Source organism: Microchirus variegatus (assembly GCF_963457635.1).
Source record: "Microchirus variegatus genome assembly, chromosome: 15".
Lineage (NCBI taxonomy): Eukaryota > Metazoa > Chordata > Actinopteri > Pleuronectiformes > Soleidae > Microchirus > Microchirus variegatus.
Window position 1 is genome coordinate 16,774,842 of NC_139816.1, and position 144,179 is coordinate 16,919,020.

At 41.3% G+C, this 144,179-nt stretch overlaps 1 protein-coding gene and 1 long non-coding RNA gene across 2 annotated transcripts; both read left to right on the forward strand.

Moving 5' to 3' along the window:
- The first annotated feature begins 8,386 nt into the window (after positions 1-8,386).
- mmp16a (matrix metallopeptidase 16a (membrane-inserted)) lies at positions 8,387-78,553 on the forward strand. Its single transcript, XM_083901752.1, has 10 exons — positions 8,387-8,635; positions 30,659-30,807; positions 32,552-32,674; positions 36,913-37,217; positions 55,764-55,925; positions 58,800-59,017; positions 68,108-68,246; positions 71,584-71,734; positions 72,693-72,808; positions 78,149-78,553. Exons 1-10 carry the CDS (start codon positions 8,522-8,524, stop codon positions 78,481-78,483), a joined length of 1,812 nt encoding a protein of 603 aa, XP_083757878.1. The 5' UTR covers positions 8,387-8,521; the 3' UTR covers positions 78,484-78,553.
- An 18,104-nt stretch (positions 78,554-96,657) lies between these two features.
- LOC310937384 lies at positions 96,658-107,513 on the forward strand. Its single transcript, XR_014593017.1, has 3 exons — positions 96,658-96,786; positions 107,033-107,171; positions 107,421-107,513. It is a non-coding gene; the product is annotated as an uncharacterized lncRNA (long non-coding RNA).
- Positions 107,514-144,179: the final 36,666 nt, after the last annotated feature.

Here is a 144,179-nt window from a genome sequence, read left to right on the forward strand (position 1 = left end):
CGTTTTTATCTTCATATTTAATTTAAATCATTGTATTATTACAGATATGGGGAAGAAGTGGAGCGTGATGTCGGCTTAGAATGACATGCCCCCCCCCGAAGAGACAGTTCTTACACTTCATGTCATTTTCTACTCCAATAACTTTGATGATAACATCTGTCCAAGTGTAAAGCAGCTCATCAAGTAGACTTTGAGATCTGTGCTGTCAGTGTAAGCGAACACTCTTGTGAGAAGAGACTTTTTTTCTTTCGCTCATAAACTGAAATGATAAAAAGATTGCCTCGTGCGCTGCCAGACATCGCATGAACCTGGCCAGCAGTTCTGACACTTTGAGAAAATCACACACAAAGTCCCCTACCCGGCTGGTGTGGAGACTGGTTTGCAGTCAGGAGGGTGGAGGAAATTCACTTTTCATTTCAGGCTGCCAACTGATCTGAGCCCACAGCTGGGTTACTACTGTCACTATTAATATGGATAAAGCTCATCCAGCATAACATCATTAATTCATATATTAAGTGTGTCTGGTTGTAGCTAACCCACTTCTGCAGGTCTGCTTTAGAATGTTCCTGTGTGAGTTGGTTCTTTGCCCAGAGCCATGAACCACTTTAATGTCCGCAGAAGATCTGTGTGTGTGAGATGCTTCTGGGAGCTGTAATTGGTCATAATGGCTCAAAGTACTTTGATCACTTGGTGCTGCCCGAAACATGAACCATTCTGCTTTTATTCAGCTGCGAGTGGAGGTGATGCTCGAGGTGATTGAGTCATGAGAGATTTTCCCACCTTAACATCTGCTCCATTAAGGTACATTATTGTACAAACAGGATCTGTATGTGTCCTCCGAGTCTGAGGTCACAGACAACACACAGCTGACGAAGATGGAGCAGATATCATTAGATCCTGGCTGGTAAATTATACATCAGCTCGCAAACACTGCACCCTCCCCTCATTGCTTCTTCACCTCAGCATTTACTGAAGAATGACACTAACTGTGAATAATGCATTAGAGGAAGTAATCCTCTATACACACATGCCCTCCTCGATATTCCTGGGTCTTTCCTGGAGTTACAAAGAGTAATGATCATGTTTCAAAACAAGAAAAGTAATTAAAGGCCATCATTTTTTTTTTTTTTTTACTAAATAATAATAATAATAATAAAACGCCAGGAGGTGGATACGGATATAGCCCCTATGTGTAGTAAATATGAAACTTTTTATCTCAGCTCAACTAAGTAAGCTGGAAACATCTATGGCTTTTGTCCAAAAGCAACAAACAGGCAGCTCTAAAACCCAGTAATTAATCTTATTTTCTGCCTTAATCAGTGTCAGCTTTACAGTAGCTGCAGGCCAACCACAGTTGTTCCTGTCCCCAGTGGAACTTTCCACACCAGGTGAGTCCAAATAATGATAATACACCAGTGTTAATGTATGTGTCAAGACATTCAATATTGTATTGTATTGTTATAATTACAAGCTGGTGAATTGTCCAGGGTTTACCTTGTTTCTTCTTCTTCAATGTCAGCTAGGATTGGTTCCATCAAGTGGTGGTGGTGATGATGGATGGATGGATGAATGTTACATGTGTCAGGGGTTTGATCCACAGTTGTGCCAGTCTGCGTGTCCCTGGGCAAGGCACTTCATCATAAATTGCTCCTGGCAGCTGTGTTGACAGCATGTAGTAAATGCAGATGAGATGATGTGCAATTGGAAAAGTGCTGCACATAGACGCACATGGGAGTGGAATGTATGGTGAAACTGTTATGTAGAGCGCTTTGAGTTCTAATCAACATTAGAAAAGGGCAGACCATGGGTGATGGGATCCACATGTGTCAAACTGCCTGGACTCAGAATTGTTTTTTCTCTTAACTGTCAGGATAAAGGGAGGTTTCCTCCAGTCATTTATGTTCTGGCCGTGTACATGAAATAAATCATAACACAGTCTTCACCAGGACACCACCAACTCTCTACCCTGAGGCCAGTTGGCCTCTGCGAGACCCTGAAAGACTAAACCCAGACACTACGGAGGAAACTGACATTACATTACATGACATACCATCTTTTTCAGTTAGCACCTGAAGTTTGATCACAGGTGAAAGTTGGAGTGAAGATCCACTGTTGCTTAAGTCCCTGGGATACTTGAACTCCTTCACTTGAAGCATCCATTCATTTTCAAGCTTCCAGCAAATAACCCTGGCCTCGGACTTCAGTCAGCGGCTTCACCCTGAACACATCTGTGAAAACCGCGCACAAGATACACAGAAAACAAGGTATTATTCCTAAGCTAAGACTGCTGGATGTGATGTAATATTTACTGTATATACTGTATCCTGCAGTGGCATCATTTCTTTCATTTACTGCTCAGCCAGAACGTGAATATTTTCTCCAAATTCCAAACAGTTCCTTGCAGCTTAGAGTACTATATGTCTCCCATTTCAGAGAAGAAACACAGACACTGTGTCTCCATCCACAAACTGAACCTTTTTTTATATATATTTGTCATTAAGTGCAGGAGATGGGATGTGACCAAGCGTCTCCCACTCTGAAGTTATTAACAGCATCGGTCTGCTTTATTTTCACAAGTAAAAAGTTGAAGAAGAAAGTGTTGGGCAAACTGAGCTGAAGACAAGGGGGGAGGTGGGTGAGACAGAGGGAGAGATTGCCAACAGCGCTAATCAACCTACTTCCGATTTTGCGGCAAGGATCAGTTTCAGGTTTTTGGCCGGTGGGTGGCTGCATGGTACCAATGTTTACCACATACAGGAAGGGTGGAAAGATTTTAGTGAAACCACAAGCAATCGCAAGGGAAAATCTCCCAAAAGCCGTGTGTATGTGTATGTGTATGTGTGTGTGTGTGTGTGTGTGTATTTGCTTCCTTTGCTGTGAATGTCTGACTTTGAAGCTTAGAATTTCTAGTCTTATCAGATCTATGGGGAGGTACCGCACATCTGCTCTCACTGTGCACTGACCGTGCAGAAAGTAACGTCACTTTAAAACTGTGTTTGTAAATCTGCCACAATATTAACAACTGCTAAGCGTGAGTGGACAGCAATTTCGGTAAGAGAACTGCAGACAGGCGTATTGTACATGGACACACTACATATTGAGTATATAAACTGATTTTATTAGAACCAGTGTCATATATAACTTCAAAGTTTGGGATTTCAAATTTTCTTCTTTTTCGTTGCATTTATTGCCATTTTGTAGCTGAATATCCCCCCCCCTTTCCCTTCTGAATGTGTTGGAAGGAAAGGAAGTAGAGTTGACACCGTTCCTGCTTTAAAGGTGCCATATGTAAGAATGTGGCCAAAAACGGTTACTACATTCAAATTCAAAATACAGAGGTCTTTTAGGTTTAGTTTTATGACGTAACTGGCAACCCGTGGTTTCTCGGCAGCTGAGACTCTACTGACTGCAGTGATTGGTAGACGGCGGTAGGTGGCGCCACATGCCAAAACATGATTTCAAAACATAAACATGATTTGCAGTCTGCAAAAAAAAATGTTTTTAATGCAAATATTTTTGCTGTACTGTTGTTGTTGGTGAGTTCAGTTTGTTATATGAACATTATTCCTGAGTCTCTGTGACATAGGAGGATTTTATGGCCAGTTAGATTTATTACATAATGCACCTTTAAATATGAAATAAAAAAAACAATTCATACAATCAGGTTACAATAAACCTCACCGTTAATAATGAAGCTGATAGTTTTATACTAACTATGTTACTCGCCACCCCTACTTGTGTCCTTATTTGAAGTATTGACACAGTTTACTCATACATTTGCAAAACAGTACGATATGGAAAAAATGCCTAAGTGCAGGAGGCCGTGTGTCCAAATGTTTACACAGCAACATGAAATATATGTTCGGTCGTAGGCCAAGAATTTAAGTTATTCGTATTTAAACCATAGCACCCTCCCCACACTTACACACATGTTTGTGCAGCATTCCCACTTCCCCTTCCCCTAACCTTAACCATCACAACTAAATGCCTAACCCTAATCTAAACCCAATTCTAGCCATAAAACCAAGTCCTAACCCTCAAACCCTTTAAAAAAAACTTTTTAAGGGGTGACAGAATGTGAGGACCAATGTCCTCACTCCCTATGGTTTATTACACACCCACACACTGGTTTCCATGACTTCAGAGGACATTGCATTGACTTACATGCATTTCATGGGGGATAGGTAACCAGAATTACTCCTCGCCTAATCCTAACCCTAACCCTGACCCTAACCTTAATCTTCTCTGAGCTCAGCTAAGTTTAAAACACGTCTTCAGCTTAAAATGTATTAATTTACATTATGGGGACTTGATTTCTGTCCCCATAAGGAAGACAAGTCCCCATAATCTTGACAGATTTAGGTCCCCACAACCTAAGGAACACCAAGTACACACACACATTTTCATCTGTTTGTACATATTTCTGTTCTCAATAGGCTTAAACGAGCTGCAGGTAGTTATGGTTGCTGTTTCTCTCTCTAAGTCCAGAAAATATGAACCGCAGTGGATCTGGTTGTTGTTGTTTCCTGCACCAGTAAGCTCATTATGTAAATGTCTGCATTCTTGTTGTACGCAGCATGTGGTGCTGTGATGATATATTTTAATGCCCAGTTCTGCTGTTTGGATGAAAGTCTGTGTGCCCACCTCAAAGAAGTCCCAGCCCACATGGTGGTCCATGGCAATGACTGTGGTATCTTAGCCGGGTTAATAGAGATCACCTCTCTACTCCGTGGTTCAAATTTCCTCGAAGGAGGTGCAGTAACATGACTGATGAAGCCACAGACCCAGATGTGCTGGTTTTTCTGCATCACTTGGATCTGAGAGCTACGCCAAGCTATTACTAAAAATCAAAATGCCAAAATGAAAGGGTGTTTATTTACTCTGTTTAGGGGAAATGACTTCACATGTGGGAACTTTTTGCAACAAACTGGCAGCAGGAAAAGGGATATAATACAAGCTGAGAGAGATCAAGTTTACACTTTTCTCTTCTTTTATTGAACTGTATAACTAAATGTCCACTGGCAAAAATGCAAACTCCATTAACGAGACAAAATAGAGCAGATTTACAACTTGAAGTTTGGATGCTCCCACATTAATACTACTAAATAAAAATGTCTTTGGAGATAGATAAAGAATAAGGAGTCTACATGAAATTAACTAAAACTAAAGCTGAAAACAATCAAACTGTTTATGGTTCCAAAATGGGGGGAAAAAAGTAAAGGGGTCCAACTTGGAAAACGGTTCTTGTTGGACTGGAGATGATTTTCCTATATTTTCCTTTTAGTTGGCTTTGACAGGTCACACGATAACACAGCAATCAATCTGAGACTGAGAGCAGTGCTTCTGACTGTGCTTTCAACCTGACACCAGAACTTCATATAGACTGAGGACAAGAATACGAGGACCTCATCCGACCTCAAGAGGATTAATGCAACAAGGATTAATGTAAAACTGCTACAGTACGACATAAATGTTTTTCTCCCAAAGAAGTGAAGGAAAAGCCTGATCATCCGATACGTTTTAAATGACACAAACATCTCATATTTTATTAATTCCTCTGCTCGAAGAGAAAGACAGATGGATGCAAGGCTTTGGATTCATGCTGCCAGCGGGTCCAGGAGGTCTGACTGGGAGCAGATGCAGCAGTTATGAGACAGTCATGTTTGGAAAAGGACACTTTAAAGGATCCTGGCAAAGCTTGGCACTGGTGGGAGGACCAATTTGGAAGGGGCCACAACCTTTGAGAGAGAGAGAGAGAGAGAGAGAGAGGCTATTGAGAATTACTGAGTGAGAGAGGAAATCTTCAAGAGGACAAGAGGAAGAGGGAACTGGAAATAGGGGAGAGGAAGCCAGGATGACAAAAAAAACAAAAAAAACGATTCATGCGGCCAACAAACCTCTAAATGAGCTGCAGGCAGAACAAAGAACGGAAGTCAGACTTTTAAACATTTAGCACAGTGCAGTGAAATAAATTATTCCACAGAATAAAGATGGTAAAGATAATAAAAAACCTTCTGAGTCATTGCTTCTGCCATTATGTAGCTGCGTTCCTGCTGTGTACTTATATATCTCAACAAATCATCGTCGCAGCATCATTGTCTTTTCTGGAGATACAATGAATCCTTGTAATAATGATTACACAGACAATAATCAATAATAATAATAATAATAATAATAATTGCTTCTTGAATTTCAACACTAAACAAGCACCTTTGCATCCCACAAACTAACACAGGAAACATGACACCCTTGAAACTAACATTCAGGGAATTACTTGATGCAATAATGATGACGTGGCTTACTGAGTCATGTGATCGGTGAGTGGTCCTCGGAGGACGTGCTGTGTGAAGTTTATGTACTGTATGTGTGTGTGTGTGTGTGTGTGTGTGTGTGTGTGTGTGTGTGTGTGTGTCCACTCACACAGGAAGACGGCTGAAACAACAGCCCTTAAGTGAGCTCCTCAGAAATGAGGTTCTGCCTCATTAGGAACACATGTTGGTCTCCATGAGGACTACTGGTCCTGACAAGGTCAGAGTTTATGCCAGAAGAGGTCCTAAAGAGGTACCAAGTACATACACAAACACACACACACTTGGTGCTTACTTAAGTGGAAAACTAACTATTGATTAGACTCCTCTCTGTTATGTAAAGAGATTATAGATAGGTTATCTGGCTGCTATGAATTGTATCCTCTCTAAGTTTGCTGTATCTTGGTTTTCCTGTAAAATCAGGGCATGCATCGATCACTTTGCACAGTGACAGCATCAACCATCATCATCATCATATACTTGAGTCTGAGACACAGCAGACACTCAGACACACTATGGAATGGGAGCTTTGAGTCTATCAGTGCCCTCTAGTGGACCTGAAGGATTGATAGAATAAGTACAGTAAAAAACAACAGACACAGGGTACAATGTGCATTTTGCAGCAGGAGATCAACATGACAACTCACAACAAATACTGTATATGTCTACAACAATCACCAATGCAAAGAACCAGGGTAGAAAACAGAAACTCAGCTGCCACATACCTGACTGTGTGATTATGAAGCAGAGCTTTGATGTAGGTCATATAAGTTCTCATTTTCTCACTACTCTCTTTTTGTATTTAGCTTATATAATCCTCAACTGTAAATGTATAGGCTCTTTATTTGGGTTTTTATCTGTTTTAATAACCCGAGTCCTGACAGGAGAACAGAAAGACAACTCACACACAAACTCCTGATGAGACCTGATTTCAGAGGACAGTCTGATTTGGACACCCTGGTTTTAGTGGACAGAGTGGTTTTAATTTGGAACATGCAGTTTTCTGAGGACAGGCTGGGTTGGACACCTTTGTTTTACTGGAGGAAGTAGCTTTTAAAATGGGACACGTGTGTGGGGTTTCTTTTGAGGACAGACAGGGTTTTGTGAGGACATTATTGGTTTTACAGGAGGGTCGATTAGTTTTAAGCAAGTACAGACTGGTCATAGAATAAAAAGAGACTAGTTGTGCATGGGGACAGAATGGTCATACATGGGGACAAATTATAGTCTTAGATGGGGACAGACTGTTCGTAAAGGAGGACAAACCAGTTTTCGATGACAAAGTACTAGATTCAGAGTGGGACAGGTGTAAATGGGACAGACTGGCCCTGCATGAGGACAGACGCCAAAGGTCAACCTTGTCTTAGATAGGGACAAACTGGACTTCCTTAAGGACAGACAAACTATAGTCGTAGATGGGGTCAGACTGGTCTTATTTGAGGACAGACTGGTTAGATGGGACTAGACTTCCATGGGGACAGACTAGTGGTGAGGAGTTGTCTTATAAGTGGACAGATTGGTTGCACACAGGAACAAACTCATCTCTGATGAGGACAAACTGCATCTTATATTGGGACAGACAGTACTGGTCAAACTTGAGGACAGACTAGTCTTTGATGGAAAAAGATTAGTTTAAGATGGCGACAGTTGCTGAGTGTCTGTACATGAAGACAAACTAGTCTTATATTGGGATAGACTGGAGGACAGAGTAGTCTGATGTGTAGAGACAAGTTTTAGTTGGAGACAGACAGACTTGTCCATGAAGACAGACCAGGTTTTATTGGAGAACTTAGAGGAGGAGTGGGATGGGACGCTCGGTGCGCACATGCGCACTCGGTGGGAAACACGATAGAAAACGGGCAGCTATGCCGCGCGGTGCTGAAAACGGGCTGGACTCGTCCGCTTGGAACAACGGCCGGTGTACCGGAGGACTGACCCGGGGACTGCGGGACCGGGAGGCTGCTGACAGGCGTTGACGGCTCTTTCTGTTTTTTCCTCCCCCCCCCCCCCCGGGGACACCCTCCTCCCGCAAACCGCGGCGGAAGCAGCCGACCCCCCGCTTCCAGCTCCCTCTCTCGTCCGCCTGAGAGACGCAGACACTCGGGCGATGTTTGCTGCTCGACGACTAGGATTTTATTGTTGTCCGTGAGAGAGAAGCGAGTGTAAATAAAGGCAGAGGCAGCGAGAGAGAAGGAGACAGCGGCGGCTCCACCATGGTTGTACTGGCGCTCCGTCCTCATGGCTGCTGTGTGAGGACGCTGTGTTTGCAGCTGCTGCTGTGGATTTTATGTTCGGTGAACGGAGAGGAGCAGCCGTTCAGTGTGGAGGTAAGAGCCGGGGACAGCGGCCTGGTTTTAGTCTCCATCATTTCACATACACACCACCAGCAGCCGCGTTATCTCCTCCGCACATCATCATCATCATACTCTCAGTAATGTCTCACCTTCATTGGGCCTGTTTTTTTGTGTGTGTTCTCTAACTTCTTTCACCTTTCTGGTGTCGTATCATTCAAAATGTCCCAGTAGTTTGGTTTAACCTGAGTGGGAAAACTTCACGAGTGTGTGTTGGTCCACTTCACAGCACCACACAGATCCAGCTGTGCCACAACAGCAGCACATGGTCTTTGTGTGGACACTCAGATCATTGTTTTCATCTCTGTGTTTACTTTTCAACACAGAAAAGGGGGTCAGATATGTAACTATACAGACTATTATTTGATCAGTGGTAAACACAAAAACCCTCTGTATTTGTACATCTGCAATTGTACTGAACAGTGAGCACATTATAAACACAAGTAGCAAATCACAAAGGCTGCAATTTCAGATGTACCCAAATGTAGCACATCTGACTCCATCCTATCCATCCAAGTTTTCCTCCCTGTGGAGAATGTACTGTCGTGAATAATTTGATTGTATCTCTTCTTGTTATGGTCTGTCACATTTTAATACAGTCACTATTAAACTGAAGCTTGATTAAAAACAACAACAACTTATATCACAAATCAGAAGGCAATTGCAATTCCAGTCAATATTCTGACTGTTACCATGTTAGCGAGACAGATTTCTTATTGGCTTATTTCAATATTAATTACAGTGAACTGTAGAAAAAGAGAAGCCACTTTCAAAAGCAAAGGTATTGTGCCAGTTCAACTAGTCTTTGTGTTTGGTCCATCACTCCCGACACAAGTGGCTCCAGCTTGACGAAACACTAGACTATTGTACAGTCTGCCCTCCTTTTTGTTTGTAGTCACTGTTTGACCGAAAAGAAATGTAAAGCTTCTCGAGTGCATCAATGCACCCACTGAGTCGCACAAAGACGGCACACAGGAGCGTCCTGGCTCGTCCTGCTGACAGTCACCCACGTCCTGCATCCACGTATCCACATGATTTGCAGGCTTTGGCGAGCTGCACTGTTTCCTCTGGAAGGGAGAAAGAGAGAGAACAAGAAAGAGAGGGAGAGAGAGAGAGAGAGAGCGAGCAGCAGTAGATTTGGTCCAGATGCTGTCAGCTCACATGACACAAAGAGGAAGAGACATCTGCTCTTAGTCTCCAGGTACATCTCAATTCATATTAGAATGTGCCCGGTGACTCTGGCTGTTTTTCGCTGTGATACAGCCTTTTGTCTCTGCTGTTGCACAGTGTCAGTGAAATGATGGTGTTTTTGTGTTATTGTATTTAAGGGCTGATTGCAAGTTCAGTTTCACACTCTCCTCACTGTGTTGTCAGATTATTATCCTCCAGCATTCATGGGCTGTAATGTAGTAACAGTAATCCGATGATGGCCCAAAACGACGTGTTGATGTGGACTGCGACATTTCAGTAAAACCCAAATTAAGACACTGCCGTTAAAGCAGCATTTTTCTGATTGCCTTAACTTGAATAAATAATGAGACATGGAGTATTCCAATCTGATATAGTGGATGTAATGTGGACGTGTCATAGTCAGACTATGTTACAAGTAAATGGGAGTTTGAATGGAGAACATCATCATCCCAGTAGGGGTTTATTCAGAATAAGGTAAATTATGCCACTGAAACTTAAGTTGTCTTTAATAAAAGACTTGTCTTAAGGCCAAAGAAAAGAAAGAAAATCACAGCAGGAAGTACATTTCTGCATGAGAGGAGATGAGATGGATGTGGCTGCGTTCTGCTCCGAGACATGTATAGACTCCGCTGTGCTCACACTTGTCAGAGCGTTATCCCACGCTAAACTAACCTTGGTCATAGACGTTTGTTATGAAATGGTCCTCAATGTTCCGAGTGGATATGAGGTTAAAGCTTAAAGCTGACCAGTGGCACCAGCAGGTGCTGGGGGAGAGAGAGTGACAGTCAAACTGTGAGGGTGTTTTTTATATCAGAGGAGGGTGAAGCAGAATGCAGTCACAGCCTGAAACATGTCCGACAGTGCAGTGCAGTCCTCAAACAGTTTCCATACTTGAGTCGTCTCTCTCTCACACCGCTTAGCGCAGGAGAGTTGTGCCGCACTTTATGTCACTTTTTATGTCTGCCACTTTGTAAATGGTAAAGTGTAATTTCCCCAGAGCTACTGATGTGTATTGTCTCATTTTCACTGGTCAAACAAAACCCCCCCCCCTCCCCGCTGTCACTCGCTAACATCTGGCTTTTGTGGGAATGGACACACTCAGCGTTCCCTCCTGTGTTAAATGATGATTTTGGCAGTGCAGACGCTGACTCTGTAACTTTTGCGGTCCGACTTTATGATGTGCAAGATTCAAGCAGCGATCGGAATGATTTAAAATCGTTCACTTGTCGCTGAGTTTGATCGAGCGACTGGAGCGAAGTCTCTGTGGTAGTTCATTTCATGGTGTTTCCGGCTTCTGATGTGATGGTTTCTGGTAGGTTTGTGATGTAGAACAGGACTCTGCAGGAGGGAAAATAAAAATGAAGACTTCTCGTAATGGGGAAAGGAGTCATTTGTCTCATTTAGTATAGTGTGTGTTCGCGTCGTACAGATTACGCCGCAGTCCTGGGTCTGACTTCAGTGATTCATTTCGTATCAATTTAAATGAGAAAGTAATGATTTTAATGTGACATTTAATGCTCTTAATTACACATCCACATAGTGTAGGTGGTTTTAATGTTTTTACGTGACGCAGAGTAATTAAGAGATAAGGCATGTGTAATGTATTTTTCCTGTGTGTGTTTGTGAATGCAATTACATGCACAGTTTAGGACGTGTGTCTGTAATTAGTATCCTCTCATTTTCTCGAAAGTGGTGCTTCTCAAATCTGCTGCTCAGAGTCTTTCAGTCTTAGTTATTTATGTAACTGTTGACAGGTTTAAAGGCTGTTGTGCAGTGCAGTCAGTGATGCTCCATGTACAGTACGTGTGGTCTGAACTGTGGATGGAGATACCAGGTGTGAGTCATGTGACATGTGGACCGGATGGACTTGCAGTGAAACATGGCTGTTTGTTTCTTGAGTTTTTGTTCATTTTATTCTGCTGCAGTTCAGGTTCTTGTTCACTCATGGGTGATTTTTCACACCACAGCAACTTTCTTTCTCCAAAAGAGCCAACAACAGCAGCAGCAGCAGCAGCAGTAGTGAGGGCAGCGAAGCCTCCTGAGCACAGCACTTCAGGTGTCACAGTCCCATGTCTGAGGGATGCTCCAGTGCTCGGCAGAGTCAAAGTGCACAGATGATCTGCTGTAAAACAAAGACAAAAGCACAAAGTCTCCCTGTGATCAGACATCTCTCTCTGTCTCACTGTCCCTTGGCCAGCCTACGCCACCCCCCCCACCTCCACCACCACCACACACACCTTGATTTTGCAGAGCTTTGTGACTTTGTCCAATCATCTAAAGGTCATTCTGTTCACCCCAATATGAGACTGGAAAAGCTGCAAAAAGCTCAAATTAACAAGTATTTGACATCTGTGCTCAACAGTGGACATGAATGATTAATCAGTCATTAGAATAGTGACTCATTATTTCTCGCTCTCTTTCTGCAAACAAAGATTACTTCTCTAAACAAACAGTTAGGACCAGATGTAAAAAAGACACCTTTGAAATAGTGCTGCAAAAAATATGATATGATATAATTTTGATCTGATATAGACTACGATAAGTAGTCAAAATTTTCAAAATTTGTGGTCAAATTACCCGGCACTATTGTGCATACTGTATGCTGTTCTGAGCAGAGGGGCCCAGCTGACCACTCAGTGCTGTTGTTGTCACTATGTGGAGAATGTCAGCGCTTCATTCCTGTCGCAGGTCAGGTTTCCAGCTGCCGGCCGCCTTGTTAAGCCTCTGAGGCTTCTGGGTAGCAAAAAAAACACCTGGAGTTAATATCAGTGTGTGAACAGTGTCTTTGCCGCCATCCTTCACCACTTTTTACACATAGACACATCCATCCATTGTCTATGGGTGCAAATATACAATGAACTAAATTATGCTCAATATTCATTCTATCTCTTCATAAAAAAGCAGTAAATTGTATAAATATGGTGTAAATTGGGCAGCATACAAACACAAACCTGGAATGATCGTGGAATGATGCACATTCAGTTGTGTTGCCACAGCTGTAACGCTCAACCCAGCACTCAGCATGCCAATGGCACGCTCCCTCATGATTTGTGACATATCTGTGGCATATTGACAAGTGACAAAAGTCCACATTTTGGTGTGCCCTTTTATTGACCAGACCATAAGGAGTGTCTGTGTACTGGTCACGCATATTGACCACCACTCTGCCATGCTCCATGACTCTCGTAGTCAATTGTAGTCAAGTGGAGTGGCCAAGTGACACTGGACTACTGGGTTTGAGCAAAACAAATCATTCCAACAAATGCATCAAGAATCTGAGCAAATGTCATGACATTCTATTTTTGTTCACCATCTCAAGTTCGTACGTTTATATTTTTGTTGAGTAAAAATTGATGCAAAGGCAGACTATATTCAATTATTACGAACTAACTATTGAAAGTATCAAATTATTATACTATGTAATGAATACTACTACACTACTGTCTAGTGTAGTGAGTATATTGCCTGACACTCCCATCCCTCCCACTAACACACGCACACACAGTGTTTACATTCAAGAGTGATGCTAATGCTTTGCTGGTTAGATAATAAGAACCTGAGACTGCACACATTTAAACATTTCGTTAAAATAATCTGTAAGATCTCCTTTTCTACTTTCTTTTCCAAAAAAAAACCTTTAAGCTGCTGCTGTAGTTTTCTCTAAATGAAGTCTGACCAGGCATTATGTCACAGTCTCTGGTGGCACATGCCCTCGTCTTTTATCCAGATAGATGATAGAATGTGTTGCTAGTTTTGATGTGAAAGAAGAACTGAGACATCTGTCTTGATGAAAGAAAAATGGATATGGAGCTAGCTTGTGCTTTCAGGTCTGTACACAGTAATCACAGCTCATTAAAATGCTTGATGTGTGTTACTGTCCCTTCTATTTCCTTGCTGTGGTGGTTGTTGCCACTGATGTTACCTGCTTAATAATTCATGAAGACCTTTTCCAGCAAATGCTCAGTGTTGTCATCATTATAAAGTGTTGCGTCAATCACTCTGGGCTTAATATTGGCTGATGGGAAATTATATTCCTTGATTTTGGTAACAACCAAACCCTCTGCGTCAATGAAGGAGGTGTTTGGTTGTAGCGGCTGTCACTTTGCAGGATTGTTTTCTACCTTTACTCTAGCTGTCACTTTTTCCAAAAATCAAGTTCCTACGAAATATTACGTGACACACTATTCCTTCAAAGATATTCAGATGTCCTCCACACCACCACCACACAAACAAACACATTGATATAGGCTTACTCTTACTCATGCAGTGTAGAACCTTACTTTCTACCATACACAGCTTTTCAGATGCTTTGTATGTTGTGATCTTTGGTGCAGGTGGATGGTTTGCTTGTGTCCTTGGGATTTGTGTCTTCTTGGTCCACCGGGTCATTCAGAGTTGATCTAAGGCCAAGCTTCACCAATGGCACCCTTTGTTGGACCGTGCTGTTATTACTTCAGACAGTCTGTGGCACTTCATGGCTGTTTATTTTGAGCTCAGGTGGAATTTTAACTGCCCCTGAATGTGAATGGATATCTTAACTTTGGGTAAAAAAAAGTCCCAGTCGTGTATATATAAAGATATATACATATATACATATCTATATACTTTGTACAGTGCAAACACACCTCCTGTGACTGACTGCATGAAGGTGTATTTGTGAGTGTGGTGTTCCATCGTCTTTTCTCACTCAGCAACCGTGTTTTACAAACACACACACACACACACACACACACTCTCGCACACTCTTGCGCATACATTTGCACGCACAGCTATGCTGACGTCATTTGGCTTTGGTAAGCGAGCAGATTTCCGAGCCGCTGGGGTGTCTGTGTCAGTCTGTTCACCTCAATCCTAGAGAAATACAACAACACCTGCACTGACCTAAATGATTCACGATCACACACGCACACACCTACACACACAAACACATGCACACAGATCTGTGTCTTTGTTAAATCTTTGATGTTGCTGATAACGGCAGCGTCGGGTCATGCGCGTCACAAATCAAATTGTGAGGATTGTGTCGGTGAAGTGCGAACGGATTTACGCAACACATCTCTGTAGCAGTTTCTAATTGCAATCTTTGAACCTTCTGTTTGTAGCAAAATAAATATGTAATCATTTCCCACCCTGGAATGTATATGAGTGGTCGACAACCGTATGGACGCTTCATCTGACAGAGATGCTTTGGAGCATTCAGTTATAGAACGTTCACTGTCAGAGACCCAGTTGTGATCAGTATGTGCAACATTTTTGAGTCCTTTTGACCTATTGGGATCAGTGAGTTGGTGAGCATTGCATGCATAAAGAATTAGTGTGTGTGTGTGCATGTGTAGGAGTGCATCGAAGTTGAATAAGAAGCGATGCACTGTTTGGCCTCTGCAATAAACAAGTTGCGTCTGAGTCATGAGTTGTTGCTGACAGCGTTGGGTCTCATTTGAAGTGATGTTGTGTCTTCAATTCAAATTTTGCAGCATGAATCCAAGTCCAGCAGTTTAAAGTTTGTGTGCTTGTGTGTGGGTTTGTGGCTACTGTTGTGGGCAGGAGGGCTGCGGTTGCCTTGACGACCCTGGCACTGTTGCCAGTGGTTCATCGTGTAACTGTTGAATAATTCAGGGCGGTCTGAGGCTGCAGGTCTTCCCAAGAGGCTAGGATCACATTCCCACAAGTCACAAGGACCCCCTGCCCCTTCTATACTGCATGGCGCACACTCACTGAGTCATTGAGTCAAACTAATAGCTCTGCTACCTCGAATACTTAGAAATTCAGCAAGCTGTTTTAATAATTCAGAGAAATTGGAGAAATTTGAGTGAGCACGTTCAACGAGAGGCAACTGTTTGTTTGTTTTTTGGTCTACTCTACCTGTGATTGCTGAATATTTGTCTTGTCAGTCTTGATGAAACACCACAGCTGGACATGATTTTCCCTAAGTTTGTTATCATTTGATGATCTGTACTTTGTGGTGTGGAGGTGGGAGCCAAATCATATCACAATCTCCCAAACACACAATCATGAACCACATTCTGAAAATTGATCTTTTTTTCCCTTTGTTGTCGAAATCGAACAGACCGTTTACACTATTTAAAGACATTGTTGGTTCACAACGCTGACGCAAGTAGCGTAAATATCTCCATAACCTGCATTAAATCATCATAACCATTATGAATCTCACTTTATTCATACAAAATATATTTGACATTTTATTCAAAATATGGAAGGATTTTTTGATGGAAGCAAGAAAATCAAAACAGCAGTATAATATAAATTCATTTAAACCTGCAGGTATATAATACTCTTAAATAAATGATGAATGAATAAAATCACCTCTCATGATGTTGTAATCTGTCTCAATATATTACACTACCTCAGGACCAGTGGATTTCATTCACTGGTCATCCCAGTGAATTACGCTCTTTTCAGTCCTGAAAGTGATTCTGATGAGTTGCTTAACATTCAGATACCGACCCATAACATAGACCTCTTTTCTCAAACCTCGAAATGATGATGTTCTCAAATGTCTCGTTTAGTCCACAAACTAAAGTTGTGCAGTTTTAATGATTTTCCAGAAAGTATTCACATTCAAGAAGCTGTAAATCAAAAACTTTTTAATTACTAAAAAGACACTGAAACCGATTGACAAAATTGTTGGTGATTACTTTGGTAAGCGATTATTAATGGTTAATAATAATAATGATTATTAAATGATTGATTCATTGTTGCCCTAGTTACTATGCTTCATACTTTGCTGTGTGGGAGAGACTATGTGTAAAGCAGCATCACACTCAACGCTCTGAACTCCAAACTGTTTTTGTGGATTTTTAGCTCCTGTCACATTTCTACTCATTGTGGCTCATTTTTCACTGCAGCACAATCATGGCTGGAAGCACAAAGAACTCACACACACACATGCCTTTGTGTGCACAGTGTGATTGTCATAAATCATTTAAAAGATAAAAAAAAAACAAATGTTGAATTTGTTTTTCCTAAAACTAACCACAAAAAGTCTAAATAATATATAACGCTTTATAAGTTCTCCGAGTGTGAGTGATAAGTAAAGCGGCATCTCAACACACAAACATCACATCATGATAATAAGGATGAGATTTACTCGCATAGCCTCGGATTTTCAACGGCCTTTTGTCACATGGCTGTCAGTGTCACATGAGAATAAGGAGCAGAAGGAAAGTTTTTGAACAAAACTTTCTTTGTTCCACAGAAAAGTGTCCTCTTTTCGATGCACTTTGCAGAATGCCGAAGAACTCTCACTGCATCCACTTTCCAAAGTTTTTCATGAGAGCCAGTTTCCATAAGGGTCTTCTTGTCTTAAAGTTTGTGGAAGCAGGAAAAGTCTGGCGACATTTTTCAACCATGAATAATCAATCTGATGTGGGTCAGAGCTGCAACATCTATGTGACGTCTGTCTTTTTAAAGTCACTCTAATGTCAAAGGTCCACCTTTGTGTCCCCTGCTGTCCATCAGCAGTTAGCGCACATGTGATCTGTAACCTGAGGGAACTGAGCTCCCGTCAGCTGATCAGCCACTGTGTGCTGTCACCATGTTGCCATACCGACCAGGTTCCCTGAGGCAGAGCCTCATCCATAATATAATGTGACTCCACCATCTCACAGGTTTGGCCTTTTGATGGCACACATTGACTAATTAGCCCGCCTTCTGCTCATCAGGGTGCGGGCCAAGCAGGCTGGTAAAAGTAGACCAAGGACAGTGCTGTTGAGTGAGGCAACGGCGAGGAGAGACAAGGCACTCCATGTTTCAGCTGTCTCTGTCTCTCTCCAAAGAAGAAGAAGCAGGCCATAGAAGGAACTCAGAAACCCTGATGTAAACTAGTTTTACATTATTAACCACCTGGTTGGTACTTTCATTGTTATTAGACAAAACAAACACACACAGAGGGCAGCGATGCCACAGAAGGTAAATGACACCAGGTTCGAGGGGAACAAAGTCACATCTATGTTCATTACTGAGAGTGCAATAAAACCATTGTGAGTAAAAAGCTAATGAGAGTAATTTATGAAAGCTCCTGCTCTACAAACACACATCTGAAGAAAATCAATGCTTCCAGCTTTGCCCACAGTCTCCCTCCGCTACAGGGTGTTTTACCCATAATGAGCTTGTTAGACTAAAAGCAAATTGTTATGACTGCGCTCGAAGTAAATCTGCCTGGCTGCATTCTAACTGCTTGGCCTAATTAGCATCCTATGTTATAATTCTTCACTCAACGCTTTCATATCAGGGATATCATCGATTTTCAGTAAGGAGTTCAATTTAGCATTTGTTTACAGGGAGATTCTTTCGACTTTTAGTCACTTAGCTCACCAAAATGTCACAGTTTCTGCTCTTGGAATGAATACTTTGTTTAGTAAAAGATATGAATAACTTACAGCCATGACGTACGGTGCAGTAATGAGGAGATCAGTGGCGTAGATGATCAAACCTCTGTGTGTTGATTTACTGCACATGATTTCTGAATCTGGTTCAGCTCTTTCTCTCCATTGCTGCATTTCCATCATGGTATGGTTCGGTTTGATACATGATGGTATGTTTTGGAATGGTAAAGCCATTAGAGCTGAAACGATGAATCGATGAATCGATTATTTATCGATTACTAAATTAATCGCCAACTATTTTGATAATCGATAATCGGTTTGAAGCTTTTTTCATGATTAAAACAAGATTTCTGATTGTTTTAGCTTCTTAAATGTGAATATTTTCTTGGTTTCTTTGCTCCGCATAACACAGAAATCATTAAAACTGAATCATTTTGGTTTGTGAACAAAACAAGACTTTTGAGAACATCATAATTTCCAGCTTTGACAAACACTGATCAACGTTTTTTAACATTTTATGAACCAAACGATTCATCGATTAATCAAGAAAATAATCGACAGATTAATCGATTACAAAAATAATCGTTAGTTGCAGCTCTAAAAGCCATTAGTCTTGCATTTCGACTACTTTCAACAGTACCTTTTTAATTGGTAGGCGGCCAATGGTGCAATGTCAACGACGGACAACAACGGAACTCATCCTGCTTTTTTTCCTGCTTGGTTTGTTGTTGGTTTATTTCAACAAGATGTCAAGCTTTGTAAAGAAGTGACATTTTTCACCCAATCAGCTGACTTAACCGTGCCTTTTTATTCTGGTACCCAAAGGGAAGGTTGCCAAAGAATGGAACAGTAGGGGCCAGTTATTTTGGTACTATTCGTAATGGAAACAAATATATACTGTAGCAAACTGAACCGTTCCACTCGATGGAAACATGGCTTATGTTAAGACTCAACGGTTCTGCATGTTGCTGGATGAGAGCCTCAGCAAAAACATGCGGTTGAGTTAATGTACTCGTGTGTTTAAGAGTGGCTCCAAGGACCGAGACTCAAAACCACAAGCTGTTTTTATTTGTTCACTGTGTGACAAGGTGCGAAAGAAATGTGCTCTGTGAAGCCGAGAGTGGAGCAGCAAAGTGAGGCCTCAGCATCCACAAGCATGAGCCAGAGAGAGATCTGGACCAGAGTGCAGTGAAATCAAGTGTGAAGCAGCCCAAAATAGGCACATTTTTTACTTGACTTATCTTTCCTTGATTTCTGTATAATTTTAACCTCATTGTAGCTCTATTCATTCAGGAAGTGCTTGGCATTTTTCTGGCTGCATGCTCATTACTTTACACACAAGGAACTGGTTTAAATAAGTCCCGGTGTGGCAGGATACAAACAGAGAAACGCACTAAATGACATCCTGTGTTGTTCGACAAGAAACAATTTGATTTCATTTTCTCCCGAGTATGTCACTTTACTCCCAATGCCATCTCTCTAAACTGTCTTTAGCTGCATGTTGTTACTTTTAACTACAAGCAAAGTCTAGTCTTTTTGCTAAGCTAAGGTAAGTGGTTGATTTATAACAGGCCAAAATTAGCCTTGTATCAGATTTCTCATCTATCTTCCAGTTTTCTTTGGATTACTTTTTTGGTTCAGGACTGTGTGTTGGCAAAGAGCTAAAACACATCAGTGGATAATTTTCTGCTTTGATCCAGGGAACTGAACTACAGATGTGAATACAATGCCAGCCATTTCCAGTGCAGCACAATACTGTCTGAGGAATGGTTGCCACTAAGAATGTTCATTTTGCATTTGATTTTTTTCAAACTGATGTTTGTTGATCCTTCATTTCCTGTCAGCGATTTAAAATAAATAAATAAAAATGATCAAGGGTACATTTTTATATTTTATGCAACACTATGCACTGGTTTATTTATTCTATCTATTTAACTGACCATTTTGCATCTTTGTTTTCATACTGACAGTGAAGAGTCTGCACGGGATCTGTCTTTTCTTACAAACTCCCTTGATATCTTGTTGTGGAGTGAGGACTGTCTTATTGAATAAAGAGGCTGTCGAGCTGGAGCCCCTTGCTCCCTACATGGGGAGGATGTTCGGAACCATAGATCACAGAGAGGGAGAGAGGAGAGAGAGTAAGTAGATCAGTGAGAAAGAGAGAGGGAGGATTAAAAAAAGAAAACGAGCACGCTCGGTCTCACTCTCAGTCTCAATTTAGAAAAGTTCCATGATTTTCTCTTTGGACTACAAAGAAGACAGAACAGAAAAGCTGATGCACACCTGAGCTGCCAGCTGCAGTGCAGGTTGTGCTTATGTCAGCTGTGTCGTTTTAGTTTAATTTTTGTGTACGATGACGCTGAGCCTCTGCTCTCATCACTCTGCAACTCAATCATATTTTTTTTACCTCTTAAGAAGTCAATGACATAGTCCAGAAACATTAAATATCTCTGCAGCAGCACTTTTAATGTACTGTATATGCCCTGTCTTTGTGTTTTCACTCTGTATCTGTTGTATTTGCTTGCATGCAGATGGATGTTTTCAGTTTTCTCTGTCATGATTGTGCAAAGAAGATAACAGACTGCGTGCATTTGTATTTTAACTCAACATTTGGAGCTTTTTTTTTGTATTGTAATCTTAAATGGGTTTTTACTTTTTATTATTAGGTTAGGATTCCCTCAGTCTATGTGGTTCCGGAGGTTTTTACCTGGACCTGAATTGTCCGCAGATGTCTCCTCCTCTCAGATATTCTGATTAAACACAGACTAAAGCAGCTTGATTTTGCTCAAACACAGAATTCAAGACCCATACATCCCTCATCAGTGGTTGTAGGCGTATGTATATTGTTTTATGTCCAGTTTAGCACACTAGAGTTGTTTTTGTTGGCTTCCTTGTGCAGATGATACAGAGTTATGCTTCTGAACGTGTATTTGAAAGTGAGGCATTGAAGGCTCCTAACGAAGTTCGCGTAGATGCTAGCATGGAAAGACAAGGAATGGCACTTGAGGACGTCGTTTTCCAGACATTTCACTGTGCCTCAGTAGCAGATATATGGCATGTTTCCTTCTCTAAGTGTGAGAGTTCTTTAAAGTAAACTTCCTCATTTATCTTAAATACATAATACAGATCATCTACAGCCCCTAAGTCACCAGGAGCACAATCAGATAAAGTTGTGTCCTCAGCAGAGCAGTAGAAATACATGACACTGCAATAATAACAAAAAAGAAGTAGCCCTAAAATCGATCCTTGCGGAACCCCACAAGTGTTTGCATTGTATAAATGGTCATTGATTTTCAAGAAACACTCTGCCATAAACATATGAGTCAAACCAGTGAATTGTCTTACGGTACATAATCTCGCACAATCAAGAATTCCCAGTATGACATGTTCATTTGAATATCTGCATGAACAAGGTTCAGGATCAATAGCAACATTCTGTTAAATCTGTTCACTGTTGAGGAGAGAAAGTACGCGGGATGGCAGTTTTATCAGTACAATGTAGCAGAAGTATATATCATAATTATTATTATTGTAAAATATTAACCCATTTTTTTGTCCCCACATGAAGGGATGACAAAATAGCAACAGCATCAGATCCAACACTGTGGTTAAGTAGGTAGTTTTTTTTGCAAAATTGCTCAAATCAATATCCTTTGTCTGCTTCAACCACCTCTGGGGAAAATGTCAGTCACACATGGAGTTAATTTCCTATCTTTATTCAAGAGTATGGTCTTTTGTTCAGATTTGTAGTCTGGTAAAAATCTGCCTTACAAGATTTATTAAAAACAATTTTATCCCGTCTTATCTGTTGATTCAGACTCCAGTCCAGGTGGTGCTAATGTGCCTGTAAACTGGTCTGCCAAACGCCAATAGAATCCACAAACCCATATAAGAAGAAGGTGTTTCCTGTTTGTTATGTTGCGATAACAAATGCGAACTAATTATGGTGAACTTGAAATAACAACTGAATATGACTCCGACACTTATGGGTAATTTGTGGGCAAATATTTCAGAAACTGTAGTTTAAACATGGAAAACATATGGCCCCAGGATAAGATTATGTCCACAAAAAGGTTTAATCCTGCACGCAATAGTTAAGTTTCCCGTCACAGCTTAAAAAATGTTGGAATTGCCGTCCACCAATGCATTTATCACCGCCTAATGGAGAGCTTTGCTTTATTCGTCTGTTTTGATCTCAGATCTATGGATGTTGTTCCCATATGGAGCTCATATTTATTTTTGTTACAGATTGCACTTAATTATTGACTTTAAAATTTAAATGTTACGCATGTTGTGTTAAATGATGGGTTAAATAAATATATTTTTGAGAACTTTTTATTATCTTTCCCTTCATCTACGTCAGTTGTGGCTCTCTGGTAAAAAAAAAAAAAAAAAAAGTCTCCGCCCCTGCTGTAATTGATGCACAGTTATATGTCTGGAGAGAAGCCAGTTAGTTTGAGTTTGAGGCAAAACTTTTTGCAGCACTTCAGTATTGTTCATGTCTTACTCGTACAAAATAATGTTTGTCAAGTCATACACTGTATTTTTGTCAAAATCTCGTCTTTTGAGCTCATCCGAAATGTCTCGTCACATCTGAATTTGGTTTATATTGAGTGTTTTACTTCCCCTCAAAACCCTTTAAATTTGCATGGGTTAAAAACTGTTGCTGGACAAGGCAGCATTAGTATATCTGTTAAGCTCGCGATGCAATGCCACGTCTTAACCGTGTTCCTGTATTTTTCAGCCCAAATAGCAGCAGGGAACTCACAAGGGCGATGCCAAACGTGGTTGCAATCAAAGGGCCCCAGTGACAGAGAGGAGACATAGTGGACGGACATGTGATTTGAGGATAGAGATGATTACAGGACAGGAAAATGGAGAGTACACATTAGGATGAAAATAATGGCAGTAGAAAGCAGTGCAGTGATGGGAACTGAAAGAGTACAGTTTTTTGTAAAGGTAGTGTATCTCTCTGCCTGCGATTGGGTGTGAATCTATTTGTTGTTTTTATGTTTAATCAATTTGTTTGACTCAGAAGGGCAAACCTCAGTCCTGAAAACTTCAAAGTTGAAGTTATTACCCGAGCGGAAGAGCGGATGTTTGTCATAGGAACTTTTAATCTTTGCAGTGTTGCAAAGATGTAGGTTTGTCTGCACTCTTTTCCCACACTCAACATGGTGACAGGGAGATTAAAAAAGCTGGGATTTATGACATTGATAGAAAAAGGGACGAAGCGCTAAGGCAGCTGAAATTTCGATTTACTGTTTGGCACAAACGCCAATGGGTGTATGTGTGTAGTCTAAGAAGCACTTAGTAGTGGTAAGCACAACTATTCCCACATGACATGAAAACGCGTCCCGGATGGGTCTCATGTCACTACATGACATCGTATCGGGCTTCACTTGTATTCAGATACACACTGACATCGCGTCTATACAGATACAGATGTGAGTGCATGAGTGTCTGTGAACTGAGTGAAACTTGAGTGAATTAAAGCTCTACATGTGCTGCTGTAACATGAAAAATGATTTTGATTTTAGTAAAAATTGGGATCAGTGTTGATATTTTGAATAAATTAAGGTATGGGCCTTCATTTTCAACATGAAACTGCAGCTGAGAAGGTGGTCTTGAACCATTCATTGCAGACAGGATTTCGCATGCGTACTTCTCATTTCCGTCCGAGACTGTTTGTGAAATCTAAGAAAATTAAAAAAAACTATGGACTGGGGATCGGTCCAGGATGTTGATGTGGAGGATAAAGCGGTAGAATATGGATGGATGGAGAGAAACAGAGCTTTGTGCCTATTAGTTGGCATTACGTTATCAAAACTAAAAGTTATCTTGGAAAAAGAAGAAGCACTCACATGATTATCATGATGGTCATTAGAGGGTTAATCTGTCCTGGATCATGGATCTTAGGACGTCTTCAGGTATTCATTAGGTGCGTTCAGACCTGTACTTGGTACCATCTGCACGTAAAGCGATCACTCAGGGCAAATGCTAAAGATCCAGTGTGCAATAAATTGGTGATATTGTTTTCCTTTTTGCAGAAATTGAAAGCAGAATAATTATACTTAATTTCGTGTAAGTCATGAATTGTTGTTTTTCATTACTCCAGAACCAGGCCACCTGTACAGAGGCTGCCATGTTGGACCACCGTGTTTTTTACAATAGCCCGTAATAGACAAATTAAACATCTTTCGAGTTTCCACCAATAAATGTTGCAAGATCTTTCACACTGTACCTGTAATACCAGGTCTGGAAATAATCTATAACATAAGTTATTGACTATGACAACTGACAACTATTTTAGGTTGTTGTTAAAGTTGCAGTTGATAAGACATGGCTGAACCCAATGCTAAAGTTAAGTTTCAGCGCAAGGGTAATGTTGTATTAATGTTCTTCATTAACTCTGAACTGTAACTGCTGATAACTATTTCATAATCCAACAGTCGAGGTTAATGGAGGAAAATGATAATGGCCACTGTGGATGGCTTCAGCAGCCTGTGGGTTGCATTCAGTGTGCTGTCGTAAAAACTATAAATCTTGTTTCTAAATAGAAACACTAGCCCAATGAATCAGTTTCTACTTATATCACTTATTTTAACGTAATACATATATGTATTACATGTTTACACTGTATGTTCAATAAAGCATTTAAAAAAAATCACCACATTTTCACTAGAAGAACGAATTTACCTGACATGAGACTTTTCTGGATTTTTGTCCAACCCCCCAATGGGAAAGCGTCAGGTATCCATGCTCTTTGAGACAATTTGCAGGACAGCTGTGCTTTACTTAAAGGTGCATTATGTAATAAATCTAAAGCAACTGGCCATAAAATCCTCCTAATATGTCACAGAGACTCAGGAATAATTTTCATATAACATATTGAACTCACCAACAACAACATCAAGCCAAAATATTTGCATTAAAAAAAATATTTTGCAGACTGCAAATCATGTTTATGTTTTGAAATCATGTATTGGCATGTGACGCCACCTACCGCCGTCTACCAATCTTCGCAGTCAGTAGAGTCTCAGCTACTGAGCAACCACGGGTTGCCAGATACGTCAGAAAAGGAAACCTAAAAGACCTTGGTATTGGGAATTTGAATGTAGTAACCGTTTTTGGCCACATTCTTACATACGACACCTTTAAATGAATGACTTCTACCAATGGAGTACTGCTTGCTACCTGAGCAGCTGAATGGAAATCTCACCCCTGCAAAATGTTTTTACTCAGTGGTCTATTCACAGCTTGAAAACCTGACACACATCCTAATGTTATCCCCCACTCACTGAGTGTGAAACGAGGAGGAGGAGAGAGTGCAAATAGGACCAAGGATGCAGTGAGAAATCCACAGCAACAACAAATATAATATACTGTGTGTATATATATATGTAAAAAAACAAGCCACTGTAGGAGGGAAAAGGTAGATGTGAGGATCTATGATAAAAGTCATTACTGCAGTGTTTGTAACTGTGCCAGCAAGTGCTCAGCTAAACTGCTGGGGTTCCTCACTTTGTTACCTCCATTGTCAAACTGCAGCAGCAGCAGGGACTGTGGACTTAAAAAGAAAAGTGCTGGAACGTTAAATGCAGATAATTTGTCACCATAATTGTGATTGTATCGTATGCCGCAGTTCTGGAGAATCTACTCTGAACCACCTTCACAGACACGAGACACAAAACATGTCTTTAATCTGAAGTTTGTCGACATTTTGCTTTTATCCTTGTATATATACAGTATACGCAGTGAAGATTTTATTTACGGTTTATTTATGCTTCATATTGGGATATTTCATGGTGTATTTTGCCACAGAGACTGAGCTCTGAGGTAACATTTGTTGGCGGTGGAGGAGTGTGGAAGCAGATGTTGATCATCTCACCAAAAATAACTCCAAACGAAATCCAAGTAAACACCGTGTTTATTCATTATTAATTTTCTAAATTCAAGTAAATACGGCGTTCATTAATTATTCATGTTCCAAATCTGAGTAAACACTGCATTCATTAATGATTCATTTTCTGTTAAAATTGCCTGTGGACACGTTGAGCTGTGCACTGTCTTAGTGTAATTTACAAGTTGCACCGTGGAGTTATTGTGCCGACACCTGCAGCAGTCTTTCCCACCGCTTCTCTAAGGAAAATACAGGACGCAATGTTCTGATTCTAACATTTTGTGGCACAACTATTACTGGCTTTTGTGCCAAGAGTTAAAGTTTGGGCCATAACTGTTGATATTTGAACTCAACAGCAAAACAAATACACCACTTCCTTGAGAGGCTACACACACCCAACATTCATGCACGTGGTGTATCTTATCTGTGTCACTTTTTCAGGTCACCCTTTCTTGTTTTTGTAGTTGAAAACAGAGGAATAATGACATCATTGCATGTTTACGTCAAGTCTTTTTTGCCCTTCCATTAAGAATAGTACCAACATAACCAACCCCTAATGTTCCATTTTTTTGGCACCCCTCCCTTGGGGTACCAGAGTAAAATGGTATGGTAAGGTCAGCTGATTGATGAGAGACTTTGCTGTTTTCTTTCTCTTCAACGTCTGCTGTCTATTCTCATACAAATGGCACTTTTCCACTATACAGTTCAAGCACGACTAGGCTCAGTGCGGCTCGATTCTACTCGGTTTAGTATCGTCTTCCGTTATTATAGTAACTCCTCAACATGAGCGGAGTCATCATTGAACGGCTTTATGCGCGACACACGAAACAGTGACGAGTAAAGCAGTTATTTTGTTGTACTCAATCATAAGTTCAGTATTTGCTTCATGACCGGAGTGCACTAGACTGACACAGTCACTGAACTGAAGTATGGTGGAAGGGGTCGGGATACCCCAGACCCCATTTAGGTTTTAGACATTTCTTTGCCAAATGTTAGAGATTAACACGTGTTTTCAAGACTTTCGAGTATTTTTAACTGATATATAGCTCGGCATTGCTCGGTTTGATTCCTGTGTCGGGCGCTGTGCTCATGACTTTCCGGCAATCCGTGGCCAGCAGTCTGTCCTTAAACGAGTAGAGTCGAGCTGTGCTGGAACTGTGTAGTGAAAACAAACAGCCATAAACCGAGCAGCAGGAAAAGAGCTGAAGGATGTCCTCTCATTATTGTCTGTTGTGTCGCGTTTGATGTCACAGAGTAAAGTACTGTTGCCTGTCTGGCTTTACCGCTCATACTGTACTGTACCAAACTAAACCGTACCATGATGGAAACACAGCATATGATGAAGTCTGGTTGCCTCCAACACCATAGAAAAACTGAAAGGGATATTTTGACAATTCCACTGATGTGGCTTTATTTCTCTCTGTGCTACTAATGCAGAGAGTAGTTTTGGTTGAGAGAGACACCCAAGAAGCAATGCAGTAAAACTTAAAAGCTCTTAGTCTTTTTGTTTCATTATCAAACTATTGGACAACACTGCAAAGTACACTTCAGTTTATACAGTATATTTCCATATCCATTACTGGCCTCAAAAAGTGATCATTGATTGCCTTCTTCTAACTGTGTCTTTACATAACACTAAGAAATAAATATGAAAATACTGCTCCACTGCTTTTACTGTGTGTAAATATCACATTAGAACAATGTCATGGAACAGTGTCTGTATTTCCCAAATAATAATAAACGTAAAATAATTAAATGAACTCTGTCGCAAGATGGTGAAGCTGTGAACAATCTGAAAAGCTCCGAGGCGCATCAGTATTTACACAACAATAAGATCGGTTGTGTTCCTCTGAAGGAGGTGGGACACAACTTATTTATCAAAAGGCAGACAAAGATCCAAGGCAGATGTTTTCCCACATCACCAAGCCTGGGTCTTACTTTCAGCATTGGGTGATTTTTCAAATTGCAGGATGCTCATGCACTGCAGGAACAACGCGTGCCCGAAGCCACGCAGCTGCCGTTGCCGCCACCATGTTTTGCCACAGGAAAAAAAAACTGTTTACTGTTGGTTCCACTTCTCGTCTGAAAGTTTCACCATTAATAATTTATCCAGTAGGGCCTCCAGGAATAGGGTGGATAACTGTACACGAGATAAAACTGAATGACTACACACGATGCTGATCAACTCCATATGAATCTCCATATGACAGGATTAATGCCTCTTGCACTCACCTGCTCCTGCGACACTGCTGCACACATTATTGTTTGATAGAGCTTTTTCAGGTGAAGGACGTAGTATACAAACACTATTAATAACATCAACAGCAACAAAAATCGATGTAAACACAGCTATGTGTGTGAACCGACCCCCCCGACTGAGTTTCATATCTCATAACTAGAGCTCACAAAGGTTGCCACTGTTCAGTTGCACCCGAACCTCCTTTAAATAGCAGGTTTCTACAGAGCCGATTGTTGCTGCTCGGGGCTCGACATGATGCTCAGCCACTGTAACAAAAGCTGCACACTCACATTTGTTCCAGAGCTCCTGGGTAATGGTTTGTCTTTGATTGCGTTTTCGCCATGCTTCCCTCGCTGTTTTAGTGAATTTCAGTCTCAGTGTGTGTGCTATCTCGAGCAGCAGGCCTCCGTCATGACCGAAGCGGCTTGACAACAGTGTGTATAAGAATAGCACCTCACATTTCTCAGCACGGCTTTACTGAATGAAGAATAACAGCATCCCGACAGTTCATTGACTCTTGAGATTGTAGACAAGTGTTTTTTTTCGTGTGTTGTTTCTCTGCATTTTTGAAACAACACAGTTTATCTCCTGTTGTGTAGTTATTTTTTTTTTTAAACATATGGGTCTTTGTTGCTAAATGCATTAGTTGGTTTATCTGTTTACCATTTCTACATAAAGACTGAGTGGCTACAATATGGTTGGGTCTGTTCCAATGGCTTTGTATGGAAAAGCCTGGCTGATCCTCTTCTCTCCTTCCTTGTCCTGAGACCTGAGCTGTGATTTCCCCTGGCAGAATTTTATAGAGACTCTGAAAGCTCTATTACACTAAAGCCCTTTCCCCAGACAAGCCAAATGAAATGATAACAGATGACATTCTCACTTTCTGCTCATGCCCTTTTTCCTAACACAAATGTCCCTGGGTAAAAATTGTCTTTAGATCTTGTTACTCTTCCTCTATCTCGCTCACATGAAGTTGTATCTTGATGGCATTTAAATGGTGTTGTACAGAACAGGCAGTAGATTTTTACCTGCGTCTATTCCAGCAGATTTAGCTGACTGCATCTTCTCTTTAAAGTGCTTCTCTTGCACAAATACAAAACTACAAATTCACATCTGGCAACCTGCAAACTCACACTATTGCTCCATTGGACCAGGTGTGGATAAGTGCCATGGTGCAAAAAAATGTCTTCTGTTCTTCTTTAAAGGGACAGTTTTAGATCTTGTGCAAAACATTAGTTGCCTTTCTTTCGGGTTTAGATGAAGCTGACACGTGTTTCCTAACACCTACCTTGTCTGTGTGTGAATGCAAAATTATCTTATTAACATATTTGTTAAATTGTTAGAAACTCTTTGGTGTTTCATTGTCATTGTGAAAAAGCAGAGGCTGATAACGGAGCAGTGAGGTGTGCTCTGAGTTATTTCAGATGCTCATTGTCACCATTCATTTCACCCATTGACCATGCTGGTGACTCACAGTGTGGATCGATACGAAACGCTCTTGCTTCAATCATTAGAACAAATGATCAGCAAATACAATACAACATACCTGCTCCGTAGATAGAAAGCCAAAGCTCATGGGTTTTGTAAGACTCGTAGATCAACAACAGCATTTTGCTTCATATTTGTGTATATGTTTTAAATAGCACGCATACAATGAAGCAGTAATTCATTCATCACAACATATTACATTACATCACATGTCATTTAGCAGTTTAGACACTTTTATCCAAAGCGACAACCAGCCAGGGGTGGAGTTGAACTTGATGTCCTCCTTAACCACTGAGCTACTCCACGCCTGTATATATATCATGGAAAAGGCTAGTTAACATCTGAAATAATATAAGGTGTTAAAGAATGGCTTTTTTGGGAATGTAGTATGCACCCATTGCTTGTTTCTTTAAAAAGTGTGTCCCTACACGCTTAGAAATAAGGGTTCCAAAAGTGTTCTTCTACAAGGGCTGAGGTTCTACCTGGAACCACTTGCTTCTGAAAAACCCTTTCCCGAAGAAAGGGTTTTTGATGAAGAACCTTATATGGTTCTATTTAGCACTTTTATTTCTAAGAGTGTAGATAAAAAGGTTTGGGAAACACAAAATAGGTGAACTCAGACTGAAACACTTCAGAAACCAGTAACCTCTCACAATTCCCAACTATCAGATCTTTACAGGTGTTGGTAGGAAGGTTTAGATTCCTTTGGACTTCATGATATGCCAAGCAAATTGTTTTGTTCCTCTGTAAAGACATGAGACTTGTTCACCTATTCCTTTAAACGTGTCATTTCACTCACCTATTCTTTATTCTCTATTTTGTTATTCTTGTAGGCATGGCTCCAGAGGTATGGCTACCTCCCTGCTGCAGACCCCAGAATGTCACTGCTGCGTTCTTCCCGAGTCATGCAGTCCGCTATCGCTGCCATGCAGCGCCGCTATGGCCTCAATGTCACAGGAAGCCTGGACAGCAGCACTATAGAGTGAGTCATGCTGCTTTAAAAATACCCTCAAAGATGTCACTGTATGAATTTTGTGTGACGGTATTTCATTTCTTAAAAAAACCAAAAAAAACCACACACATTTACAAAGAAGCAACAGTTTTTGATTGGTCACGTTTTGCTTATGGACTGTTTTGCGTGTGTGGAAACATCAGTACATTAGCAGAAAAGAGGCTGAGAATGGCTTCACAGTTGCTGATGATGGTGTCGCTATTTATGCTTAATTTTCTGCAAGATGAGATTTGAATTCACTCAGGCACAGTTAGATTCTTCACAAGAGGGGTGAACAGCAGTCTGCAGATGAAACGTGCAGTGAACTGAGAAGTTGTGGTAAATAAAAAAAAAACGGGCTGCTGTTCACGTTTATTCGTTTTTGTTGTTAAAGGTGCATTATGTAATAGATCTAAAGCAACTGATCGTAAAATCCTCCTAATATGTCACAGAGACTCAGGAATAATGTTCATATAACAAACTGAACTCACCAACAACAACAGTACAGCCAAAATATTCGCATTAAAAAAATATTCTCAGCTGCCGAGCAACCACGGGTTGCCAGTTACAGTAGGTCTGAGCTACAAAGGCGGAGAAAACGTAACCTAGAAGACCAAGCTCCATCAGTAAAGAAGACACAGTGGAGGGTTAAACACCACTGGTGTTATGAAGTAACAATAAACTGATTCCGATACGAAACCGTAGCTTTTAACTTGACTCCTTGGTCATTATGTGTGTAAATGCAGCTGTAGTGGCAGCACTGAAAAGAGAACCATGGAGCACACAGCTTAACCCCCGGGAGCTCACCCATATGTCTTGTTACCTGTTCACTGACATTTTGTCCCCAGCAACACTGAAATACCAACAGTGCTTAAAGTACCAGAGAGTTCAAATGGTCACTGGACTGTAACATGGTCCGTGTGATGTGAACGCAGACTAACATCTGTTCAACCACTGAGCTGAAACTGAGTGAATGTGATGATAACTGTACACGTGTTTGTTTTTCTATCCCCCCTCTGCTTCTCTTTGTTGATGTAGTGATAACACAATAAGGTGAGGTGGCTTTTCCATCATACTGCATGAATGATCTGTAGCTATGTTTACATGTGCAAAAATTCATTCTGAAAAAGTCAAAAGATTGGTCTCAATGTTGGAATTTACATGGAATTACATTATTTACACGGACCCAAAAACGTTGCATCAGTCTAATTTCCGTCCTCTTCCATGTCTGTGGTATATATGTCTGTTTATTATTATTCTTTTTTTTAAGAAATACAGGAGTAACAAAATTGAAACACATTTATGTGGATAAGACGCCAGACCAGGAAGTCACTATCAGATCTTTTATAAGGACACCGATCCGAATGATGATAGACTAGCCTACTCATTCGGTATGAAATTTGTTTTTCCGAATGAGCTGTAACGGATCAGAATTTTTGGACTGGCATGTTTACACAACATATTTTTATTCCGATCAGGTTTCTATTCCAATATGCTTGTGTCCATGTAAACATAGCTTGCGTCTGATTGTGTGTGAGAAGTTGCATGCTTTGTGTTTGGTCCTGGAAAGTGCTAATCTGTTACTTTTTTGCAATTTTTTGCAAAAAAAAAAAATGACAGACCTGAATGTAAATAGATGTGTATTTATAGATTAGGACTGTTTCATCAAATCATTAGTGTTAAGCCTGTGTGATACATAATGCTGCTTGTTGACCTCCTCACTGCTCTCCTGTAGGTGGATGAAGAAGCCCAGATGTGGCGTTCCTGACCAGGTAGGCGGTGCGTCCAGATTCAGTGTCAGGAAACGGCGGTACGCACTCACAGGACAGAGGTGGCAGCACAAACATATCACGTACAGGTAGGTGGACTTTATCAAGCTTTTTCAGTGGTTGGGTCATTGGAGCATTGCACAAAAATCCAGCTTTGGCCCACTTTACATTACGCTTTTCGTGTCAGCGGGACTGGCGACAGCGGCAAAGAGTAGTGCCGCTGTCTTCAAATTTTCTCCCGACAACTGCGAAGTGGTCGCCCGACAACTCAGCGGGAGTCCCCGACAACTTCAAAGTGCGTATAAAGAGAATGCGTCGGGCTCACGACATCGGGAGGTCAGGGTTTAGGCGATTAGCATATAGCACGTGCTAATTGGCATATACCGCGGGACTTTTGTTCCAAAAAAAAATGGCGGGGGTGAAGGAGGACGCTGTACGTGGAGCACCTCCGTAACCAAGTGCCTGATCAGTATTTGGTCGGAGGACAAGATCCAGAAGAAGCTGGAGTCATCCAGAAACAAGATGGCCTACGTAAAAATGCAACATCGGATGCGGGAGGCCGGCTACGATCGTACAGTCGAGCAAGTAAAGAGGAAAGTTGTAAGCGCCGTGGGTGTCCTGCCAGATTTCCGGGCGGTGTGTCTAAAGCGGGAAATTTCGCCGATGTCGCGAAAAGCGTAATGTAAAGTGGGCCTTTGTTCCATGTTCAAAAAGATCTATAAGTTAAGTTTTTGGTCGTACGTGGGGATCAAAAAACAGCTGCTGAACATAGTCAACAAGGTTTTATGTCATAGAGTGTGACAAAGCTACAAAACCAGATTCAGGGTTTGAACTTGACTTAACACACAGAAAACCATGTTCTGTAAACCTCATGACTGCAGAAGAACCTGTTTTATCCCAGATACATTGTCGCCAGTTTTATGATTTACAAGCACATTTTCTGATATGAATCTCCATGAGTAGTTATGCAGCATAAGACAACATGCTGTGGTTATGCAACATTTAGTGAGGCCAGTAGCCCAGTGCCTGTTATATTTTATACCCACCATGCTGTCGTCTGCTGCCAACTTTATGTTTCATGGGATAATCCTTAAGAGGTGGGCCTGTTTTTATTGCCTTGAGGATAAATGAATACGCAGCATTGCATACTAAATATATCAAAAGGATCAGTGACCTATAGCTAAAGTAGGACTGTATACGACTGCATTTTCCTCTTTAGAATATTACATCGGGATTGGGTTTTGAAATGGCTCCGTGAGCACTCGGTTCATCTGTGAGGGTATAGGTCTGAAGAAATGAGGAAAAACGAGCAGACCTGATGAAAAGTGGAGGAGGAGGAGGAGAAGAGTGTAAATGAGAAGCAGCTGCAGTAAAAAAAGAGATGAGCTGAGAGGAGGAAACCCCAGTGGAGGGCAGAGGGTGCTCTCTGACAGATTAGGGTTATGTAATGGGATATGTGTGTATGTGAGTGAGTGCGCTGGACATGGATGTGTGCCAGGCCCCACTCAGCAGTCAGATGTGCCTGCAGCTGCTCCTTTTGTAGTGGAAGCAGTTAGACAATATAGCACATTTGTGTTTATAGATCTTGTAACGTTCTGCTCATTTTCTGGAAACGCTCCTGATTGTTTGCTCAAAACTGCGTCAAACTGTGTTTATCCTTGAACTACTGAGATGTTTCCCGGAAAGGCTTACACAGTGGGGTACAAAGGAATATAAATGAGGTGATCGTTGTTACAGTTCCCATCTGTCACATATTTATGTTCGCTCGTTAATTGTACAGAGAAATGCTTTATTAATAATAAAAAAAAAAGACACAGTCGCCCAAAAAATGCGACGTTTCATTTCATAACTTTAATCACTAAGTGGGAGAAAAATACAAACTCTGGTCAACCCTGGGAATTAGACTAAAGTCTTTAAACATTCCACTCTCTCTGTGTCTGTGGGGGCTTTTCATTATATTTGAAAACAGACTCAGTAGCTTCTTAACAATGCAACTGATTTTTTTATTTATTTTAACATCATGTATTGCTACTAATGGCTCCTTCATGTTGACTCGGGTGTTTTGTGTAAAGTAAATCAGCCGTCTCCCTCACAGGGTCTGCGTTGGGTGAGGTACAGCTGTAAACCTGACTCCAGGTCAGAGCATTTGCCCCCCGATCTCCTCACAATAACCTCAGAAAAGCAATGCTAATCCACCGTCTCCCAGGCGGGTGCTCGTTTCTGTGTAGCCACATACAGCACTTGCTGTAGGGAGGTAATAATTAGTTTTGGCATGCCGGCTGTTCTCCCTGCATGCTGGTACGATTAGCTGCATCTGCAATCACTGTCCCCTCACAACATGGAGCTGATTGTTAGATATGGCCTGAGAGCAGGGGAGGATTCTTTCATTCGTCACAAAGCACCTGCTCCAGTTGGGTAATAACACTTGCTGGACATGGGCTCCTGGAGTCTCTTCTCCATTTAAGTCCCATTAATTTCAAACTTTAGGACTCTCCCGGGATCAGGTGATGTTCATTTGAAGCAGGATTGTACTTCTTTGGTCGCCTCCATCGGCTCCATATGAGCACTTCACATCACAGGAGGATCATTCTGCGTAGCCTCAATCAGGCAGAGCCAGTTAACTCGACAGCCAACCATGACACTCACACACCACTCCAGCTCGTAAGGATTCCCTTTGTAATTCAAGGGTTTTCTATTGTCCACTATATCCTTAGTCTGAACTTTGTTTTGCTTATTTTACCTATAAAACAGCCAGAAAATATCCTGTAACTGTGCTTTTGCCCATTTTTTCCTAGAATAACTATAAATATCTACAATTTACTGCATGTTGAAATACTGTTTTAACAATTTTGCATGTCAAATTTTTAATTTGAACAGTATAAAAAGTATTTAAAATAAGATTTGTTTGAGTCTTTGTCTCAATGTCCAAAAACTGGCCAACAAATGTAAACTATGTACAGGTGTTTTTTTCCAACTCTTGACTAATACTTCCTGAAACAGCACGAGTAAAATTGCTGTGAAAATTACAGCTTTGATGTGCAACTTCTCAGCTTTCAAAAACTGTCTGAATTTGTCTGATAGCAAACCGTCACGTAATAATTATGCAACATTTACGGTCATGCAAAGTGCACTTGCGCAAACGTGTGGTCTAGGATACGCTCAGTGTTATTTATTCATTTCTTTGTGTGTAATTTTGGCAGTTTCAGCTCTCCATCGTCACTGCTGCATGTCCCTGTTACTCCACCGTCCTTACTGTGAACTGTGCCTCTTTAAAAAAAATAAAAAAATAAATAAAAAATCCAAAAGTCCTTTTGATACCTGAGAGTCATTTTTATAGTGGCTCTCATTAAAGAGGAGACAAAGAATAAAATAAATCTGAAAATATTTAATAAACACAGGAGCTAACTCAGTAGTGCATCACTTTTTTCCATTAAAACCTCTGAGAGTAAAAGGTGAATTGGCGAAATCAGAATTTGCGCTATGCATTCTTGAAATTAATGCATCAAAGCAACTTTACTCCCAGGTGAGACTCTGAGCAACCAACACACAGCATATTGTGCGTTTACAAGTGTCTGAGCTGCAGAATGTAAACTACACTTCTCCATTTATCCCAGAGAGAATGTGGTGAGCGTGACGCTGAGATATTTCCAGAGTGAATAAAGTGGAGGCAGGCTTTCCTGATTGCCCAAACCAGTCTGGGGCACTCAGCAGGCGCTGGGCTGTTGATAATCCTTAATTAGAAAATAAATTCCAGAGGCTAATTCCTCTCCACACCTGCAGCAAGTCGGTCGACAGGAAGGACTCCGCTGTTTTCGCTCACAAATCGCTCCATTTAGCTCTGTGTTGGCGAACAGGCTGAGCGTGAAATGACAGCACGGGGAGAAACTAAGGATAATGACAAACTTATTTTTGTTCTTTTGGTGTAGTGTGACTCCGTAGGTTGACATTAGGGCTGCAGCTAAAGCAAATAGCTGATTATTTTTTCAATTAGTGGATAAGTCACTTTATTCACCATAAACACTAAACTAAATATACAGAAGATTGCTAGTCCTGTAATTCACTGCACTTGACAGGTTAACAAACGTTACTTATTGCATAGCTTTGTTGAATAAGTGATTGTAATTGGTCAATAGTGATGTTCAGCAGTCTGTTATTTTTTGGATAATTAAGTGTAAACCTGTTTAAACACAGGATTTTTTGTGTTTTGGAGAGTTACCAGATTGATTTACACGAGGTTATATCATCCTCATGGTTTAAAACTCACTTGATCTGGTCGTGTTTGTCCATAGTCTAATACCTCTCTCCTCTGCCTCATGTGTCCCTGCAGTATAAAGAACGTGACGCCAAAGGTGGGTGCGGAGGAGACCCATGACGCCATTCGTCGAGCCTTCGATGTGTGGCAAAATGTGACGCCGCTGCGGTTTGAGGCCGTGCCCTACAGCGAGCTGGAGAGGACCAAGAAAGACGTCGACATCACCATCATCTTTGCTTCAGGTTTTCATGGCGACAGCTCACCCTTTGACGGTGAGGGTGGCTTCCTGGCTCATGCCTACTTCCCAGGGCCGGGAATAGGAGGCGATACACACTTTGACTCAGATGAGCCATGGACGCTGGGAAACCCCAACCATGATGGTAAGCAGTCACTAGTTTGTTATCGCTTGTGTTTTTTCTGGCTACCCTGTTGGATAATAAAGAACCTGACCTATTTCCAACTTAAAACAAACGATGAACTCAACCTGAACCCTGCTTGAACCCAACCCTGAAAATGACCTGAACCTGATATGAACCTGACCCAAATCCACCCAGGAACCATAGCAAGTTTGCATAAATTTGTAAAAAAACAAAAAAAAACACGACAAAATAAAACCCCATCACAAATCATGTAGATAACTGAGTTTCCGAAAATAAACCCTGCTTCACTTCCCCCGCCTGCTGAATGAACCCATCTCTGTCGTGGCGTATTTCCATTTCAAATGAAAACAACATTTGAATAAAATGGGACACGGCTTCAGTGTGATCATAACAGTTTGTTCTCATTGGGATCTGATGGAGAAGTTCAAACCTCACAGATGACCATGTGAGCTGGCTATAATGTGATGCCATTATTTGGATTGGATCGGTTTGGCTATGGGTTTTTTCGCATAAATTGCTTATGAAATTGTGTGGGATATCTGTGGACCATGTATCTCAAGTCTCCATTCTGTTTGTCATTCATACCCTCTCTAAAACCAAATCTGTGGTAATTATGTGAAAAGAAGTTTGTATTATGGTGCATATACTGTCACTGTAGCACATACTGTTATGCTCTGCGGTCACAGTGATGCACTGTAGTGTATTGCTAGAAATATAGAGTGGCAGCAACAGCATCTTCACCACTCAGAAATATCAGTGTCACTCAGATACAGTTGTGAGTTGTTTGTCACCTTTGTTTTGTTGCTGCCCAGTAGCACACAGCTGGACAAATTAACATGGAGCATATTTGCTGCTTTAGATCCATATGAGACAGGACATTTAAAAACTATGAAACCCTTGAAAACCACCGCTTGGCTGTTGTTGGATCTGCTGGTGCACTCAGTCACCGTAGATCTCCGCTCGATCCCGGTGTGATTTGAGTGTGATCTGTTGATGCTCGCTCAGGCTTTTCTCTTTTTGTTGTTTAACTCGTCACATCAGTAGTGCCAGAGCTGAGTGATTACCCCCTGAGCTATGCAGCTTGTCAGCCTTCAGCAGCCTCCGTGTGTCACTCTGTTGTGTGGGTTGCATGTCGAAACAGCTGTGATGCCGTTTATTGTTTCGAGGAGGTTCAACAGATCTTTGCCTGTGTTTGTGTGTGCGTGTGCTTGTATTTGTGTCCCCTGTAGTACCTTTTCTAGCATAAACAGTGATCTTGTCAGGACCGGTAGTCCTCATGGGGACCAACATCTGGTCCTAGTTACGTTTAAGGCTAAGATTTGAATTGTGGTTAGGTTACGGTATTAATTGGTATAGGTTTTTCTACCGCTTAATCCTCCACATAAGGGTCGTGTGGGGTGCTGGTGCAATCCCAGCTGACATAGGACCAAAGGCAGAGGTGGGGGAACATGCAAACTCCATGCAGAAAGAGCCTTGTTCCGACTGGGCCACAAACCCGGGACTGCTTGCTGAACAGGCGAGAGTGTATGACTGTTTCCATCCATCCATCATCTGCCGCTTTATCCTCCACCAGAGGGGATGTTGTGCCTATCTCAGCTGACATAGGGCGATAGGCAGGGTACACCCAGGACAGTTCGCCTGTCCATCGCAGGGCCACACACAGAGACAAACAACCATTCACTCGAACTCTCACACCTACGGTCAATTTAGAGTGACTAATTCATCTAATCCCCAAATATGTTTTTGGGCTGTGGGAGGAAGCCTAAGAACCCAGGGAAAACCCACGCACACACAGGGAGAAGATGCAAACTCCATGCAGAAAGGCCCTTGTTCCAACTGGGGCTCGAACCCGGTCTTCTTGCTGCAAAGGCAAGAGCACTAACCTCTACACCAACCGTGTGGCCCTCTAAGACTGTCTCAATGAATGAGATTCAATGTGGATAGCTGCACAAACCTGTGTGTGCATGTTTTTGTGTGCGCGAGTGGAAGCCAGCTGTTAGTTGACTAAGCTCCGAGGTTGACCTCTGAACCGTGTACAGATTTCACTGTTTGATGGTAGAGTTTTCTCAAAGATTAGATGAGCAGAGAGACGAGAGGAGAGGATAAACAAAGGCACTTGTGGTGTACAGTCAAATAGGTGGCAAACGACTTTCATGTTACTAGCATGGACCCTGTTTGGTCACTGTCATGAAGAAACAAAGCAGCAGACACAAAATGCTGGTGCCAGTGTTGTGTTGTGTCATAATAGGCTCTGAAATACATGGTAGATACCAAGTGAAAGACATTGTCTTCATTGTTTTTGGACACAATCCCTTGTCCCATAAATATAGTTGCCATTTTTCCCACAAACACCTTTTTTTTAGTGAAACCACAGTTTATAAATGGTCTATATGAATACTGATTACATTATTTTGACATCAACAAGAAACCATTTCTATTTCTTTAAAGCTCCCATAGAACGGAAGTACCAATTAACACTGTTTTTTTTGGTGTGTATCTGCGCTATTACCTCGTTTATGAAGCCCTGAAGGTTCGAAACAAACAGTTCAGACACTGCTGAGAACGCTGTGTTGTATTGAAATCTCAGGCTCAGCGAGAGCTTGGTCCGGTTACGTAAACAGCATTTCTCCTGAACAGCGGATCCTCCTGCTCTGGGCACTAGTCTGGTTGCGTACATTGAACCCCAGAAGAAGGAGAAGAACGTCCGTTGTGGAAACGTTTCACGAGTGACTGTGTCTTCTGACTCTGGGTCTGACTCCGGGTCAAAGGCGTAAAAGGGACTGCGGCGGGGAGTCGTGACAAAGCTATTTTTAAACATTTAAATACACAAACAATGTTTTGATAATGAGTAGCAGTGCATCCGCCGTTCCAGAGGGGGGAGCTGCGCATCTGAGAGCGGGTGTGCTAATTAAATCACCTCCAGGTATTGGCTTATCACAAGACATTTGGGAAAGCTCTCGTTGGCGGGCCAATCACAACACAGTCTGTCTTCTGGGGGTGAGATGTCAGTCTAAAACACCTCGGCTGAGGAGAGTGTCAGTAAGGAGAGATTTCTATCGGCTCATTTACAGCAACTAGGAGGTTTTTGACCATAAAAACAAGTTAATGTATGTAAGTAGACCTCCATAACTATGTGCAATAGGACCACTCTATGGGAGCTTTAAATAATGCTGTTTAAAATGGTATTCAGTTATTGAACAACAGAGAATCTAAAAAGGTGGATGTGCTTTATTCAGCATGCCTGTTTAAAGTCATCATGAAAGCCTATAACTGGGGTCCACTGCACTGAGTCATGAGTCAGAACAGCGGTGGAGATGAAGAGACACTTAAAAGACTGAGAGAAGGAAACGAGGAGTTACTAGCAGGAAGCAGAAAACACAGAGAAGAAGAGAGAGCGATTGGCAAAGAGTCTCTTTCGACAAATATTGAAGGTTGAGGATCTCACAAGAGAAAATAGAGCGAGTGAGAGAGCAGTGTAGTGATAGTAAGGGGAGCAGAGGAGATGAGTGTGAGCTCTGCATTCCAAATAGACGTTGAGGAAAGTTGCGGTGAATTTTAAGGCAGAAGGACGTGTGAAATGTTGTGATTAACTTGTGAGAACATGTTTGATCAAACTCGGCAGAATCTCTCCTGCAGCCTCAATAACACACTAATTAAAGTAAACTAATGATGTTTCATTCACACACACACACACACACACACGCTGCTGTCACGTAAAGGCTGTGTTTCAACCTCTGCAATGCACACATCCAGATACACACTCTCTTTCCCCTTCAGTGCAGTTTGAACACTGTACTGCTGCGGCCCACGCTGCTGTGAAAACATCCCATTATGCACTTCTACTACACAGTCTGCAGCTGAATTTTTGGCCAAATATGAACATGTACTGGCTGAATGCTGACTGCTCTCTGAGGTGGCGGTGCTTCAACTCCTGCATGATGTCGGTGTTTTTTATCCTGAGACGCTGAATATCTTGACTCTTACAACTCACACCCTGAGAACTAAAACAGATCACATCTCATTTCTGCCATATCTGATTCTGATTCTGATACATATTTTATAACATAACCCAACAAAATGTATCTATTTTTCTGGAAAAAGGGGACAATATTGAATGCATCCTGTCAAAAAAACAATAAATACTGCTTGTGGAGCTAGTGAGACAGTAAAATCTACTCCATTTTGACTAACAGAATCACAAATGGGATTGTGTGTGAGATGCCAAAATGCCGCCCAGCTTTATTTTCATCCATGCAGCAGCCATTACAAGACTAAAATAAGACAAAATCTATGAAAATCTAATAATGCAAACCTGGAAATAGAACTGGAATGGGGCTTTTATTGTATTACAGTCTTAGCGGTGGAGACCTCCAGTGGGTTCAGGGTGTGTGAGTGGACTGCTCTGTTCCTTCCTTCCTTCCTTTCTTCATTTATTCTTTCATCCATTCATTCATTAATTCATTCTGTCAGAACATAGAAGGGCAAACAGGGTGTGTGCAGGATTAGCTCAGTTTGATCATTTTACAAGGAGCTGCTGAGGGGTACCTGGACCTGTTTTAATCTTCAGAAACGGAACCATTTTTGTGCTTTTCTCACCAGGTACACTCTTAGAAATAAGGGTTCCAAAAGTGTTCTTCTGCAAGGGTTGAGGTTCTCCCTGGAACCATTTGTTTGTATGTTGAATGTTCGTAACACTAATGGTTCCAGTAAGAACCATTTTGATCCGGGTTAAAACTCCTTCCCTGAATAAATGGTTTTGAAAGGTTTCTTGTTAACACTAAGGGTTCTCCTATGAGGACAAACCGAAGAACCTTGTATGGTTCTATTTAGCACTTTTGTTTCCAAGAGTGTATGAGATGCTAATGGTTCTGATGAGATATTGTGAGAATCACTTCTTTTTATCTGTGTACATCCTCTTGTAATCTATGATCATCTCTTTAATCTTGTGGTGTTTATACAGATATTTTTTGTTGTCAAAAATGAGGTCAACAGTATTCAGTGTATGAGTTTAATGATTAATTGAATGGGATGGTGGAGGAGGCAGTTTGCATGTGTGACAGGGAAAAGGATCATGGTCACTCAGCTCTGTGGTGATGTGGGACTCGGGATGAGGTGATTGAGGATGAGGTGTTGATGTCATTGCTGGTGATGTGATAGTGGCAGGACTAGTGTCACCACGGTGTCACCCAACATGGTGATCAAAGACTTGTCTTCTCAGGTCAGGACACACTTTACATCCATTATGATGCTGCCATCCATTATGATGGCAGCATCTTTTCATCTCATGTGTATGGAGCTGATGGAGATGTATTTACCTGAAGGTTCTCATCAAGTTCCATCGTGCCAATGCAGGTGATGTGGACCCACTCAGGCCTTGACAAGGGTTGCCATTCACCCTGTTGTGTTGATGTGCTAAAATAATTGGAGACATTCGGAAGACATTATTTGAAGGACACAATTTGACACTGTTTTGCTTCACGCAGAGCAATGTCACACTGTTTCTCTGTGTGTTGATATTGGGGCCTCTGTTATGGTAGCCAGGCCCACAGTTGCATTCAAGTAACTCGGGGAATTCCAGGCCTTCTACTGTACATAAATATACTCAAATGGGTTGTTCGTTTGCAACATTCAGAGGACGAGCACCTTTGAACTTTTCACGACCTGTTAACTTTCTTCGGTTTTTTTTTTGTTGTTTTTTTTAAAGCTAAGGGTGGTTGTATTGATCGAAAAGTCAGTACTCACAGTGAGACAAGCATCTCTGTAGTGGCAGCCAAATAAAGGTGATTCTCTGGATTTACTTCCAAAAAAACAAGCTTTTTTTGGCAAAGGACATGGAGAGAGATCAGGTCATGGTTAATATTCATCTGGAATTTGGTGAAGGAGATCATGGAAGCGTCCTTGCCCTTCCCCTCTGTACTCAAAAGTAATGATGATGCTTACAACTTGTTACATGTTGCTGACTGGCTAGAATACACACTGGTGATGCTGCTGAAGTATTGCATATTAGGCCTTTAAATGAAAAACAACAACAACAACCTCAATAAATTTGAATAAAATGTATGTCACATGAAGAGCTCACATTTCCCAAATCCAATATCATTCTTCTTCTTCTCTTTCTCATCCCTCTTTTTAGTCACTTCTGTTTATTTATATTCCTTTTTCCATTTGAAAGTCACACACGCACACACACACACACACACACACACATACCAGAGATGAGCTCAGGTCCAGTAAGCTGCCCGTGCCTGTCATATCTAATCCCCTTTTACTGTTGTCAAGAAGGATCAGTTGTCACGGCGACCATTGCCAGCATTGCACCTTACATGCTGTTTTTGTTTTGAATGGTGACGTCACAAATGCACATTGGAAGATTAATCCCCGCTGACTATGGAGATAAACATTTAAACGTGTTGGAGTGCTCACACATTAACTCTCTCGATGACACGCACACACGAACTGAGACATTTGAGGACACAGGATTACTCCGCAGTTATTTTAGCCCACACAGCAGAGTGAGGTTCTTATTAGGATTAACTAATGGCATTTTAAGAGAGTTGGGTATATGATACAGGCAGCAGCCGTGTGTGTGTGTGCTGTGATGTTTTCATGGTGTACAGGAGAAAGTAGTGTGACGTCTGCTGCATCAAACACTTGAAAAAGCTGTGACTGCTCTAACATCACAGAGATGCAGCTCACCACAGGACGTTGTTTTGTTAATGTTGAAGCTTTATTGTTCCCCTGTTGGCTGCTTTAAAGGGGACATATTATGCAGAATCAACTTTGCATAGTGTGAAAAAAGATGACTCACTCATGTTTTTGTGGTCCTCATCAGTCTAAGTACAGGAGATGAAACATGCAATGTTGACGTCCGAGAGTGCTGGCGAGGGCAACAGTATCCGAAAACTGGAAGTCTGTGAAAAGTTCTATTCTTGGCTCCACAGTTCAGCACAGAGTTCTACACAAACTTCCAGTCTCAGAGGATTTATCTGTCCAGTGGATACTGTTATATATGACAGCAATGTGCCTGCTAGAGCCTGCAAATTATCACTTTTCCAAATGCTAACTGCTGTTAGCTCCCAGTAGCCTCTGTGGCTGAAGTCATTTCCTGCCCTTTAAGTTTCAACTTTTTAACTTTAAAATAAAAGTCAACTGTAGACGCCATGATCACCATCATGGCAAAATGATCATGCTGACCTCTTGACTTAAGTACTTCAAACTGGAGTAGACAACTTTTATTAACATTACGGTGATAAAACAGACGGATAATTACATTGTGATAATTACAAGGCACAAAGGAACTGTGTTATACCGTGACCAAAACAATGAAAATAAGCGCTTACGTGGTGTCCTTGCATTTGCAGATGATGGCAGAGTTGTTCATTTACTGTTATGTCCTTACTGGCATCTTCATTTTGCTGCATGTGATAATACACCTGAAACAGCTATGAAGGCACAGCAGCAGTTGCAAAGATTGCATTTCCAGAAAATCTCCATGGAAACTTTAATTTGGGAATTTTGGAAATATTCCAAAGGGTGTCCTGTGATCACGTTTACAGGTGCCTCTTTTAATATTCTGCTTTATGGGAAAATTGCTTTTGGGGCCACATGTTTGTTTTTTTGTTGCAGTTCCACATGTGGCCACTGAAAAAAAGGCACATCTTATATATGTATACATTCAGAGGTGGTGACATCTTTAGCTGATCAGATCCTTCTTCTCTCACGGCCTGTGGCCTGACATAATACATGAAAAAACCAGCCACTGTGTGACCTTCTCTTTCCTCTGATCTTATAGCGTTTGTGCATCTCACTTTATCTCACTTTATCTCACCTCAAGCTGGGGATTCACACGACATTGTTAAGGACAGCACAGTGACAGTGTGACGTTAGTCGGGATGACAGAGAGCGAGAGAGAGAGAGAGAACAGGAATAGAGTGGGTGGGTGATCAGCAAATACTCTGTAGGATGGATGGGCGGATAGATCTGGCATAGAGACAAGAGAGTCGGAGGACAGAGGGGAGCATTGTGGAGGGTTCTCGTTAGAACGCTCATCGGGACGAAAAAGGCTGTATGTGGCGGTAGAAATGATTTGACTCCTTTCATCAGATCTCAATGTGTTGCGACCACTTATGAAAGGGAGCACATTAGCAGAAGGTGCTTTTTTTTTTTTTCCCCTGACAGTTTTTCAATTCTGCACAACAAAAGAGGTGAACACGCAGACACACACACACACACACACACACACGGTGTGCTTTATCACAAGGTCATCTTTGTGGGCTGACGCCGCTGTGTTTTTCTTTGTGAAAAATCAAAGCGATGCCCACAGGAATAGATAAGATGCCGGTTGCATTTTGACTTTCAGTCGCACGTACGCACACATACAGGCTTGCTGGATTTTTTTTCACCGAACCTCATCACCGCTGCATACCGTGACTGTACACAAACACCCAGTCTCGCCCGAGGGTGACTTATAAGGCCTGGTATGCCTTCAAGGAAAACTGTAACATAACACAGTATCCAGACCAGACCTACACACAGGAAATGAAAGGTTCCATGGTTTTATTACTTCCCTCACTCTTTCTCCTAGAATGAACCAAATAGATTAGAAAAACACACCATTACTAGGAGGAAAAATACACTATGAATTTGTGTTTTCAGGGATTGGGTTGATAACGGCAGCACACAATGGATGGGGCAGTCAATAACAAAGTGATGATTGGCTGTGGGAGGGGATGTCAGGACGGGCTTTGACGCTGATCAGCTGATTGATGGTTGTTAGACAAGGCTCTGCTCCCTGACGTTGATCAGCAGAGTGATTTATCACTGACATGCAATGCTGTAATTTAACTGTGCATTTAAAGCTGCGGACAATAAACCGAGATCAATCTTCAGCAGTGGACAGTGACTGTGGCGAGGGAGAGTTTGTAACAAAAAGAGAAAACAGAGGAATTGGAGAAAAAGAGAAGATAAATTCTGTGATACAGCTTAGGAGTAGAGCATATGGTGTCCTTGCAGGTTTATTTTTAGGATGTTACTCCTACTGGGTGATGAGGAGGAAACAGTCCCTCTTCCTCCCTCACTCACTCTCCGTTACGTTCATTAGGTTTAGGTGGCAGGAAGCTTTTGTGTGTTACCAAGCACCGTTCAAGATGGGGAAAAAAAAGGAAAAGGACAAAAACAACACCGATTCATTTGAAATGTGGCTGCGTCCATGTTGTGACAGTGACATTATCTGACAACCGGCACCAGCCCAGATTGAAGAGCGATTTTCTCTATGTTGACCTTGTATATAAGTTTTAAAAGTTGAGTTTGTACAGAGAGTTTGGTCCGTCTTGTCAGATGATGGTTGCACATAGTCAGCCAGATCTGCCATCGTATGTTATTCCAGTCATTACAATAATTAAGCGACATATTTTATTTTGGTCATGTCATGGAAAGAATCACAAGTGTGGCCCTAAATCGAAGTTTAAATGTACTCTGGTATAATTTTAAAGACTGGTGTATTCCATGGCATTTCAACAAGAATATTAACGAAAAAGGCTTTTACAATGAGCTCATCCATTTTATTTTTGATCCTCTGTTGTCATGGTGAAGTGTGCCGACCCAATGCTTCCTTTAGAGCATCAAGATTTGGTAGATGCCAAATGTAAATTGTGATATTTGCAAGATTGACGCTAATCTGGACTCTCGTATCCCTGTGTCGTCATGATAAAATAAATAATGGTTACATGGTAAATGGTAAAATAAAAAAAGATACACACACATACACACCTGCGTGTACAGGATTCTTAGAGAGGACAGTTGCAGAAGACAATGCATTCCATAGCTCCTTACCTTAACCTTAAACACCACAAATGAATCCCTAACCCTTTACATAAACCTACTTTTAACCCTAACCCTGAGAGGGTTAACCCCTAAACAGCCCCTAACTGTACTCTCACAAAATGTCCTTATGTTATGTGGTTCATAAGTTTTTTTTGATCCTCACGAAATGTACAGTACACACACATTGTCCCTCAGAGGACATTACATTGACTTACATTAATTTCATCGAGATTTACCTTAACCATAACTACCATTGGCCTAACCATACATTTACTTTATGGGGACTTGCAAGTCCCCACAACACGAGTAATACCTGGAACACAAACACACTCATTCTCCACCTTGTAGGCTGCTTATCTCAGGGATGCAGGATGACAGTTGGCAGCGCTTGATGTAATGCCGTTCAACATAACAGTTCAGAATGAGGTACATGATCCATGTGTAAGCACATTGAGAACATAACTGATGCCATATGTGATGAAATGTATACATGTACAGTATGTAATACTGATACACGTATAGCTCACGGTTGAGGAAACATTCAGTAACATACAGTATATGCTGTCTTCGGCTGTGACGTGGAGATAAACACCATCGTCAATTACCTCTACTTGTGTAAATATAGAATACGGATTTATGGGAAATTTAACATTAAATTTGTGTTGGATGAAGACAAGCACGTTATACACGCATACTCATTTTTTCACGTGGCATCTTTGTTGTTTGTATGTGAAAACGTGACATGCATGTGAGCGCACTTTTCCAAACACGAAGAGCCCCGTGTGCAAAGACGAGGCATCGAAATCACTGCCTCCTCTCTTTCGCAACAGGAACGAAATGAAGAGAATAAGAAAGCAGAGAAATCATAGTGTTTTGCTGCCAAGCAGGCAGACACTAGAAATAGACGGCTGCCTACTGACAGTAGCAACAACCTCCTTGTGGGCGGCAGTGCTCTCTTCCGCCCCCACACTTGAACACACACGCGCACACACAAATCACGCACCTGGGGAGCCTTGCCCTCCCACCGGTCAGTCAGATGCTCTCATAACCCTGTACCCATAATCCTTAGCAAACAAAAAAATACACACTGTAGACTAGAGCATACACCTCACACATTTTAACACCACTCAAGCAATTTTGCTAGTGGCCTTAAAGTGAAGCTGGAGTGAAACATTAGGAAGCAGTTTGTATATTTGCCATTCAGGGGAACCTGTTAGGGATGCACATTTTTGTCTTTATCCAATATGCCGATATAACTGGGCCGATAACTGGTGCAGATATATGCGTCTGCCCAACTGCAGAGGTCATTAGTCAATTTTGTAGGAGGTAGCAGCTACTGTTTTAGTCATTAGCCATATCGGGTGATGGTGTATTTGCTGATCCTATAATACATTTTAGACAGTATTGGTCAATACCAATATTGTGCCGATAATATTGTGCATCCCTTCAAACTTGACCCTTATATGAAATTAGATTTGTGTCAATATTCTCAAACAACACTTTTTCACAAAGCATGCAACAATTTTTCAGAAGCAAAAGACACTTTATGAATTGAGCAAACAAAAAATAAACCACAAACTCATAATACACAGATAGCAAATACAATATCAATTTAATCATTCAAAATTACTGTATTTTATTTGTTTGAAAATACACTAATTGTTAAGTATGATCTGAATTTTGCTTGCTCCGACTCCAGGTTTTGTGCAAGTGGAATTCCGATCATACAATTACAATTTGTGTATTTTGGTTTTGTAGTTCATTTTTGTTTAATCCATTCATAAAGTGTTCTAATCTAATCTTAATTCCATACTTCAACTGTTCAAGTGCAACATATACAGCCTAGAAGCTCATCACACTGTCAGAAGTAATAACACCTTGCGTGACTTATTGTAAGTGCAATAATAGATAACTTTGAATAGCCAAATATATCTGGAAAAAAGTGACATGTGCTACTTGTACTACTCTGCTGTTCCATTGTGGGTTTTTGTTTGTGACTCCTCCAAAACTAGACAATGCTGAATAAACATTGTTTTTAAAACTCACAAAAACACAGTTAAGCAACAGCAAAGACGAGGTACTTTTTTTTTTTCGTGATTTCAGCTTCCTTTGTCCTTCATACAGTATTTCATCAGTTTTCTAGTGAGCATGGACAGGAGAAGTGTCACCATTTGAATGTTTAATTATTCTCCACCAGGTTTGATTTTAAAATCTTTATTATTTGCAGACAAATTAAGAGCTGAGAAATGAACACAGCTGCAGGAGTTTGTGTGTGTGCTTGTATGTGTTACCTGTTGAGGACCTTTTCTGCGTCTGTCGTCCTCCTGGGTGACCAAAACATGGTCATGAGGCAAAACCTAATTTAAATTGTGGTTCGGTTAAAGGTGCCATATGTGAGAATATGGCCAGAAACAGTTACTACATTCAAATTCAAAATACCGAGGTCTTTTAGGTTTTATTTTCTGGCGTAACTGGAAACCCGTGGTTGCACGGCAGCTGAGACTCTACTGACTGCAATGATTGGTAGATGGCGGTAGGTGGCGCCACATGCGAAAACATGATTTCAAAACATAAACATGATTTGCAGTCTGCAAAAGATTTTTTTTAATGCAAACATTTTGGCTGTACTGTTGTTGATGGTGAGTTCAGTTTGTTATATGAACATTATTCCTGAGTCTCTGTGACATATTAGGAAGATTTTATGGCCAGTTGCTTTAGATTTATTACATAATGCACCTTTAAGTTTATAATTAGGTGTTTACTATGTTAGGTAAGGGATAATGATTTGTTCCGGCTGTGTGCTAAGAAGAATAGCTGTGCAAACTTGTATTTGTGTGTGTGTGTTTGTGTGTGAACTGGTGAACGTACACGTGCACATGACACCACTTGTGAATACATTATTAATGATAAATGATCACAGTGAAAATGTACACACAACCCCGTCTCGCTCACAGGTGCTGCAAAGAGATAAGCATGACAAGAATAAAGGATGTCCTCTCTGGATATCTGGAAGCGTGGAAACATCTCTAGCAGTCTCTGTAAATAAACAATCAGCCCGGTGTCCATATGTTGCACCCATCAGCTGTGTGTTTGTAGTCTGACAAGCTGTGAGAGTTAAGTGTAATAGATTCAACGGGACAAGTGTTGCTGAACCAGTGTCAACAGCCTGGAGCGAGGGCAGAGAGGGAAGGCAAAGCAAGGAGAACAACACACTAGACTAGACCATCACAAACCTCGCGGGGTAGTGCATGATGCTGATTCTGCCAATGCTGCGTTTTGGGCTTAGTCAAAGCTCACACCAACGGCTCAGTCTTACATGGTCGCAGTTCTGTTCATAATAAAGGGGGTGGTCTGCTGAAGCTGTCACTTAAAAAAAACGAAGAAGTTTGAATTCATTTATAATGACCACTGCCCAATTAAAGCCATTGGAAACACAATCAATTACCATTTTGTAAAATCTGTCTGCAGACAATTTATCTGTCAGGGAAATGTGCCACAGCATACTTCGGATGGTTATTAAAACTGGAATCTCAGCACATTGGTGTTTGTACTTGTTGCTACTGTAAATTGATTAGCCGAAACGTACCAGCTCCCCCCGTGTTTAGAAGCAGACGGAGTGAAAAGGGACGCGAGCAGAATGCAGCCATTCTACTTTGGCTGCTGTCTCCACAGTGGTGGCTCTGTCCAGCTTGACATGCAGCTCTGGTGTGACAGCCAGCAGAGCACTGTGTGTGTGTGTCTGTGTGTGTGTGTGTGTGTGTGTGTGTGTGTGTGTGTGTGTGTGTGTGTGTGTGTGTGTGTGTGTGTGTGTGTGTGTGTGTGCGTGTGCCTGGGGCCCTCTGAGCCAGGCACTGAAACACTGGGTTGAGATGTCAGTGCGGCACAGCCCTCATTGACTTGCACTGTTTCACTGTGCCTCTCTGGTCTTCACATACCAAATCCTTCAGGGCCTGAGGTTTTTCTGATTCCTGATCATGCACTGGCTCAGAGAAATAACATCCTGTGGCAACAACAACAGCAGAATACCTCACAACAACAGCACTGACCTACCATTTTTATTGTCTTCCTGTACACCTGAACCTCAATTTTGTAGCTCAAAAGATTTAAATAGAATGAAATGTGTAGCAGCTTTAAGTCATAAGTGACCTTGGTAGTAAAATCGTATCATTTAAAATGTAAACGTTTCAGTTCATCTGTGTGAAAACAGCAATATACACTTTTTGTAAAAGTAGCTATATTTAATTTTCTAATGACATAATCATTTCCCCCCCAGTCTTTGTTTGAGTAAAACGTTGATGTAATTCATGTGACTCTATGTCTCTATGGGAACAAGGAACCAACGCATGTTCCCTGTTCTCTATCAAACCATCAGACAAATTCCTGCGATGCCCACAGCTTTTGTGAAAATGCAGTATCATCTACTCGGGTAGACTTCGTGGGAGCATGAACAGTAGGAAAAATTCAAGTTCCACTTAGACAAAGAGAGCGTTTATTCTTTGTCTGCTTACACCTGGACACAGAACAACAGCATTAGAACAGGAACAGTTGGAGCAGTGTTTTCCAAAGAAGTTGTGGGAGTTAGCAGTGGTTTAATTCTGCTGTGCAGTAAACCTTTCAACATTGAAGTAGAAGGTTAATATTCTACTCTACTCTATAGCCAAAAAAAAGAAAAGCCAGGACATGTTATAACCTAATGTGAGGACATTAGTTTTCCAAAAAGCATGTAAGGGTATGATTTAATACTAAGTAGCATAAATTGGCCATGATAATTAAAGGTGCCATATGTAAGAATGTGGCCAAAAACGGTTACTACATTCAAATCCAAAATACCGAGGTCTTTTAGGTTTCGTTTTCTGACGTAACTGGCAACCCGTGGTTGCTCGGCAGCTGAGACTCTACTGACTGCAATGATTGGTAGATGGCGGTAGGTGGCGCCACATGCGAAAACATGATTTCAAAACATAAACGTGATTTGCAGTCTGCAAAATATTTTTTTTAATTCAAATATTTTGGCTGAACTGTTGTTGGTGGTGAGTTCAGTTTGTTATATGAACATTATTCCTGAGTCTCTGACATATTAGGAGGATTTTATGGCCAGTTGCTTTAGATTTATTACAGAATGCACCTTTAAGGTGCGACCTGCACATGATTTGACCTCTTGTCAATGCCCCAGAAAGTGAAAATAATGAACAATGTTATAGATTTATTTGCAGGCTTATAGATGTTAAAGATGTTGATATGGTGTCAGTGTTTTTCAAGTATTGTTCTACTTTTTAAAAACCTCCAGCTGCAGATTAATATTCACTGAAGCAGTAAAGCCATAATAAGAGGAGGAGAAATAGTTTTAGACGCTTTGAAGGACAGCAAAGACAACAGGTGGACAGCCTGCTGGTCACCCAGGCCTGTGTTTGACATTTTGTATTGAGTGAATTGAGTGAAACACGGGTACTTAGTTAAACTTTAAGAAGCAGAGAGGTTTACAGGCCCCTGGAGGCATGTGCTGACAACCCAAGCTATTACTGCAATTGAACAGCCGTGCCTTGGGCCCCGATTCTGATTTGTGGGCCGGCGTGTGTGTGTGTGTGTGTGTGTTTGTGTCTAATATCCAGTACTCCCACGTCACATGCGCCCCTGGCCGGCAGATGGGCTGCAGCAGCAGTGGCATCTGTAGGGAGCTGGTGAATTATGGAGAAAGAGCAAGTAGACTTTACTAGTTTCTAATCACAACCACTGTTTACTTTACTGCAGCCCCCTGTGGGTGAAGACAGACAGAGGTTTGTCTGGTCATAAATCTCCAGAAATTCTCCTCCTCCACTCTGTCTTTTTATTTCTTTTTTTCCTCTCTCTGCTGCTCTGCCGTTTCATTAGCTGCAACCTTGACCTGTCCTGAGGAGAGTGTTGGTGAGACCGCTGCTGCTGCTGCTGCTGCCGTCCGCAGCCGGCTGGCGCTGTGATCGCCGCCCGCCTCACATGGAAAACAGTCTTCAATAATGTAACAGTACCGGACCTGTGAACCCTGTTACTTCAGATGGAGGTTTTGTGCTTTAAATAGATGCTTGAGTTATCTTCACAATGAATTATTGCTGAACTCGGTGGAACAACCACATGGGTTACAAAACCATTCTTCTTTGTTTTTTCTGCTCTACTTTTGTATGTTTGGCCAGAGACGCGGTCTATGACAGGAAGCTGATGTTACAAATGCTGAGGTCAGAGGTTGCGGTTGTATAATTCATCACCTCCATCTTGTGTTTGGAGCATCTTACAAGATAACAAGTAGACCCGAGTCTTATCGTTGTCCTTGCCTCAGTTTTCCTCTTCTATTTATTATCCTGTGCTTTTGCCTGTTCCTCATGCGGCTATCGCTCCAAATGCCCTTCCTCCTCCTTTTGCAGCACCTTTTTTAATCTCTGTTTTCACCCACTCTTGTTGTCCTCCAGCCCATGGCTTTGTGTCCTCTCTCTTCGTCTTCAGCACAATTCCCTCACTTACCTCTTTGTCCCCGTTCACCCTTCGCTGTCTGTCTTGTGCTTTTCCCACTTGTCACCATTTCCTTTGTAGCCTCTGTTTACCTTCCAGCTGATAGCGAGCCAGAGAGTGCACCTCGCTCTCGCTGTGTTTGTGGCCCTGGGCCCGACAGGACACTCCCCGTCTACCACAGCATAACTTACACAAGCAACTGAAGGAAACAAGTGGCAACACTGACCTCAAATGTCCCCAGGAGGCTAACTCTGAAATGAGAAGGACAGAGATAGACCTTCTTGTTTACTCATGCAGCTGTTGTGAATGCAGCATCTGAAACATTCAGGACCATGACTGGTTCATCTCTGCTGGGCTTGTGCTGTGTTTTACTGGGAATGAATACATTTGAGGTTATTAGAGTGAATTCATAAATACATCTCATGCCAGTGCTCGTCAATGTTTGTTTGAGTGAAGTAACATCAGGTGACGCTTGTTTGATCACAACGTCATATATGATACATAAGTTCTGTCTGTGTCTTGTCTTCACTGACAGTCAGCTGATTGGGTGACAGAAAAGCGTTACTCCTTGCAACTGGTGTTTCTTCAATGCCCGCAGTCTAAAACTTGACATCTTGTTGAGACTGTTTTTCTCTGCTGCTGGTGAAGAATGAAATAGAAAACTTCTGCCGGCCGAGCGAGGAAAAGGTCAATCTTCACAGGAGTGATCCTAACTGGAGAAAGACCCAGAGCATGAAGGGCTCTCCACATTTATACCTGAGCAACTCCCCTTTTGCATTCCTCCAATAGACAAGGAGTCTACCTTTCCAGGCGGTGTTTTCACACCTCTTTGTCTACTGTAGGTATCGGGGAGCCGACTCCCTGCGTATGTTGTAGGAAGGTGCCAGTTCAGTCTAGACATCATGATTACAACAATGTACAATACAAAATACACAAAAGGACCTGGTGTCTTGTGTAAGCAAAGGCTCTAGCTTCTGAGACAAAAATAAATGAATTTGCCATTACAAGACAAACGGACAAAAACAAGCTGCTGGATGTCCTCCATTGTTGTCTGTTGTGTTGTATTCCATCTTGTTGTACGCACCTGTACCGCATCACGCTACGAATCACGCTGACACAAGCACCTGGCACAGCACATACCCCACCTACCAAGCCAAGGTACTGTTCTCAGTTTAAACGCAAGCCTGACTGAGGGCTTTACCGTTCCAAACCGCACGGCACTGTACCAAACCGAACTGTACCATGATGGAAACACCTTCGAAAGACCCATTGACATTATGCTTTTTCTTAAATTCTTAAAATTCTTAAGCCTTGTACTGTAGCAGGTGCTGATGTGTTATTCATGTAACAGATTTGCAGCAGATAAGTGTGCCCCTTTAGTAGGAATCACAATGAATAAGTCATGCACTTTTCATTCCTGGTGTGCCTTTCACTGTGGTGAGAACAGCAGGGAAAAGTAAAATTGAAGACAGTGGGGATGGAATCACAGGGACAATCTCCAATTACAAAGTTTTTCTAGCCTTTGACCAGCACATTTCAAAAACTCCTGTTGAAAAAGCCCAATTTTTTTTACCAGTGTTTAGTGTCTTTATAATGTGTATGTCCAAAAACACAGAGAGCAGAGTTTGTCATAGGTTTATATTCATGATATTCATGACAGAGTGGAAAAGTTCTCTGCGACGAAGTGCAGCAGTGGCATTTTTCACATCTCACTAAAATCAAGTTCACAGCTCCTTCCCACAGACACTGAGCCATTATAAATAACACGAGACAGCAGTCTAACCCTAATTATACAGTCATGGGTTTTTGTACAGTGATGATTTTTTCCGTTTTTCGTTAGTTGGAGGCGACACGTCGGCAAAACATGAGAGAGGAGTGATTTCCTTTGTTTCCTGAAATTTTAGCCTAGTACAACTGGGGTTGGGTCAAAAGGTGAACGTTGAATTCAAGATTAGTCATAGAGACCAGGTTTTGTATGTATCTGTACTGTATACTATATACCACTGCATAAGTGGTGGATAATGTGAATTTGTACCCCTACAAAAAAACACCCCTGTTAATTCCAACCATCCAGAAAACCACTGCGGCACTGCCAACGTGAACAGGTTCAATCTGAGTAGCTGCACGGTGACGGAAAATAACCGGAGGCCACTCAAGACTTTTACTCATCTTTGCAAACACATTTTGCTGTTGAGCACTCCGCTGACAGGCCTGCTCTCTCCTCTCGTTTCTGTGTCTTGTTCCTAGGTAACGACTTGTTTCTGGTAGCGGTCCACGAGCTTGGTCACGCTCTTGGCCTGGAGCACTCCAACGATCCCACAGCCATCATGGCTCCTTTCTACCAGTACATGGACACCGACAACTTTAAACTGCCCATGGACGACCTGTTGGGCATCCAGAAGATTTATGGTAAGTCCTCCGGGGTTTCGTTCAGATGCACAGAGGAGCTGTCACGACAAAGCCCATATGAGCAAAGGGAAGCAACATTAAAGCACATGTTTTTTAGGAGTTTGGCAACAATTTTTAGGAGTTTGGCAAATTTGTGCAGTGCATGATAGTCAAAAATTAGATGACCAGCCTTTCAGTAATCGGTTTGGTTAGTAGTATGAGTAATCTGTATTTCAATCACAGTGCTGCTGCTGGTGGAAGTGACTAATTTTCACAGATTAATCAGTTAATTATTTAGTTAGATGATAAGTCATAAATACAGTTTTTATAGACAGGCTGTCAGTTATTATGAGGACAGTGTCCGGTCTGGCTTGCTTTTGTGAGTTGATCATTGTTTGTTATTGATTGCCCTGTGATCAAGCATGTAGTACACTCACGTGCACCAGAGTGATAAGAGAGGCTGTTGCGCCAAAGTTTGTCCGCTGAACTTTACCGATGTGTATTTTGTCGGTTCACTGGGCCAGTGACACGGATGGATTTGTCCTGGTGCTGCACATCATCATTCTTACCGTGTCAGACAGGTCAATGTGTTTGAGGGACATTGAGAGAGAGTGAGAGACCACAGCTCTGCAGCCGTGTGAATCTATGTAACATAAGCAAATCCACTTGAAAAACAGGGAATTGATTTTGTCATCTTAAAGGCTGGAGGGGCCTTCATCTGAAGTCAGTCACCATCAGGCGTCATTCCGTGACTTTTTCCCTAATGGGATTACTTTTTCTGATCCACTTGCTGCACCACATCCCTTTAGTAAAAACAGAGAGCATCCATGTATTAATAAGACCCGTAAGATGTACTGTATCTGTACTGAACTTTATCTTCACCTTCATTCCATTGTTTTCATCCTTATCATTTTATCATTTAGGTTGATATGTTGTGAAGGGACCCATCATCTTTATAGTTATTATTCACATTTCCATGATAGGAAGCAGTGTTGTCCCTCACATCTGCCCGACTGTAAACAAGTCAAAGATGACTCTGGTCAACACTAGCCAACTCCTGCCATCTGCTTACATTGTCTCTCTGGGAGTGATGGAGATGGGCAAATGATCAAGTCTCTCCTCACTCATTATCCTCCCTCCTTCCTCCCCTGTGTTGTACCCAGAGTTGAAGGACAGGTCCTTGGTTTAGTTTAGTTTAGTTCAGTTACCTCCGCCAAGGAGGTTACTATATGTTTTCGCCAGAGTTTGTTTGTCTGTCTGTCTGTTAGTTAGCAACATAACTTGAAAAGTCAGGGACGGATTTGGATGACATTTTCAGGAAATGTCCGCAATTGGACCAGGAACAAGCGATTAAACTTTGGGTGTGATCCGTAGACACTATCACTGGTTACGACACTCGCTGTCTGGGCGAGACCCAGGCACACCGGCAAGATGTATTCTGTAGGCACTGCGCTTCCATGGCGGAGGTCTGTGCTCACCTAGTGTTTTCCACTTTAGTTTATTTTTGTTTAGCTTAAAATGCTGTACCGACATTTCTTAATTTTACTATTTATTTATTTATTTATTTATTTATTGGTCAAATTCATAATGGCCCAGAATTCCCAGGGTTCGCAACATAACATTCACCTGTTCTCACGAGAGTCTAGTGTTTGTTTCTTCGTCAAGTTTTTATTTTTATATTATCTGTCAGTCAGATGATCCACTGTGGCGACGCCTAAACAGAGAAGCCAAAAAAAAGAAGAAAAACAATATTGCATATGTTTAGTTATACTCACTGTGCACTTGAAGTTTGGAAATTTGAAGGATAAGTTAGGCAAATGTGTTACACAGTTATTTTAAAATAGACTAAATATTTAAATACATAGATGTGAATGTCATCTGGTATCTTTTACTTACTGAAGATTCTTAAAATTCCATTTTTAATGATTCAGTAATGCGACAAACACACACGCCTCGTACGGTTCATTCCTTTAAACCACTGACTTGTTTCACATCTGTTCACAGCAGGTTCCTGTACTCTATGTACGCAACTGTTATTCCAGACTTGGGAACGTGGAAGTAAAGTTTGTGGGCGATTGGGGGCGAGATGTGGGAATTGTTTGTTACATTTGCTCGTTTCATTCCGCAGTCGTGTATCCCTGCATCAGCAGGCCCATCAAACACATCCTCACAGCGCTCATCCACATGATCACTCTCTCTGTCATACTCATGCGTTGACATGTGCTCACTTATTCACACACACTCACTCACCACACCTCTCACTAAACAACATGGATGTTAAATTGCACAGAATACAACCTCTTTTTCCAGTAGTTTATACATATTTATAGGTATTTTATTCATCGTATTATTTCATCTTCTGCAAAGTTGCAGTCTCTTTTGCCTCTGGCCTTGCGCTCCTTTTTATCTGTCATGTCTTTTTCTACTACTCTTTGTTTCCTTTCCACTACCTAATCTCTTATTTCACCATTTAACACCAGGTACAGATAAAGCAATTACTCTTGAGCATTTTACCCTTGGCTCACACAGCTGGAGCTTATTTACAGTTCTGTTTTTACTCCTATTTGCACAATGTCATATTTTCATTTCAGTAAATACATTAATTCCCTTTGATCAGATTCACAGATGAGAACTTTACAGGGAGGAGGATTTTGTCACTGTTGCCGTCACTGATTTCATTTATGTTCATGATATTTATCCTTTGTTTGGGAATCCTATGCACAAAACAACAACAGAACTTTTTACATTGTGTTCTTATCCAAACAACAAGCATGAACAGTGGAATTTATAAGGAGTCTGGTTTGTTCTGAAAATAAGACACTGAAGCAGAAACTGGCTGCAGATACAGAGACATGAATATCAACGACTGAGGTCTTTTTCTCTTGCTTTCTGCAGGGCCTCCTGATAAGCTTCCCCAGCCCACCAAACCTTTGCCCACGGCGCCCCCTCCTCGCTCCCATCTTCCCTCAGACCCACGAAAGCCAGACAGACAGACTCGACCTCCGAGGCTGCCCCCGGGAGACAGGCCGTCTCACCCCAACGCTAAGCCCAACATCTGTGATGGAAGCTTCAACACTCTGGCCATCCTGAGGAGAGAGATGTTTGTCTTCAAGGTGAGAGTCTGTGATTTAAAAACGAGCACAGAATATGTTTTATTTTTTACTTTTACCATTTTTATTTTGTTTGCTAGAGTTGTTTTATTCCCAGGAGCTGTTTAAACAGTTTCTAAGCAGTTTGAAACTGCGGGCCAGAAAAACTCCAGGCTCTTGAATATAAGTAACCAGCCCTTAAAAAAATATAACCCCTTGATTCAGAGCCATGCAATTGGTCTGTAGGACTGAAAACACCCTGTGCGGGGAGAGTGATGCAGCTGACAGCAGTTGTTTGGGGTATAACTTTCTTCAGAGCTTGAAGGATTACCTAAATATACAGAGGGTAAGAGCTTTTCTGCTAATCTGCTTCATGATTATTATAGTGTGGGCAGAGTGTGCAAAAAGCTCTCCTGGAAGTTATGTAAGTTATTATGCCTTAGTCCACGAATTGGCTGGACTTTTAAGAAGTGGAAACTGACACTGTGGTTATAGATATAGCTATAGAAATATTATCTTTAATATTGGTTGTCCCAAAACTTGTTGCTGCATATTTAATTGTATAATTGTCGAAGCTATTATGTCTAAAATGAGGTTTTTCCAGGTAACGCGAGGCCAATTTAGAAAGAATTTGAACAAAGTGGATATTTTACATGGGGAGGAGCACAGTTGCCCTTTCTCTCAGAACACTCAGCCCTGTTTCTTATTCCAGTACAAGAGAAAACACACACATGTCCCTTAATGCATCTTTATCCTTGGTCGAAGCTTGCGAGCACAAGACCTTGGCAACATGCAGAAAGGAACAGAGAAAAACCTGCAGGCAATACAAAGCGCTCCTATGTTCTCCGCACAGAGAAGAAAAAGAGCAGCTCTGATGCCTCATGTGAGTGCTGCTGTATTTTCTCTGGGTATAAATAGATCGTTTTTATTGGTTAAATAAGAGTCCTGTGGAACAGCAGGGGAAAACCCTTCTTGTTCTCTGTGACCCTGCGCCTTCCTCCTCCACCACCACTGCAACCGTCAGTGGCAGTGCTCGGATTTGGCGCTGCTTACCTGCGGAAGTATCTAACTAAATGTTTGCACTATGTTGGTTTTGTGGTGAAAATAATATCTGCTTTCTCCAGTGGTCTATATAAATGGAGCTGCAGTGTCACTCCTGATAAATTGACGAGGATCATGAGGTTTATGCAGAGCTCAGTGGTAGTGATGGGACAAAAAGGACATTCAGCAACCAGGCGATGTTTTCTTAGGAAGTGAAGGAGCCAAGTAACGAGCTATTCCTATAGAGAATATCTGATTTGCACGTGTCAGTGCAGTATCAAACTTGACTGAGCCAGTCCCTCTATTTTAATGCTACAGAACTGACAGAGCATAACTTTAATGTACTTAGATACTGAAACTTATTAAGAAAAAAATGAATGAAATCATCTGTGCAGCGGCTAAAGCACAGATAGCAGCTCATTTTGAAGAAACTTTGCAGTGTTGCTGATCTTTCGCTGATATACGGAGCGATGAGAAACATCTTTTTTTTGGTTTTGCACCAAACCGCAGCAGGAAAATGTGATTTTCTGCTGACGTTCCTCATATAATGTGACAGATGCTCACAGAGAAAGCTACTGAGCGATGCTACTGTCAAAATTGTTACCTGATGTAAGATTTTAAACCAAGAAATTATAAAATAATAACAGCAGCATTTGTTTAAGTTTAAGGTGTAGGTGGTTGTAGGAGAGGGAACACGTCTAAGTGCAGTTGTAAATCCACATAATTAGAATCACCAGTAACATTAGGACTCACCGTTTAGCATAGTCCACATGTCAGCAGTAGATCTAGTGTGGTTGAGCAAGTTAAATCAGTGGGAGGTCACAGGTTTGACTTGGATTTCACCCAGTAAGTGTGTTTCACATTCCTTATATTTCTGGAAGTGTGAGCCAGTTTTCTCCGACTTCATTGAGGTTTCATGTCTCTGGCGTTGGGTGTAAGCTGGCCAACTGTAGAGCAGCTGATCTGGAATCATAATTAGCAATGCAGAGCATAATTTATTCTCTCTGGAGCATGCCAAGGTCAACAAATTATTGGGAAGTCTGGTTAAGTGATGGCTGACAGCAGGATTTACTGCAGCTTTTTGCTTCGTTTTTTTTATTAACTCTTTATCTACTGATGCTGTCTTTCATGAGGTCGATCTCTTCTTCGCTTGATTGTTGGATTGACCGTCTGCACGGTTACTTTTGCTGCAGGTCCATTAATCCTGTGCGACTTGGCTATACTCATCATCCCTACTTGATTGTTTTGGAGGAATCAAGTCTAGTCATTGCCAAGTGATTATTGCAGACATCTTGGCGGTCTGAGAGCCCCTGAGGTTCACAGGTGGTCTGACAAAAGTACCACAGAATAATGCTAGGGTTTAAGGAGGGGTTTATCTGACGCCCAGTCTGTTGGACAGGTTTGTTTGGCTTGGGGAAAAAACTGAGATTTCCATCTCATATTAATAATGGGACCTGTTGAGAGAAGAGAAGAGTCGTGTGATACCTCAAAAACATTTCTGAATATGTTTTCTACCTTAAAAAGTAGTAGGTGTAGGTGTATGTCTCCAATACTATTTACAGTTAGATAAATCTCAGTCTACTGGGAACATCCAGGATGCCAGTGAGAGATTTTTTTGTTTCCATTGCCAGACTTTCCGAGCCTTTTCTTTGGCTGAAGTTAGGAGCATTAATAATGTGCACAGCCCCTGCATCTCCATGCAGAGACAGGTTTTTTTTTCGAAATGTTCCACATCAGAAATCAGTCATAAAGATGAATTCTAATACATATAACAGCAGGACGTAAAAAAAGGTTTTCAGTCATCACATCCATGAAAAGTCAAGCTACATGAGACTGTACAGCTGCTGTGGTAAATCAGTCCTGTGCCCCTTTGGCTTCAGTGATGAGCCCTTGTAAAGGAGGTGAAAGGTTAATGCTTTTCTTTTTACCACAGTGGATTAAAGCAGTGAATGAATAATTTGCATGCGTTCCTCTCTGGGTCGAATTGTTCTGGCTACTTAAACTGTATCAAGTCAAAGAAAAGGTGTCCGATTCGAAGTGTGCCAAGAGAGCTACCGCAGATGTTGGCGTAACGAGGTTAACGCCGCGAAGTGGCTGATTTATACGAGGCAGTTCGTGTACAAAGCTCTGAGTCGCGATTATTAAGGTGGTTGTTTTTACAGCAGCTCGTTTTTTTTCTCTGCTCTGAGGTGACGCGGGGGTCAGTGACGGGTCGTAGACGACCGCGCGCAGCCATGTGGATCCGGTGTCACCAGTAAACGTGCCACTAAAGCTACACAGCTACCACTTTTTATGATTGTGGTCACCACAGGTTCAACCTTCTGTGGAGCCACAAACCACATGTTTTCCCACTGGAGTTGGAGAATCCACAGCCTTATTGAATATGCATGTGGAAATAGCCAGGTTTCTCCTGCTGACAGACAATAGCCAGACAGTCGGTTACCACGAATCCACTCATTTTCCCATCAGGCTATGGGTGCAGTACAATGAAGACATGGAATGTGTGTCTCTCTGCATTTGGCAGTTAGTAGAGCTGGAAAAATCCAATTTTTGTAATTAAGAAAATAGTTTTGAAACTTGCGTACGGAGACAGTCAAGAAGAAAAATTAGGATTAAACTTTCTGTGTTTCCTTTTATCTCCAGGAAAAAAGAGGGATTCTTCCACTGACTTAGACAATACACATTCTGCATAACCTCAGTCGGGAGAATTAAAAGACAACATTTAGGAATTGTCCTGTCCATTGTCAGGATAAATTGGGGAAAGACGAGAGTTCACCGCAGCTTTCATGTAACGGTACTTAATTATGATGCATGGCTCTCCTGCTCTGCGCTACAGTCAGGTGTAATGGAGACAAAACCTTCTTCTCTCATCAGTCTACTGACCGCCTCTCATCCTGAGACAGCCTAAGATAAAGTGCCGCCATCCTTCCTCCTCCTCCTCCTCTCAAACAGCCCCACGTTCTTTCGCTGAGAGACACATCCTTCCTCGATGTGGACAGATTTAGAGCAGGGGACGCTGGGACGCCTCAGGATTGACTTTTTGGTCACGGATGTTGGTGACACGCTTTAATTTGGACAACCATTAATTAGGACACAGTGGTCAAGGGAGCAGCAAACCATCCAGTCATCCAAGTGTCTCCGTTGGGAGGAAGAGACAGACATGATTAGATTTGACAAAAGTTACATTAATCATTTAAAAAATTTGAATTGAAAAGATTGAAAGAAAAGAGATTGTCCACCAGCATCTCTAAATCTTACTATCCAGGTTTAGGTGTAAATTCAATTCGCCTCAATATTTACTCCGGTATCGATCTTCTCCAGCTCTCAGAAACAGTTTCTTCGCAGGCCGTGAAGTAAAGGAGGCCTTGAGAATACTGCATTTCATCCTCTCTGTGATGGACACAGCTTTCATCTCCACTCTGCTGTTATCACTGCCCAGGGTTATGTGACAGATAATCAATCACAAAGCAATGTGCAGTTTTTAGTTGTCTTCTTCAATTGTAACGTGATCGCCGTTCGTGACGTTTGGCATTTTATTGTACATTTTTGGCGAGTTGATGCACAGGAGCGTTGTTATCAATTTCTAGCACATCACAATGCTTAAATGTCAACCAGTTTTTTTTCTTTCTCGAGGTAGTGTATGTTGTTTGCGGTCTTATAACAGCGGCTATAATGATAATAAAACAGCAGTGTCCATATCTTCTGAGGATTCAAAGATGGAAGCAGCAGGCGATGCATGAAGCTGTTCCAGTATTTTATCTTATTTTGTTCAGTTTCTCTGTTGACACTGCACTCAGTTGTTTTGCAAAACAAGTGCAGTTTAATGCGGTCTTAAGCAATAATGGGTTATGTCTCAAAATGATTTCACAGTGTAATTGTCCAACCTAGGAAAGTCTCTAATTAAACTCTTTGAAATTATGTCTTCATGAGAAACAAGTACAGGTGGAGAAGCTGCATCACTGTTCATCACTGTGCTGCACACGCTTCAGAAAGTCTTGGGCAGTTTTTGTGCCCCTCTGTGTAAAGGCGACTTTTTCGGGTGAGAAATCCAGGTAACACTGATCTCAGGCTACTGGCTTTGAATTATTTACACCTGCCTTCTGCTCTCAGTTCAGCCAAGTGTGTCTGCCACATTAACCCAGGGAGAGTTCAGCAGAGTGGTTATCCTAGCACCACTGTCTGTCATATTCACAGCACCAGATGCTCACTAACCCTGACCTGGATGCTGTCGATGACCACATTTAAAGTCTTACCTCAGAGTTACAGCTGTGTCTGACCCTTAACAAAATGTTTTTTTGTTTTGTTTTTTATCCACAGTTTGTTCTGTTTATTTGTTGTTGTTTTTTTTTCTACTGGCAAATGATGAAAGAACTTTGACTACATTTCTCATTCTGTCTGTTTTTGTATGTTTTAATATCATAAATTATTGAAGAGATTTTGAATGATAAAGGATCATTTCAGAGCCGCTCTTCTCCTCTTTCATCCTCGGTTGCGCCTCCTGTTTGTATTATGAAGTGGAAGTTAATTAATGTGCTTCCCAGCCTTGTAAAGCTTTATATTTTACTTAGATCAAACACCGCATCATTCAACTCTTATTAGGCTGCACACTGTGAAGGACACATAAAACGCGAGTGTGCAGAGTGTGAAGATGTTTGAGCTGAACCTGAAGTTCTTATCATAATGATCAGTCAGTGACGTTTTAATCTTGTTCAGTTCAAAAGGCCACAGTTCGCGCTGGATTTAAAAAGTGCATGAGCAGTGAAGTATCATGGCTTGAGTGGGAAAGTGCTTGTTCTAAAACCGGCAGCGTTTCTCCCAGAGATCTGTTCTAATAGACACAAAATCATCCGGGCTTACAGATCGGTTCATTTGCAGTATGTACACAAAAAGTCGTTTCTACCTACATTTACCCACAGTGCTGTTACAACAGTGGTAAACTAAGTTCTAGCTACAAAAAGCTTGAACATAGACTAGGCTTATAAATGGGCTATCAAGCAGCCTACCTGATGAGTCTTTGGAATACAAACTGTCTGATGAATAGTTCATATGATTCCTAAATACATCATGTCCTTCAGTGTCTGGATACAGCAACAGTGCGTCTTCTTATCGTCATCAGATAAATGGTATTGTTTTCTCGACGTAGCCTTGTTGCTTGCTCAAATTGGTGAAGTTCGTTTGCTGAACACTGATATATCACCATCCAGAGAACGGCCCAAAATGTATAATATTTATAAGCACGTCGGATTGAGGGCATGTTGAGTCTAGACTGCACTGTCATAACGAATTGAACTCAGGTTAAGTGCAGGTAAACAACCCTCTTATCCCTCCTTCATCGAAACCAAACCTCTAAACTGAAAGAGAAACTGATTGTTCTGTCTCCCTTCGTGGTCTGTTTTTATCTCTCTCAGCTGTTTCATCTTTTGTTAAATGTGGAGGAAACCTCAACCAATTAATCTATAGTCGTGGGGTCTATCGAGTAGAACTTTTGGTTTGGTTCTGTTAGGGGGCCAGAGTAAAATGGTACGGTACAGTTGAGTGCGTTTTCACACCTATTGTTCGATTGCTTTGGTCCGCACCAGTCAAAAAATGTTACAATGCAGCAAACAGACGCGGGACGCCTATGGTTTGCTTTCACATATGCATATTTCTAAACGAACCAAAATAGACCATGATGATTAACCCTGGAAATCGGGAAATCGTCAGCGTCAGCGCCACGGTCACAGGAGCTGATCGCTGCCACTCTAATCAATGTGAGCATTTCCATCAGGCACGCCGCGGCTTCTTGTGTGAATACGGCTGGCTCGCAAGGCAGCGCTCATGGCAGCGCAGCGCTGCCATAACGCACCTGGTGGGGATTGAAGCTGGGCAGAGGTCGGCGCAAAACCGCGGTGCTGAGGTTCTGCACCCAGTGGAAATCTGGGGTGGAAATCCCATACCTCATCTGATACCCATAATGTATTAAACTAGACCGTTTCGTCTCATTTGGTTTGGTGGCTTTCACACCAGAGGAACCGTACCAAAGTGGGGCAGACAAAACAGTCCGAGACCACCCCTTCCAGCAGGTCTCGGACCGGTAGATTTGGTGCGCACCAAAGTACCGAGATTACATTCACACCTACGCAAACAAATCGAAACCAAGGGACCAAACACGTTTGGTGTGCACCAAATGATGTAGGTGTGAAAGCACCCAGAGTGGAGCTAGACCCCATTGTTGTCTGCTGTGCTGTTGTCTGTTGTGTCACGTCCAATGTTGTTGTTTGTTGTCGTAGCACCAGTACAACGTCACACTACGTATCTCGCTGACTTAGCCATTGGGCAAAGCCCACACCCGGCCTACCAGGTAAATGTATTGTTGAACCATGCCATGATGGAAACACAGCATAAGCTATTATTATTGTTCAACTATCTGTGGCCTTTGTATTGAAATGGCTAGTTTTTGTCAGTTATCTTTCGAGTGACCTGTTTATTTAAATATCACTGAAATGGTCCTATACCACAATATGCCTGATGTGATGCGCTGGCCTTTTCTTCATGAACCTGAACAAGCCGAGTATAATATTTCTAACTTCAGCTGAAACCAAACCTGTTGTGATTATTCCAGACGCTCCTGCATTCCCAAAAGTGGAGGCTGAAATGTTCTTCAAGTGAAACCTGCTCGCCCGCGCTTTATTTTCAGAGTGGGAGTAGTACTTTGGGGTGGTAGGAAAGAACATTCTCTCTTATGTAAAGTCACAATTATTCAAATGGCATGGATTTCACAGGTTGGTCTGGTTTCAATTACTGGGCTGGGTTGTATATAGGAGAAAATGCTGAACAATTGAAACCAATGTCGGCTGTATGTACAGAATGAGGGAGAGAGAAAAAGAGATGAGGAATGGAAATGAGAGACATTGGGGAAATGAAAAGAAAGAGGAGGAAATGTCCAGGGAGTAGGAAGAGTTCTACGGAAACAAGTGGATTAGAGAGCGAAAAGAAAGATTGTAGTTTGATAAATGAGCTGTTTATTTAGCTTTCACTGTGAATGAGGCAGCCTGGGATGATGTGTTGTCTTCTCACTCTCTGTCTCTCTGTCTCTCTGTCCCTGAGTCCTGGCCTTATGGCCCCAATGCTCGGTTGGTTCAATTGGCTGTCTATTGCCAAAGGTTTGGACATCTCTCAGAGTCCTAATGGCTTTCACAGCTGGGACTCCCCCTCCGGCTCCCCCTGTCATCAAGTTTCATCCAACATCAAAAAGACACACCTTCCACTTGGCTGCGCTCATGCTTCCACCCTGAAGGAAATCTGAGACTGTTGGCTTCTCATAAACCCTCTGGCTATCACTTTGCCCCCGTCACTTGATGGTTTTCCCAGCTTATACATTATTCTCGATCTGTCTGTGCAGTGACGGTTGCCCGGGTTTTCCGGGGAACTGGAAAAAATACATACGGATCTTTAAGGCAACGCGGCTGTCAAAGCAGCAGCCGGTGTTGATCATAGTCTGCAGGTCAAGTTGAAAGAGCTGCAAAACAAGACATTGGCCTGAGTTCACCCGTATCAGATGTTGCTGCTGCCAACTGTGCAGAGTTCATTATATGGGGATTTTCTACTTAGGGACAGTACTGTATCTGTTCAGGAAACTTTTAACTAATTTAGACTCTTAACACGGGGAACAAACTAATGTCTGTCAACCTTCACCGATCACGTTACAGTATGAACACACACCATGAGTTTGGGCGCAGTGACTCATTTTCTTCGGGACAGAACCTATAAAGCTCTGTTCTACTGCTAAGATGAGATAAGATAAGATGAATTTACAGCAAAGTGCATCGGTATAAACAACGTTTTTAGTGATCATGTAGTTAGAACAAATGTATACTAAATTAGCGCTGTGTATTTGCAAGAAGACTTTAATATTGAAGTACTTTGTTTTACCTTGTACTTTTAATCTACTACATTTCAGAAAATAGTGGAGTAAAAGTAAAATGTTATACCTATTACAGTACATGTATTTGCTACCTTAAGTACTTTGTCCCACACATATAAAACAAACCAGATTTAAGTTTAAACTGCATGTCTGCCTCTGTTCTTTTTCAGGACCACTGGTTTTGGCGGGTAAGAGATAACGCCGTCATGCCAGGATACCCGATGCTCATCAATGTTTTCTGGAGGGGCCTGCCGCCCAAAATAGACGCCGTCTACGAGAACAGCGAGGGGAAGTTCGTCTTCTTCAAAGGTAACATCGCAATGTTCAACTTCTCCTATCTCGAAGCTTCATGTAGTCGTCATGCTGCAGATTTCAAACTCCAAACTGAACCGAACGTGTGCCTGCGCCGCCATGCTTTCCATTAGCTTCTGAGCTCATTTAGGTTGTATATTATTCATCCACAGGAATTCCTCGATGTATTCCTGTCTCCACATGGCTGTGGTGTTGCCTGGTGGGGCACGTGCCTTTTTTACTATTCTGCGCACATTTTTCATAAGTGTCTTTTCTGACCTCAGAAACAAAGAATGGGTTTTAACATCTGGAATCTATGGAATCATGTGCACTCACAAAACAACCCCAAGTCCATCTGTGTGAGATCTTTGGAAGATTATTTTCATAATCGATAAATCGACTTGTTTGGTCGACAAAATGTCAGAAAATGTTGAAAAAGTGTTTCTCAAACCTGGAAATGATGACATTCTCCAATGTCTTGTTTGGTCCACAAACCAAAATACTTCAGTTTTAATGATTTCTTTGTTAAATGGAGCAAATAAACCAGAAAATATTCACATTTAACAAGCTGAAAAAACAGAAAACTACTTGTCAAGCCGATTAATTGACTATCAAAAGTATCAACATTAATCATTGAATAATGTTTACAGCCGTAGATGAAAGCTTTTTACTCAGTTGACCAAAAAATTAACTAAATTAGTTGCAGATGAATTTAATTGTTGACAGTTGTCAGCTATGCAGCCACCGTAGGTCCTATCAATGCCACCGTTCAGTATAGTCATGTATGTGTTGGGGAGGGAGTTCCAAAGGGTAGTGGGAGTCATGTTCCATGTCTATGCTATGTATAGAAAAAATGTTGTTTTCTCAATTACTCGTTCAGTAGTCAATGACTAGCCCACTATCAAATTGTCCTTAGTTGTAGCACAATGACCACTCACTCTATGCATTTGATAAACTCCGATTCTGGTTGCTCTATTTAAAGGTGCTTATGTCGAAGGCTACTTGACAGAAGAAGCACAAACACCGCAGTCCTGTAAACTGCTATTTGCATACACTCTACAGAAAGTGACAGAGAGAAAGTGAGAGGCTGCTGGGGAAAGGACATGCAGATAAGAATAATGAAAGTCTCCCGGGATTAAAGAACTACAAATCTTCCCTCAAAACACATTCCTATTTTCAACTCCACACACGATTCTTGGAAATGCAGACTATCGGTCCGGTGTGTGCCACAAGCTCGCATTTCCCCGCCCCTGCTCACTTCCCAGACTGGGTTGGTACAGATATAGAAAACTCCTACCAACATAATGTCATTCTTCATTGCACTGCAGATTTCCCACAAGGCCTTACTCTGCCTGTCCCGGTTTGAAATAATAATAATAATAATAATAATAATAGAAAAATAGGAACAAAGTCAGCCATAAAACAAAATGCAGCAGCAATTAAGGTGCTTGTTTTAGCAGGTGTTTGGAAGTGAGGACTCCTGCATGGAGGCTGCAGAGTCTCGTTTGCACCGTGGATACGTAACTAAATGCTATTTCAGGTCAGTGACTAGTTTCAGAATTAGATTCAGCCTGTGCTGTTCGCCCCTGCAGTGCAGACTGTACACTATACATCAGTAATGGTGTGTGTAGCAGTATCGGTTCAGAAAAGCGTAGAAACTGAGGAGAGTATCAGATCTGAGTGAGACGACTGTTAGAAATGTCTGAGCTCCCTCGGGATGTGTTTGTGCATCAGTCAAACAAAGTTCACAGTGATGACTGCAGCAGATTTTACGCCTCGGAAATATCGCACAGTGATGCAGAGACGCAAAACAAAACAAACACCTGACATAAAGTCGGCTGAAGTCTTCGAAGATCTTTTTATCCACTGAAACAAAGATAAAGTTATTACACTGCAACACACTACAATGCGAGTTAAATCACTGATCTTGGATCTGCGTGAGCAGCATCAGTGATGAAAATCATATTTTATCCCAGAATGACAGGATTATTGCATATTACTTTTGTGATGCTTTTGTGTGTCTAAAGACGTGGGGGTCTCACGTTTCAGAATAAATAGTAATCCCGTACAACAGCCTTTATGCACTCCTCGCGGATTAGTGGATGCACCGCAGCAGATGCTGGAGCCACAGCCACATCAAAGCTGCTTTAGCAGGTCAGAGGATAAAACCAGACTTTTATTAGAGAGGGAGGTTCTGTGAGTCAACTTCCACCTAATAAAAAAGGGAGAATCCCATTTAATGTTCAGGGAAGGAGGAAGGAGCGATGCCTTCTCTGATCTCCACCGAGGTTCTTTTTTTCTCCCTTTTTTTTTTTGTGGGAGTCAAGTGAAACTGCTGTTTCGTGGGAGTGGGACATGCTTCAAATCTCAAGGTGTGGTGTGTTTGAGTGTGTGTGCGTATGTATGTGTGTCAGGGGTAGAGGAAGTTTGACCCAGAATGAGTGCAGCATTGTAAGAGAGAGAGAGAGAGAGAGAGGTGAAATGACAGGTATTTCCTTACCAGAAAGAGGCCACGATAGGTCTGCCCCACCACCCCCTCACCCGCCGTTCTATCCCACTGTTCTTCCATCCTTCTCTCCACTGGAAAGGCTTCTCGACTGTGGAAAAGTGCCTCTACCTTTCGCATATGATCATGTTCATATAGATATGCACAGGTCTCACTCTTACAATAAATATATTGTGTGACATGGGTCGGAAAAGGAAATGTGACATCCTACGTATCCTTTATTCCATCTTCGTCATGCCACCTCACTTTCTCCATTGTAACTCGCACCTCCCCCACTTCCTCCCAGTCACTAGTGACGGAGACTAGCTTTTTTCCTGGGGTCATGCCGTGTCAGAAACGTGCCGTGTAATCACAAAAGGACAGTTCATGGAGGAAAAGGCAGAGAGAGAGGAAATGCAAAGGAAAAGTCACAAAATCTATAAAGTATTCTCACAGTTTCTGACATTTCAGCAACATTCTCCTCAAGTTGCTGGGAATAATGCCAGTGTTCAGGTATGTGCTTGGCTTCCTGCAGCACGTAAAACAAAACAAAAAAGTGAGTCTTTGGTCTCAAAAGGTTCCTTTTGTATTGTTTTGTTTTATCTGAGCTGAGCCGTTTCAAACTCCGAGACGTTCCCAAAGCCTCAAAGCAAGGACGAGGTGAACTCATCACCGTGTCCGTATCCTATTTTAAAACGAAGCAAACGTCAGCATCAAATAGTGTAATACAAGGCAACAGGTTATTCCCTGCTGTTTGTGCAAATCTGCCCTTGTCATGTGTTTTGCTCCTGGAGGATAATCCCTGCTGTAGCCTCTCCTCTTCCTCCCTCCCTAATTAATGTCCTTCTCTTTGTGTGTGTGTGTGTGCAGGAAAGCAGTTCTGGGTGTTTAAAGACACCGTGTTGCAGACTGGATACCCCAAGGACATCGCCCAGTTTGGCCACGGCATGCCAGCCCAGAGCATTGAGACTGCAGTGTGGTGGGAGGACGTGGCCAAGACCTACTTCTTTAAAGGGGACAGGTGGGTGCAAATGGAAATGTCTTCAAGAATTTTAAAATAAAACACCATCAAGAGCTTTAGAACTTCACCTGTTTCTATGGGGACCCACTTTTAAAGATGACAAACCATAATTGGGCTTTGTGCAAATTACAACATTTCTGAAAAGGTGAACCAGCCATTTTGCAAGAGATCTATGTTTGATAAATGATATATTTAAAACATAATTCCAGTAAAAGGCTGGGGAAAAATTCTGTTAGTTTGTTTTTCAACCATGAAGAAAAAAAAATCTTCCGTGACCCACCTGTGGGTTTCTGGGAATGACTAGTTTAAACAATCGTTGGCCAGATTCATTACGTTGACTTCACATAGCTCAATGAATCAATTTTGCTTCGTTTTAAACTGTAGTTCCAATGTTTCTGTTGAACGATGACGCTGAACACCACTTTGTTCTTATAGCTAACAAATGAAAACCACCAGTGAGTGCAGTCGTGTGTCTTGTACATTACGACAAATTAAAATGTAAACACTCTTCACACACATAGGTGTTCCTTCATCACCAGTAAATGCAGACCAACACCAGCTCTGTCATATATATACACAGATACATTCCCAAAGCAGTAGCGTAGGCTAGACAGTGAACAGTGCTGCAGTCAGACCTGATTTCAGTTGGCACTAGAGGCCACAGAACCCACTTCAGTGACCCCCTCCTCTCTGTGGGTGTGGGCAGAATCCTCCAGGAAAATTACAGTTTATGTCACTCATCTGTTTTTCTCGGCTCGCTGACGTGAAAAAGGCATTCCTGTGATGGATGGCTACATCCCACTCTTCCTTTTAAGAGGTGTCACTCAGTCAGATTCAGATCCACTCATTGTGGTATTGAGGAACATAAACAACATGTGCTGTCAGATTTCCAAACTATTCACTGAAGCCTTCACATTCAGCCCCTGCTTTGTCTTCCTCGTCATTTGTTCTGATTTAGGTACTGGCGCTACAACGAGGAAATGAGAACCATGGACCCTGGCTACCCTAAACCCATCACAGTGTGGAGAGGTGTGCCTGACTCACCACAGGGGGCCTTCGTCGACAAAGCAAACGGTACGGTTTGTCCTGACTGATTCTCTGATCTGGCAATAGCAGCACGCTTCACGTGCCAGCTCACATTGATTCCAACCGGTCACTGGCGTACACGCTGTGCAGGGAGTAAACCGTGGTGACATTGATTGAAATTTGCCCCAGTTACAACACTAAATGTTAATCCGTCCATACATGCAGTAACAAGGGAAACAGGCGAATGATGAATGTTTTATTGAAAAGAGGTCAGTTTTTGAGATTTGAGACCACTGGTACAGTAGGTGCTCATTCCGGTGAGAAGCAGTTGGGATGGTCAGGTAAGACCCACTTATTGGACACTCAGATCGTGTGAGGAGGGAAAAAAGCTCTTCCCATTGGATGTGTTATGTCTGGTGGGTTTTGACCCAGTGTTGGCGGCTCCCAGGTTGGAAAAAGCAGGACAGGTGGTGCTCAGCACTCAGGCCATCTGTTTAGAGGATCTGCCACCAGAGCCATAGCCAGGGTGTGTCTGCATGCGACGCCAGGTGGAGCGGGCATCACTCAGAGTATGAAGGGTGGATTGATGTCCAAGGAGGTGATTGATGTTTGAGTGCGTCACATGTTTTCCTCCCACATGTGTCAGCCTGTGTTTGCACAGACAGAGCGTCAAGTGGCGACGCTCATAACACTGACCCAGATCTGCAGATGTAACTGGTTACGATAGCACAGTGTGAAGCGAGACGTGTTTCAGTGGGAGTGGGAGGGCCTCAGCGTGATGATAACCTAACGGTGACCCCCCACCCCCCCAACATCCTGGGCCTGTCTCACCCCGACACCTGCTTGCGCTGCTCATACTCGTCCTGTGACTGTGTGTCGTTTGTTGGGAGTGCAGCAGCTTCTGTGGCACATTTGAAAGTGCAGAAATCTCAGTCATCGGCTGAATTCTGACTGAGGGTGTGAAGAGCGCTTTGCTTGGAACAAACGCCACCATGAGCTCTGCGCAGACACATTTAGGTTTATCGGAAGCAGCAGTGATGTTTCGTGTTTGTTTTATTTCTATTAACTGCTCATCAGCATCTAGATTACGTCTTTGTGCGAGAGTTGTCGATGGAAGGTGAAACTTGCTGTAAACTGTACTGAAACCCACGTGAGATGCTTTAAGTGCCTCCTGTGTCTAATCCAACAGTTTGTTAGAGAATAATATGTTCACTACCATCAAATTTGGTCTTTTAAAAACAGAAATGTTACGTTTTACAAACAGAACCGTACATGAGAATCGCAGCATGGCATTAGTCGTATATCCTGTAAACACTATGTGAGTCATTTCTGAGCCTTTGCGCTGTTTTGTTTTTCCCTCCTTCCTCGATAGCTCGTTAAAATTTTTGTCCTGTGCTTCTTCACGCCCTCACCACAGACATCTTCTCCCAGCTGATTTAAGATGCCCTGACCCCGCTCCGGAATAGAATAGATCTTTATTGTCATTGTTCTGAGAAAACAATGAAAAACAGTTAAGCGGCTCTATAGTATCATCAGCAGTAGAGAAAACATAATCATAAAAACAAGCGCAGTGTCACTAAATCCCAGATTGAAATGCTACTAAAGCAGGGCTCACTTTATCTGTTTCATCTTCTACTGCTTTATTCTCCACATGAGGGTCGTAGGGAGCACTGGTGCCAATCCCATCTGACATAGGGTGAAATATGTGGTACACCCTGGACACATCACCAGTCCATCACAGGACGACAAACAACTCTCACACTCATACAGTGAATTTAGAGTGTCCAGTGGGAGGAAATTGGAGAACCCAGGGAAAACCCACACACATAAAGGGAGAACATGCAAACTCCATTCCAAAACGATCACATAAATAATAGATTAGAGGAAATGAGGTGAAATAGTGGCCAGTGAGGAAGAGGAGAGACTGAGAATCCAGCACAGCTGTTTTCGGGCAGATCACATTTGGCGTGTGTTTCTTTTCTGTGCAAATACATTATTGTCTCGGGAGCTGTGTGTTGAGACGCACCTGTTTTGATGAAAACATCTCAATTTTTTAGAACTTCCGGCTTGTCTTTTCATACTCCAAAGACGTAGGTCAAACTACACTACAGTTTTATTATTTCTATATATACAACTTCTATTTTCTCAGCACGCATTTGGGGATGAGCAACATACAGGAGGCATCAACAGAACTGCAGAAGCTCCTGGTTTTGCCTCAACTAGTGCAGTGCCAGTAAGAAGGATGTATTTCAGTTGCGCTACACTCCAGACAGCGCAAAACTGCTGCTGATGAGCCGCTGCCTGCCTGGTGTAGCGTGATAAATCAGCAAACATTAAAATTCCTCAAAAAAAATTGAAAATCAAGGATACACACCATCGAACCATGCTCAACCCATATCCAAAGTCATAAGGCGAAAATCCAATGGACGCGCTACAGCCGCGGCACATCAGCGGTGCAGTTCTGCTTCGTCCTCTGCCCAGCGGCAATCCTCACCGGGTGCGTTGCAGCAGCGGCGCGGTGCCTTGGGAGCCAGTGGTATTCACGGAAGATCACGCGATAATCTCGAACAGACACGAGTTCGCGAGGTCCCGTGATAGACTGTGTGTATAAAGGAAACAACAACACAGCTTCTTTCATTCTTCGACATGGAAGAACTGTTGATCTGATGTCATAAATGATTTTATGTTTCTCCACTTCAACAATCAGTTTTTCGTCGTACATTATGACTCTCCGAGACGCTCTGATTAATTGACTGTTGACCTGGTAGCACCGGTCACGACGTAATGTTGATGTAAAGTTGTGACAGGCTATATGACCTGCGTATTGTGTTTTTATTTTGAAAGGGGGGCGGAAGTGTTTTTCTTTGAGTCTGTGTCGGACTTCCTGTCTGGTTTGATCTGCTCTGTTGAAATTTACTGCTAGTGCCAATCCCAGTCGATATATAAGGCAAAAGGCGGTGTACACCCTGGACCATTCGCTCTCACACCTACAGTCAATTTAGAGTGTCCATTTAACCTTTTTTCGGACTGTGGGAGGAAACCAGAGTACCTAAAGGAAAACGCATACATGAGCCTTTTTGCTGCAAGGCAAGAGCACTACACTCCATGCCCCCTTGTGCTCCTATTTGTGTAGCCTTCATGAAAGTTGAAATAGGAAGTTAAAACGTGGCTTAAAGTTCTGATTATGATGTTAAAACCGACTGGACGGTTTAGTGATGATAGAAAAACCACACCTGTTGCATTTAGGTTGATCGTTTATTTTTCTCTTTGCCAATACAAAATCATTATATGGCACAAAACAACTGCTTTATTCCGTATCTGAAACACTAGCATTCACTCAGTATTGACAGTGTTTTAGTGCGTCTCTGTCTTTACCAGCAGTGACCAAACAAAAACCGGCAGGGACATGAAAGTTGTCTGTTGCCTGAATCAGTATCGAGTGGGCGTTGTATGAATTGTAATTTTCTTTTTGGCACCACAAAGTAAACATTGGATTTCAATAAAACGGTCAATAATCTGTCTACCTTCGTGCAGCGCTACTGTGTTTGACTTTGGTAGAGGAATACTTTTTTTTTTTTTTAGCTTCTGTCACCGTTTTCACGCAAACACGGTGACAAGTGAACTAACCTCACCTCACCTCTCCTCTACACGGAGAGTGACTCACTGTGTCAGTAGATTAATTAATTTGCGTGACACAGCGTCACTTTGCTCTGAAAAGCACCGCCACAGCAGCTCTCTCCTCAGTCTCTCGATGACATGTGTTCTGCTGTTGTGTGATTTGAGCTCTGGGTTTTGGCTCCTGGTACTCGCGTTTCGTCTTCGATGACTAGATATAATTAGTCTTGAGGGACAGTCGGCAGGAAAACAGCCACTCCACAGCTGAGCCATCGACGCGGGTTGAGGGTGGGGCCTGTTTTCGCCCTGTTGTTAAGGGGACAGATAAGGTTTATCCAGCGTTTTAAATAGAAAGAAAATGCGCCGCCTGAGTGTGAAGCTTGCTGCGCTCCACCCTGTTTGCTGCTGTAAACAAACTCTAACAACATGTTTTGAGTGTCATGGATCTCTGGTATTGACACGGTTGCTTCTAGGAGATGGGATGGGAAAATATGGCAAATATCAGTATGTTGATTAAAATAAGTAAATAAAAAATATGGTGTGTTAGATTTCAAAGAATCTTCTCCTCACAATGGAGCTTTGCATGGAAAATGATTACTAAAGACTATTTGTATTCTCCATTAATCCTCATGTGATGTCTTGCAATATTGCAATTATATCATAATATTATTGTTATAATGAGCCATAAACCACGTATCTTCTTTCACCACTGTCTGCAATATTCACATTAAAGTGTCGTTTAAGTGCCAGAGTGTAATATTTAGGAGGGTTTTCAAGCAGAAGTTGAAAGTACCACCCTAAGTATGTCAGTAGGAGTGTATAATCGCTTTAAAATTTAAATTGTTTGGTAGTCGTAGCCTTAGAATAAGCCTTTGATACATATGTACTAAACTGTTTTGCGCTGCCATGCTTCTACAGCAGCCCACATGGATGTGTTTTTCGTGTTTTGAAGTGGAAGCCTACAAACAAGGCAGTATGAGTCCACCCACATGAATATGATTTTTAAACCAAGAAGAAGAAGGAATCACAGGAAATTGTGGCAAAGAGTGGAATGCAGGAAAGAGTTGTGTGTATCCATTCTTTCAAGTTTGTGACTTTGAAAAATTCCGTTAACCCCAGATTCCATTTCTGTATTTAGCAGCAATTGCAAAAAAAAAAACCAGCAATTGTTTTGCCATTCATGTGTGTGGGGTTTGTTATTATAGATATTTACAATTCCCCAAAATTCCAGTTTCAGATATATCCATGAAACGTCATTATGACTCGTCAGTGACAATTCAAGCTCAAGATATCTTTAATTATCCTTAATTGAAGATCTAAACCCTGTCCTTTTTAACTATGTTGAATTAATTTTCAGGTAGTTATAAAGACGTTGTAGATATTACAACTCAACTATTTTTTCAACCTGACAAGGGTCTAAAGGTGGAAATTAGCCTCGGGCTATAACCTGGCATATTTACATTGTAATGTTTATTAATATGCATTGTCCCTTTACTTAAATAAATAACTAAATCTATAAATAATGATTAAATAATAATATCCACAACTAAATTGAAGATTTCTATAATGACAATCCCCATACACATGAATGGCCAAAGTGATGTCCTTGGCTGAATTGCACATATCCGAAACTGTAGTTTTGAAAAATGACGTCACAGATCTGTAATAGTAATTCCAGAAAGTAAAACTTGGTGTTGCAGGTTGTAGTCAGAGTTAATCAATAGTACGTGCTCTGATATTCATTTAGTTCTTTCTGTTTTTTTGCTGCCTCAGGTTTCACCTACTTCTACAAGGGAAAGGAGTACTGGAAGTTCAACAACCAGTTTCTCCGCGTGGAGCCGGGCTACCCGCGCTCCATCCTCAAGGACTTCATGGGCTGTGAGCTGATGCCCATCGACCCCGGGCGCCCGCCGGCCGACGACGGCACCACCGACGTCGTGATCGAGCTGGACAACGAGGCCAACACGGTGAAAGCGGTTGCCATCGTCATCCCCTGCGTGCTCGCGCTGTGCCTCCTGGTTCTCGTCTACACCGTAGTGCAGTTCAAGAGGAAGGGCACGCCACGCCACATACTGTACTGCAAACGCTCCATGCAGGAGTGGGTCTGAGGCGACGCGCGCGCAGACGAGAGGGTGGGGCGTGGGTGGGAGGAGGAGAGACTGGTGAAAACAAGATGGCGGCCCCCGCTTGCACCAAGATGAGGACAGTGGACTTTGGACATCTTTAGTACAACACACAGCCACGCACGCCTCCTTGGTTTGAGCGATCTGATGGTTTTCGTTTGGACCCACAGAAACAGCCTGTCGCCGCCGCACCCCCTCCAGACTTAACGTTGACTCTGCTAACCCCCGGCCTTTTTAACAAACGGGGGCGGCGTAGATGTCACTTTGTGGGGGCGTCTTTACCTGAAATGACTTGGAGTTCATGTAAAAAAAACAAAAAAAAAACAAAACGACGACAAAAAAACAACAAACAAAAAAACAAAACAGGAGGGTCGGCATCACTTTGTATCTCAGACACTTGACCTTCTGTCTCCTTCCTCCTTTTCTTTGTGTGCGATTGCTCTATCTCAGAGGGAGGACGTTCAGAGGGGCACTGCATCTGCATCTGTCATATCAGGTTGTTGTTTAAACAGCAGTTTTATATTGTCTGAGCTTGACCCCTCCTCCCACACACACACACACACTCACACATTTACACGCTTGATTGTGTGCTGAAAAGATGAAAAGTCTTCGATAAACACCGCGTTAACTATCTTAAGTCCCTCATCTGATTGTTTCCTCTTTTTTTTTTTTTAATTCTTTTGAGAAAAAAAAAGGTCCTCACTGTTCCCTTTAACATGCTCCTGAGGAAGAGACCAAACTAAACCAAAGAGGATCACTTTTTACATTTATTTTTTGGGTTTCTTATTGAGTTCATTCTTCCTTCCCTTCTCCGGATCATTGTGGAGATTAAGAGTCGGGGAGTTCTGACTGTTGTGGCAGTCTGTTTAAGACACAGGGGCCAAATTATTCTGCAATATTTTAACTCGCCTTAATTATAGATCATACTTGTGCTTGGTTTTGCTGTTCTTAGTGTTTTTTTTGTTGTTGTTGTTTTTTTGTAAGCCGCTGTTTATTTGTTTGTTTGTTTGTAAAGAGGCTTGCTGAGAGCTTCTCATGATTACGATTTCTGTATTTTATTACGTTACGGAGAGACCTCAGCACTGGCTTGCTGAGCTGCTCTGGATTACAAAAAAAAAATGTACTGTATCGTAACAAGAAGTTGGAAGGTTCTGGAGTAAAAGCCACTATTTTTTGTTTTGTTAACTTTTAATATTTCCACATGACACTGGCTCATTAAGAGCTTGACAGTCTTCTTCTCATTGGATTTGCTGATGTGTTTAGCTTTCTTTCTGTCTTTTGTTTTTATGTCCGTGGCCCATATCCCCCTCAGTATGAAGACATTTGCATCAAAGTGGTTATTCTGTATGGTTTTATGTGACTGGACAGACTTTTTCTTTGTTTTTTGTTTTTTTAACAATATCCTGTCGACTGCCTTGTTTTGAGAGAGCTCACATTTCTCCTGAATGCTCCTGTCTCCTGACTGAGGACCCACAAAGCGAGACACCAAGTTGCGATCAGTGCCTGTGTCAATGTGCATGCAAGCATTTACTGTACGACTGGTTCTGCTTAACGTGGCTTTGGAGCCCCTCTTGAAAAGAACTGTTTGCATTTATTTTTGTACATTTTACGTGTAACCACGCCTCCTTTTCCCTCCCCTCTCCCCCTTACTTCCAGGTACTTAGGAAAAAAAAGTCAGGTGGTACATCTTTATGAGATCTGATGGCAAATAAAATTGGCCTCAAACACCAACCAACCATTAAGAAACATGTCGTGTCCTGGCAGTCTTTGAATGTGTCTGTTTTTTCATGATGTTTTTCTGCCTTTCCTGGTTCAGAATAATTGATCATCTCACAGTGACTTCTTTGAGTGAGACACTCGTCCTTGCTGATTGAATACAGTGAAGAAATCATGATTAAGAGCTGCATGTACAGTACATTATGTGCTGCCCGTCTCCCAAGTTACTGTCTGGTTTTAACACATTGTATCATGAACTTGAAGTGGCAGCAACAGACAACGTGAACATCCAAGATTCACATCAAGTGATGTCTGTGTAACACAAACAGTCTTTTCAGTAGTTCATACCCAAGTTAAATGACATTAAAAGACTCATATTATATCCTGTTTCTCCAAGTTAAACTTGTTCCCTGGTGTCCTAATGAACATGTCTGTGACATGCTTTGGTCAAAATAACATTAGGATGAAGCACCACAGCAGTTCAATCACCCTGCCAAAACAGCCCTGTTCAGAACACCCTGTTTAGTAGAGTAAAACAAAACTTGAGGGACAGGAAATGACATCAGCCACATAGGCTACTGGGAGCTAACAGCAGTAATTTGGAAAAGTGATATTTTGCAAGCTTTAACAGGCACATTGCTGTCATATATAACATGTATCCACTGGACAGATAAATCCTCTGAGGCTGGAAGTCTGTGTAGAACTCTGTGCTGCACTGTGGAGCCAAGAATAGAACTTTTCGTGGACTTCCGGTTTTTGGATACTGTTGCCCTCGCCAGCACTCTCGCGCGTTTTACGGACAAAGTGGAGCTATGCGAGACAACAATTCCGGGAATTTAGAGCATTGTGACATTCCAATGAGTGCGGAAGTCAACATCGCGTTTCATCTCCTGTACTTAGACTGAGGAGGACCACAAAAACATGAGTCATGTTTTTCCCACTTTGCCGACTGATAGGACCTCCAGAGTTAATCTTTAAATGATTAAAGAGTTGATTTTGCATAATATGGGACCTTTAACTAAGCACCTGACACGTGATAAAAAAAAACAGGAAAAGTAATTTTTTTACTTTAAAGTGAAACTGGAGACACCACTGTAAACATTCATCCATTAGGGCTACAACTAATCGATTAAATCGATGTTTAAAATACTTGGAAACTAACTTAATAATCCATTAGTTGGGTCTACGTTTTAACTCGTACAGTTGCTACCCCCGACCAAAGCCGTGGCAGTAAGCGCCATTAAGGTGGATGCCGACTGCCGTAAGAAAAAAAGAAGAAGAAGAGAGAACCAATGCCACGCCCTATGTAGCTCATGTGACATGATTCTGGAAGAAGCATTTGAAAAATGGCGGCCACAGCAGAGAGCAACACTAGCAGAGAGAAAAGTGTATGACCCAAGTCGTCAAAAGCACTTTACATCAACGCCTTCAAAAAGCAGGTGCAAAATGTGCACAGCCGATCTCACATGGCACGGCAGCACAACATCGTTGCATGAGCAGCTGAAGAGGTAGCATGTTGGAGCCACAGGTGAAGGAGATTCCTGGTCGTAGTAAGTTCATTTATCACTTATCCATCAACAAAACTATATAAAACCGAGGATATTTCTGTCCATCAAGTTTGTTTTTTGTGAAAAAAGTAGATACATTTGACTGCATTACAGTGTATAACGTGACATTGTGGAGATTTTATGCAATTATTCAGAGACAGTTTGACCCGAATCCGTCATTTCTTCTCCTGTATACTATATATAGTAGCTGGTTAACATGAAAGTACGACTGTAGCAAGGAGAAACTGAATCTGCTCAAAAAGAAACAAATTCCACTGACTGTGCCTGCTCAAGTGTAAAAAAACCCACCTCTCTGACCTCTTATCACCTCCATAAAGTTGCCAGGCAACAAGCAGAGTCTTCAGGAAGACACCCAGCAGAGACCTACGACCTTAAGAGGTGACCTTAAGAGACGTCCCAGAATGCATTTCATGTCAACCAGTGCTGAAAGCAGAATTCAAACAGCAGCGTTCAGATTCACAATAACAAGCCGGTGAGAGATGAAGTGAGCTTTCAGTCAGAGTCCATGGTCATCGTCCTCCTGTGGAGATCTGTGTTATCTCTGCAGCCCTTTATCGCTGGACTTCTGTGATTAAATTCTTGCAGGACAATAAGATCTGGCAGCAGCGTATGAATCCAATGAGAAACTTCACATTCTCATCAGTTCTTTTCCAGATATTTTTTGGAGGTATTTTGTCTTTTTACTCAACAGGAAAGATTAAGTGTGAAAGGAGGAGAGGGCAGTAGAAATGCAGTAAAGGACTGTGTTGTCTGAGGAGTTATGTGGAGAGACCCTTTATGTTTAAACAGCTCAGTGGTTAAATCAGGGCATTACATGTCAGTACAAATTAGGACGATAAAGACGCAGAGATGCATGACGACAAGGGATGAGGCGATATTATACTCAGACAGGATATCGGCAATACAGTTATTAAATGATGACATAAGTGATGCTGTCATGAGTGATGCCTGCCACCATCATCGTGTAACCAGGACGTGAGTGAGGGCTACAAATGTCTGTCTTGCAGTTGGAGCTAGGGATACTATATAGGCCAAGCATTTCTAAGGGGGAAAAAAAACACATCATCATGGTTTTACAATAAAATGAGGGCCATACTGTGGCCTTGCAGCAAAAAAAAAACGGGTTAGCAACATTGGTTTGCATGTTAATTGGACACCATAAAAGTGCCCGTGAGTGTTGAATGTTACAGTGTGAATGCTTTTTCGTCTCTGTGCGGCAGACAGTAAAATCAAATGTTAGTTGTCACATGGTCTGAGAATTTCCTGACACAGACATGTTAAAAGAAGACACTGAGAGCATCTCTTGGGCAGCTGGATTGTGATGTCCAAGATGTTGCAATAAATTTGAGCTGTTGGACCCTTCAGCTGCGACCTTTTTTGTTTTGACAGGTTTTGTAGATTGGCTATCCGTCTTCTTGAACAACCCTTGAGATCGTTGTTTCCAAAATGCTCCCATACCAATAGCTTTAAGAATTCTTTTTTCAGTGCTCATCCTCAGCCATCGCTCAGTTAATCTAGTCATGTAGCTGTTATTTTGTGTTGGTTTATGCTGGCATAATGGTCCAGAATTTCATTCCTCCTGCTCAAATTTATCATTTGTTTTTTTTGTTTTTTTGTTCTTACTGTGATATCGCAGAATATTGTGGACTTAGCGTATATTCACACCAGGATAGTCAGGGGGACTCGATTTTTCACAGCTTCATTTAATTTGGTTTACTGCACTTTTGTGAGTAGACCAAACTACCTGGACAACGTCACACAATTACAACAGCTGTCCAGGAAGAAAAAAAGCATGTGGAAGAGGAAAATCAATTGGCCAGGATCACAAAATCCGTCCCCTTCAACCAGCTTGTTCACCACAAAAACAAACAATGGAGCAACACCAAATGTAATGTATGCAGTGTTGCTCCATTGTTTCCTGTTTTTTTTTAACTTACTACAAACTAAATTGTTTTTTCACAAGATTTTCCATGTTTGCCCACAAGATATGTTCCAACTTTTCCATTGTTCGCCTCTGTTTCTTCAGATTTGTGCTGTTGGTTGGATAGTGCGTTTGCATTCCTCACTGTAAGCAAACCGCGTTTTCACGTGGACCAGAGTTCACTTGTTTTTTCCTCACTAGAGTTCGGATGAGCTTTCACACCTGCCCAAGAGTGACGGACGATCCTAGGAAACTCCATTTTTAAGTGGACCAAACAGCTCTGGTGTTAAAGCACCCTAAAATATCATAGCCATGCAGTTAACATTAAATATCTGTGATGTTTTTAACCATGGCTTTAACCAATAGCTGCCTTGCTGGAGCATTATGATTTTGAATTGACTAGTTTCAGCGAAGTGGTAAATGCATCATTACAAATGTCTTCTTAACAAGTTGTAAAAAAAAAAAGAGGTAAATAACGACTTGTAGGGAGGTAGATATCAAGGTTGTGATATCAGACACAAAATAAAGTGGTGTCATTAATGAAAATGCACTCAAATCAGTGGATTAAATACCTGTTGGAGGATCTTTTATCATCTAGTATCAGCACTCGATACGTACATAAACCTGTGTGATGAGGGATTATCGCCAGAGCGGAGCTAACTCCTCTCTGGACTCCTGAGGTGAACTCAGCGACTGTGGTCCCACATAACCTCATATTTTAAACCACATATTTCGATGTTTTTAATGGGGCTTAAACAAACGAGATACGACGTGTCCATCAGCGAGCTTTTGGAGCCGCTGGACTGTGTAAGCATTCGGGGCGAGAGCGGCGCGATAAAAATCAGTGCCTCAGATGTTCGATCCCAGACGTGCAGCGCTGGCATTTATTGTGGAGTAGACATGAAACAGGAGCACCCGACTGTTTATATGAGCTTCGCTGGGACACGTCTGACATGCAGTTACTGACAAGACAGACAGTGAGGTCAAGCCAGTTTGCTGACTGTGGCCTGTGTGTGTGTGTGTGTGACTGAGTGAGTGTTGAAATGAAATTACACTCTTTAGGATTACAATTCATTGGTTCTCATCACAGGGCTGTTCGGCGGTGAAACTGCCTCTCTGCTTTTAGACAAAAACATTTTATGTGCAGCTAAGTTTAGCCTCCTTTTCCTGAGGCTCTTTCTCATTATCTTTTCCCTCCATCTCTGTAAATATAGAGTGTGTGGGACTGTTCTCACTCACACCTCCCAGCGCTGTGTGTACACAGTGTACCAGTCCTCCAGCAGTGATACATGCAGTCAAGAGGTAGAGTGTTAGTGTACGCATGGAGCTGTGTTATTGTTAAAGTAAAAAAAAACATGCTTTGTCCATAGACTGAATATTAAAATGGTCTACGCCTTTTAGTTTGAAAAGTGAAGCCTGGGAAGTAGGACGGAAGTAGCATTTAGCCACCAGGAGGCAACTCCTCTGGTTTCAAAAAGTGCTCAATTAGAATGGAAGTAGACATTTTCCTGAGAAGGTAATGGTCTCAATTGCTAGACGCAGGCCTTCTTCAATTGAATATAATGTCAGTTTTGTAAATTGTGTTCCCATTTAGAGGGAAATAGTCAATAAAACAATGCAATGAATGGACATAGTGTGAGTGATGACTGTGAACTTCAACTTCCGGTTTCAAAAAAAATGACACAGCGGCAGTCAGATTGCAAATCTTGAAGCCACACACGAAGGGATTTCATTTTGCAACCAGCGTTTGCTTCCACTTTTTATCCACAGTCTATGGTTTGGCTCACAAACCCCGCGTTGCTTATCCTACCATGGTCTGAATGCATCTCAGGCTCTGTCTGGTTTTCAATGAGTAATTTTCTCTTTGCTTTTTTGACCCAGTGCGACAGAGAGACAGAATGCGTGTTTGTCAGCGTGTCACCTTTACAACTTTAGCTCGTACAATCCCTGTGGGCCTGGCAGGCTTCTCTGCACCTGCCAGGCTAGAAGTAGTTCTGCTAAACTGACCTACACTGGCCAGGTTCCTCCTCCTCCTCCTCCTGCTGCTGCTGCTTCTGCCATTGGCTCAAAGCATGAGTAATTACAATGTGGACCAAAGTAATACATTTTCATTTAACCTGTGCTGCCTAATGCTCCCCTCTTAGGTTAAGGCCCATATATCCAGGACAGCACAAAAGCAGCTTGTTAAGGGTCCTCAGAGGTCAAGTTGTTGCCTTGACCCCGATGAAACACATGAAGGATACACTCACAGAGATTAATAGCTATTGTTCACCTGTATTTTGCAGGAGGCCGGCGGACTGTTCTCATTGCACGTGAGTCTGAGAGCACAGTCAGTCCGTCAGGCAAGACTTTTCCAGAGGTTGTTGTCTCTTCTGAGAGGGTGTCTTTCTTATAATTTCAGCATAATCACTGGATTAAAGCTGCCATAGTACGGAATTTCAAATTAACGCTGTTTTTTTGGTGTGTATCTGCGCCATTACCTTGTTTATGAAGCCCTGAAGTTTTGAAACAAACATTTCAGCCACTGCTGAGAACACTGTGTTGTATTGAAAAAACAGCGGATCCTCCTGGTCCGGGCACTAGTCCGGGCACGTCCAGTTGCGTACATTGCGTACGCAGAAGAAGAACGTCCATTGTGGAGGTGTTTCACTTGTGTCTTCTGACTCTGGGGTCAAAGTCGTAAAAGGGACTGTGGCGGGGAGTCGTGACGAAGCCATTTGTAAACGTTGTTAAAACAATGTTTTGATAATGAGTAGCAGTGCATCCACCGTTCCAGAGGGGGGAGCTGCACTTCTGAGAGCTGGTGTGCTGATTACGTCACTTCCAGGTACTAGCCAATCACAAGACAGTTGGGAAAGCTCTCGTTGGCTGTGATAGGACCACTCTATGGCCACTTTTATCTGCACTGCAGCTGTGAGCATATTTGAGCAACAACATCTGACCTTCAGCAGTAACCAAGAGTCCAAGGCCCAAAAGAATCACTAATAACTAGGTTACACTTGTGTCCGTGGTTTTAAGTCACATAAAATGTCCCCTCTCAAAACCAGCTCGTGCACTGCATTTACTCTCTGTTTAGGATCAAAGTTTAGGCTCATGTCAACAGAGGCTCCAGAAACCTCAGCCAAAGCCCCGAGATCATGATCAGCAGACAAATCAGTCCTGTCCTCATCGCTAAGGCTGCCTCTGCTCTGCGAAGTGATTTTTTATCACTAATACGCCCGAGGTCTCACTCTGAATGAAAATGTTTTTTTTTAAAAGGCCAGACAGATAAATTGCACATAGCTTTTTAAAGCAACTTGCAGAGAAAACATTATGTTAAGTGACAAATAGGACCGGAACCTGCAATTCACTTCAGCATAGCACTAAATCGCAACAGAGAAAGACTTTGGAGACCGTGGAGAGAAAAAAAAAATATATTTTTTTTATTTTAAAATCATGGACCATATTAATTCTGCCACTGTTCTCATTGTGAACCACACATTTACATTTGAGCAAAGACCAACTGTGGTTGACCATCAACAACTTGGTGGTTGGAGCAAAAAGTGTCCTATTTTGGGCCAAGCTTGTTCTGTGTGGAGTTTTCATCTTTCCCCTTCACACTGAAAACATGCAGATTTTTCACCATTGTTTTCTCTCACCAATCTTTGAGTCTCTCACCATCTCCTCCTGTGATAGTGATGGAAAACATGTTTTCGATGCATCTATATCTTGTTGCTTGTGTTCCTGCTTCTGAGTCGCTCGTGTTCGCTGCAGAAAATACTGTCAAGCTCACTCACTTGGCACATGACAGGTTGACAGGTAGAACAGTACAAATGATCAGGGAAGACTGTGGTTTAAACTATAAACTCTGCATGTATTGGAATTCTAAACATCCATACCTGCCATCTAAAATGTATTTTTTTTTTTTTTTAATTCCCAGTTTGATCATGTCGGCTTTCAAAGTGCTGCGATCCTTTCAATTCAAATTCCTCTGTTGCTCCTGCAGAGAGATGATTTTTCTCTCGCCTTTTCATAAGGAAATAGAATAGTTACTGTCACTGTGAGAAGTGGGATATATAAAAACCATCTTGTCTCCCTCAGGCCCATTTAAAAAGCCTGCCTAGTCGGGCCATTGTCGTGTTTCTGCGAGCACAAACCGCCTCTATAGACACACAAACACAGCACATGTGGCGCACAATGATATTGAATAAATGAAGCAATGACACCTTTCTGCAGCAACACCACGGCCCCTAGCAGCACACACATTTCCATTTGTGCGTCTGCTGCTCGTACCACATGCTCTCATAATCTGTTTCCAATTTCTATCATTTCCATCATCGTTTCCAAATGTTTTTTTTCGGCCGCGGTTCACCTTCTCGCTGAATTCTGCTAAGAATAACACCTCGGTTCATATGAAAACACACTCGGGGCACTCTCTACATTCCAGACACTCCAATGAGACACATTATGCTGTTGTTGAAAGTATTAAGCTCTCTTTTTTTCTTCTAATTGCTGACATTTTGTTAGCTTTCCCACCGTGTTGTGTCTGAAAGTCTTTGTGTTCCTGTCTCCAACGCTGAGATTATGTGAACTGTGGTGAGGGGCTGATGGCACAGAGGCACAGAGGAACAAAGGTTTGATCAGGACAAGGTCTTTGCTGTGCCTTCACTCATTCGGCGTCGCTTCCATCTGCTGTCCGTACTAGTCACAGTTTTCACTTCGGTTCGTTTAATAATCCACTATTTATAGATTTTTTAAAAATCAGATATTCTTAAAGACATGTCACGCAATCATGCAAAAACTGAAAGAATGTGGCGGCTTGATTAGACCCATCATTGTAGCAATCTTAAATCAAAGTGATGTCAAAGTGAGACGTTTGCTCTGCTTTTCATTTATTTGGCAAAGACTGTTTGCCTTTAAGGTCAGAATATAAACTGTCCTGTTTTTTCGTCACTAAAAAACAGATTAACCTGACTCTCTCCTCCTTGTGCTGGCAATTGTCCCACCGGGGTGATGTCTCCTTAGAGCCACACAGGGGAACGAAACTGTGCTGCTGGTGCATCTTCTAAGGGCCAATTCCAATCCTATCTTAACCCTCAAGCTAAACCGTTAATCTTAACTGGCCCTCAAAACCAAGCGTTGAGGGTTATTTTGTCACTTAGAAATGGGAGACCCCTTAAATGCAGATACGTCTTCAGCCTGCGGGGGGCAGAATAACGCGAAAGCTGCGTCCAGTCTGTCAACTCCAAAAAAAAAGAAGAAAGCATTTACGTCACGATTATTTATTACGATACGTTTGTCAGTCAAGTTATTAGGTTGTCAGTTAGTTATAAGATGATATAAGATGATACAAATACCACAACCACGGACATATTCAGCTGACAGTTACCACACACCACGGCTTATTGAAGGGTAAACGATAGCAAACGATCGCTTGTGCGTACCGGCCGACTATTGACAAAAGATCGTAAAATGAAAATAAATGTTACGCAACAATGACGTCAGTAATCCATAATATGGGCCTAAACTAAGATAATACAATGGTTTTCATATTTTTAATATGACGCAGAAGTATAAAGGCTCGAGTGGTCTACGTGGTGACGCAGACGGATAACGCATTACGCAGTCGGAGAAGTATAATGTGGCCTTTACCCCTCAACTTAATTTTTCTGAGAATCAGGACAGCACTTGCACTAGAGGGAGCGCGCATTTTTGAGATTGAGGGTTAAGATTGAGGGTTAAGCAAGGAATTGGAATTCACCCTAAGTCCAGCCCTCCTTCTGTGTCACCATTTCTGCAACTGTCTGGCAGCACTCAACACCTCGTACCAAATGACCAAATGAAAAAAAAACAAAGCAAACACACTCGTCCGTTTGATATTATCTCCATTACCACCCTACATGCTTATGTGCGTTTTTGTCGTTGGTATGGCCGTTAACTTATGAACCAAACAGACCAAATGATACACCCCAAACCGTGACATGGGTACCGAACGGGACGTATATTTTAAGTGTACCGTTCCACTCCTAGTCCCTACTAATTTAATGGTATGGGCCAGGCAGCATACATGATCATTACACACTCACATTCACGTCATGTCAAATCTTCTGCCACTCTAAAGGTTCACTTCCCTCAAATTAGATGTTCTCCATTTTTTGTTGAGTGCTGCAACTTTGGTTGAAGCTGTTACCAGACTAATGCGTAGCGCGTTGGACTTGTGATCATTTCACATCAATCAATCTCTGTTGGTGCTTAGATATAAAGCGCTTGATGGACCCAAACACCCAACCACTAAGTCTGCAGTAATCCTATCGGATCAAAGTAAATAAAAAAATATGACTTTAAGCTCAACATCTCTCGAGCGGTTTCCACAAACTTCAAAGATTCCGTCAGCGGAGCATGAAAACTGTTCTCGTCTCTAGAGAATCTAAACTTTGAATAATTGAAGAACAAGAAAACCAATGTAGAGCGATGCAGAACAGTTGAAGTGAGCAACACCTGAACTCACAGCCTGAACAGGAATGGTTTGATCCCACTACAGGAAAATCATGAATTCAAGTGAATTTCATCACACAAGGTTATACTCTTCATCAGGAGAGATGGTCTCTTTAGTTCTGTATTTAAAATAGAGTCATTTAGCTGACACCTTCACACACATCTATTATACAAGTCTCTCTGGACCTATTTTGTCTCTTCTGCATTCCTGCAGAGGTCACAAGATCACATTTTGTGGGGTCATACTGAGAGGTTCCCCCAGGAGGGGTCCCATTTTCAGCTGTATTTCAATTTGCAGTCTCAGGAGGAGGCTCCGCACATTCAATACAGTGCAGTACAGTGAAGTGGAGCTCAAAGTCAAAGTCTTTTTGTTGCTGTAGGACGATGTTGAGTTTACAAAGTCTTGATCTTATCCTGACCTTGTCTTAAGTCGTAGACTGAACATTTGCTGAGCCCAAAGAGAAACACGTAGACTAGCCTTTAAACTTTAAGCCTTTAAATTCATTTTATGTTTTAACCTTTTTAACCCCCACAGGGAATAAGATGATTTTATATGTCAGCACATTTAGATATCATAATAATTACTCATATAAAGACTAAAAAAACAGCAGTAGAGGTGCACTAGCTTGATGTTATGTCTAGATTCCTCTTTATTTTGCTTGGACTAAAGCTAGTTTAAGTGTCTCCTCTGCACTCTTGGTGGAGCAGAAGTCTCAGAGTGAAATCACTTCCCCGCAGAGAGCCGCAGTCCCAGATGACTCGTCGTCTGTTGTTTCACCCTCCACTGTCCTCTGTGTGTCTGCAGGACTCTCATTTGTGAACCAAGCACATTATCCATGCTGGCTTCCATATAGACAGAGGGAAGGATGAGATGGAGAGCGGGAGGTAATGATCCGCAGTGTCCAGGTGAAATTAGCTCCATTAATCACACCATTGATTGGTCAGCTGCAGGAAGCGGGAGCCCCTTCTCTGTCTCTGTCACCAGCAGCAGTTATGAAGTGTGGAGACTGGCAATATGTGTGATGAACTGATATTTGTTGATGGTGTAGGAACAGTCTTGATAGAAATGACTCTCCTCTGATGCAGTTTGTGTTTTTCTGTCTTCGGTGGAGCCATCGATACCCGATGGTCTGATTGTAGATTAAGAAGAAAATGGTCTTGAAAGACTTTCCTCCATCTTGTGCGATTTTAAAGACTTCACACCAAGCAGCGTTTTCCTGAAAACGTTGAGACTGTCTTTCTCGGAATTGCCTCCTCACTTCACGCTGAATGTTCTGCAGCTCAGAGACCGAGACATCACGAACGAATTTCATTTTTTAGCAGCCTGATTCCAGAAGGGCATGGGAGAAAGTTTTCTCTTTGATTGATGTCACTTCTGAAAATGAGACACGATTAAGCATCTACACCAAAAGGAACCTTATTATTATCATTATTATTATTATGTTCTAACCTTGTTAGAGCCTGGAGAAATGTACTGAAATGTTGTCCCATGCTCAGATTTCAAAGGACACATTATGAATACGAATAAAGCAGCAAAGTTATTATCATCTCTCACATAAACCTGAATCGTGTTCAGCGCGTGCAGAACAAACAGCCAAACAGTTGTACCTGTCTGCTGCCTCGCTGCCAGCAACAAGCTGGAACACAGAAATCATTCCGCAGCCAGAGAGGAAAACATGGCTCTCAGTAAAAAAAAAGAAAAAAAAAAGAGAGAGAGAAACACATTTCTCATAGATTGTAAAGTTTCTCAGCACCGACGAACAACTGTATATTCACTACTGAATATGAAGACATGTAATAAGTGCGCCCCACAGTTTGTCTTTATTCTCAACAATTAGTGAGATTCGTCTTTCTGTGTTTCTCTTCTGGGTGTTTGAGGATGAGGATTTTGTGTGAAATCAGATGCACAAAACTCACCATGTAGCTTCGGTGGAAACAAAGAGAGTGGTTTGCTTCGGGTTTTGCATCAAACACCAGCCACACACAACTTCCCTAGTGATTTTTGTTTTACTGGTTTCTTGATCTTTCAATCTGTGCTTGATGTGCTGGCATTTATTCTCTTTTGGTAGATAATTTGTTCACGTTAAATGTATGTTTCCAAAATTATATATTTTTTGCCATTCTTTTAATTGTTATTGGTATAAAGTAATGGTAATTTGTTTGTATTTATACTTTTCTAGTCTCAATGACCACTCAAAGCTGCTTTACATTACAGTTTTAGCATTCACTTACACTCACCATCATCACCGTTCTTTCCATCAGGAGCAACGTGGGGTTAAGTGTCTTGCCCAAGGACACATCAGTACCTAGAGTAGCGAAGCTGGGAATCGAACCCACAACCCTCAAGTTGAAAGACGACTCGCTCGACCACTGAACCACCGTTGCCCCACGATAATAGAAATATATATTTTTTACCGCAATCATTTTTTACCATTTTGAATTATAACATCACTTCCTGTTAAAGCCGATTGATAGGGCTGCCACTTCCTGTTTGGCCGCAAACAAAGCAGTCGTGAGCCATGCTTTCCAGAAATGTTTGTTCTGGTAAAACATCACAGAAGCAGTGCCGTAAGTTGATGAATTGAATCTTAGAAATGTTAAGTGATATAATTATTTGAAATGCTGTTAATAAGTTTAAAAAATATATATATTTACAATGCATTACAATTCAAGTTAAAAACAGTGGTAAAAGTCATACCAACAGCTAATTTAAGCGATATACTGTACGTTGATCATTATTTTTAAAACCTTTAATACAACACCAAGGACAATGAAAACCATCTGTGCTACAAACCGCTTTGGTTACAGTGAGAAACATATACTATAACAAATACTATGAGGTGAACTGTCCTGGGATCTGCAACATTTTAATGTTTTGCCTGCTGGGACAAATATGTGTAATTATAATCACAGCTGATTTCGAGTCACTAAAATAATAACTGAAATATAGTTCTGTGTTGAATCCAGTTGCTCCAGGAGGTGGCACATACAGTTATTTTGTCTTTTGGCTCCTCCGTCTCTAGGGGCCGCCACAGTGGATCACCCTCGCATTTATCTGGGTTTGGAACTGACAGCAGAGTACACACTGGCCATGGGGTTAATTTAGAGTGCCCAGTTAGCCCAATCAGTGGGGAGCAATGGAGATTGATACCTTGCTCATCTGACCTGTCTGGCAGTCAAACTGTCAACTCCCCAGTTACAAGCCGAGTTGTCTTTCCATTGGCTGCCCAGGTGGCAAATACTGTATTTACACTAAGTGTTCATTTTATTTATATAGCACTTTTCACAGATAAAATCACAAACGGGCTTTACAAGAAAAGTGCATTCAAGAACAGAGCATTAAAGGTGCCATATGTAAGAATGTGTCCAAAAACGGTTACTATTCAAATTCAAAAATACTGTGGTCTTTTAGGTTTCGTTTTCTGAGGTAACCGGCAACATGTGGTTGCTCTGCAGCTGAGACTCTATTGACTGCAATAATTGGTAGACGGCAGTAGGTGGCGCCACATGCCAAAACATAATTTCAAAACATAAACATTTGCAGTCTGCAAAATATATATATTTTAATGCAAATATTTTGGCTGTACTGTTGTTGTTGGTGAGTTCAGTTTGTTATATGAACATTATTCCTGAGTCTCTGTGACATATTTTTAGGATTTTATGGCCAGTTGCTTTAGATCTATTACATAATGCACCTTAAAATAGATGTTTACAGACGAAGATTGCACACAGCTAATGAACAATTAAAACAGATGATATAAAACAGAACATTTGAATAGAAAGAATAAGAACACAGATTTACACAAACCCTATATGGAACAAGTGAGTCTTCAGTTGCCTTTTAAAACTGTCCTCATTCTCAGCAGATCCAATGACAGAAAGAAAATAATTAAATAGTCTCAGGGGCTGTAGGAGCAAAAGTATCTCCACAAAGTCCGTGCATGGGACGGATGGCAGGTTTTGATTGTTTGACCTAAATGAACGTGAAGAGGTTTGGAAGTGAATTAGATCTGTGAGGTACAGAGTTGCCTGTCTGTGTGTAGGGCCCTAAACGTAATGGTGAATTAAATTGAACCCTATCGGCATATTGAATGGACTGTGGAGGACAGATTTAAATAAGAGCAGCTTATACGCGATGCACTAGAACCCTGTGGGAACCCTGCATAAGAAAGCCAGACAGGAATCCAGGAATATTTTTGTTACATAAAAGAAAGCAAGTGTGTGGAAAGTTGAGTTCAGTCTTGGTCTGTTACATGATTCAGATATGGTCAATTAGTGTTCACGTCCCTGTCATTCACTGCTCTCCACAGACCATTAAATTAAACCAGTAAAAAAAAAAAACGAAGCCACAGGTGACACAGCTGACTGCAAAACATGTTCATTTTGATTTTTCCAGACATGAATAAATGAGCACGAGGCCATCAGAGAAGAAAAAAAAATAAAAATCTGTTTAGTTTTTCCTACTTGGAATTCACAGCTTCTTTTAACAGTGATACATTTTTTTTTATCAACAGGAGTGATAACAGCTGTGATACAATCTCTTCATGTTGAACACCTCAGCAACAAATCTGCTAAATCAACAGCTTGGACATTTTCCCTTTTCCCCCCCCCTCTCTCTCTCACTCTCTTTCATTTCGATGATTATTTTCAGTGAGCTGAAACCCAGGCCCAGGAAAGTGTGATGCATTTCAAACAGTCCAGAGAGGCTGGCCGCATGGCGACCCGCTGGCAACACGCTTTATTTACCTTCCCCTCGCTTTGTCTGAAGCCTCCATGTGAGGATAATAATATCAAGGGCCTTGCACTGGACTTTATGTTGGTTCTACAACCGTGACGGTCTGCCGTTTGTTTCCACAGACATGGTCCTTTCCTGTGCTCAGCAGAATTTTGCCCCCGAAATTCACAATGTTGTATTTGGAATTTCATTAGTTTCAATCAAACGATACCCACAAAGTTAAAATCAAACAAAATATACCTAATTCGTCTGAGGAATGTGAATGGAGGGAGACGTGAGGGTTAACATAAGCTGTGGGAAAAGACAGTGGGCTCCACGAAGCAGTCAGCCTCATGTGAATAACTCTTTACACAGGAAATGATGGGCTGTGGCCAAGTCATGTATGTTGTGATGTATGATCACAGAAGGTGCAATGAAGGGTATAAGCGCAGGATGTTATGGTCAGTGGCCTGAATAGGCTGAAATAATGTTTCTGTCTCGTGTGAACGCAGTGACTCATGTCTGTCTGTGTTCACAGTATATATATCATCGTGAAAAAATGATATAGTCTTGTGTTGCATATGAAAATCTGTTTAAGTGTGCGTTGAGCCTCGTAAAGGGTGAAATACATGGAATCGGAGAGCATTTTGAAAACAAGCGATAAAAAAGATTTGATGTAACTTTTATATTTGATAGTATAGTTGTAGTGGGTATTGTAACAAACCAATAAATCCGGAGATATAAAAGCACAGCATAAAATGTGCCTTTGGAAACTGTTCATCTGCTCGTCCCTCCGGCAGCTTCTGAACAACTGCTCACTTTGCAGAATCTTTCATCTGATATTTGGAAATCTGTGGATACAGACACAGGTCATTAGAGGAGAGGAAATAAGAATTTGTGCAACAAACAGACAGAAATGTATTTACCGCTCGTGGGAGGAGCAGCCAATCCCAGCTGACATAGAGCGGCCATTCACTCACACATTCATATACAATTAGTCAATGAATCACAAACCAGGAGAGAACGCACACATAGAGAACATGCAAACCAAAAGGCCCCTCTGTCAAACTGGGATTTGAACCAGCAACCTTCTTGCAGTGGTTCAACAATATATACTGTGTATATATATTATATGGGGGGTGGATGACATTTCAGCATGAATTTTTTTTTTTTTTTAAAGCTTAAAAAGAATTATATTACTTATGAAAATTACTTTATGTTATGTTATGTTGAGTTGAATTGTACTGACTGTTATTTTTCTAAAAACATATGTGGTCTTTTAAAATATTGAATCTTGATTTATTAATTTATATCTATATATATACATATATATGTATATATATATATAAAGAATTTGATTTGTTGTACTAGATGATTAGATGTACTAAATTGTCATGTGGTGTGACCTGAAAGTTGTTTATAAAATTAAAATGAGGTACAACTTTCTTAAGTAATTCACTTTATCATAGTTCAAAAATATATATATATATATATATATATATATATATATATATATATATATATATATACATATACACATACACACACACACATTTCACATAATCCACTCCACAAAGACAGACATGCTTGACACGCCTCTAACTAGAGGAGCACAGGTGTAACTTGTAAGCGTGTGATGATGGCTGAATTGCAGTGAGCTGCATCAGGTCCAGAGTTCTGTTTTAGTGATTTCCACACATGACATGAAGACAGATATTGGCCACACACGTACACTACGTTGCCTTTAGTCCCACTGCTGCAGCTGTGAAGACAATAATATCTGTCTCTAACCCTGTCCTTCAGGTGGACACCAGGCATCAGCACGTTCATGGATATTTAAGACATGTTTGTCAGCAGGACTCCAGGTCAGGACCTCCACACACACATTTCACCGGGTGAGTCTCTTTTGCTGTTGTGGAAGTTGTAGAATCAGCTGTTGCTGTTGAAGTTGCTTTCTTATCTGCTGTTGCTGCTGAAGCAGCTGTTGCTGAATCTATTGCTGCTGATGTTGCTGAAGCAGTTGAATCTCCTGCTGAAGCTATAGTTGCTGAATCCGCCGTTGCTGAAGCTGTAGCATCTGCTGTTGCTGTTGAGGTTGCTGTTTTGTCTGGTGTTGCTGCTGAAGCTGTATCGTCTTCTGTTGCATCTGCTGCTGAAGATGCAGTTGAAGATGTTGCATCTGCTGTTAATCCTGTTGTTGTTGCTGCTGCCGCTGCTTCAGTGTTGGTGTTATTTGATTGAAATTATGATTATGTCTATGTTAATATCCACTATTTTGCAAATCAGTACACATTTTTTTAAGTGACCTGACCTTGATTTTTAGTTATGGCAGACCTCTGTTGAGTTTCTTAGAATGCAACAAAATAAGTAAATGATAACTTGATGACTGCCTCTTCTGTCAATAATAGTCATAATCCCTATTTATCTTACCATCATATTCAGTCACTGTCTCATAAAAGCAGCTTTGTCGTGTAAGTCATAACTCTTGCGGCCTTGTGTCACGGCTTTCTGTAAAATGAATTTAAAACACCATAATGGGATTTTCATTAATAATGTTTCAATGACGGATGTGATGAACCACCACAGACGGCTCATTGTAGGGAAACATTAAATTATATTAAAACTGTCACTCGCTCAGCAGCCTCTGCTGTGTCACCTGCACAGCGAGGACAGAAGCTCGTCTGTTTACGGTGCTCGGGCAGCAGAGCTGTGGAGAAGAGCCGCTCTGCAGACGTGGTGTATTTATAGTAAGCAGTCTGTGTTAGTGGTGAGTAGCCATGGCTCTCTGGCAGTTACTTAGCAAGCCCCTGTGGGCTTAGACTATCTGTGCCTTTTACAGGGGAAGTCATTATAGAAGCGGATTATACACGACAGCAGAATCTCATTTCCGAACCTCTCAGGACGGCAACGTGGACCGAAATGTTCAGAGTAAAATATTTGGTCGCATATTATTTTCAATGTAAAACACACATTTGCACTCAATCTGAAATGCTCTGTGCAGTTTACGTTTTTAACTCTAAGATTTGTGTTTATCAATAAGAAAGAATTTTTTTTTTTCCTCAGTGGGGGCTCTCGACTCGGGTAATAAAGCCCGGATTGTGAACTGCAGCCTCGGCTCTTACTTTTTAGACGACTGAAAGCGTCTCAGATTGTGATCTGCTTTAATCTCTCCTCTAATCCCACAACAAACACAGACACTTTGACCTCACCTAATTTATGTGAACACGATCTAATTTCTTGCGTGCTGAACAAAAGACTTTTACATTTACTCTGAAATTACTGCCTAAACGTGTTTGGTTGTCAGTGTAAGAATGCTGGTTTCTGTCAGGAAACTCGGGACACAGTGTTCGGTTAGTGATTTTATCAAATTATCACAAATTAATCGGAATTACAAATCGAATCAGCACCCAAGTATCATGATGCAATCAAATCATGACAAGACATATTTTCTCAGCACTACAGGGAAAACCCAACACAACACAACATTGAGGTGATATTCAAGTAACTACAGGACAAGTTAAAAAGTTTCTGATCCAGTCATAAAAACCCTGAATAAGACACACATTAAGTAATCCGTCTGTCTGTCTTTCTGTCCATCTGGAGCATGTTGATGTAAAAAAGCCCACACGTCTGTGCAGCAGTTTATTTTGGTGGCTGGCTCCAGTGCAGGTCACTGTCTGATTGCAAGGTTTGGAAACTCGTCTCCGGAGAAGCAGGAATGCTCTCAATCAGATTGTCAAGTGGTCGAGTCGACTGATTGGTGAGTTTCAGCCCAACACAGCAGTCACAAGACAGTAAGGGACAGTTTAGAGTGGTTAGCAGAACCTATTTTAAGCAATTGTCACTATCTAAACTATGCATTTGAGTGTATATATGAAATTAAAAATCTTTCAAAAACGTGTTTAAAACTAAAAAATGTATTATGTATTTGGCTAATAACAAACTGAATTCACCTTTTTTTTCTACCCAGTTTTGAGCCGACTCACTGGGCTTCCATCTGAGGAGTCAGAAATTAATCAAGCATCACATTCAACCACTAAAACTAATTCTTCTGTTCAGGAATGTAAATAAACTAAAAAGTAATTTGACATCTTATAATTAATGTGCTTCACTATTTTTTTTTTCCTGTTCTGTTTGTAAAAAAGTAAACTAGAACAATTATGGATAACAATAGTAATTATGTTTTATTCATTTAACCATCACAGACATAAAAAACAAATATATTTTGATAATTGCAAATGGTGTTAATAGGGCATATATGTATGTGTGTATATATATATATATATATATATACAAAACTGAGTTTCTCTTTCTATTTTTTTTGTCATTTATTTTAGTTTATCTCACTCTATTATGTGTGTTGTGTCTGTGCTGTCTGTAAGATACCACAGTCTCTACAAACTGTAAAACCTATGGGCACAAAGAAAGTGGCTCGACTTGTTTTGACGAGCTCCAGTGATCATGGTGATTATGGCGGGAACAAACAACAATCGGAGCGTCAAAATACACATTGAGGTGAAGCCAGACACCGAGTGACTTTGACATCATTGGTTTGTTTTCTGGGGGGGAAAGTTTAGTGTTATTGCATTCATTTTAATTGCAAGTTTATCACTGTAGCCATGACGACTAAGTGCTGGTCCAGTATGTTGGGGGCGGATGCTGTGCACCTCCTACAGGTCGTTCCTGTAGGAAGTTTGAGCTGTGAAGTTGTTTAAGCTGGAGCGTCTGTGTGAAAAGACAAATCTACTTCTTTCAAAAAGGTTTAGGTTTGAAAAGATGACTGACTTTTCCTTAAAACAGACTTGAAGCACTAACGTTTGATCTACAAACGCATGGAAACATCCAATGAAATGGCCACTTCATGCCAAAATAGCACTCACATAATGGTTCTAAAGTGTAAAAATGCTTTCATTTTTTTAGGGCTTAACACATTCACACAACAACATATTTAATGTCACGCTTTCATCTGGATGTGGCAATAATGAGGTCAAACCATGATCAATTTGACAGTCGCAGGTAAACATCGGAGTTTCTCGTTTTCCATGGTTTTGTTGTTACCACAGAACATTATTATGAATATGAAGTCACATGATGGTTGTTTTTAGGATCTTCCCCGTTTTCACGTCCTGATTTAGTGACTTTATTTGTGAACTACTGTAAAATTTTTATCTTGACAATGAACGGATTTCTACTAAAGAAAAACCCTTGCATCGCTGCAGCTGAGGTCATTTTCAGGTTGTCTGTTCTTAAAAGTCGTCACCGTCACTGATTGTCGTAATGATGGAGCGGGAATATTTGCTTTAATCTCTTACTCTGACAATGCTGTGGAGCATTGCAATTAAGAAATAGCCTTAATGTGAATCAGGTCATTCCCGCTCTGGAGTGTTGTCACAGCCAGTGACTGTCTCTATGAAAGAGGCTAATTAAAAATGCTACTAATTCTAACGCTGACTGCGGATCTTATCTCCCATGATCTGTGCATTGCGTCAAAAGCAATTAAGGAAACTGAATGAGCTGATTTGGCTTTTGTTCCCCAGTCAGTTTAATTAGTTTGATAAATAGTGAAAGAACCGGGATGTAAATGCTGTTCAGCACAGAACTTTATTATACTTTATTTCAGGCGCCGCTGATGGTAATACTTTGCTTTGGCTCCCGAAAATGGGAACATTGTTTCATTAATGAAGTGTATGCAATTTTATAGAACTCCTCTGTACCTGCCTGCTGAACCTGAGGGTGATTCATAACCACCATCACTGTATATATACTGCCTTTATGGCTTTAAATATATACATCTGTGGACAAAGTTCATAAATGCATCTGTGTGTGTGTGTGTTTCAGAGAGAGGATCTAATTTACAAATTTCTTCAGAAATATAGATTTTTTTTTCATGCTGGAAAAAGAGATCTGTTTATCTTTCATCATGGAGCAGGATGTAATATGGAGGATATAATGGCTAGGGAGCACTTTTATTTGATCTGTGTCTCAGAACACAATGTAAAGCCTGAATATTAATTAAATAAGAAATAGAAATAATGTCATTTCAATAGGTGAAAGAGAAAATTTCAGCTGGGTTATACGTGGGCATCTATATTAGCAATTTACTTTTATTTTATTGTTGCATTGCTCTTGTTTATCTGTGAGACATAATGAAGAGGTAGCAGAACCACATTTTTATGTATTTGTTTTTTTTTTATGACAGCAGATATATTGTGCATTTAATAATGACTGTAAGTCTCTTTTTTCCCCCCCTTTGGTTTGTCCTCTCCACTCACAACATGATTAAATCTTCACGGTGTCTCTATAGGGAGCTGTGTGCAGTCTGAATGTCCTCAGGTGGTGTCAAGTGAATCAGACGTCAGTCGAGTTCTAAAACTAGAAAAGGAAAAAAAAGAAAAATCCCGCGTGGAGTCAGAAATGCTGGGATGAGATTCCAGATAATGATGATGATGAATTCCATTGAGCTGCCTCACTTTCAGGACACTTATTGTAGAGCCCAAATCAGACAAATCATTAATACAGTCAGTAACTTATGGTAATTTCATTTGTAGTTATTTGAGTTTCTGTCGAGTGCCGCTTGCCTTTGCAGCAAGAATACCCCGGATGGTCAGAACAGGGGCCTTTCTGCATGGAGTTTGCATGTTCTCCCCGCGTGTGCCTGGGTTTTCCTTGGTTTGTTCGGCTTCCTCCCACAGTCCAAAAACATGCAATATGGAGATTAGGTAAACTTGACTGTTTGTTGTTGTTTGGCCCTATGATGGACAGGGGTTCTGTCCAGGGTGTACACCGCTTATCGCCCTATGTCAGTTGAGATTGGCACAGCACCCCCGCGACCCTCATGTGGAGGATAAAAATGGATGGATGGATGGAGTTTCTGTTGAGTACCTTGAACCAATTAAGCCATTCTCCTCTGACCTCTGGCATCAAGGCATTTTTCAGTCACTGGATATTTTTCTCTTTTTTTGGACCGTTCTCTGTTGTGCATGAAAATCCCACTGGATTAGCAGTTTCCTAAAATACTCAGATGGCCCATCTGGTACTTACAACCATGCTGTATTCAAAGTCACTTTAATCACCTTTTCCCCTTTCCCTTATGATTCTCTTTTTAAGCTTCAGCAGGTCGACATGACCGAATGCATTGGGTTGCTGCCATTTGATTGGCTTATGAGAAAAATGTGCATTAACAAAAACATGAACCTAATAAAGTGTCTTGTGAGTGTGGTGTTAAAGCTATGCCAACATCCTCTATTAGCGGTTCTCAAACTTTTTATACCCAAGTACCACCTGAGGAAATATTGAGCTCTGGATGCAATACCATTATCACCAACATTAAAACACAGTAGTGTAAACAGGAGGCAGATTTATTCCCAATAAGACAATTCGCTCTCTCATTATCCTCTTCTTCACATATACTTCAGACACTTGTATAGCAAAATAGTATTTTCTGATTTTCCTCCAAGTATCATGTGGAAAATAAACCTGGCAGCCCGCCTCCACTTCAGGATGTTGGTGTCTAAGATACACTGAGGTGGTTGGTGTTGCTGTAAAGAACACAGCAAACAAGGTGGATTCTGGTGGGGGGAAAAAAGTAGTGTGAGTTTATTTCCGGTGCACAAACTAGTGAACTGGCCAACCAAAAAAAATCATTAGAAACAGCAAGCCCAAAACAAGCAAACAATCATAGGGATGAATACAATTCAATACGAGGTCCATACGATTATTTATTCAGCCCATGTACCAACAGTACAGTGATCACAAATATTTTATCATAAATTTCAGACCATGAGTTTATGGCCAAAATTAATACGGGTTACATTGTAAATGCTTCATTTCAGTATACACAAAATAATGACCTCCTGTCATTTTCCCCCTCTCAAACATGCAATACACATTTTAGTCCTATAGCGCTTGTGTTCCTCGGGTGAAGGAAACATTTTCCGGACCAGGAAGTGAATGTATATTATCCATGTTTGTGTGTAAAAATGTATGAAACGGCGGCAATGAACTATGTAGTGGAATCAGCTGGTACCTCAGCGATCGCTAAGATGTCGATGGACAAATGGTGAGAGACGACTCAGTACATTGTGATTTGCGTGGTTTTAATGGACGGTGCGTCATTACCAACATTTCCAGCTGGTGCACGGTTTCCATGTAGGTGCAAGTTGACAACATTTTTTAAAAAACAAACAAAAAAAAGTAAAAGTCAATCGCGGGTAGCCTCGGCTACATCCATGAAAAGGGGGCGTTGCCTTTTCACATAGCACCAGATGAAGCTCACGTACCACTAGTGGTACGTGCACCACACTTTGAGGCACGGATTGACGTCACGTCCCTGTGTGTTATTTGCCGCGAACTGCCGCAACATGCCATCACAATAAAACATCTGAAAAGTTTGTGCTGCTTACGGAGACATGTGGAGAGCACTAAGTTACTTAATATGTTCATGACTACAGGCGTTCTTCCACGCTCATTAGTTAGTGAGGCAGATTCTGTGAGGACAGCGCTGGGTGAAATGGAAGCAGATGGGGGTAATGCTTTAATAGCAGGAGAGCTGCTGGAGATCGTTCAAACCCGATGTCTCTAAGGTCCGGTTAAGGGAGAGTGCAACAGAACATAAATGCACACTTGTCCCGATCAGAGTCATGTTAGGCCATGCACTCTGACTAATGAACCTCCCGCATGATAAATGAAGCACGGTGAAATCCTCTGACGTTTGTGTTCACCTCTCATTATCGCAAACGCACATATGCAGAACTGGGAAAAGACGGATGATGGCGACCGAAAACGCATTCACATCCTCATACAGTGATGGATAAATGACATTCTCTGGCCCACCCTCTCCATTAGAGCTGCACGCTGTCCTCCCTCTCCGCTGCTCAGTCCACCAAACCTCACCCAGTGGGTCAACAACAATCTAAATTTTCAATTAAAGTGGAAAATGCCGCTGATAGAGACTGAATGACTGTTGATGCCTCTCCGTCTGAGGGGTCCAGGATTCAGCGGATGCTTGTGGGGGGGAAAAAAGCGTTTGGGGCAATTATTTCATTATCTCAAATCCGCTCGGAGCAGGCTGGGGTCACAGCCCTGCCAAAGATTAGCCGGAACCACAATTATTGTTACAATTAGAAAGCAGACAGCACCAGCAGGAGTGTTTGGCCCTGGGGAAAAAAAAAATGAATGTCAACTTCAAGACTCTTATTAGAAAGCTGAAGGTGAAGAGAAGACTGGGAATGCAGAGGACAGGGCAGGATTGGGCAGGATTTTTTTTTTTTTTTTTTTTTTTAATTGTCTGTTTTCCATGTTGTTCACAGGCCACAGTCTGCAATTTATGCTTCTGTTCAAAGCCTGCAGTCTGAGGGAGGATTTAATGAGTTGAAGAAAAAGAGGGGAAAGTGAAGCATCTCTCCAACTGTTTCATTAAACTAACTACACGGGGAAAGTTGGACTACAAAAGTAAATGTTATGCCTGCTGTGGTGATGCATGGGTGACTGGTGTGAGCACAGACTCATTGACGATTCAAATCAATGACAGAAAATAAATAAGTAAAAGTTTGTAGCTTGTTGAACTTTGAGCTTTGGTTCAACTCACATGAGCTCAGATTGATCAATCTTTTTTTTTTTGGGGGGGGGAGAATCAGAAGAGAAGGCTTTGATGCCAAGAGTGAGAGGTGCAGACTGTACCTAAAAGAAAAAAAAAATCAAATAAGCATTTGGTTTACAAGTCCAGTTGGGCTGCATTTCACTGACATCATGCCTCTCCAATTACTGCTAACAAAATAAGGGTGCACTCAGCAGTGCAGGTCTGCGTGTGTGAGATCAAAAAGGGAAAAGAACAAGATGTGAGGGGGGTGAGCAGAGGTGGTGTAGTGTTAAGGCAGTGGGGGATGTAGATGTAGATGTAGAAGGCAAAGCAGAACCAGGTTTTCTCCTTCTATTTTCGGTTGTTTTCTGTTCTATTCCATTTTATGTACAAAAATTATATTTTAGAATTATTTAATATTTTTTACATTCTCATCCTTATGTTGGGGTTTAGTCATTAATATTTTGACAGCATTTCATGTGGCAATTCTCCATCTTGATTTAACCTGAGCTCCTGTTTGGTATGCATTTTCACCTGGCACAGTATGTGTAAATAGGGCCCACGCTAAGCATGATCAAGTATGGTATAGACCAGTGGCGAGCCTTCCATTTAGCACCTAGTCTGTCTTCAGCATTCTGCCTGTATTAATCTACCACTTAATAACATCATTATGGCTATTTAAACCATCAGTATTGTATAGTAATGCAGTAAAACGAGTCGCTGCATCACAGATAACTCATGTAGCCAGAATAAATGGGATTATTAAAGCAACAAACCCACTGTTATGCCCTCTGGTTAAAGTAATGATTTGCCCATTAATTTATTTCATTAAAAAGTTCATAATTCATGTAAGGTTAAAACAAAAATACGATTAACAGTTAAAAAACGATCATGTTACGTCGTTTTGCATTATTTCATGATGTTCTCTGTTGGCTCTGTTGAACATGAAGGAGTTTTTTCATGCGTCTTAAACTTCTTGACACCTTCGAAAGCAATGGCTTTATAGTGGGAACAGTACACCCACTGTAGCACAATTCAAGTGTCAATGCTGCCACAACTGTGACACACATCGGGCAAACATGAATAGCCTGATAAAATGACAACATTATGAAAAAAAGGTCAACAAAATGCATTTTACTCTCCAAAAATCCGTCATCCTTTCTTTCCTCAAGAAGAGTTCAATTACACATGTCCAGCTTTTCTTGAAATGGCGTTTGTCAGTAATTCTGTGACCAAATCAATCCTTCAGTATTGTGGGCTGTTAAATCGCAAACAAATATACATAGAAAAAACTATTTTCTCTTTCTCTCATGTGATGTCCACTCATGTGGATGCCAGGTCCTTAGGATGTTAAATCAATAATAAAGTAAATTCCCGAAGTGAAGGTGGACTTGAAATTCAATTCCAATCACTGATTTTTAAATCAAATCGTTCAGCCCGATCTGGTGGAGAATAAAGGACGGGAAATGAGGGAATGAAGATGATCACAATTAATGCAGCAGAACTGGAGATAGCTACTCTTTCTTACGTAATCTCGATAAATCCATGATGAACGTGAACTAACACAAAAACAGTAGTATTTACATTTTTTCCGTTTTGTTTCCTGCTGTCGCTGTAAAGAAATTTCCCCTGTGGTGATTTTGAGGTCACGTCATGTGCAGCTGTGATGATTGTTTGCTGTCCACCTTGGTTGCCTTGTCAATATTACATTGCTTTATTTCTGTGGTTTCCATGACAACCCGCAGTTGTGGATCTTCTCGGCAGTCACTGTTGCCCCCAGTTTGCTGCAAAGACGATTGTTGGGATACGCACAAGTCGCCACCTGTTGCTAGAAAAGCCCACTTGGAATTGAAGTGGTACTTGTTCTGCGATAGGTTATGTTCGACAAGTGCAGTTGAACACAATTACACAGAAGAATATATCTTGAGTACCGGAGGAATTATTTTTTACACCAAGTAAATTTATTTTAACGCCTCGACTTAAACGCACAGTGTGTCATTTCTGCCAATAACAGTCTCTCGATAAAACTAATAACAAACGACCTGTGTTAAATGACATTAGGAAGCAGCATGTGATTGTGGAAATTGTCTCATAACTCGTGGTTCATTTGCACTTTATGGGGAGAGCTTTGGCAGCTGAAGAGAAAGTAAAAGGCAACGAGTAGTCGTCATGTATTAGTGACAAATGCGCACAATGAAATGGAAAATCAAGAAACATCACACCGGCCAACTAGTAGTACTCAATATTCCCTTCCACACTGTGGTATTTCATAGGACGTCATTAAGAATCTGTTACCTTTAATAGACATTATGGATTTCTATGGAGTGTTTCGGCTAATGTAACTGTGATCAGTTTAATTGTGTTAGTGTCTCTGGGATCAAGACCCACTGTCATGTTTTAATAAAACTAATCTGTTCATGGGAGGGAAGGGACCTGCTACAAAGTCATTGACATTACTCTTTATTTTACAAATGTATGTAACAAAGGAGCTATTCAGAGCTACATAAGACGATTTATCAGTGATTCAGCTGATTTACGATCAGTGTCACTTGTTTTTCTCTCAGACCGAGTGAAGGCCAGATGATGTTGAGTGACGAGTGAGGAATGACGATGAGGACACGGCAACCTCTCCAGTGTCTGTGAGAACTGACTGGTCCAAAGATGAACCTCTGTATACTTCAGGAAGCAACCTTCAGACTCAATGTAAGAGACCTGCTTCCTTTTGTTTGTATATTAAAGTTTATATGAGAATAAACTTTGACATAATATCTAAGAATCAGCGAGTGTCCAGTTAACCTTTGCTATGTTTTTTTGAACTCTGGAAGGAAACTGGAAAACCCTGAGAATACCTATGTTCTCACATGGAGAATGTGCAAAGTCCACAAAGAAAGACCCTCAGACTCTGATCCAGTGACAGATTAAGGAATAAAAACTGTTTTTTTGTGTTTGCAGACATGAGAAGCACAGAGAGACAGCTGTCTCTCCATTACCCAACTGTCCATCTGTGATGAGTGACTGGTCCAAAGATGAACCTCTGCACTTCAGGAACCAACCTGGACCTTCAAACTGAAAGTAAGAGACCTGTAGGTCCACATGTGTTTGAGATTAGAGCAGCACAGAAAAATTCTGCTCATGTCTGTGAAGGTTTTAAGTCATCCAGGTCATAGTCCTCTCATCCAGAAATGTCTTCAACTTAACTCAAGCAAATCCAGTCACCTACAGCTAATTACAGGAGACAACTCTGCTTGTTTTTGTTTAGTTTTGACTTTTTGTTTTAATTATTTGTTAGAGCGGGTTTAATTCAAAAAGTATTTTGTAAAAAAAAAAAAACAGCAAAAGATGTTTTAAAAATGTATTTGGACAGATGAACATCCACCAGTCTCAGGAGCTCAATCAGAGGGTAAACAAATAAACAAATAGACTAGAGGTTTGATTCACTTAGAATGAACCAATTCCACTCAAATAATTACAAATTGAATGTTGCGTTTAACTTGCACATCCTTATGGCCCACATTGTAAACAAAAACAAACTGTAAACATTTTATTATGAATGAAAAAAAAATTGCTCGCAGTGAAAAAAATAAACACACTTCATATGAAATCAAAAGTATAAAATGAGTAAAAAATAAATACATTTGCAAAGACAAACACTAAGCACATTTTCACAACAACTTTTGCAGCTTTGTAAACAAACACTTCAGTTTCAGTTGTTTTGTTAGTTTTCGTTATAGCTACATTAACCCTGGTATGGATATTCATGAGTGTTTGGCAAGTGATCAATCACTGACATCTGTTTGTTATTGTCGAGTTATTATCCGCTGCAGCAACAGATTGTGTTGCAATTACATAGTTTCTGGTTTACAATGTTGAAACCTGTTAAGAAAACATTTCAACAGGTGGAAAGCAATCTGCTAAAAACAAACTGTTTCATATCAGTGTGGGTGCTGAGATGCAAACTGCCACTGAGCAAATAAAGGGCCGCACGCACACACACACACACACACACACACACACACTATTTGACTTCATTATTGTGGCCTGCATTCATTTCAAACAACCTAAAACTTGCCTGGCCATAAACTTAAAACATGTCTTCCCTGTTTAATTATTTATGTTATATTTTAAACCTCTGCCCCCATTATGAAGGTCATCAAACAAACACATTTATTCGGAATTTTATAAAAAGCTTTAACCCTCAAACATTCTGGTCTTATAATGATTGTTTCAAACCAACATTTAAATTCATTTTAAGACACATACTCATGTTTGCCCAGCATTCTTGGTGAGGACCCTCATAGATATAATGCATCCTCACCCTCCCTTACCCTAACCTTAAGCATCACAACTAAACGCCTAACCCTAACCTTAAAACCAAGTCTTAGACCTCAGTGCTCACGTGGCACAGATCCGTGCTGCATGTGCAGTGGGAATAATACACAACTCCTTATATGGGAATGGGAGGGGTCATGTACAGGTCACATTCAGGCTTAAAAAAAAATGTTTTGTCGTCTTAATGTATGTGTTTTTGAGTCAAAGTTATACAAGTTCTCTTCACAAATTAAATCTGACTTTAAACATTTTGAGTACTTTTTGCCCAGTTGTGTTTATGCAGTTGGTGAAAATGACATCAGATTGCGTAGTGCTAAAAAAAAAAGGATATAAGACACTATTTGTTGAAAATTCTTATAGCCTCTGTATATACTGTAGTCTGTTCCCTTTAAACTTGTGAGGACCAGACAAGATAATGTCCTCACTCCCTGTGGTTTACACTTTTTTTGGCCTCACAAAATATAATAAGTGGAGATCTGAAGAGGTCAGTGACCCCACTAATTGACTTTAGCTTAAAAGTGGGCCCAGGTGGACCGTTTCCTGGTCTGCTCCTGTCGACAGTTGATATTAACATTGTGATGAGGTGGCAGAGACTGGTATTCAGAGACGGCAGCGTAGCAAGTTTCTGATTTGTTTCACGGCAGGGAATGAGGTCTCCAGCATCGGTGTGCGTCTTTGTGTACGCATGATTAGTGCGCGTGCTCTCACTTCTAGGAAAAACATAATGATCATCATAGTCATAACATTAGTGTCTAGGCGTGATAATGTAGCAGCGTTAGCAGGAGCTAATGGGAACATAATGATAGTGGGTCTGATTGCTGGGAGCTGTGCGGGTCTGAAGGAAAGGGGCACAACAGAGACACCACTCTGTGTCATACGACGAGCCAAGTTGTGAGATGCGTTTGCTCGTCTTTCTCCAGGCAGCAGCGTTTTCCCCAGATGGAGATCATCATTGTATTACAACAACAACACTGCAATATTATACGTCAGTGAGATCCAGAGCAGTCAGTGTTTCTCTATGTAGACTCACAATGCTGTAGCGACACAACGTGAACACAATTACGACTTGCACACAATGGCCATCGAGCAGATTCTGTGGCAGGAAAAAAGACATTGAACACAGTGGGGAAAAAGGGGAAAGTATCATGTTTTATAATAGCAGTAAAATATAGCCAAATGTAGGGTTGCAAATGTTGTGCATTTTCCAAAAACAGTTGAATACGTTGATACAAAATAGTTGGTTAATTGTTAACAAAAATTAATAAATAAAAATACTAGTAATATAATATAAATATAAATATAAATTATAATTTCATAAGCAGTACATTATTTAAAAACAGCAGAGAAACACTCGCTCTTTGGCACATGTTCCTGGGTAATATGGACGTAATCTAGACGACCTGGGGAAACATGGCTGCCATGCTTGCTTTCAACCAGCCCGTTAGATGTATTTTAAAAGCAGTAGTCCACAAGGAGCTTCTTAATTGTCTGTCATGGCTGAACACACAGTATGTGTCAAGTAAACCTATATTTGTAAAACCAGGAAAATATATAGCATCACGGCTGGTGCAACAATCACAGCTCTCTGTATCAGCAAAGGTCCAGCAGCTCAGAAGACACTTAATCTGTCCTCACCTTTGTTTGCCTGCACTTTGACTTCTTCTTCTTCTTCTACTCATTTCCTTAGTGCTTTGGTTGATGTGCACCTTCTGCTGGTAATTACACAACATGTGAGGACAAACAAAAGCAATCAGACAAATTAAATTATAAACTATTCTTAATCAGTTCAATTCTTAACCTTAATTAACCAATGTGTAATTTATCGTTAACATCACTAGTCTGGTGTCACCTGTTCTTGTACTTGTCTTAGTTGTCAACTCTACTGCCTCCTATAGGTGTGTCTTATGAGCGTGTCTGGCGAGTGTTGTGTTTTTTTATTGCCTTTCCATTTGGAATAATACCAACATTACCAGCCCAATCGGTCATTTTTTGGTCCCACCCTTATGGGACCAGAGTAATGGTACGGTACAGGTGGAGCTTGACCCCCGACAGTCACTCCCTTGTGACCGGTGTTTTTTTTCAACACCTGCAGTCTATTCTCATTCAAACTTGACGCCTTGTTGAGACAAACAGACACACACTTTGATGTGCATTTTGTTGTTGTCTGTTGCATTGCATCGGTACAAAGTTCGCCGACACCACCATCGGGCACAGCGCACACCCTGCTTACCAAGTAAAGGTACAGTTCGTCAAAATGCAAGCCTGATTGAGGGCTATACCATTCCACCGTACCGTACTGTACCATGATGGAAACATGGCTTTTTTTCCTGGCTCTGTTTACTGACCTGAAGTCGGCATTTGATCAGCTTGAATTACGACTTTGTTGACTGAACCATGTCACACATCAGGCATCTCCATTGTGTTATCTTTTATGTCTGACTCCCTATGCCTCACTGCTGGTTATTTATGAGACCCAGCAATATAGATGTGAATCTCAATAGAGATGGCACCTGCAGCAGCACCACGCCTGTGAGTCTCTGGCAAGACACTTGCCAGGGACTCAGCTGCCAGTGAGGCTCCACTCATCGATTCATTGTTTGTTTGTGAAATGGAACTTATTTTTTTCCTCCGTGTGTCATCATAAATTAATAGGGGAGATGAAAGCTTCCTGTACAAAACAGGGCTGTTTATTGGTTACACACGTTATAGTACACACCAGTCCTCCTTTTCATTATGTCTCCAAACCATCACCATACCATCTTTTTATCTGAAAACCCAAAAGTTAAAAACCAGTTTGAGATCAAAATATAAAGTCTAGAAGTACGACAGACTTTGAATCCATCAGAAAAAAATAGATAGTGATGTTATATTCTATTCAGTGAAAAGTATGGTGTGGACGTATAAGTGTGTGTGTATATATACCCAAATATCTTCAAAGGAATAGCATGTAATATCCATTCAAACGACTTTTGGAAAAAGTGACGGCCCTACCTCTCGCTAACCCTTTCTCTTACCATTCATTTCCTCTGCCCATATTCCTCTGCCTACTTCCTTCCTCTCTAAATGACACCATGAATCCGTATTGAGGCATTTGCACAGGCTCATCACGCAAAGTACCACTGGCTACAGCTGAATGCATCTCCATGGACTTACAGTGAGTGCCAGGGGACGGGCCAGAGGATACATTTGCCATGACACTAATGCACTGACTCAGCGCTCATTGCTCACCACTGTGGCCTGGGCAGACCCTCGGGGCTCTGGACACAACATGAATGCACACACACACACACGGGGAATCAAGGCTGGAGACCTATGAGCCTATGTGTGCGTAAACAAGTGCATAGTGAAGTTGTTTGGATTGATGTCTGGAGATTCTTAATGTAAAATAACATACGCATGCACAGAGAGTCAAGCACAGTGTCCCTCCTTTCTCCTCTTGGGTTCACAGAACTATACAGACCACAGACCATTTTCCAGCAGCATCTGGAATAAAAAAAAAAAACTCAACTGACCCTCAGGCCACCCACATTCTGCCAAGATAAAATTTGCTTCCTTCCAACAGTGTTTTGTGTTTGCCTTCCTTTCCCCGAGCTTTATCTCCCTCACATCATCGTAAATTGCCTTCCTTTGTGAAATACAGTGTGCAAGACAGGGAGGGATTCTAAGAAATGCACATACACACACACTGGGTGTGCTGCAGCTGTCGCCCTAACAATGATAAATGGCAAAGAGACAAGTTGAGATGTGGGTTGTTTTTTTTTTTGGATGTGCGTCAATTGTCCCCCTGAGCAGAGCGATGATAAGACCTTTTAATGGCTCAATCTCCATCAACTTCATGAGCCAAACATGCTCAAGCTTGTGTGTTGAAAAGCACAAGCACACAATAACTGTCTCGACCTCATGTTGCCGTTCTCTGTTCAGCCTCTTCCCTCTCAGCTGGGCTTGGTTCCTCAGCTTCTCTTCTGTTGCTCCAGGAAAACACAAGAAATGACCAACTTATTTCCGAAATAGCAAAGATAATTTGTGGTCTTCTAATTGGCTCCTCAGTGCCTGGTGCCTTTGGCTGATTTATAAATCTGAAAAATTAAGAGATTAGGTTTGCAGACTTTGTCAAATGATATGAAACAGCTTACTACTATAGTTGTGTATGTAACTGTAACGGTAGAGATGATGGTATTGTTTCACAGCCAACCATGACTTAGAATAAGCTTTCAACTCCACTGTCATGAGACGATAAAAACATGGTTTGTGGTCAAAAATCTGAGCAAAGCTGGATTTACAGCTTTTATCGTTACTGGAAGAAATTATTATTCTAGACTAGACAGAGAGACATGTCAAAGATGACTGCTCTTTGTGTTACTTCCATATAGTTCAAGTGCAAAGCAACAAATGACTTCTTTACATGAGTTGACTTTTGAAAGTTGATCTGTCTTTATTTTCAAAGTGACAGCTGCATAGCTACATCTTCAACTGCATTCATTCAGTCATTGTCTACCACATTATGGCGTGTTTCCACTAGTGCTACTCGATTCGTCTCAGCACGGCAGTTATTTTACTTTTCCATTAGTGATAGTACCTGGTACTTTTTTAATACCTGCTGAGGCGAGGTACCAATCCAACCATTACATCGTAATGTCAAGGCACAAGAATCAGACTGAAATGTGCCTACATGTAGCTCAGTTAAAAATATTTAAGAATCTTGAAAACGTGGGTTAATCTCCAACATTTAGCAAACTCATAATTTAACAGAGGTGTCTGGTGTATCTAGCGAAAGCTCTGCTAAAAGCCGGCGAGCTGCATCACAAACCCTACCGAAGTATTTCAGTTCAGAGACTGTGTCAGACTGAGCCTGTGCTCCGGTCATGGAGAAAGCACTGAACGATTCTGTGAACAAAGCTTTTTAATTAACTAATTATAATGATTCAGCACACCGAAAATCACTGCTTTACAAGTCACTAGTTTGTGTGTGTGTCCCGTATAAAACAAAGTCATGGCAGTTTGATGCTGTGATGGCCCCGCCCACGTTGAGGACGTACTGTGTTGTAATGGAAAACCAACCAAACCATGTAGAGGCGAGCCCAGAGGGTAGTATGTAGTGTAAAAACACCATTTCTGTTGCCGGAACCTGGAGACGATCCCAGCTGACATAGGGTCGACGGCAAGGAAACCCTGGACAGACAGGTCGCCAGTCCATCGCAGGGCAAACAAAACCAACACACAGACCGGTTGCAGCGGGTTAGCAAACCCAGACCACCTTGTTGTGTGGCAGCAACATTAGCCACCACATCTTGGGGTTGGCTGATGAAAGTGAAAATAGCAGTAACCACAGTCAATAACAGCTCAAAATAACAAACCAATCATTTGTCAATGTCTCTTAGATCAGAAAGGTCCATTGTTTCACTGTTGAGTGCAGTTAGACTAACATACTAACTGTGGTGTTGTTTCATTTGCCATTAATCTGAACCTTATATAGTCCTGATAGTCTGATTGGCACTTAACCTGAACTCAACTTGTCAAGTGTTCTGCATTCTCTTTGGCTGGTAGGGAAATGGAAAACAAGAAAAAATAATGTATATAAGTAAAAAGAGAAAGTAAAACATCTGAAGACATGTCATATTCACTGACTTTCTATTCTCAGGCATCAGCCCTCGCCGATGATCATAAAATTATACCAATAGGTCGCCATATTGCCGATGGTAATCTATAAATATGAGAGATCAATCAAAGCGATCACTGTCATTCGATGTTTAGGTAACACTGAGTTTACCAATGGGCCCACGGTTGGTGTAGTGGTTAGCACTCTTGCCTTTGCAGCAAGAAGACCCGGGTTCCTGGGTTTGAGCCCTGTTTGGAACAACTTCGGAACAAGGGCCTTTCTACATGGAGTCTGCATGTTCTCCCCTTGTGTGTGTGTGTGGGTTTTCTCTTGGTTCTCCGGCTTCCTCCCACAGTCCAAAAAACATGCGATATGGGGATTAGATGAATTGGTCACTCTAAATTGACCGTAGGTGTGAGAGTGTGAGTGAATGGTTCTAGTGAATGGTCTCTATATGTGTTGCGATGGACTGGCGAACTGTCCCGGGTGTGCCCCGCCTGTCGCCCAATGTCGGCTGGGGTGGGCACAGTGCCCCCCGCGACCCTCTGGTGGAGGATGAAGCGGTAGTTAATGGATGGATGGATGGATGGAGTTTACCAATCTAAGACAAGTAGAGGGAAGAAATTTTGAAAATCTGATAAGGTACTGTGATATTATTGATGGAAAAAACTCTGAATGTCAGAGAACATAATATTAGTGATAAATCATTTTCATGTGTGCAAATTGAGAGCCAGGACTCGACTGCATCACACACAAAATAAATATAGAAAATTAAATAACATTTCCACTGATTTTTCAGCAGATTCAGAGATCTCCTCAGGTTAGAACTGATCTGGAGAAGTTTTCACGAAGTTAATGATGTTTTTAAGCAGCGTGAAGAAAAATGTTAACACACTTGTAAATGCTCTGCAGGTCCTACTTCCGACTTTTCGGTAATACAAACACTGTTGTGCTCATTTGAAACTAGCGTGAAAGTAATCAAAGTCATGACACCAAAACCAATAGAGGCGTAAGGTGTAAGCAATATAGATTCAATGCTGTATGAAGAAAAGTGGTCGATAGAGGTGAGGCTACTCTGAATCAGGCTGTGAACACTGCTCTGAATAAATTAGAATCAATGACATCGATTCAGACTTGTTCAAACTTAGTTGTCTGGAAAAATCACAGTCCGACTTAGTAGTATATTAAACACGAGTTGAAAAACATTTTGCAACTTGGAGAGATCAAGAGAGAGAGAGCGTGGAGGGGAAATGGTCCCAGTTGACCTCTCACATAAAGCCAGAGAGACAGTAAAAGCTCATCTGTGTTTGTGTGCTTGGCAGCAGGCAGAGCCTGTGCACACACAGCCACACATGCAGGCCTGACAATATTTTCCAAAGGAGATGAATCTGTTTTTCTTTTTTGTGGTTGCTCAGATGGATCCTCAGACCGTTTTTTTTTCCCCCCCTGAACTAATGGAACAGATGGGATGTGTGTTGTTTCTTCCAGAGCATGTTTGCACCATGTTCCCACTTGCAGTTGACTGATAGTAGTTGTGGGTTGTGGAGTAGGTGTATGGGCAACTGGACTCACAACTCCCATGCCTTTGTTGGGCAGTTAGTCACAGCAGATTATCAAATGTTTCTAACATTTGCCTGGAAGGCATAACAAAATCTTTATTATGTGTTCAGCCACTTTTCATGCCATGCTTGTTTTTTTGCAGTGCTTTGCTGTTTGGTTCTGTGTTCCAAAACATTTCCTTTTAATGACTTTTGGGGCGCACACTGTGGGCTGAATGTATCACATCCTGCAGTTATGGGGAAAACACGTTATGGCTGCTGCAGCCCATTTTAAAATTTAATCTGATAAAATTGCAGTTTTTTTTAAGTTTTTTTTTTATTACATTAAACATTCTGTGGACAGTGTGAGTTAGAAAAAGAAAACGAATTTTCTCGGTCAGGTTGAAATCATTTGGCCATTACAAAACAATGAGTTGAATTTCAAACTCAATATAATACTCAATAAACACAGCGTTCTCAGCAGTGGCTGAACTGTTTGTTTCGAAACTTCAGGGCTTCATAAACAAGGTAAATGATGCAGATACACACCAAAAAAACAGCGTTAATAGGAACTTCCGGTCTAGGTCCGCTTTAATTGTATTGCAAAAAAATTAAAATAATGTCCAATATATCCACTCTTGTTTCCAACATGGCTAAATACACACACACCAGTGGCAGTTGCTGTTCTTTGAAACAGGGGAAGCTCATTTCAGGCACAATTATTTATACATATATTCTGCTGTCTGCTCTAATTATGTAAAACTGAAACAAGAAAATTACTATAATAGTGTTTTACAGTATATGCAGTGTAACATTTACAGTGACTAATGTGTACAAATGGCAATTGGGCTGCTATATGTTGCTAGACTTTACTCGCAAAATCCGCATGGGACTGAGGCAGACAGGGCTCCGGTGTCGTGTACAGCGCTGTCGATCTAAAAGCGGTTCAGCTTTTCAGACAGTTCCTCCAATCGTTATGCATCAGCCCAGAGACCGCGTCCACCCACTGCTCCACTGGCTCCCAGAGACACTGAGCTTCCCTGGACAATTTAGCCACATTTATCCCAATCGCTCGCAGTGAAAAACCTATTCTGTTCTGTCTGATAGAGATCAATTGGCTTTAATTTGTCGTGCTGCTATGGGAATGTATGAGCCGTGATGAACAGCTGATTCTCAACAAACTAGTCATAGAGTTGATCGCGTTCTAGTGCAGTTTTAGTAATGAAATGTAAACACAACAGTACATATAAGACATTTATTTTAGGATATTTTAGAGGAAGCATGCAGCAATCGCCTCTGTCACACATGCAAACTTTAGTGGGGACTAAGTAGGTGAATATTGGTGCTTGTCAGTTTTTGTACGGAACATGTACTATTTACTTGTTTCATTTTTTATTGTTTATATTCCCATTTTGGATGGAGGTTAATGACATACTGTACACAAACACAAAGCTGGTTTGGCATCTCTCCCTCTGTCTTTACCAGTGGTACCTGCAGCCTCACCGTTGGTTACTTCTTTTTTGTTCATCTTCTGACGTTATTTCCTATATCTTTAGGAAATTTGAATAAAGGAACATCTATGTGTTTTTGTATCAAATGAAGAGAGATGTCGTCTCAGCTAACAAGCAAACCAAAGGAACATGCACAGATACTCATATACATGGGTAAACGTGGGTAAAGTTAGAAAAGCATGCTGAGGGTTTTTCTATTATAGTGTTTGAGGAGGAGTTATGGTAACGATGATTCTTGAGCCATATTCTATGAAAAATTCTGAACAGAGCACTGCAGAGAAACATTTTCAGTCTTTACTCCATAACTCTGTATTCCACATTTGTACTTTAGCCTCTATTTTCTAACATATATAATGTCTGAAGAGGAGAAACTCAAAAGTGCATTTGCTTAACATGCACTTTTAGAGAGCTATTGTATTGGATTTTGTTGAATAATAAGTGCAGGGGTGTTTTTTTCAGGAACATCGACAGTATATGTATGACCTCACCAGAGACTACGACAGCTAAAATGATTTCAGAGAGTCAATATTGTCTGACAAGAAAAGTTACGGGCGGCGAGAGAGGCAGGCAAATTTACTGCATAAACACCAGTGTCCACTCATTACAGCGCCATGGACAGAATGAAATCGTTTTTGCCCACAGGCATTCAGCCCATAATGCATTAGCTGCACAGGCCTGGTTACTTTTACCCGGGGTCTGTAATGAGTCAGTGGTTTGTCGGCAGGTGGGGAACAGGGGCAGCCGGAGAAGTGTGATTGAAAGTCAATGAAACAGAATGAGTCCTATTGATCTCTGTTGCTGATACACGGTTGGGGAGCAGACACCGGCTTCCAAATGACCCCATTTAACTATAATGTGTAAAGCCCTTAGTTACTGAATCACCCATCCGCATAGCAGTCGGTGTGTGGCAAATCAAATGACAAGTGCCTGACAGCAAAGTGTAAAGATGGTGGTGGATGTTTGAAAGCTCATCATCTGTAGGCCAGAGAAAGTCTCTCACATTAATCGTGCGAGCGAAGAATGAAAGATGGCAGCGTCGCTTGTAGGGACTCGCTGCTTCTGGCTGTGGGAGTAAAAAAAACCCCCAAAAAAAACCCAGAACATCGTTATTACTTTTCTGTCTTGGTTCATGTGTTTTATTGTCAAGGGTGTGTTGCTGTAATCAGCCCCTCTAAACACAACACAGAAATATAATTTTCTTTTCACTCCATTCGTTTCCACTTGTGTGTACAGGCATTCTCCTGAGCCACCCAGCTTTGATTAAGTCCCATATAACTGAGGTGATAAAGTGAAAGTGACAGTGATTGTGCAGCAGCATCCAGAGCACTGCTATTAATATGAACACACCACATGCCAGAGGAACATATGTACATATATATGAAGATGTAAAGTTTGCAGTTTCACCCAGGATTTTTGAACACATGTGAACCCAACTTAAAAAAAAGACAATTAACACCATTCTCATTGCCAGTGGTTGGTCTTTCCTGCGGTGTTTTGTTTTTCACCCGTGCATGGATGGAATGTCACAAACATACTGGGAACAACCAGAGTCAGAGGAAGAAGAAAACATCCGCAGGGTTTACTATTTTGTGTCTTTCACTTCAGTCCCTATAGTTCAAACTCGATGGTAAGTGAACAATTTTAAGTGACGCATAAAATGATTTAAGAATAAAAAAAACACAGAGCATTGTCCCAAGTTTTTATTTTTTTGCTTTGATGAATGCGTATCTCCGTATTGTGTCAGAAATGACACCGTAATTTGCGTCACTGCCAAAAAATGAAGATGACAAAGAGGAAATTAGCATTTTTTTTTTCCCAGTTCTTGTGTTTCCCCTAATGCTGATCACAGTTGAAGACTGAAAACAAAAACCTGTATGCATTGCACAGTCATTTGAACAGATGTAACAGGCCAAATTAACCCCTGGCCAGAATAAACCCGGGTATAGTTTGGGAGATTTTGATTGTCTTTACGCAGTATATATTCACTCACTAATATTTACAAACAGGAACATGTATTTACACTGGATCTATATTTTAGCTTACATAAAACATGTTCTTGAAATTCATCAGCAACCTAACAAAATATAGGATATAGAAGTCCTAAAGACAATCAAAACCTCTTTACACAACAGGTTTATATTCTGGCAGAGGCTAAATTCATACTCCCGGGTTAAAGTGGCCTATGGGCCATTATATACCCTGGGCATAATCTAGCATAGGCTGCTTTAACCCCGGGTTTATCCTGAACTGGGGAAATACTATGGCCTGTGAATGCCGATTAAACATTACTGGTCAAACACTCATTTAATCCAGAAAATAAACAGTTTTTTGATCGGATGGGAAGAGGATGCAAGAGACATACAGACACAGAACTCATTAACACACGTTGATTTCACATGAAAACGCTTCCTGCTGAGAGTGAAGACAAGTCAGCAAATGAACCACAAGAAGAAGTTCTAGATCTCAAAGGCAAACATAAGAGGTTGGCTCCGGGAGATCTCTGTTTCTCGGAGCTCTGCCTGTAGGTCAGGGTTGGTCGTCTTCAGTGACACATCTGTCTGTCTCTGAAATCCTGGACCTGCAGTCCAAGGAGCCAGCTCTGGTTACCTGAGGGGCCTCCACTGTACTCAGAGCCCACATCCAAGAGAAGGGAGCCTCATTTCATATGCCGAGAGAGAGAGAGAGAGAGAGAGAGAGAGAGAGAGGAGCTGCTGCTGAGAGATGTTTTGCCTCTCTTCATTTTAGATGCATGTTGATAGTTAAGAGGAATTTGCCTTTTCCATTAACCCATTTCTTCAGCTTCTGTCGCTCATAAAAGATATAACATCGGAAAGAGAGCGAGCGAGAAAGAGAAAGAGGAGCTGAAATCTTTTTTTTTTTCTGTTGTGCTGCTGAACACGATGACTGAAAAAGTGACCTTCATCATCACTGTAATATAACGACGAGGTGCTGACAGCCCCCTGTCTTCAATAAGCCATAATGTGATGACATGAGGACACATTAAAAGGAGACAGGCTGGTGTAAGGTGATATGAGGGAATGCTTTCTTTGTTGTGCAGCCTTTGTTTTTGGAAAAAAGAACTGTTTATTTTGCACATTGCAATTGGATTTGTTTGTCTTTTAAGTGATGGCTCATATGTGATGCATTCACATGAGCTAATTACAATTACAGTTTTACCCTTTGCTTATATTTTATATGTGAAATATGTGTCCTGAATTGCACCGTCTGGATAAAGAGATTCTGATTCTGTAACGTGAGGCTGTAGCTTGCTCAATCAATCCTGGTTCCTCCAGGTTAAACTGGTATGGAATGCAGTCATTCATGGTTGCCACGGGATGAATGTGGTGAATCTCGAAAGGCTAATTCATAGTGTTCGTGTACATCAGTCTGCTGCAGTCTTCGAGTCTGCGTGGTGCACGAATCTGCTTTCATGTGCTGACCAAAATGTGTAATCTTCCTTCTACTGGGAGGAAATCTGTGATCAGTTGAGCATGAAACACCAGACCAACATAGGCCTTCACTTTTAGAAGAGAATGATTTTTATTTGAAAATGTATTATTGTTATCAGAGCAGAATGTGGAGGTAGATACAAAATATCTAGTCGTTTTTCAAACGTCATGCACCATCAAAAGGTTGATTTTTTTTTTTTTTGTGGATTTGAATGCAATTTGGACATTCAAGGATGAACTGTAACAAGCCTTGCCACCATAACTTTTCCTCCAGCCCCTTTCATCTGTTTAAACCTTTAATTTGGAGAATAAAGCTTGTGAACAGGCAAATGCTTGGGGCCCTGAACTGATAGGGGGCCCCCGACACTTGGAGCCTGAGGGCTGTTTTTACTGAAATGTGCAGTGCCTCCCCCTCCTGGTTGCAATGACATCTCAGTAGGAAACCTCCCTAAAGGGGCCCCACCTCACGTTGTGTGTGAAGTTATTATTCTGCAAGTTGGAAAATGAAGAGAATTATTTACAGTGTAATGCATATCTTTTTTACTCATTTTATATATGTTATTTTTTATATATATATATTCTTAAAATCTATTTACAGTATTTTATTGTTCTTTACATTTATAGTTTCACATACTTTTAATTACAAGGTTTTTCCATACTATTTCATTCATTTTGAAAAAAAAATTCTTATTTTGAACTCATGAATTTTTAGTTGGTGTTTATGTTATTTATAACATAATGTTGATGAACACTGGTTGGAAGGGCCCCCTCGGAATTTTTGCTTAATGCCCCTACAGACTCTAGAATCGCCTCTGCCTCTTCCGAACGTGCCTGACATTCGCAGCAGTTCTCTTTCAGGAATTTTTGTGAAAACATTGCAGAGACAAATTACAAATGTTCAAGGGCTGCAATAAAGATCCAGTACACATCTCCCCACCCCATCTGGAGCAAGATTTGTCCTAAGTGTTTCCTTTTCTTTATGGTATGCTGCTCCTAAGTGTTTCTCCTTAAGCTGATGGAAACCCGGAACAGCTCCTCCAGTGATCACGTTTTTTTTATTGAAGAAATGTCTCACTGCAGGGTGCTCACTTTTGGACAGTGATCTGTTGATTGCAGTGGCGACCCATTCTTCAAAAATCTGTCGGCAAAATTAAAGAAAATTATGTTAAAAGGCATGTGGCATCAAGATCACCCCAGAGGGAAGCTAATTTTGTGCATTGTGCTTGGTTAAAGCCTTTTGGTGAGATTTCTATGCCAAAACTTTTGGATAACTTTCTTTATGCAATGACCTCAAAGTCTGACTCCAAGCATTCTACTTGAAGAGCACATCTATTTGAATAAACTATTACAATACCATATATGGACATCTCACACACACCTAAATAATATCAGATATGGTGTTGTTTTTTCTATTGCCTCTCTTTTTTTATTATAATTATTTTTCCTTTATAATCAGCTTGTTTCCTTATTTGGGCAGGGGTAGTATCAGAATAGGATAGGGAGGGAATTATGTATTCATGTGTATTATGTTTGATTTATTACATGTGTCTATATGGTCTCTGCCTGACGTCCAACTTGATATTTTAATAGCACTTAACACTAACTTTGCAAAAAAAATGTTTTATCTCTCTCTCTCACACACAAAGACACACACATTTGTTATGCATGCATTCCTCTCTCCTTTTGTGATTTACAACGCTTTACTTCACATCTACTCGCGTATAATGAATCAAACTCACCTTCGTTCTCTCACCACTTGCAATAGATTTTGATGAAATGACATCCATCATGGTGATTTGCCTTGTTTTACTCAGCGTCTCTTGTGTTCGTGCTATGCGGTGGGTGACTTAAGTTTATGTTCAAGGACAATGTTGCATGCAGTGCAAAAACTGTTTGCTCGGTCTTGAGATGTGATGTTTGTTAGTAAATGTGACATGATGCTGCCACTTTTGTCTGTATCCTCACAAGAGCAGGGGAGTCAGTTTAGTGGCGTCGCCTTAACGTTTGGGACAGGAAAGGACGATGGTTCGGTCACAACATTGCAAATTCCTGAATATACCTGCAGCAAATGGCTAAATACGTACTTTGTTGTTGACATTTGATGACATTAACATACACTTATCCATTTTACAGCCCTGTGATAGACTGACCACCTGTCCAGGATGTACCCTGCCTTTCGCCCCGGTCAGCTGAGATTGGCACAAGTGCCCCCCACGACCCTCATGGAGCATAAAGTGTTCAGTGAGTGAGTTCTATCATTACTTTGCTCTACTCGACTCTACTCGGTTTTGTATCAGGCACATCGTTTTCCACGTCGTTTACCATTACTTCGTTAGATCTTTACAATGGCTTCCCATGTGCCAAATAATTGATTTTAAAACATTGCTATGAGTCTGTAAAGCACTGAATGGTGCATGCCCAAAATACATGTCTGACCTCCTGGCTCATTATGAACCATCTAGATCAGGGGTGTCAAACTCATTTTCACTGAGGGCCACATCAACATGATGGTTACCCTCAAAGGGCCAGATGTAACTGTCATACAGAATAAATGTAACCAAATATAATGTAAAATAAAGGTAACTACTCTGTAACATATTGCTAAATAACTTTTTATTCTAAATAAGCGAGCTTTCACTGCCTCATCATTTTTGGTTGTGGCTTTTGTGAACACATTCTGCTGCGATCACAGTCTCAATCTCAATTTCACTCGTCGCATGATGCTTATGTAATGATACACTGCGATCCAGTGGCGGGATGCCGTCACTTTGCAGGTAACGCAATCACCGTGCATTGTGGGAAATGTAGTATATGGTCAACACACGCCTTAAAGCACCATATACCTATTTTAACACAGATTTTTAAGACCAATTAATCACTCGCGGGCCACATAAAAGGACATGGCCTTGAGTTTGACACGTGTTATCTAGACCATTTGCTCTGTGTGCCCAGAACCAGGACTAAACATGGGGACGCTGCTTTCAGTTTTTATTCCCCCATATATCTGCGACAAACACCCCGAAGAGCGCAGGTCTGCTAAATCTATTTATGCATTGAATGAAAATAAAATGATCACCTGCTGCACCTCAGCCGTAATTGCAAATTTTAGTTTCATTTTTTTTCTTTTACCTCCCTTTTTAAATGTTTTTATTGTGTTTTATTACGCCTTTTATACCTTTTAATGCTGCTGCTAGCTGCTGCATTTCTCTTTCTCTTTATTGTAAAGCACTTTGAAAAGCCTTGTTGCTGAAATGTGCGATAGATAAATAAATGTGCCTATAGCAACACAAAAACACAAGCTAGTGACGGGCAATGGACTGAATCATTAGAATGACTCAATTAAAAAAGTTGTGTGTTCACCGAATAGTTCAGCACAGACTCTGAAACAGTCGCTGAACTAAAATATGGCTGAACGGGTTCTGATTCGGTTCACAATCCCCGGATTTTGGCAATGCTGTGGTTGAATATTGAATAGAGTATAGAAATTTCCTTGATAAATATGGGGATGAATGTCTCGCTCAGACTCTTTCAGTGATGACACTCCCTGCTGATGGCAGTCTGTTGATGTTACACATTAGTATCAGCTCTCAAGTCGTGCTATAACTGTATAATGGGAACGTGCCAACAAACATGTTGTTATATTGTGTAATTTTTCCAGTGTTTATCAAGTGATTAATGAAGAAAACTAAGACAAATTAATTTATAATGATCAAGTGATGACCTCCTCATGATGTGCTTTTGCTGTTCTGAAGTGAACTGCTCATTTTCAGCCTGCTATAAATGATATGGCTCAAAACAAAGCTGGAAAGAGAAGATGAGTTTTACTGCTCATTGTAGCATTACATTTAGACCAGGTTCACCTCTGAACCCAATGAACAATGTGGTTGACCATGGTGAGGTGTGTGTGTGTGTGTGGTTTCAAAGTGCATTTCCACATCTCCTGGTCATCACTTTTACGTTGGAGTTGAAGGTTTTGACATGAAGAACCAAGCAGCCCAGGCTCACAGAGCTGCTAACGTGGCAGGAGACTGCCTCGTGCGAGTGTTATTTGGCAGGTAATAGCCTCAGACACAACACGCGCCTTGGTTTTCTTTTCGCTATTGTTGCTTTTGCCTCAGTCAGTTGTTTTCACAAGGGGAAAGTATCGTTCATTTCCTCACCAGCACAACTTCAAGGTCTCTGGGACTTAGAACGAAAGGCAGCTTTTGACCACAGGACCCCTTCTCTAAATTTTGAGGCCATCACCAGCTGAACGTGGGGCCAGCTGTGAGCTTATGATTTGTGTTTGAATACATCCCAGGGGCGAAACAAACTAATCCCTGCAGCCACAACACAACTTACCCAGACATATCATTCCGTGCAGAAGTGAAGAACACATTTTTCCAGTTTTGCATTTAGCTTCACCTCCGTTGTTCACATCTCTTACAATGTCTTCCCTCGTCCACAAGTTTCTCGCAGATTTTTCTCTCTCTTCCGTCTCCTCGCTGCTCCATCTGTTAGGATCATCTCAGGATAGGAACGAGAACATGCCATACATCCAGATGTCTATATATTTCAAAGATGCATTTCTGAAGAATTGGCTTTCGAGGCGTCCATGCAGGACGGGGCTGAGTCGAACATCGTTGGGCGCTTTGTTTCACCGCCATCACAAAACCAGCTGCCATGCACTTAATAGCCCATTTTGGTCCCGAGGTGCACCTCAATCCTGAAAGCTGTCAAGGCTCTTGAGATGATGGAAAGTTGGGCAGCACAGACAAAGTTTTGCAGGGATCCCTTATAGAATTAGTTTGAATAAATCAGACACCATAAGTAAATGAGCAAAAACCCAGAACGGGAGGTTAAATAATCTCAAAGATTTGGCACAGTGTTGTATCAACATTAGTGTTGCAGTGTTTCCACATGAAAGGATTCTCGACACATCAACAATTTCATAACGAACACTCAGAGTGTGTAGTTTGTTCTCTCATGCAAACCGCATGACGACAACACGTAGAAGCGACTAAATGACCTTAATTACATTACACAAAAAAAAAAATCACAGCTTGCAGGGTCTCGGCTTCTGTATTTGCTGCCTCCCGTGTTCCTGCTAAAACGGAGGCACTTTTTCACGGTGGAGGCATCTTGCAAACAGCAGTGTAATGTCGTGGAACAAACTCCTTCTAGGCTCCGAGTAGCAGCCCATTTTGTCTGCTCAATCTACCAGTCGGGGGATGACAACGAGATTTATGAGTGAAATAAAGGCAGCCATCGTCTCTGGGTAAACAAGGGAAGTGAGAGGAAGAGGAATATACGCCTTTTATTTCATTATTTTTAAAGGGAGAAAACACAAAGTGCAAGAAATGCAACTGACAAGAATTGAGAATGTTTTCCCGTCGACGCATTCGAAAGGGCAACAAAAAATATCAGAGCTACCTTTGAGGAGGTGTTGAGTGCAGTTGGTGATAGAGTGCGGAGTGTAAGAGGGATATATTTAATAGCTTGCGATTCACACTGATAGAACAACATATAAAAAGGATCATTTGCACCATTTCAACACCAACTGCTACAGAAACATAGTTATATCCAGCTCAGATCCAGTTTATGTCCATAGTCCGATAGCAGAGTAGTCCTTCATGGGACTGAAGAGAATATTGCACCAAGGAAACATGAAATCGTGAAGGGAGGGACAGGACTGATAGTGGTTTCTCCATGGTTGAATGCTGTGGCCCTGGAACAGGTGGCTCATGTTTCCATAGTAAGCGTTCTTTTGCTCCCACCCTGGAATAAACTTTACTTTAAATCAAACTAAAACAGCATCCTGTATCCTGTTTCAATTCCCATACACCCTCCTGTCATTATTCACTTAATTACTGTCAACCAATTCACCAGTCCCTGTGCTCTCCTTAAAGTCTAACTAAGCATCACACCATTGTTCACCGTTACTATTCACTGACCCAGGAAGGTGCTGCGATATCTGAATGTAATGCTGTTCTGTAGGTCCCGTGAGGCTAATATCACATGATATTCTAGTGATCGAGCTGAAACATTCGCTGAATTTGCAATTTCCATCAGCCATATATTTAGTGTTATTGGTCCAGTGCCTGGGAAATCACTTGGAGCAGTGCTGAGCTGACTGTTGCATGAACACAAAATGGATTTAGCCTCCTAACAGTGGTGGGAGGCGTGGTGAAGGGTAGGACTCACATTATGTGCTGCTGTCAAAGTAGTACACAATAGGTCACTGCTTATTGCATTAACTGATGCTTAACGCAAACGATGTGATCAGCTAAATACAGGGCAACCGCTCTTTATGCATAGACATGATAAAGATGACCTGCTGAAGTTCAAACTGAGTGTCAGAATGTTGAAGAAAGATGACTTAAGTGACTGTGGCGTGTGTTGTTGGCACTAGATGGGCTGGTCTGACTTTTTCAGAAACGGACGATCTACTAAGTTTGACCTACAAACATCTCTTGGGTTTGCGTGATTTCAGAGGTGATAGGTGAATGACTAGACTGGTTTGACATGACAGGAGAGCCACAGTAACTCAAATAACCATTTATTACAATCAAGATATGCAAATATCTTCTTAACATCAAATGTTGAAGCAGATGTTCTACAGCAGCAGAAGACCACAACGTCTTCTACCACTTTATTAGATGTCCGGTGTACCTAATGAAGTGGGTCATGTTTATTCTTGGCCCCACTTTTGACGATTAACGGATACTTTCTATTCACTGAATATATATCAGGCCTTAAAGCTATACTTACCTTTCTTGCATGTCTCACAGCACTTAATAACAATTTGAACATGAACACCTCCGCCTCCCTCCAGGGCAGGAATGGCAGCGGCTACGCGCATGCGCGATTCATTAGCAGCCTGGACACAGAGTTGTGAGGTTGTCCTCTGCTTGTTTTTCTTATGTTTTAGGGTGCCATTCGCTTATTAGGAGCAATTTCAGATTTCAAAAGAAAAGTGTAAAAATGCAAGAAAGGTAAGTATAGCTTTACCTTTAGTGCTGTTTCATCAATCATCAGTGGACATAGCTGATGACTGACCCGACGGACTTATTACACACTATCGATCTCTTCATCGTGAATCTACCTTCCTCCGGCTGCAAAAAAACTGCATGATGGTCATTTACATCCAGCTTGGCTGCTGTAGCTAATCATCTCTCATTATATCATATTTGCACGCTGATTTAAGTGAACCTGTCTGGCCAGACGATCAAACATGAAAATTCTGTAATTTCTTAACGGCAGCCAAGATGCTCTTGCCCATGGGAGAGGAGAAATGGGTCAGGGATATTATTTGGATGCCTGGTCTATTATTTGATGAAGTGCTTAAAGTTTCCCTGAGGTCTAAGTTAAGATCCTCTAATATAATTTCCCTTCTGGCTAATTACATCCTGAATAATTTGTAGCCAATCCACTACTCTGGATATCACACATCTGGAGCACACATTGACAGAGGGTACGTGTGTGTGTGTGTGTGTCTGTGAGGGGCAGTGTAATGAAGGGAGGGATAAAAAATTAAAAGGCAAAGAAAAAGGGAGTCTTGGCAACAGAGGAGGGCCAGGTAACTGATGTAGTGTCAGAGCAGGAGGTTGAAAGGCCCATAAAACTGGGCCATTCACTACATTGCAGATAATTACGGGACAAGATAATGTGTAGCTTTCTAATAAAACCTTTATGAGAGTGAATCTATGTTGGAGTTTGTGGTGTTTAGTCACTCTCAAAACTAGGGTTGCAAATTCTGTGCATATTCCTTAATTGAGGTCCATAAACAAAAGTTGGTTAATCATAAACAATAAATAATAGAAACGCAAGTCTTTTATCTTTCCGTTCAAATTTCATATGTTCATTAGCGGCATAGTAATACTTTTATTCTGCTTGGAAAACTCGCTCATGTCAGCCTGCTTTTAAGTCCAGCAGGAGAGAGCGCCCTCTGTTGGCACGGGTGCTCCTGGGATACACAGTTATTTCCTGAACAACCACTGGGAATTGTGTTCCATTTCACCAGTCATTCAGTGGGATTTAGATCCAGATGAGCGGGAGACGGGTCATCGCCAAGGAAGTTGCATGGCTGCCATTTTAGAAACCATATTAACAGAACTCTGGCTGCAGGGAAAGTGTGAGGAAGAAGAAGTTACACAGTTTATTTTTATGCAGTATAATGTTACTGTAATCTTCTTTTCTTGTGACTCACAATTTCCTTCTTCTATCATATAAAGTCTATTTTATAGACATTCGTATATAGAGCAATCATCGGCATATTGAGGAAAACAAAATCCATTTTGTCTTTCTTTTTACATTAAGCTCTCCAAAAAAAAGGTATTTCCATGAAAAATGTTAATTGTAACTCAGACGCATCAGTCTCAGCTTTGAATTTGCGTTCGTGGGCTTGCACCTGTTTCTGGTGAATAAAACGTTTCCAGCTGCAGTATGATATTGTAAATGCGATCATAGTAGCAGCTAAACATGTTGCACGCTCTTAACCCAGTAGATAACACTGGCACAGTCATGGTCATGCTGCAGCTCTATAACAAATGCATATGTTTGTTTTTGTCAGTGAGTGATTGTCTGGCATCATCTGTCAGAGGGAAAACAGCTGGGAGGGATTTGGGGGGCACACATCTCAGGGGGGGGGGGGCTTTGTCAGGCGGCTCCACCATCGTCCCTCAGTGTGTTTTTTGATGCCTTTGCTGACACAATGTAATTAGTTTTGTGTGTTTTCTGCTCCCGCGCTGACATGTTATTGGTTTGTGGGGTGGGTTTTGTGGTCAACGACAGTTGTGCAACATTATGGTAAAGATTAATAGGAAACTCCCTTTGAAACTGTTGTAGTATGGTGGCATTAAGACAGATGAAAACAGTGGTTCTACACAGTATTGGTACAGTATCAGCTGTTCTCCTCTTGAGTCTGCCACTAGTTTGTAGTTTTACATGTAACACTTACAATGACCTCAATAATACACTAAAGTTGAAACCACATCACTGTCAGAATGAAGTCACTATACTTGTTTGGTTATTTGTACCAAGAAAATGTTCCCGCACTAGTCTTTTTTGGGGGTTAAAAACAGCTTACTACATGCTTTCACAAAATGTTATACTCCTTTTGGACTTTAAAGTTAAGAATTAAAGCTACATTATCATTATGTTTAATTTGTGTCCATAAAATGACCCTGAACCAGTATTTCTGTGAATGTTCAGTGTCTTTACGTAGAATTGGAGATTCAACACCAACAAGCAGGAATTTATTACCGATGAAGGGATGGATAGACCGAACAAAACAATCAGACATTTGGTTAAGACCAGCTGTTTTTGTGTTTCCGTTTGGTGAGTAGTGCAGACCACATTTCAGGTAAAACCTCTAGCAGCTTATTCTTGTCAATAATATTTATTGGATGGAATTTAACAAAAATAATGTACCTTCACCGAGGGGGAAAAAAGCCCCCAACTATATAACACAAATAAAATACATTATTTATTATTATTCTTAACATATTAGGCTGAGCTATCACTTTTGACATGCTTTCAATTCACAGATTTTACACTTAAAGGGGAAATAAGTAGTTTATAGTGCCATCTAGAGGAGAGGCTGAAATTTACAACAAAGACCTGCTGCTCTGCTCACCCCCTCCCTTCCCTGAGCGCTACGGTATCCTCAGCTGGTCAAATGTCGTCCTCGTCGTCTTTCTCCGTGTCAGCAGATGAGGTTCGTGAGGTGAGGGAGAGGGCGAGCTACCGCGGCCGTAGCAGACGAAGCGGAGAGAGTGGAGGCGGGACTTCAGCTACAAGTAAAGAGACGCTTGTTTTGTTCTCTCGCGTTTGTCCTTACAGGCTCCGGTAGAAACATGGCGTCTCGCTGCTAACAGTGGCTATGCAACCGCGGCCCGCGACCATGTTATTTTACATGACTTTTTGAAACACTACGAAAATTAAACAAAAACTATTATACAGTGACTAGACAATGCAGGAGCACATAATATGTATAAAAAAGTGGATTTTGGGTTATATAAACCCATAAATACTACATATTGTACCTTTAACAAAAAAAAAAGCAAAAAATGCAATACTACGGGATATTGTTGCATATAACAAGCAGATGTCTGAGGAGCATTATTCTATGCACTTAGAAGTAGTTGTGAGGCTTACAACAGGACTGTTATTCTAGAGCTGCTTTGAAGTGTCGAAGTGAAAGCCAACACCGTTTGAGCGACAAGAAACCTAGACGTTTCATTACAACAATTCGCCCTTCGTTGCTGTGCGCACCTTAGAAACATCCCATGTCGTTATTTTTTTTCCCACAGATTGGTGGTTGGGTGAGAGACGGATGAACTGAAAAGAAAAAAAAAATCAGAAATATGGTATGACTTTGAGGACTGAGAGGCTGTGAGTGTGAGGTTCAGAGGAAAGAACGAGTGAAAGAAAAGTGACAGAGGTTCAGGAGGAAACGAGGCAGCAGGAGACGAGCGCTTCCGAGTGACGACGGCAGATTATGCAAGAAACTTTCAAAAGGAAGAAAGTGCTGCTTCGTCGCGAAGGTCAAACTTTTTTTTGTTGCTTTTGATTCAGCACATTTGAAGTTAGTTTGCCATGTAGTAAACTCATGGTGGTTTGATGTTTGTAGCCAAAAGAAAAAAAGGCCTTGCCCTCAACACAGCATCAGTGCTTCTCTTCAAAAGCATCGAGATGAATAATGAAGAATGGCAGCCAGTCTTGTTCATTCTCTAATTAATTTCTGGTCAAAGGACAAGGAGCTAAATAACAGTTTGCCTGGAGTCTTTGGGACACCCCCACATTACCACATGAAAAGCAGAATTCGATATTGCATTATCATATTAGTTTTCCTACTCACCAGTCATTAATTTGAATGGCTTGAAATCAAATCCCTTTAAATCAAACCTGGCTCTATGTATTCGTTGTAATACTTTGAGTTATTGTATTCCTACAGGAGTTTAAATTGCTGAATTGTTCTGAAATCGCGTCACAATTGAATCTCACAGTATTGAGTGAAAAGTAAAGTCTTGTTCTTTGTAGACAAGATTCGTTTTGAGCACATAATGCAGAAATTAACTGTCAACATCAGACATCTGCGTTGTTTTAAAGCCAATTTGCCCCGGATAAGAAGTCTGTATAATTGCCTTCAACAGTTGGTGATCGGATTGTCTTTTCCATCGAAACAGAACTTTCGCCAATATTCTCTTAAACTATTTCAGCAATAAAACAACAGCATGGAACAATCCAATATGGAAACATGACAAATTCAGAGAAAAAAGAAGTGGGCAGAATTAATAGCCTTGCTTAGGTTTCGACTGTGGTGTAACTGCCACATCGCACAGTGGGAAGCTAATCCTGTCCAATAATGGCAGAGGATGACAGCAACATCCACATTCATAAAGCTGCAAAGGCAAGTTTAATTTTATAGCGCCATTGTTACAGAAGGCAATTCATAGTGCTTTACAGGCAAGGAAATACATTTGAAATTAAAACACAATCTATTAAAAGACTTCAATTGTTGAAATCAAAACAATTTAAAACATTAAACAATTTAAAATCGAGCAGAAATGAATGCAATTTAAAAGCATTGTCTTAAAATTATTGAAATAATTAAAAAAGAATGTTAAAGTGGTTAAAATTGGCAATATCAGAAAGCTGCAGTATATTTTCAACCCTCATTAAAACAAGCTGACAGTTTGTGCACACCTCAGGTGTTCAGGGAGCTTGTTCCACAGGTGAGGACCATAGAAGCTAAATGCAGCTTCCCTCTGATGGGTTCTGACCCTGGGCACGCTGAATAAACCTGTCCCTGATGACCTGAGGGGTCTGGATGCTTCATAACCAAAACCAAGCAGCTCTGACATTTATTTAGGCCCAAGACCATTCAGTGACTAGTTAACAGGATTTCATCCTTTGACACACAGGGAGGCAGTGCAATGATTTAAGGACAGGTGTGATATGGTCCATGTTCTTGCTGTTGGTCAGGACTTTGGCAGCAGCATTCTGGATGAGCTGCAGCTGCTTGATTGATTATTTACTGAGACCTGTAAAGAAACCATTACAATAATCTAACCAACTAAGAATAAATGCATGAACAAGTTTTTCCATGTCTTCCATTGATTCCTTCATTGTTTTTGAGATGATAATAGGCTGATTTAGTGATGGTCTTTATGTGACTGTTAAAATTGAGGTCTGAATCCATAACTCCACCAAGATTTCTGGCTTGGTCTGTGGTTTTTAGTGTCATTGAGTCGTGTTGGCCACTGGCCTCAAGCCTCGCGTTTTTGGGACCAGAAACAATGACTTCTGTCTTTTCTGCATTGAGCTGGAGAACATTCTGGCCCATCCACTGATTGACTTATTGGATACACTCTGATGGACCGTAATCATGTGGTGACACTGTAATAAAGAGTTGTGTGTCATCAGCATATGAGTGGTAGGAGATGTTATGATACGCCATGATCTGGGCCAGTGGGAGCATCTAGATGTTGAACAACAGTCTTTGTTCGCTCAGATTCATATAATAAGTCACAATCTTCTAAGAAACATTTGAGCCAATTTAGCACCGTACCAGAAATTGCGACCCACTTCTCCAGTCTTTGGAGCAACATGATCAACTGTGTCCCATACAAAGAGTCAGTCTGAGCCACAGCAGCAGGAGCATTATGTTATTATTCGACACTGTGGAATTTAGTAATTACTTGTTTTTTTTATTTTGCTTTATATCACTTTTTTCCCTCCGTCTATCTATCTAGGTAAATGTCTTACAGCTGAGTTGTTTGTCATTGATGATTGAGGAAAGCACAGAAGTCATATTTACAAATCACACTGTGATCCTAGTTGGGGAATGGTCACAGTCTGGAGCCCTGATATAACTGCAGTCTGATGACCGTGGATCTGCCACAGCATGAGAAAATGGAGGTGTGGTGTGACAGCCTGTGAATGGTAAATGGTCATGCTCTCTATTTATATAGCAATGTTGTAGTCTTGATGACTCAACGCTACTTTACACTACAGTTTTTGCCATTCACCCAACTTTCTTGGCAAAAGAAAGAGATGAGAATTTAACCCACAACCTTCTCGTTGACTGACAACCTGAGTGAGTGGGCAGCTCTCGTGGTCACAGGTGGTGGAAGTCTCCCTTTAAAGCTACCTGCCTCTATTTAGTGAAGCATTTACATGATAATTTGAGATCATAGATCAGGGTTGAGGGCCACACGGTTGGTGTAGTGGTTAGCACTATTGCCTTTGCAGCAATACTCGGAAAACAAGGGCCTTTCTGCATGGAGTTTGCATGTTCTCCACGTGTGTGCGTGGGTTTTACTCCTGGCTCTGGTTTCGTCCCAGAGTCCAAAATTATGCAAATTTGGTCTGCATAATCTGCATGTCAGCTGAAATTGGCACAGCTCCCCCGCGAACCTCGTGTGGAGGATAAAGCGGTAGAGGTTGGATGGATGGTAAAATCATTAAACCCATTTTATATGCAACATGCATATTAAGAGATACATTTAAAAAGTGAATATATAAATGTATTTTTACCTGTGACAAGTAAGCACGCTGAAACATTGCCTGTCCTGTGACTATTTTAAAGCGGACCTAGACCAGAAGTTCCAATTAACGGTGTTTTTTTAGTGTGTATATGCATCATTACCTTGTTTATGAAGCCCTGACATTTCGAAACATACAGTTCAGCCATTGCTGAGAACGCTGTGTTTATTGTAATCTCGGGGCTCAGCGAGATCTCTGAAAATCCCGTAAGTTACGTAAACAGCGGTTCTCCTGAACAGCAGATTGTCCTGCTCCGGGCACTAGTCCGGGCACATCCGGTTGCGTACATTGAACCGCAGAAGAAGACTAACGTCTTCTAACGACTAACGACTGCGGCGGAGAGTCGTGAAGAAGCTATTTTTAAACACTTTTAAAACAATGTTTTGATAATGAGGAGCAGTGCATCCACCGTTCCAGAAGGGGGAGCTGCGCTTCTGAGAGCGGATGTGCTGAATAGTACTGGCCAGACTCTGTCTTCTGGGGGTGAAAGTTCACTCACACAAAACGGGCAGCCGCTCTCCCGGCGTCAATGGTAGAAGTGTGGCAATGCTTTCCCGGCGTCAATGGGTTAAGAGTCTTGGATAAAATTAGTTTGAGGGCCACATCCAGCCACAAGGCCGTATATTGCTCATGTGTGTAATATATTGTATCAGATTTTACTCTTTAATTTAACCGATACTCAATTCAGTGAGTTTGGCCAGTGTCAGACTGATTTCAGTACTGAGTATCATTTTTGGCTTATCCCTAATTTTAAACTCGACACACCCACTATATCAGTGCCACACTTTGCCAAAGCCCAAAACCCAACAACTGGGCTAACTGATCAAAAGAGTCTGTAAACCATACACGCCAGAAAGTTGGCAGTCAGTCTAAAGAGTGCTCTTGTCTTTGATGAGGTTTTGTGTCCCTGGGTTTCTGCAGAGAGGAAAAACACTGAATCTTAGACTGCTAACATCATGGTGCAACAGTAGTTAATCGTCTCTCAGTGTATTTATTTTTCCTATTTGCGCCTCCAATTATCCTGTGAATATTACATAAAGTATTCTTTCAGCAGTCATTAGTCAGGAATGCAACAAATGCCTCAGACAAAGGAAATTAATTTGAGCAGCAATGTATTATGCTATTGCTGTTGTCTAATTTTTAATTGTTTACCAAATAGCCACAGAGGCAGCATACTCGATCATTTTAAATGGTTTAGATTGTACTTTGGGGGTTGAAAGTCTTATTCATATGCATTGAATTATTTAATGGCTCCTGTTGTTTTATTTCATGTGTTTGACAATAAATAAACTGCAGCAGTTCTTCTGTGTCAGTTTGATAATGTCTGAAAGCAAAACAAATGGGGTAAAAATAATGTTAAACTGAGGGGAGGTGTTGAGACTTGGGACTAACTTTTTCTTCCAAAAGACTAAGATGTGTAGGGTGTTTTTATTTCTCCATTTAGGTTTTGCCTCCATTCTGCCCAAAAGCAAAAGAGGCAGTGAAGCATTTGACTTGTTTCTGGAGGAAGCCACTGCACCAAATGTCTGTATTTGTCGGTTTGGATGATGAAGGCGGATTGCTTGTTGTTACCATATGGTTTCATTTTTCAGCCAAGCCAGTGGCCTCGAGGCTCAACCAGTTCCTTTGTTGTTGTTTTTATTATCCTCTGCATCATTCTTTTCTCAGTTCTGAATTTAGACCGAACTTGAACCTATGAGCATCTGTCATTCAGATTCAGTAGCTTTATGGTTTCGGAAGCTTGCAAAAGTCTTCTTCGTTTGAAAGGATCAGATTTGACTTTTGAGGATTGCTCTTCGTGGATGAATAGATTAGAGTGGGTTAAATCTGCACCTAAAAGTATTTTATACTTTAATAATCTTCCTGCTAAAAAACCCCACAAAACTTGTGTTTTACATAATCATACAACATGACGCTGTCAAATTCACATAGAAATGATTGTTTCAAAAAAAGCTTTCTCCCACTGTCCACAGACGTGCATATGTTAGGTGAAGCAACACACCAAATTACCTGTAGGTGTGAATGTAAGAGTGACTGTACCTTGGCACTGTGTTAGGCTCGTAACCTGATCACGGTGTCCGCCGCCTCTCACCCAGCGTCACCTGGAATTGGCTCCAGCTCTCTCTCGCCACCCTTAAAGGATAAGTGTGATACTGGTTATGTGTTTTTGTGTGGAGTTACTGTTACTGGAGTTGACATTAATTGTGTTTTTAAGCCAACGGTTTGCTTGTTTAAGAGTCTGACTACCTCAGATGAGCATGGTGTTGTTATTCTCATCTAACTCTCTAGCAAGAAGTCAATAAGAATATACAGTATCCCCTTTCATTAGCTCTGAAATAGACCAAACACATCTTCATGTCTTTAAATCAGTAACTATGATGGCTCTGAAAATGAAAACTTTTTTTTTTTTTTTACACATTTGAATCTTCTCTACTGATAAGTCCTGATTTGAAGGAGAGTATACCTCGGTGGTTTTGCTGACACGCTGTCACATTAAGTTATGAATTTTCTAACTTCACTTCTGAGACTAATAATAACAGGGATGACAATAAGAAGGAAAAGGCTGACATCTCATTTTGTGTGCCATCACGTAGGCCTTCAGTGGTGAAGAAGTGAGATACACAAAAGTAAAGTGCCCACATCAGTCTCTCTCTCTCTCTCACACACACACACACACACAAACACAGACAGACAGAGAGAGTGAGAAAGTGCTCAGCACACTCCACCTGCCTCGCCATGTCTGCCAAATTAATCTGTGTGAGGAGATGAGTTTGGGATGAATTCATCTGTACTGGATGAAAAGCAGCTCCCATATGTTGGGCCTGCTGGGAAACTGAGAGCCGTATCCTTATTTCCCCTGAGGCGGCAGTCGCTGTAACCCAGACCAAAGTATGGCAGCGGTAAATGGAGTAGAGATAGAGAAGTGGTATCTGTGGACACTGCGGGGAGAAGATACACACACACACACACACCAACACTGAGAGAGAGAGTGTGAGAGCGCTAAACAGAGGTTCATATCCTCAATATGACCTACTTCTCCTCATGTTACCTCGTGTTATGATGCCTTCCTATTGTGTGTTGGTGAGACAGTAGGTTATGTGAGGTGAAGTATGCAGCAGAAGATGAGGCCTTGAATTTAAATCAACAAATGGAGGAGAAAGAGATGTATAGAAAATGAATCTCTGTAATGGATTTTGTCTGTATGCATTTCTTCATACTTTAATACCTTGTGGGATTAAATATTTAATCTAATATGTAATATTTAATACCTTCCACATTCTGGATGTGTGTGAGACGCTTCAGCCTGTGATGGACTTGATCTAAGGAGTAATCCTGTTGGCAGAGTCTTGGTCCTCTACTAACCCTTCAAATACAAACAGTGGACTCAGACAATCCAGCAGAACACACTGAAGTCTGGCTTTGAGAGTTTTAGCTGAACAGCAAAGTAAAATGTTGCCCTTGAAATAAGACCAAGCTAAATAATTAAACGTTTGAGCCAAAAAGTGTCGGTTCGTGGCTCATATTTGTCTGGCGGAATAAATCATCCATGAAAATTACTTTGTCCAGGTTTTTGCTGGGACATCATCTGTCCTTGTAAGCGGTTGACTGAACGTATCATCTGTTCATTTAAATGTTTGATATTTTGTTTCTACATAACCGATGCTAAATGGTGAAATTAAGAGTTTAAAGTGTTTGTTTTTGCTAAGGCTTAAATTATGGCAAAGCTTTACCCTGGTCTGTGTTTTTTTCTTTACATCAGCCATGGCACTTGACACTAACTTGATAGAGTAGATCATATATGATTGTGAAGGAGCTTTTACCCTGATTTGTATTTGGTCTCCCTATATACAGAGACTTTCAGTGTAAATGACAATATGCACAAATATATGTAATGAAAATGTATACAGCTCTCCATACTCAGACTGGCTAAGTCTGCATAACTGAACCCATGTCTTAATATTTGTCTAAACGCTTTAGTGTGCATGTGTGGGTTATTATGAACCGTTATGTCCTTTGTAAAATATACTTTATATAGATACACCTGTGCATTGTAAAATAGGTTGGCCTACTGCATTACAACATAACATTTATGTCAAAAACGTTAACAAAACAAGCTAGAGTAAAATTTAAGCCAGACTTTTTTTTTTGCAAATAACAACCATTCTATGTGGTCTGGACTCCGAACACGTATGAACTAAAGGAGTTGTGAGTATGAAATATGGAAGAACCCTTAAAAGTGTAAATGTTGTGCACATGAATCAAACGCCCAGCTGTCAAACTGTATAAGAAAAACATTAATCGCCCACAGCCTTTGTATTTCTTTGCATAGGGAAACGGACGTACAGTATTTACCATTTCAGACATAAAACATGTCACGCCTGCGTTTGAAAACATGGTGTGCATTTCATGAGCGTTCCGGCTTGAATGTGGATGTGCTGCATTAAATCTTTCTGTGACCTGACCACTGATGTAATTTGTTATGCTAAGACTGAGGGAAAATTATAAACGTGTTTGTCAGAATAATAAAACCGACTTTTAGCCATTCAGATGTTATGGTCCAGCAAACATAGGAAAAAACGCAGCCACACCGGCCCTCATATATTAGACTGCACGGCCACGTCTGGAGAGGATCAGCTTCTTCTGTTATGCTGCAGCTGTAAAAGAGCACATATGGAAGAAATCACACATCCAAAGCCAGGTTTGACTTTCTCTGTTATCTCCTTGTCCTCTTCCCTCGTCCAACAGCAACTTTGATCAGCAGTCATCTTTTAATCATATCACTCTTGATTTATCCTTTTTATAGTTTAGAAGCATGAAGGTAAAATTCCAAACACGGAACAGCCCAGCTGGAGGGATGCCAGTTTAAATCCAGAGGCTGATGGAAGGCTGAGGTATCCCTTGAGCAGAGTATCCAACCTTTCATTGCTCCGTAGGCACAGATGTGTGTAATTCGCCGCTCCTGCATCCACTTTGTTTGTTCACTACCACTGAAAGTCACTTAGGATAAAAACGTCTGCGTTACCTCAAATAACAAGGACTTACACCAGCATTCACAACTCTAACTGTGGATTTTCATTATTCATATTTGCCAAACTGTAACGAGGAAAACATTACGTTTCCCAGATGCACATCTGAGCACAGACTAAACACAAGCTTGCAATTTATCATGTTAATATTATGGCACAGCTGGAGTGAGGCTAATTCATTTGTGAATAACTGAGGAAGTGGTGGCATCATGATGCATAAATCAAGTACAGACACTTGCCATGCATATTTTAACTGTACATGAAAATCAGACACAAACTAAGACATCTGATAACATCTGAGAGACGCGGGAGTTTGGTGCCAAACACAGCAAAAGCCAAAAAAAAAAGGTGGGGGGAATGGGTCAAAGTAGCCTGTTTGTTTTGTCATTTCTTTGAAATTGGGGCTTGTGTTGAAGTGCCTTGCAGGACAGCAATGAAAACATAGAGACGCAGATACACACAGACGTTTGGTGTTGACGTTCATACTCCAACAAAGATGCTGGGGCATGATGAATGATGTTTGGGCTCGGGACGATGCGTGCCACTAGGGAACGAGGACGAAGTCTGTGCCAAGCTCATTGCTCTGCTTATCCTTTCTTGTCTCCAATGAGCCAGCAGAGACGGTGGGAAACAACGCTCGGCGGTTATTCAGGAGGGCAGAACCTCTCAGGCTCTTGTCACTGTATTGTACCTGGGTCCCTGAAAGTTAGTCAGTCAGCACAGAGATGATGGATTACCTATAAGAACTGGAAGTCAAGTGGGGTCTCGTGTTTCCTCCTGTGTCCTATGTTTATTATTACACTGTGTGGAGTCATCTGTCAGCAGCCCTGCCCTCAGGCTGTGTTACAGAGAGCCAGCACTGTACAGTGTTTGTCTAATCAGCCACATCAGGCCTTTGTTGATCATTAATGCTTAATGTAAACCTGGTGGACTGTGTATGGCGCTAATACATCTACTGCCGCTGCCAACACAGCTCTGTGCCACGAGTGAGGATGTGAAGCACAGAAATATAGGAAATCGCTGACGACACCATCGGTACAAGAGACATCTCACATCATCAGGATCGCATTAGGGCTTTAACTGAGCCATGTTCTCGTTCTTGCTTAATGTTGAGAAAATGTCTTTTTCCCACTTCCCATGTACTGTATCAGGTCAAAGTCTTCATTCAGCCAAAAGCACTCAATTTAACTTGCGAGATGTCAAGGGACAAATATTACTTATGTTTATATGCCTATAGATTACTGTTTTAAAACTATTAAACAGAGAGAGACATTATACTCCTCTGTGTGTTATTGTTTTGTTAGGGACGTCATACTTTACTGTATTTCATGTCTGTGGAGACATCATTTTGTTCCTATCATACAGAAAACAAGGTCCAATCAATTTACCATATAGAATATATCAAAATATAGAATAAAGTGTGCTACAGGGAGCATCCACAGTTTGCGCGGATGATCTGCACAGATTCAAACTGCAGGTGTGCTTGTGTTTGTCCGCATAGAATCTGCATGAATCACTGTGGATATGGGCGGATGATGAAATTGCCATCATGTGGACCCTAGCAAAATTTATGACATGGCCCTGATGGTAGCCGGCTTGCTTTTAGCTTTTGAGTCCCCCTCGAAACCACTGGACCCTGTGTGTACTGTACATATGCCAGGTTGTAATTGTGGCTTCACGAGTTCCACTTGAGCTCAGCAACAGACATGTGTAGCCACGGTATTGGCAGAAAGTAATAAAGCTTCCAACTGAAAATGATCCTGCAATTTTACTTCCAAAGAAAGCACCTCTCCACGACCTGTAACTTGCTGTGTACGTCATTTTACGTGTCTGTTTTTGCTGCGTGATCGTAATCCTACAATGATTCCCCTACACTTTACACCCACGGTTCTCAAACCAGTGGTATGCGAGACTCGTGTTCTACTGTACATACCACAGTAAGTGATCTGAGTTGAACCGTGGGATTTAGATCCGAGTGATCCTTATTTCTCGGCCCGTCGTGAATTAATTTCACTATACCAGTGTCTTGGTGTCTTCAATGTAAAAGATGTGAGAAATATTTGTGTCTCTTGAAAAGTCTGTAGCTGACTTTGCGTGTTACTTTGCGAGCTCAATATTTTTCCCAGATGGTACTTGGTATAAAACATTTAAGAACCACTGCTTAACACCATCAATGCAACTGTGTCACTGTGATCTCTGTATTATTAGCATCTTATTGGCTTCTGTTTATTGTCCACTACAGAACTGGCCTGGTTTTCAGGCAGTTCAGTAATATTACTGTCTCCTAAGATGATAACAGCCTCGAAGCACTCAGTGTTCTTAGCTTAGACTTAGACTCAATATATGTCTCATGTCAGAAAACACTTTTGATTGTATAATAGTTTCTCTATAACCTGATGGAACACAAAACTCTTTATTTATTAGACAGTTCTCCCAACTGTTGTAAAGATCGCGCTAGACCTTAGCCTTGGTGTTCTCTATACCTTGTGTTTGTACAATTTCTTTTTTGTGGATTAGTTTCAGCAAAAACAAAAAAAGGTACACGAACGAGTGTCTCCTCTGTGTCTGTGTGGTTATCCTTCTGGTTCCACTGCCTCAGGCGCATACACGAGGCAATCAGATTTTCTGAGCAAGTGTTGTTGTGGAGCACAGTATCACTTGGAAAACAAAATGAAAAGTGGAACAATTGTTCCTTTGACAGTGAACTGAAAGAATGTTTCTCCACACACTGGAAGGAGTGCAATGGATTCTAACGGGGAAACACAGTCTTCTGTGGACCTTTTGTCTGCAGCTGCTTTAAAGCATCACATTCCTGTCTGATGCTTGGTTCTTGGTCTCCAAAAACATTCAGTAGCAACTGATACATACAAGAGGATTCTTCAGTTTTTGGTCATATGACTTCTTGACCATAAATGTATCGTGTTAAAGATTCCTGGTGTCGGAGTTTACTGTCATAGCGATAGAGAGAGAGTCTGGTTTATAACTGATTGTGTGTTTATATTCTTATGCTGAAGCGGCTCATACACCTGTGTCCATTTCAAATGCTGACCTTGATGGCAGAGCAATGATCACGCACCAGCAGCTTGTCCAGATGGGAGGTCACAGGAAGTGCGTGTTGTATTTAAGGGCCTGTCAGCTGGTTTCCTGGTGACACCTCCTGTGGCAGTGGTGTCGCGTCCCCCTAATGAGTCCTTTGGCCCCCTGGGACATTTTCACAGGGTTTAATCCAAATAGCGGAAATGACTTGGCTGTGACCACCTCTGCATCTCCTGAGGGCAAACAGGAGGCTGCACAGACTCAGCAAAGCAGTTGAACACCAAGGACACAAAGTGGATTTCGTCATGTTAGAATAATGTTTCCTGCAACAGTTGACTTTGCGAATGTCATGAAACTCGTGTGCCAATTTTTTAGAACTCTGAGCTGAGCCTATAGATTTGCCTTAAACGTGTCTCCCACTATTTCCGTACCAGAAAATCCAACTGTGAAATGGAAATGTGGACTAAAGAGCCACATATTTCCCCTTCAGGAGATGCCACACAGAAACTGAGGTCATGAAATATGTTACTTTACTTATAACATTATAAAAAGACCAATGGACAGCTCTGTAACATCATCTATGAGACATAGATGATGTTCATGCCATACACCTTGTAATGCAGGTGTAAATACACCTAAGGAAGAGTAAATGTGATGTGTCTGTGGTGTGTCTCCGCTCCACCAGAGGTCCTTGGTGACTGCAAACGACGACATGGGCGTCTAAACTGCATATTTCCCTCTGCTTTCGTCTGGTTTCCTCAAAGACTTCTTCCCCTGCTTCGAAGAGGAGTCCATAGAGTAGCGCAACTTCACATGCTGTAAACATGGAGGACATTAGAGGTTGTTGTTGTTGGTATGGCTGTGCGCAGATAGAGAGATGACATCAGGAGGATGACGCATGTTAATATCAGGCGTAAATACATAACATGTGGTGAAGCGCAATCCAATCACTATCTCATCACAGAAAACAGATTTGAATGCCAGGTGTGAACGGGGCCTGTTATAATGCAGTGAAGGTGTGAAGCTCAGTCAGATTTTCTATGTGAAAGCATCCTGCATATTGAGTGACATAGTAACCTATATTTAATGTAGGAGATTGGTTTGTTACTGTAGTTGTTGTGGTCATAATAGTTGTTTTCCGGGGTTGACGAGTACTTAAAACAAATAGAGATTAATGCAGCAAAAGAAACATCCAGTACTGGATGTTAATCAAACAGGATAGATTTGAAACCAAAAAAGAGATTTGTTGCAATCAAAAAAAATACATTTGAGATCGAAACAGAACAGGTTGCAATTGAAAAAAATTGCGAGAGAATTCTTCAAATTCAATCAAAACTAACTGTAAGTAAAAACATACAACCATTTTGCTTATAAATCAGTCCTCATTGCTTTTTCAAGTTAAATAACTGCTTGCAAATCAGTCCTCCTTGCTTGCGAGTTATAAAGTTTTGGTTGCGAATTCAACAGCACTTTATGGGCGGGGCCTACGCTGGTGGATGGGAGAAGAGTTTCTATTGGTTGGTTTGACCGGACTCCGGCGCCGTTACGTCTTCTGCATCACACCCACTTCCCTTGAGCTGCTGCTCTTGAAACGTTTCTCATAAGTAATGAATTGTGCTATAATATCGTTGGCTACAACCTGCCGTGCATTCACAACAACAAATTAGGTAGGACTCAATTTTTTTTTTGATTGCA

Excerpts from the sequence above, each read along its gene's own strand:
- mmp16a (XM_083901752.1), top strand. The coding sequence starts at position 8,522 with ATGGTTGTACTGGCGCTCCGTCCTCATGGCTGCTGTGTGAGGACGCTG. Across the intron at positions 8,636-30,658 it reads AGCAGCCGTTCAGTGTGGAG|GCATGGCTCCAGAGGTATGG; the intron begins GTAAGAGCCGGG and ends TTATTCTTGTAG. Across the intron at positions 32,675-36,912 it reads CACAAACATATCACGTACAG|TATAAAGAACGTGACGCCAA; the intron begins GTAGGTGGACTT and ends GTGTCCCTGCAG.